This window comes from Pristiophorus japonicus, unplaced genomic scaffold, assembly GCF_044704955.1.
Source record: "Pristiophorus japonicus isolate sPriJap1 unplaced genomic scaffold, sPriJap1.hap1 HAP1_SCAFFOLD_70, whole genome shotgun sequence".
Classification (NCBI taxonomy): Eukaryota; Metazoa; Chordata; class Chondrichthyes; family Pristiophoridae; genus Pristiophorus; species Pristiophorus japonicus.
Window position 1 is genome coordinate 2,755,582 of NW_027254613.1, and position 144,179 is coordinate 2,899,760.

The window sequence follows — 144,179 nt, forward strand, 5'->3', positions numbered from 1 at the left end:
ACGCATAATTCCACACAGCATTCCACACATCATTCCACACTTCATTCCACCCTTTATTCCACACAACATTGCACTCCTCATTTCACACATCATTCCACACGTAATTCCACGCGTCCTTCCATACATCATTCCACACATCATTCCAAACGTCATTCTACTCATCATTCCACACGGCATTACACACATCATTCCACACCTCATTCCTCATATCATTCCATGCATCATTCCACACATCATTCCACACATCATTCCACACATCATTCCACACAGCAGTGCACACCTCATTCCACACATCATTCCACACCTCATTCCACAATCCATTCCACATATCATTCCACACATCATTCAACACATCATTCCTCACATCATTCTACATTTCATTCCACACCTCATTCCACATAACATTCCACACAACATTCCACACATCACTCCAGATATCGTTGGACACATCATTCCACACATCATTCCACACATCGTTTCACACATCATTCCAGATATCATTCGACACATCATTCCACACATCATTCCACACATCATTCGACACTTCATTCCACACATCATTCCTCAGATCATTCCACACATCATTCCACAACATTTCCCACATCATTCCACACATCATTCCACACATCTGTCCATATCTCATTCCCACCTCATTCCACACATCATTCCACAAATAATTCTAGACATCATTCCACACATCATTCCACACTTCATTCCACATATCATCCACACATCATTCCACACATCATTCCACACTTCATTCCATACATCATTTATCACCTCATTTGACACATAATTCCACACATCAGTCAATAGCTCATTCCACACCACATTCCACACTACATTCCACACATCATTCCACACATCATTCCACACATCATTCCACACATCATTTCAAACATCATTCCACACATCATTCCACACATCAATCCACATATCATTCGACACATCATTCCACACATCATTCCAAACTTCATTCCACACATCATTTCTCACCTCATTCCACTCATCATTCCACACATCATTCAATACATCATTCCACATATCATAACACACACTATTCAACTCATCATTCCACACATAATTCCACACAGCATTCCACACATCATTCCACACTTCATTCCACACTTTATTCCACACAACATTGCACTCCTCATTTCACACATCATTCCACACGTAATGCCACGCGTCCTTCCATACATCATTCCACACATCATTCCAAACGTCATTCTACTCATCATTCTACACGGCATTACACACATCATTCCACACCTCATTCCTCATATCATTCCATGCATCATTCCACACATCATTCCAGACATCATTCCACACATCATTCCACACAGCAGTCCACACCTCATTCCACACATCATTCCACACCTCATTCCACAATCCATTCCACATATCATTCCACACATCATTCAACACATCATTCCACACATCATTCTACATTTCATTCCACACCTCATTCCACATAACATTCCACACAACATTCCACACATCATTCCAGATATCTTTGGACACATCATTCCACACATCATTCCACACATCGTTTCACACATCATTCCAGATATCATTCGACACATCATTCCACACATCATTCCACACATCATTCGACACTTCATTCCACACATCATTCCTCACATCATTCCACACATCATTCCACAACATTTCACACATCATTCCACACATCATTCCACACATCAGTCCATATCTCATTCCCACCTCATTCCACACATCATTCCACAAATAATTCTAGACATCATTCCACACATCATTCCACACTTCATTCCACATATCATCCATACATCATTCCACACATCATTCCACACTTCATTCCATACATCATTTATCACCTCATTCGACACATAATTCCACACATCAGTCAATAGCTCATTCCACACCACATTCCACACTACATTCCACACATCTTTCCACACATCATTCCACACATCATTCCACACATCATTTCAAACATCATTCCACACATCATTCCACACATCAATCCACATATCATTCGACACATCATGCCACTCATCATTCCAAACTTCATTCCACACAGCATTTCTCACCTCATTCCACTCATAATTCCACACATCATTCAATACATCATTCCACATATCATTACACACACTATTCAACTCATCATTCCACACATAATTCCACACAGCGTTCCACACAACATTCCACACTTCATTCCACACTTTATTCCACACAACATTGCACTCCTCATTTCACACATCATTCCACACGTAATTCCACGCGTCCTTCCATACATCATTCCACACATCATTCCAAACGTAATTCTACTCATCATTCCACACAGCATTACACACATCATTCCACACCTCATTCCTCATATCATTCCATGCATCATTCCACGCATCATTCCAGACATCATTCCGCACATCATTCCACACAGCAGTCCACACCTCATTCCACACATCATTCCACACCTCATTCCACAATCCATTCCACATATCATTCCACACATCATTCAACACATCATTCCACACATCATTCTACATTTCATTCCACACCTCATTCCACATAACATTCCACACAACATTCCACACATCACTCCAGATATCGTTGGACACATCATTCCACACATCATTCCACACATCGTTTCATACATCATTCCAGATATCATTCGACACATCATTCCACACATCATTCCACACATCATTCGACACTTCATTCCACACATCATTCCACACATCATTCCACACATCATTCCACAACATTTCACACATCATTCCACACATCATTCCACACATCAGTCCATATCTCATTCCCACCTCATTCCATACATCATTACACAAATAATTCATGAAATCATTCCATACATCATTCCACACTTCATTCCACATATCATCCACACATCATTCCACACATCATTCCACTCATCATTCCACACAGGATACCACACCTCATTCCACACATCATTCAACATATCATTCCACACTTCATTCCACGCATCATTCCACACCTCATTCCACTCATCATTCCACACATCATTCCACACCTCATTCCACAACTCATTCCCACATCATTCCTAACAACATTCCACACGTCATTCCTCATATGATTCCACACATCATCCCACACATCATTCGACACAACATTCCACACCTCATTCCACACATCATTCCACACATCATTCCACACAACATTCAACACATGATTCCACACATCATTCTACACATCATTCCACATATCATTCCACACCTCATTTCACACTTCATTCCACACATCAATCCAAACCTCATTCCACACATCATTCCACAACTCATTCCACACATCATTCCACACATTATTCTGCACATCATTTGACACATCATTCCACACCTCATTCCACACATCATTCCACAACATTTCACACATCATTCCACACATCATTCCACACATCATTCCACACATCATTCCACACATCATTCCACACATCATTCCACACTTCATTCCACATATCATTCCACACATCATTCCACACATCGTTCCAAACTTCATTCCACACATCATTTATCACTTCATTCCACACATAATTCCACACATCAGTCAATACCTCATATCACACTACATTCCACACGTCATTTCACTCATCATTCCACACATAATTCCACACAGCATTCCACACATCATTTTACACATCATTCCACACCTCATTCCACACCTCATTCCCACATCATTTCACACAGCATTCCACACATCATTCCACACAACGTTCCAAATATCATCCACTCCTCATTCCACATACCATCCACGCATCATTCCACATCTCATTCCACACATCATTCCACACATGATTTCACACCTCATTCACCACCTCATTCCACAATCATTCCACACATCATTCCACACTTCATTCCACACTTTATTCCACACAACATTGCACTCCTCATTTCACACATCATTCCACACGTAATTCCACGCGTCCTTCCATACATCATTCCACACATCATTCCAAACGTCATTCTACTCATCATTCCACACCGCATTACACACATCATTCCACACCTCATTCCTCATATCATTCCATGCATCATTCCACACATCATTCCAGACATCATTCCACACATCATTCCACACAGCAGTCCACACCTCATTCCACACATCATTCCACACCTCATTCCACAATCCATTCCACATATCATTCCACACATCATTCAACACATCATTCCACACATCATTCTACATTTCATTCCACACCTCATTCCACATATCATTCCACACAACATTCCACACATCACTCCAGATATCGTTGGACACATCATTCCACACATCATTCCACACGTCGTTTCACACATCATTCCAGATATCATTCGACACAACATTCGACACATCATTCCACACATCATTCGACACTTCATTCCACACATCATTCCTCACATCATTCCACACATCATTCCACAACATTTCACACATCATTCCACACATCATTCCACACATCAGTCCATATCTCATTCCCACCTCATTCCACACATCATTCCACAAATAATTCTAGACATCATTCCACACATCATTCCACACTTCATTCCACACTTCATTCCACATATCATCCACACATCATTCCACACATCATTCCACACTTCATTCCATACATCATTTATCACCTCATTCGACACATAATTCCACACATCAGTCAATAGCTCATTCCACACCACATTCCACACTACATTCCACACATCATTCCACACATCATTCCACACATCATTCCACACATCATTTCAAACATCATTCCACACATCATTCCACACATCAATCCACATAGCATTCGACACATCATTCCACACATCATTCCAAACTTCATTCCACACATCATTTCTCACCTCATTCCACTCATCATTCCACACATCATTCAATACATCATTCCACATATCATTACACACACTATTCAACTCATCATTCCACACATAATTCCACACAGCATTCCACACATCATTCCACACTTCATTCCACACTTTATTCCACACAACATTGCACTCCTCATTTCACACATCATTCCACACGTAATTCCACGCGTCCTTCCATACATCATTCCACACATCATTCCAAACGTCATTCTACTCATCATTCCACACAGCATTACACACATCATTCCACACCTCATTCCTCATATCATTCCATGCATCATTCCACACATCATTCCAGACATCATTCCGCACATCATTCCACACAGCAGTCCACACCTCAATCCACACATCATTCCACACCTCATTCCACAATCCATTCCACATATCATTCCACACATCATTCAACACATCATTCCACACATCATTCTACATTTCATTCCACACCTCATTCCACGTAACATTCCACACAACATTCCACACATCACTCCAGATATCGTTGGACACATCATTCCACACATCATTCCACACATCGTTTCACACATCATTCCAGATATCATTCGACACATCATTCCACACATCATTCCACACATCATTCGACACTTCATTCCACACATCATTCCACACATCATTCCACACATCATTCCACAACATTTCACACATCATTCCACACATGATTCCACACATCAGTCCATATCTCATTCCCACCTCATTCCATACATCATTACACAAATGATTCTAGACATCATTCCACACATCATTCCACACTTCATTCCACATATCATCCACACATCATTCCACACATCATTCAACACTTCATTCCATACATCATTTATCACCTCTTTCGACACATAATTCCACACATCAGTCAATAGCTCATTCCACACCACATTCCACACTACATTCCACACATCATTCCACACATCATTCCACACATCATTCCACACATCATTTCAAACATCATTCCACACATCATTCCACACATCAATCCACATATCATTCGAAACATCATTCCACACATCATTCCAAACTTCATTCCACACATCATTTCTCACCTCATTCCACTCATCATTCCACACATCATTCAATACATCATTCCACATATCATTACACACACTTTTCAACTCATCATTCCACACATAATTCCACACAGCATTCCACACATCATTGCACACCTCATTCCACACCTCATTCCACACATCATTCCACGCATCATTCCACACATCTTTCCAGACATCATTCCACATATCATTCCACACATCATTCTACACATCATTCCACACAAGATACCATACCTGATTCCACACATCATTCTACACACATTATTCAACTCATCATTCCACACATTATTCCACCCATCATTCCACACAGCATTCCACACCTCATACATCACATCATGCCACACCTCATTCCACAACCCATTCCACATATCATTCCACACATCATTCAAAACATCATTCCACACATCATTCTACCCTTCATTCCACACCTGATTCCACATAACATTCCACACATCAGTCCAGATGTCATTCGACACATCATTCCAAATATCATTCCACACATCATTCCACACATCATTCCAGATATCATTCGACACATCATTCCACACATCATTCCACACCTCATTCCACACATCATTACAAAACATTTCACACATCATTCCACACATCATTCCACACTTCATTCCACAAATCATTCTACACCTTATTCCACATATCATTCCACATATCATTCCACACATCATTCCACACTTCATTCAACACATCATTTATCACCTCATTCCACACATAATTCCACACATCAGTCAATACCTCATATCACACCACATTCCACACTTCATTCCACACATCATTCCACACATCCTTCCACGCTTCATTCCACACATCATTCCTCACCGCATTCCTCTCATCATTCCACACATCATTCAACACATCATTCCACAAATCATTCCACACATCATTCCACTCATCTTTCCACACAAAATTCCACACAGCATTCCACACATCATTACACACATCATTCCACACCTCATTCCACACCTCATTCCACACATCATTGCACACAGCATTCCACACATCATTCCACACAACGTTCCAAATATCATCCACTCCTCATTCCACATATCATCCACGCATCATTCCACATCACATTCCACACATCATTCCACACATGATTTTACACTTCATTCCACACCTCATTTCACAATCATTCCACACATCATTCCACACCTAATTCCACACTTCATTCCACACAACATTGCACTCCTCATTTCACACTTCATTCCACACGTAATTCCACGCGTCCTTCCATACATCATTCCACACATCATTCCAAACGTCATTCTACTCATCATTCCACACGGCATTACACACATCATTCCACACCTCATTCCTCATATCATTCCACACATCATTCCAAACGTCATTCTACTCATCATTCCACATCACATTCCACACATCATTTCACACATGATTTAAACTTCATTCCACACCTCATTCCACAATCATTCCACACATCATTCCACACTTCATTCCACACTTCATTCCACACAACATTGCACTCCTCATTTCACACATCATTCCACTCGAAATTCCACGCGTCCTTCCAGACATCATTCCACACATCATTCCACACATCATTCCAAAAGTCATTCCACACATCATTCCACACAGTATTACACACATCATTCCACACATCAATCACACCTCATTCCATACCTCATTCCACATCTCACTCCACACTTCATTCCACACAGCCATTGCACACATCATTCCACACCTCATTCCATATATCATTCCGCGCATCATTCCACACCTCATTCCAAATATCATTCCACACATCATTCCACGCATCATTCCACACTTCATTCCACACATCATTTTTCACCTCATTCCACACATAATTCCACACATCAGTCAATACCTCATTCCACACCACATTCCACACTTCATTACACACATCATTGCGCACATCATTCCACACATCATTCCACAAATCATTCCAAACATCATTCCACACATCATAGCAGATATCATTCGACAAATCATTCCAGACATCATTCCAAACTTCATTCCACACATCATTCTTCACATCATTCCACTCATCATTCCACACTTCATTCAATACATCATTCCACATATCATTACACACATCATTCCACTCATCATTACACACATAATTCCACACAGCATTCCACACATCATTGCACACATCATTCCACACCTCAGTCCACACCTCATTCCACACCTCATTCCACAAATCATTTCGCACATCATTCCACACATCATTCCACACATCATTCCACACAACATTCCACACATCATTCCACACCTCATTCCATATATCATTCCACGCATCATTCCACACATCATTCCAGACATCATTCCACATATCATTCCACACATCATTCCACACTTCATTCCACACATCATTCCACACCTCATTCCACACATCATTCCACACATCATTCCACACATCATTCCACAACTCATTCCCACATCATTCCTAACAACATTCCACACGTCATTCCTCATATGATTCCACACATCATCCCACACATCATTCGACACAACATTCCACACCTCATTCCATACATCATTCCACACAACATTCCACAAATCATTCCACACATCATTCCACTCATCTTTCCACACAAAATTCCACACAGCATTCCACACATCATTACACACATCATTCCACACCTCATTCCACACCTCATTCCACACATCATTGCACACAGCATTCCACACATCATTCCACACAACGTTCCAAATATCATCCACTCCTCATTCCACATATCATCCACGCATCATTCCACATCACATTCCACACATCATTCCACACATGATTTTACACTTCATTCCACACCTCATTTCACAATCATTCCACACATCATTCCACACCTAATTCCACACTTCATTCCACACAACATTGCACTCCTCATTTCACACTTCATTCCACACGTAATTCCACGCGTCCTTCCATACATCATTCCACACATCATTCCAAACGTCATTCTACTCATCATTCCACACGGCATTACACACATCATTCCACACCTCATTCCTCATATCATTCCACACATCATTCCAAACGTCATTCTACTCATCATTCCACATCACATTCCACACATCATTTCACACATGATTTATACTTCATTCCACACCTCATTCCACAATCATTCCACACATCATTCCACACTTCATTCCACACTTCATTCCACACAACATTGCACTCCTCATTTCACACATCATTCCACTCGAAATTCCACGCGTCCTTCCAGACATCATTCCACACATCATTCCACACATCATTCCAAAAGTCATTCCACACATCATTCCACACAGTATTACACACATCATTCCACACATCAATCACACCTCATTCCATACCTCATTCCACATCTCACTCCACACTTCATTCCACACAGCCATTGCACACATCATTCCACACCTCATTCCATATATCATTCCGCGCATCATTCCACACCTCATTCCAAATATCATTCCACACATCATTCCACGCATCATTCCACACTTCATTCCACACATCATTTTTCACCTCATTCCACACATAATTCCACACATCAGTCAATACCTCATTCCACACCACATTCCACACTTCATTACACACATCATTGCGCACATCATTCCACACATCATTCCACACATCATTCCAAACATCATTCCACACATCATAGCAGATATCATTCGACAAATCATTCCAGACATCATTCCAAACTTCATTCCACACATCATTCTTCACATCATTCCACTCATCATTCCACACTTCATTCAATACATCATTCCACATATCATTACACACATCATTCCACTCATCATTACACACATAATTCCACACAGCATTCCACACATCATTGCACACATCATTCCACACCTCAGTCCACACCTCATTCCACACCTCATTCCACAAATCATTTCGCACATCATTCCACACATCATTCCACACATCATTCCACACAACATTCCACACATCATTCCACACCTCATTCCATATATCATTCCACGCATCATTCCACACATCATTCCAGACATCATTCCACATATCATTCCACACATCATTCCACACTTCATTCCACACATCATTCCACACCTCATTCCACACATCATTCCACACATTATTCCACACATCATTCCACAACTCATTCCCACATCATTCCTAACAACATTCCACACGTCATTCCTCATATGATTCCACACATCATCCCACACATCATTCGACACAACATTCCACACCTCATTCCATACATCATTCCACACAACATTCCACAAATCATTCCACACATCATTCCACTCATCTTTCCACACAAAATTCCACACAGCATTCCACACATCATTACACACATCATTCCACACCTCATTCCACACCTCATTCCACACATCATTGCACACAGCATTCCACACATCATTCCACACAACGTTCCAAATATCATCCACTCCTCATTCCACATATCATCCACGCATCATTCCACATCACATTCCACACATCATTCCACACATGATTTTACACTTCATTCCACACCTCATTTCACAATCATTCCACACATCATTCCACACCTCATTCCACACTTCATTCCACACAACATTGCACTCCTCATTTCACACTTCATTCCACACGTAATTCCACGCGTCCTTCCATACATCATTCCACACATCATTCCAAACGTCATTCTACTCATCATTCCACACGGCATTACACACATCATTCCACACCTCATTCCTCATATCATTCCACACATCATTCCAAACGTCATTCTACTCATCATTCCACATCACATTCCACACATCATTTCACACATGATTTAAACTTCATTCCACACCTCATTCCACAATCATTCCACACATCATTCCACACTTCATTCCACACTTCATTCCACACAACATTGCACTCCTCATTTCACACATCATTCCACTCGAAATTCCACGCGTCCTTCCAGACATCATTCCACACATCATTCCACACATCATTCCAAAAGTCATTCCACACATCATTCCACACAGTATTACACACATCATTCCACACATCAATCACACCTCATTCCATACCTCATTCCACATCTCACTCCACACTTCATTCCACACAGCCATTGCACACATCATTCCACACCTCATTCCATATATCATTCCGCGCATCATTCCACACCTCATTCCAAATATCATTCCACACATCATTCCACGCATCATTCCACACTTCATTGCACACATCATTTTTCACCTCATTCCACACATAATTCCACACATCAGTCAATACCTCATTCCACACCACATTCCACACTTCATTACACACATCATTGCGCACATCATTCCACACATCATTCCACACATCATTCCAAACATCATTCCACACATCATAGCAGATATCATTCGACAAATCATTCCAGACATCATTCCAAACTTCATTCCACACATCATTCTTCACATCATTCCACTCATCATTCCACACTTCATTCAATACATCATTCCACATATCATTACACACATCATTCCACTCATCATTACACACATAATTCCACACAGCATTCCACACATCATTGCACACATCATTCCACACCTCAGTCCACACCTCATTTCACACCTCATTCCACAAATCATTTCGCACATCATTCCACACATCATTCCACACATCATTCCACACAACATTCCACACATCATTCCACACCTCATTCCATATATCATTCCACGCATCATTCCACACATCATTCCAGACATCATTCCACATATCATTCCACACATCATTCCACACTTCATTCCACACATCATTCCACACCTCATTCCACACATCATTCCACACATCATTCCACACATCATTCCACAACTCATTCCCACATCATTCCTAACAACATTCCACACGTCATTCCTCATATGATTCCACACATCATCCCACACATCATTCGACACAACATTCCACACCTCATTCCATACATCATTCCACACAACATTCCACACATCATTCCACACCTCATTCCATATATCATTCCACGCATCATTCCACACATCATTCCAGACATCATTCCACATATCATTCCACACATCATTCCACACTTCATTCCACACATCATTCCACACCTCATTCCACACATCATTCCACACATCATTCCACACATCATTCCACAACTCATTCCCACATCATTCCTAACAACATTCCACACGTCATTACTCATATGATTCCACACATCATCCCACACATCATTCGACACAACATTCCACACCTCATTCCATACATCATTCCACACATCATTCCACACAACATTCAACACATGATTCCACACATCATTCGACACAACATTCCACAGATCATTACACACCTCATTTCACACATAATTCCACACATCAATCCAAACCTCATTCCACACATCATTCCACACATCATTCCACACCTCATTCCACACATTATTCCACACCATATTCCATACCTCATTCCTCACATAATTCCAAACATCATTACATACAACATTCCACACATCATTCCACACATCATTCCACCCATCATTCCACAATGGTTTCCACACCTCATACCACACATCATTCCACACCTCATTCCACAACCCATTCCACATATCATTCCACACATCATTCAACACATCATTCCACACATCATTCTACCCTTCATTCCACACCTCATTCCACAAACATTCCACACATCACTCCAGATATCATTCGACACATCATTCCACACATCATTCCACACATCATTCCACACATCATTCCAGATATCATTCGACACATCATTCCACACATCATTCCACACATGATTCCACAACATTTCACACATCATTCCACACATCATTCCACACAACAGTCATTATCTCATTCCCACCTCATTCCACACATCATTCCACACATCATTCCACACATCATTCCACACATCATTCCACACATCATTCCACACTTCATTCCACACTTCATTCCACACATCATTTATCACCTCACTCCATACATAATTCCACACATCAGTCAATACCTCATTTCACACCACATTCCACACGTCATTCCACACATCATTCCACACATCATTCCACACATCATTCCACACATCATTCCACACATCATTCCTCACCTCATTCAACTCATCATTCCACACATCATTCAATACATCATTCCACAAAGCATTCCACACATCATTCCACTCATCATTCCACACTTCATTCCACACTTCATTGCACACATCATTTATCACCTCATTCCATACATAATTCCACACATCAGTCAATACCTCATTTCACACCACATTCCACACCTCATTCCACACCTCATTTCCCACATCATTTCACACAGCATTCCACACATCATTCCACACAACGTTCCAAATATCATCCACAACTCATTCCACATATCTTCCACGCATCATTCCACATCTCATTCCACACATCATTCCACACGTGATTTCACACCTCATTCCACACCTCATTCAACAATCATTCTACACATCATTCCACACTTCATTCCACACATCATTCCACACAACATTGCACTCCTCATTTCACACATCATTCCAAACGTAATTCCACGCGTTCTTCCATACATCATTCCACACATCATTCCACACATCATTCCAAACGTCATTCCACACATCATTCCACACAGTATTACACACATCATTCCACACATCAATTCACACCTCATTCCATACCTCATTCCACGTCTCACTTCACACTTCATTCCACACAGCCATTGCACACATCATTCCAAACCTCATTCCACATATCATTCCACACATCATTCCACACAACATTCCACACATAATTCCAGACCTCATTCGACACATAATCCAACACATCATTCCACTTTTAATTCCACACATCATTCCACACATCATTCCACACCTCATTCCACACATCATTCCACACATCATTCCAAACGTCATTCCACACATCATTCCAAACAGTATTACACACATCATTCCACACATCAATTCACACCTCATTCCATACCTCATTCCACATCTCACTCCAAACTTCATTCCACACAGCCATTGCACACATCATTCCACACATCATTCCACACATCATTCCAGACATCATTCCACACAACATTCCACACATAATTCCAGACCTCATTCGACACATAATCCACATATCATTCCACACTTCATTTCACACATCATTCCACACCTCATTCCACACATCATTCCACACCTTATTCCACAACTCATTCCCACATCATTCGTCACAACATTCCACACGTCATTCCTCACATCATTCCACACATCATTCCAGATATCATTCGACACATCATTCCACACCTCATTCCACACATCATTCCACACATCATTCCACAACATTTCACACATCATTCCACACATCATTCCACACATCATTCCACACATCAGTCCCTATCTCATTCCCACCTCATTCCACACATCATTCCACACATCATTCCACACATCATTCCACACATCATTCCACACCTCATTCCACATATCATTCCACACATCATTCCACGCATCATTCCACACTTCATTCCACACATCATTTATCACCTCATTCCACACATAATTCCACACATCAGTCAATACCTCATTCCACACCAGATTCCACACTTCATTCCACACATCATTCCACACATCATTCCAGACCTCATTCCACACATCATTCCACACATCATTCCACACATGATTTCACACCTGATTCCACACCTCATTCCACAATCATTCCACACATCATTCCACACTTCATTCCACACATTATTCTGCACATCATTTGATACATCATTCCACAACTCATTCCACACGTCATTCCACACATCTTCACACATCATTCCACACAAGATAGCACACATCATTCCACACATCATTCCACACATCATTCCTCACCTCATTCCACTCATCATTCCACACATCATTCAATACATCATTCCACAAATCATTCCACACATCATTCCACTCATCATTCCACACATAATTCCACACAGCAATCCACACATCGTTGCACACATCATTCCTCACCTCATTCCACTCATCATTCCACACATCATTCAATACATCATTCCACAAATCATTCCACACATCATTCCACTCATCATTCCACACATAATTCCACACAGCATTCCACACATCGTTGCACACATCATTCCTCACCTTATTCCACACCTCATTTCACACATCATTTCACACAGCATTCGACACATCATTCCACACAACGTTCCAAATATCATCCACTCCTCATTCCACATATCATCCACGCATCATTCCACATCTCATTCCACATCTCATTCCACACATCATTCCACACATGATTTCACACCTCATTCCACACCTCATTCCACAATCATTCCACACATCATTCCACACAACGTTCGAAATATCATGCACTCCTCATTCCACATATCATCCACGCATCATTCCACATCTCATTCCACAACTCATTCCACACATCATTCCACACATCATTCCACACATCATTCCACACATAATTCCAGACCTCATTCGAAACATAATCCAACACATCATTCCACTTTTAATTCCACACATCATTCCACACATCATTCCACACCTCATTCCACACATCATTCCACACATCATTCCAAACGTCATTCCACACATCATTCCAAACAGTATTACACACATCATTCCACACATCAATTCACACCTCATTCCATACCTCATTCCACATCTCACTCCAAACTTCATTCCACACAGTCATTGCACACATCATTCCACACATCATTCCACACATCATTCCAGACATCATTCTACACAACATTCCACACATAATTCCAGACCTCATTCGACACATAATCCAACACATCATTCCACATATCATTCCACACTTCATTTGACACATCATTCCACACCTCATTCCACACATCATTCCACACATCATTCCACACCTTATTCCACAACTCATTCCCACATCATTCGTCACAACATTCCACACGTCATTCCTCACATCATTGCACACATCATTCCAGATATCATTCGACACATCATTCCAAACCTCATTCCACACATCATTCCACACATCATTCCACAACATTTCACACATCATTCCACACATCATTCCACAAATCAGTCCATATCTCATTCCCACCTCATTCCACACATCATTCCACACTTCATTCCACACATCATTCCACACATCATTCCACACCTCATTCCACATATCATTCCACACATCATTCCACGCATCATTCCACACTTCATTCCACACATCATTTATCACCTCATTCCACACATAATTCCACACATCAGTCAATACCTCATTCCACACCAGATTCCACACTTCATTCCATACATCATTCCACACATCATTCCAAACCTCATTCCACACATCATTCCACACATCATTCCACACATGATTTCACACCTGATTCCAAACCTCATTCCACAATCATTCCACACATCATTCCACACTTCATTCCACACATTATTCTGCACATCATTTGACACATCATTCCACAACTCATTCCACACGTCATTCCACACATCTTTACACACATCATTCCACACAAAATACCACACATCATTCCACAGATCATTCCACACATCATTCCACACAACATTCCACACATCATTCCAGACCTCATTCCACACATCATTCCACACATCATTCCACACATCATTCCACATATCATTCCACCCATCATTCCACACAGCATTCCAAACCTCAAACCATAACACCATTCCACACCTCATTCCACAACCAATTCCACACATTATTCCAGACCTCATTCCACATATCATTCCACACATCATTCCACACATCATTCCATACATCATTCAACACATCATTCCAAACATCATTCTACCCTTCATTCCACACCTCATTCCACATAACGTTCCACACATCACTCCAGATATCATTCGACACATCATTCCACACATCATTCCACACATCATTCCAGATATCATTCGACACATCATTCCACACTTCATTCCACACATCATTCCACACATCATTCCTCACATCAGTCCAAACATCATTCCACGCATCATTCCACACATCATTCCAGATATCATTCGACACATCATTCCACACATCATTCCAAACTTCATTCCACACATCATTCCTCACCTCATTCCACTCATCATTCCACACATCATTTCGCAAATCATTCCACACATCATTCCACGCATCTTTCCACGCATCATTCCACACAACGTTCCACACATCATTCCACACCACATTCCATATATCATTCCACGCATCATTCGACACATCATTCCAGACATCATTCCACACATCATTCCACACATCATTCCACACATCATTCCACACAAGATACCACACCTCATTCCACACATCATTCCACACATCATTCCACACAACATTCCACACGTCATTCCAGACCTCATTCGACACATAATCCAACACATCATTCCACATATCATTCCACACCTCATTCCACACATCATTCCACACATCATTCTACACCTCATTCCACAACTCATTCCCACATCATTCCTAACAACATTCCACACGTCATTCCTCATATGATTCCACACATCATCCCACACATCATTCGACACAACATTCCACAACTCATTCCACACATCATTCCACACATCATTCCACACAACATTCAACATATGATTCCACACTTCATTCTACACATCATTCCACAACTCATTCCACACCTCATTTCACACATCATTCCACACAACATTCAACATATGATTCCACACATCATTCTACACATCATTCCACACATCATTCCACACCTCATTTCACACATCATTCCACACATCAATCCAAACCTCATTCCACACATCATTCCACAACTCATTCCACACATCATTCCTCACATTAATCTGCACATCATTTGACACATCATTCCACAACTCATTCCACACGTCATTCTACACATCTTTACACACATCATTCCACACAAGATACCACACATCATTCCACAGATCATTCCACACATCATTCCACACAACATTCTAACACATCATTCCAGACCTCATTCCACACATCATTCCACACATCATTCCACACATCATTCCACACATCATTCCACCCATCATTCCACACCTCATACCACACACCATTACACACCTCATTCCACAACCCATTCCACACATCTTTACATACCTCATTCCACACATCATGCCACAGAATCATTCCTCACATCATTCCACACATCATTCAACACATCATTCCACACATCATTCTACCCTTCATTCCACACCTCATTCCACGTAACATTCCACACATCACTCCAGATATCATTCGACACATCATTCCACACATCATTCCAGATATCATTCGACACATCATTCCACACATCATTTCACACGTCATTCCACACATCATTCCACAACATTTCACATATCATTCCACACATCATTCCACACATCTGTTCATATCTCATTCCCACCTCATTCCACACATCATTCCACACTTCATTCCACAATCATTTTTCACCTCATTCCATACATAATTCTACACAGCAGTCAATACCTCATTTCACACCACATTCCACACGTCATTCCACACATCATTCCACACATCATTCCACACGTCATTCAACACATCATTCCACACATCATTCCACACATCATTCCTCACCTCATTCCACTCATCATTCCACACATCATTCAATACATCATTCCACAAATCATTCCACACATCATTCCACTCATCATTCCACACATAATTCCACACAGCAATCCACACATCGTTGCACTCATCATTCCTCACCTCATTCCACTCATCATTCCACACATCATTCAATACATCATTCCACAAATCATTCCACACATCATTCCACTCATCATTCCACACATAATTCCACACAGCATTCCACACATCGTTGCACACATCATTCATCACCTTATTCCACACCTCATTTCGCACATCATTTCACACATCATTCGACACATCATTCCACACAACGTTCCAAATATCATCCACTCCTCATTCCACATATCATCCACGCATCATTCCACATCTCATTCCACATCTCATTCCAAACATCATTCCACACATGATTTCACACCTCATTCCACACCTCATTCCACAATCATTCCACACATCATTCCACACTTCATTCCACACATTATTCTGCACATCATTTGACACATCATTCCACAACTCATTCCACACGTCATTCCACACATCTTTACACACATCATTCCACACAAGATACCACACATCATTCCACAGATCATTCCACACATCATTCCACACAAGATACCACACATCATTCCACAGATCATTCCACACATCATTCCACACAACATTCCACACATCATTCCACACATCATTCCACCCATCATTCCACACATCATTCCAGATATCATTCGACACATCATTCCACACATCATTTCACACATCATTCCACACATCATTCCACAACATTTCACATATCATTCCACGCATCATTCCACACCAGATTCCACACTTCATTCCACACATCATTCCACACATCATTCCTCACATCATTCCAAACATCATTCCACACATCATTCCACACATCATTCCAGATATCATTCGACACATCATTCCACACATCATTCCAAACTTCATTCCACACATCATTCCTCACCTCATTCCACTCATCATTCCACACATCATTTCGCACATCATTCCACACATCATTCCACACATCTTTCCACGCATCATTCCACACAACGTTCCACACATCATTCCACACCACATTCCATATATCATTCCACGCATCATTCCACACATCATTACAGACATCATTCCACATATCATTCCACACATCATTCCACACATCATTCCACACAAGATACCACACCTCATTCCACACATCATTCCACACATCATTCCACACAACATTCCACACGTCATTCCAGACCTCATTCGACACATAATCCAACACATCATTCCACATATCATTCCACACCTCATTCCACACATCATTCCACACATCATTCTACACCTCATTCCACAACTCATTCCCACATCATTCCGAACAACATTCCACACGTCATTCCTCATATGATTCCACACATCATCCCACACATCATTCGACACAACATTCCACAACTCATTCCACACATCATTCCACACATCATTCCACACAACATTCAACATATGATTCCACACATCATTCTACACATCATTCCACACATCATTCCACACCTCATTTCACACATCATTCCGCACATCAATCCAAACCTCATTCAACACATCATTCCACAACTCATTCCACACATCATTCCACACATTAATCTGCACATCATTTGACACATCATTCCACAACTCATTCCACACGTCATTCTACACATCTTTACACACATCATTCCACACAAGATACCACACATCATTCCACAGATCATTCCACACATCATTCCACACAACATTCTAACACATCATTCCAGACCTCATTCCACACATCATTCCACACATCATTCCACACATCATTCCACACATCATTCCACCCATCATTCCACACCTCATACCACACACCATTCCACACCTCATTCCACAACCCATTCCACACATCTTTACAGACCTCATTCCACACATCATGCCACACATCATTCCACAAATCATTCCACACATCATTCAACACATCATTCCACACATCATTCTACCCTTCATTCCACACCTCATTCCACGTAACATTCCACACATCACTCCAGATGTCATTCGACACATCATTCCACACATCATTCCACACATCATTCCACACATCATTCCAGATATCATTCGACACATCATTCCAAACATCATTTCACACATCATTCCACACATCATTCCACAACATTTCATATATCATTCCACACATCATTCCACACATCAGTCCATATTTCATTCCCACCTCATTCCACACTTCATTCCACACTTCATTCCACAAATCATTTTTCACCTCATTCCATACATAATTCCACACAGCAGTCAATACCTCATTTCACACCACATTCCACACGTCATTCCACACATCATTCCACACATCATTCCACACGTCATTCAGCACATCATTCCACACATCATTCCACACATCATTCCTCACCTCATTCCACTCATCATTCCACACATCATTCAATACATCATTCCACAAATCATTCCACACATCATTCCACTCATCATTCCACACATAATTCCACACAGCATGCCACACATCGTTGCACACATCATTCCTCACCTTATTCCACACCTCATTTGACACATCATTTCACACAGCATTCGACACATCATTCCACACAACGTTCCAAATATCATCCACTCCTCATTCCACATATCATCCACGCATCATTCCACATCTCATTCCACATCTCATTCCGCACATCATTCCACACATGATTTCACACCTCATTTCACACCTCATTCCACAATCATTCCACACATCATACCACACTTCATTCCACACATTATTCTGCACATCATTTGACACATCATGCCACAACTCATTCCACACGTCATTCCACACATCTTTACACACATCATTCCACACAAGATACCACACATCATTCCACAGATCATTCCACACATCATTCCACACAACATTCCACACATCATTCCAGACCTCATTCCACACATCATTCCACACATCATTCCACACATCATTCCACCCATCATTCCACACAGCATTCCACACCTCATACCATAACACCATTCCACACCTCATTCCACAACCCATTCCACACATTATTCCATACCTCATTCCACATATCATTCCACACATCATTCCACACATCATTCCATACATCATTCAACAAATCATTCCACACATCATTCTACCCTTCATTCCACACCTCATTCCACATAACGTTCCACACATCACTCCAGATAGCATTCGACACATCATTCCACACATCATTCCACACATCATTCCAGATATCATTCGACACATCATTCCACACATCATTTCACACATCATTCCACACATCATTCCACACATCAGTCCATATCTCATTCCCATCTCATTCCACACATCATTCCACACATCATTCCACACATCATTCCACACTTCATTCCACAAATCATTTTTCACCTCATTCCATACATAATTCCACACAGCAGTCAATACCTCATTTCACACCACATTCCACACGTCATTCCACACATCATTCCACACATCAACCCACACATCATTCCTCACCTCATTCCACTCAGCATTCCACACATCATTCAATACATCATTCCACAAATCATTCCACACATCATTCCACTCATCATTCCACACATAATTCCACACAGCATTCCACACATCATTGCACACATCATTCCTCACCTCATTCCACACCTCATTTCACACATCATTTCACACAGCATTCGACACATCATTCCACACAACGTTCCAAATATCATCCACTCCTCATTCCAGATATCATCCACGCATCATTCCACATCTCATTCCACATCTCATTCCACACATCATTCCACACATGATTTCACACCTCATTCCACACCTCATTCCACAATCATTCCACACATCATTCCACACTTCATTCTACACATCATTCCACACAACATTGCACTCCTCATTTCTCACATCATTACAAACGTAATTCCACGCGTCCTTCCAAACTTCATTCCACACATCATTCCAGACATCATTCCACATATCATTCCACACAGCATTCCACACATCATTCCTCACAAGATACCACACCTCATTCCACACATCGTTCCACACATCATTCCACACAACATTACACACATAATTCCAGACCTCATTCCACACCTCATTCCACACATCATTCCACACATAATTCCAAACCTCATTCCACAACTCATCCCTCATCATTCCTCACAACATTCCACACATGATTCCACACATCATTCTACACATCATTCCACACATCATTCCACACATCATTCCACAAATCATTCCACACATCAATCCAAACGTCATTCCACACATCATTCCACACCTCATTCCACACAACATTCCACACCTCATTCCACAACCCATTCCACACATCTTTACAGACCTCATTCCACGCATCATGCCACAAATCATTCCACACATCATTCCACACATCATTGTACACATCATTCCACACATCATTCTACCCTACATTCCATACCTCATTCCACGTAACATTCCACACATCACTCCAGATATCATTCGACACATCATTCCACACATCATTCCACACATCATTCCACACATCATTCCAGATATCATTCGACACATCATTCCACACATCATTTCACACATCATTCCACACAACATTCCACAACATTTCATATATCATTCCACACATCATTCCACACATCAGTCCATATCTCATTCCCACCTCATTCCACACATCATTCCACACTTCATTCCACAAATCAGTTTTCACCTCATTCCATACATAATTCCACACAGCAGTCAATACCTCATTTCACACCACATTCCACACGTCATTCCACACATCATTCCACACATCATTCCACACGTCATTCAACAGATCATTCCACACATCATTCCACGCATTATTCCAGACCTCATTCCACATATCATTCCACACATCATTCCACACATCATTCCATACATCATTCAACAAATCATTCCACACATCATTCTACCCTTCATTCCACACCTCATTCCACATAACGTTCCACACATCACTCCAGATATCATTCGACACATCATTCCACACATCATTCCACACATCATTCCAGATATCATTCCACACATCATTCCACACATCATTTCACACATCATTCCACACATCATTCCACAACATTTCACATATCATTCCACACATCATTTCACACATCATTCCACACATCATTCCACAACATTTCATATATCATTCCACACATCATTCCACACATCAGTCCATATCTCATTCCCACCTCATTCCACACATCATTCCACACTTCATTCCACAAATCATTTTTCACCTCATTCCATACATTATTCAACACAGCAGTCAATACCTCATTTCACACCACATTCCACACGTCATTCCACACATCATTCCACACATCATTCCACACGTCATTCAACACATCATTCCACACATCATTCCACGCATCATTCCACACATCATTCCACACATCATTCCAAACATCATTCCACACCTCATTCCACGTATCATTCCACGCATCATTCCACGCATCATTCCACACATCATTCCACATATCATTCCACACAGCATTCCACACATCATTCCACACAATATTCCACACATCATTCCATACATCATTCCACACGTCAATCCACACATCATTCCACACATCATTCCACACATCATTCCACATATCATTCCACACCACATTCCAAACCTCATTCCACACATAATGCCAAACATCATTGCATACATCATTCCACACATCATCCGACACATCATTCCACACATCATTCTACACTTCATTCCACAAGACATTCCGCACATCATTCCACACATCATTCCACACATCATTTCAAAACCTCATTCCACACATCATTCCATAAAATTCCACACATCATTCCACTCATCATTCCACACATCAGTCCATATCTCATTCTACGCATCATTCCACACATCATTCCACACGTCATTCCACACATCATTCCACACTTCATTCCACACATCATTCCACACATCATTCCACACAGCATTTCACACATTATTCCACACACCGTTCCACACCTCATTCCACACCTAATTCCAAACCTCATTCCACATATCATTCCACGCATCATTCCACACATCATTCCACACATCATTCCAAACATCATTCCACACCTCATTCCACGTATCATTCCACGCATCATTCCAGGCATTAATTCCACACAGCATTCCACACATCATTCCACACAACATTCCACACATCATTCCATACATCATTCCACACGTCATTCCACACATCATTCCACACATCATTCCACACATCATTCCACACATCATTCCACATAACATTCCACACCACAGTCATAACCTCAATCCACACATAATTCCAAACATCATTGCATACATCATTCCACACATCATCCGACACATCATTCCACACATCATTCCACACCTCATTCCACACATCATTCCAAACCTCATTCCACAACTCATTCCACACATCATTCCACACATCATTCAACACATCATTCCACACATCATTCTACACTTCATTCCACAAGTCATTCCACACCTCATTCCACACATCATTCCACACATCATTCCAAACCTCATTCCACACATCATTCCACAGCTCATTCCACACATCATTCCACACCATATTCCAAACCTCATTCCACACATAATTCCAAACATCATTCCACACACCATTCCATTCCTCATTCCACACATCATTCCACACCTCATTCCACAACTCATTCCTCACATCATTCCACACGTCATTCTGCACATCAGTCCACACATTATTCCACAACACATTTCACACATCATTCCACACATCATTCCGCACATCATTCCACACGACATTCCAAACCTCATTCCACATATCATTCCACGCATCATTCCACACATCATTCCACACATCATTCCAAACATCATTCCACACCTCATTCCACGTATCATTCCACGCATCATTCCAGGCATCATTCCACACAGCATTCCACACATCATGCCAAACATCATTCTACACCTCATTCCACATAACATTCCACACATCATTACATGCATCATTCCACACATCATTCCATAAAATTCCACACATCATTCCACATATCATTCCACACATCAGTCCATATCTCATTCTACACATCATTCCACACATCATTCCACACATCATTCCATACTTCATTCCACACATCATTCCACACGTCATTCCACACAGCATTTCACACATTATTCCACACACCATTCCACACCTCATTCCACACCTCATTCCAAACCTCATTCCACATATCTTTCCACGCATCATTCCACACATCATTCTACACATCATTCCAAACATCATTCCACACCTCATTCCACGTATCATTTCTCGCATCATTCCAGGCATCATTCCACACAGCATTCCACACATCATTCCACACAACATTCCACACATCATTCCATACATCATTCCACATGTCATTCCACACATCATTCCATACATCATTCCACATAACATTCCACACCACATTCATAACCTCATTCCACACATAATTACAAACATCATTCCATACATCATTCCACATGTCATTCCACACATCATTCCACACATCATTCCACACATCATTCCAAACCTCATTCCTCAACTCGTTCCAGACATCATTCCACACATAATTCAACACATCATTCCACACATCATTCCACACATCATTCCACAACTCATTCCACACATCATTCCACACATCATTCCACACATTATTCCACACCATATTCCAAACCTCATTCCACACATAATTCCAAACATCATTACATACATCATTCCAGACATCATTCCACACATCATTCCACACATCATTCCACACCTCATTCCACACATCATTCCGCACCTCATTCCACAACTCATTCCACACATTATTCAACACATCATTCCACACATCATTCTACACTTAAATTCCACACATCATTCCACACATCATTCCACACATCATTCCACACATCAGTCCATACCGCATTCCACACCTCATTGCACACATCATTCCACACATCATTCCACACATGATTCCACATATCATTCCAAATATCATTCTATCCTCATTCCACATAACATTCCACACATCATTACATGCATCATTCCACACATCATTATATAAAATTCCACACATAAAAGTCTCTGCAGTCCGGGGAGCGTCGAGAGAGGCGGGAGTCGAGAGAGGCAGCGGCCTATAAAAGGCTCAGCAGTCCGGGGAGTCGAGAGAGGCGGGAGTCGAGAGACGCAGCGGCCTATAAAAGGCTCAGCAGTCCGGGGAGTCGAGAGAGGCGGGAGTCGAGAGAGGCAGCGGCCTATAAAAGGCTCAGCAGTCCGGGGAGCGTCGAGAGAGGCGGGAGTCGAGAGAGGCAGCGGCCTATAAAAGGCTCAGCAGTCCGGGGAGCGTCGAGAGAGGCGGGAGTCGAGAGAGGCAGCGGCCTATAAAAGGCTCAGCAGTCCGGGGAGCGTCGAGAGAGGCGGGAGTCGAGAGAGGCAGCGGCCTATAAAAGGCTCAGCAGTCCGGGGAGCGTCGAGAGAGGCGGGAGTCGAGAGAGACGTACTTGTGCAGCTCCAGCTGGGAGAGAAGGCAAAAAAGAAGTAGAAAGAAATCAAAAGGTGACGTCACAGCCAACGTGGTAAGTGATTGGCTGCTGATTGGTGAGTAGTTTTTCTTTTTCTTTATTAGTCAGTAACTTTTAACATTGTTGTCGGCAATTTCAGTGTATCTAAGGGTTAAGTCATGGCAGGACAGCTCGGTCACGTGATGTGCTCCTCCTGTACCATGTGGGAACACAGGGACAACACCAGTGTCCCTGACGACTACATGTGCGGGAAGTGTGTCCACCTCCGGCTACTGACGGTCCGCGTTGCAGAGTTGGAGCTGAAGGTGGATTCACTCTGGAGCATCCACGATGCTGAGAATGACATGTGTATCACGTGCAGCGAGTTGGTCTTACTGCAGGAGAAGGGTCCACAGCCAGCGAGGGAACGGAATACCAGCAGGAAGAGTAGTGCAAGGAAGGTAGTGCAGGGGTCCCCTGTGGTCATCCCCCTGCAAAACAGATACACCGCTTTGAGTACTGTTGAGGGGGATGACTCATCAGGGGAGGGCAGCAGCAGCCAAGTTCATGGCACCGTGGCTGGCTCTGTTGCACAGGAGGGCAGGAAAAAGAGTGGAAGAGCGATAGTGATAGGGGATTCAATTGTAAGGGGAATAGATAGGCGTTTCTGCGGCCGCAACCGAGACTCCAGGATGGTATGTTGCCTCCCTGGTGCAAGGGTCAAGGATGTCTCGGAGCGGGTGGAGAACATTCTAAAAAGGGAGGGAGAACAGCCAGTTGTCGTGGTGCACGTTGGTACCAATGACATAGGTAAAAAAAGGGATGAGTTCCTACGAAATGAATTTAAGGAGCTAGGAGCTAAATTAAAAAGTAGGACCTCAAAAGTAGTAATCTCGGGATTGCTACCAGTGCCACGTGCTAGTCAGAGTATGAATCGCAGGATAGCTCAGATGAATACGTGGCTTGAGCAATGGTGCAGCAGGGAGGGATTCAAATTCCTGGGGCATTGGAAACGGTTCTGGGGGAGGTGGGACCAGTACAATCCGGACGGTCTGCACCTGGGCAGAATCGGAACCAATGTCCTCGGGGGAGTGTTTGCTAGTGCTGTTGGGCAGGAGTTAAACTAATATGGCAGGGGGATGGGAACCAATGCAGGGAGATAGAGGGAAACAAAAAGGAGGCAAAAACAAAAGACAGAAAGGAGATGAGGAAAAGTGGAGGGCAGAGAAACCCAAGGCAAAGAACAAAAAGGGCCATTGTACAGCAAAATTCTAAAAGATCAGAGGGTGTTAAAAAAACAAGCCTAAAGGCTTTGTGTCTTAATGCAAGGAGTATCCGCAATAAGGTGGATGAATTAACTGTGCAAATAGATGTTAACAAATATGATGTGATTGGGATTATGGAGACGTGGCTCCAGGATGAGCAGGGCTGGGAACTCAACATCCATGGGTATTCAACATTCAGGAAGGATAGAATAAAAGGAAAAGGAGGTGGGGTAGCATTGCTGGTTAAGGAGGAGATTAAGGCAATAGTTAGGAAGGACATTAGCTTGGATGATGTGGAATCTATATGGGTAGAGCTGCAGAACACCAAAGGGCAAAAAACGTTAGTGGGAGTTGTGTACAGACCTCCAAACAGTAGTAGTGATGTTGGGGAGGGCATCAAACAGGAAATTAGGGGTGCGTGCAATAAAGGTGCAGCAGTTATAATGGGTGACTTTAATATGCACATAGATTGGGCTAACCAAACTGGAAGCAATACGGTGGAGGAGGATTTTCTGGAGTGCATAAGGGATGGTTTTTTAGACCAATATGTCGAGGAACCAACTAGGGGGGAGGCCATCTTAGACTGGGTGTTATGTAATGAGAAAGGATTAATTAGCAATCTCGTTGTGCGAGGCCCCTTGGGGAAGAGTGACCATAATATGGTGGAATTCTGCATTAGGATGGAGAATGAAACAGTTAATTCAGAGACCATGGTCCAGAACTTAAAGAAGGCTAACTTTGAATGTATGAGGCGTGAATTGGCTGAGATGGATTGGCGAATGATACTTAAGGGGTTGACTGTGGATGGGCAATGGCAGACATTTAGAGACCGCATGGATGAACTACAACAATTGTACATTCCTGTCTGGCATAGAAATAAAAAAGGGAAGGTGGCTCAACCGTGGCTATCAAGGGAAATCAGGGATAGTATTAAAGCCAAGGAAGTGGCATACAAATTGGCCAGAAATAGCAGCGAACCTGGGGACTGGGAGAAATTTAGAACTCAGCAGAGGAGGACAAAGGGTTTGATTAGGGCAGGGAAAATGGAGTATGAGAAGAAGCTTGCAGGGAACATTAAGACGGATTGCAAAAGTTTCTATAGATATGTAAAGAGAACAAGGTTAGTAAAGACAAATGTAGGTCCCCTGCAGTCAGAATCAGGGGAAGTCATAACGGGGAACAAAGAAATGGCGGACCAATTGAACAAGTACTTTGGTTCGGTATTCACGAAGGAGGACACGAACAACCTTCCAGTTATAAAAGGGGTCGGGGGGTCTAGTAAGGAGGAGGAACTGAGGGAAATCCTTATTAGCCGGGAAATTGTGTTGGGGAAATTGATGGGATTGAAGGCCGATAAATACCCAGGGCCTGATGGACTGCATCCCAGAGTACTTAAGGAGGTGGCCTTGGAAATAGTGGATGCGTTGACAGTCATTTTCCAACATTCCATTGACTCTGGATCAGTTCCTATGGAGTGGAGGGTAGCCAATGTAACCCCACTTTTTAAAAAAGGAGGGAGAGAGAAAACAGGGAATTATAGACCGGTCAGCCTGACATCGGTAGTGGGTAAAATGATGGAATCAATTATTAAGGATGTCATAGCAGTGCATTTGGAAAGAGGTGACATGATAGGTCCAAGTCAGCATGGATTTGTGAAAGGGAAATCATGCTTGACAAATCTTCTGGAATTTTTTGAGGATGTTTCCAGTAGAGTGGATAAGGGAGAACCAGTTGATGTGGTATATTTGGACTTTCAGAAGGCGTTCGACAAGGTCCCACACAAGAGATTGATGTGCAAAGTTAGAGCACATGGGATTGGGGGTAGTGTACTGACATGGATTGAGAACTGGTTGTCAGACAGGAAGCAAAGAGTAGGAGTAAATGGGTACTTTTCAGAATGGCAGGCAGTGACTAGTGGGGTACCGCAAGGTTCTGTGCTGGGGCCCCAGCTGTTTACACTGTACATTAATGATTTAGATGAGGGGATTAAATGTAGTATCTCCAAATTTGCGGATGACACTAAGTTGGGTGGCAGTGTGAGCTGCGAGGAGGATGCTGTGAGGCTGCAGAGCGACTTGGATAGGTTAGGTGAGTGGGCAAATGCATGGCAGATGAAGTATAATGTGGATAAATGTGAGGTTATCCACTTTGGTGGTAAAACCAGAGAGACAGACTATTATCTGAATGGTGACAGATTAGGAAAAGGGGAGGTGCAAAGAGACCTGGGTGTCATGGTACATCAGTCATTGAAGGTTGGCATGCAGGTGCAGCAGGCGGTTAAGAAAGCAAATGGCATGTTGGCCTTCATAGCAAGGGGATTTGAGTACAGGGGCAGGGAGGTGTTGCTACAGTTGTACAGGGCATTGGTGAGGCCACACCTGGAGTATTGTGTACAGTTTTGGTCTCCTAACCTGAGGAAGGACATTTCTGCTATTGAGGGAGTGCAGCGAAGGTTCACCAGACTGATTCCCGGGATGGCGGGACTGACCTATCAAGAAAGACTGGATCAACTGGGCTTGTATTCACTGGAGTTCAGAAGAATGAGAGGGGACCTCATAGAAACATATAAAATTCTGACGGGGTTAGACAGGTTAGATGCAGGAAGAATGTTCCCAATGTTGGGGTAATCCAGAACCAGGGGTCACAGTCTAAGGATAAGGGGTAAGCCATTTAGGACCGAGATGCGGAGGAACTTCTTCACCCAGAGAGTGGTGAACCTGTGGAATTCTCTACCACAGAAAGTTGTTGAGGCCAATTCACTAAATATATTCAAAAAGGAGTTAGATGAGGTCCTTACTGCTAGGGGGATCAAGGGGTATGGCGAGAAAGCAGGAATGGGGTACTGAAGTTGAATGTTCAGCCATGAACTCATTGAATGGCGGTGCAGGCTAGAAGGGCCGAATGGCCTACTCCTGCACCTATTTTCTATGTTTCTATGTTTCTATGTTTCTACATCATTCCACACATCATTCCGCACATCATTCCACACATCATTCCACATATCATTCCACACATCATTCAAAAAATAATTCCACACATCATTCTGCACTTCATTCCACACATCATTCCATTCCGCATTCCACACTTCATTCCACACCTCATTCCACAACTCATTCCACATATCATTCCACACATCATTCAAAAAATAATTCCACACATCATTCTGCACTTCATTCCACACATCATTCCACACATCATTCCGCACATCATTCCACACATCATTCCACACATCAGTCCATACAACATTCCATACCACATTCCACACATCATTCCACACATCATTCCATTCCTCATTCCACACATCATTCCACACCTCATTCCACAACTCATTCCTCACATCATTCCACACGTCATTCTGCACATCATTACACACATTATTCCACAACACATTTCACACATCATTCCACACATCATTCCGCATATCATTCCACACATCATTCCAAACCATATTCCACACCTCATTCAACATAATTCCAAACATCATTACATACATCATTCCACACATCATTCCACACATCATTCCACACCTCATTCCACACATCATTCCGCACCTCATTCCACAACTCATTCCACATATCATTCCACGCATCATTCCACACAGCATTCCACACATCATTCCACACATCATTCCACACCTCATTCCACACATCATTCCACGCATCATTCCACACATCATTCCACACATAATTCCAAACATCATTCCACACCTCATTCCACGTATCATTCCATAACTCATTCCACGTATCATTCCACACATCATTCCAAACATCATTCCACACCTCATGCCACGTATCATTCCACACATCAATCCGCACCTCATTCCACAACTCATTCCACACATTATTCAACGCATCTTTCCACACATCATTCTATATTTAATTCCACACATCACTCCACACATCATTCCAAACATCATTCCACAACATTTCACACATCACTCCACACAGCATTCCACATTTCAGTCCATACCGCATTCCACATCTCATTCCGCACATCATTCCACACATTATTCAACACATCATTCCAAATATAATTCCAGATATCATTTGATACATCATTCCACAACTCATTCCACACATCATTCCACACGTCATTCTACACATCATCCCGCAAATGAGTCCACAACTCATTCCACACATCATTCCACACATCATTCCACACCTCATTCCACACATCATTCCACAGCATATTCCATACCTCATTCCGCACATCTTTCCAAACATTATTACATACATCATTCCACACATTATTCCAAACATCGTTACACACATCATTCCACACATCATTCCATACCTCATTCCACACACAATTCCACACCTCATTCCACAACTCATTCCACATCTCATTCCACATATCATTCCACACATCATTCAACACATCATTCCACACACCATTCTACACTTCATCCGCACATCATTCCACACATGATTCCACACATGATTCCACACATCATTCCAAACAACATTCTACAACTCATTCCACATAACATTCCACACATCATTCCACGCATCATTCCACACATCATTCCACAACATTCCACACATCATTAAACACATCATTCCACTCATCAGTCCATACCTCATTCCACACCTCATTCCACATATCATTCCACACATCATTCCACACATCATTCCATACATCATTCCACACATCATTTCACACTTCATTCCACATATCATTCCACACATCATTCCACACATCATTCCACACATCATTCCAGACATCAGTCCACACCTCATTCCACATATCATTCCACACATCATTCCACACATCATTCCACACTTCATTCCACACATCATTCCAAACATCATTACATGCAGCATTCCACACATCATTCCACACCTCATTCCACATATCATTCCACGCATCATTCCACACATCATTCCAAAAATCATTCTACACATCATTCCACACAACATTCCACACAACTTTCCAAATATCATCTACTCCTCATTCCACACATCATTCGACACATCATCTGACATATCATTCCACACCACATTCCACACATCATTCCACACAGCATTTCATACATCATTCCACACACCATTCCACACCTCATTCCACACCTCATTCCACATATCATTCCACGCATCATTCCACATATCATTCCACACATCATTCCAAACATCATTCCACACCGCATTCCACGTATCATTCCACGCATCATTCCACACATCATTCTACACATCATTCCACATATAATTCCAAACAGCAATCCACACATCATTCCAACTAACATTCCACACATCATTCCATACATCATTCCACACGTCATTCCACACATCATTGCATACATCAATCCACACATCATCCCAAACATAATTTCACACATCATTCCACACCTCATTCCACACATCATTCCACACATCATTCAACACATCATTCCACACATCATTCTACACTTCATTCCACATGTCATTCCACACCTCTTTCCACACATCATTCCACACATCATTCCGCACATCATTCCACACATCATTCCACACCATATTCCACACATCATTCCACACATAATTCCAAACATCATTACATACATCATTCCACACATCATTCCACACATCATTCCACACCTCATTCCACACATCTTTCCGCACCTCATTCCACAACTCATTCCACATATCATTCCACACATCATTCCGCACATCATTCCACACATCATTCAACACATCATTCCACGCATCATTCCACGCATCATTCCACACATCATTCCACACATCATTCCAAACATCATTCCACACCTCATTCCACGTATCATTCCACAACTCATTCCACGTATCATTCCACACATCATTCCAAACATCATTTCACACCTCATTCCACGTATCATTCCACACATCAATCCGCACCTCATTCCACAACTCATTCCACACATTATTCAACGCATCATTCCACACATCATTCTATACTTCATTCCACACATCATTCCACACATCATTCCACACATAATTCCACACATCATTCCACACATCAGTCCATACAACATCAATTCACAAAACATACCACATAACATTCCAAGCATCATTCCATACATCATTCCAAACAACATTCCACACATCATATCACACATCAATCAACTCAACAATCCACACATCATTGCACACATCATTCCACACCTCATTTCACACCTCATTCTACACCTCATTCCACACATAATTCAACACATCATTCCACACAACATTCCAAATATCATCCACTCCTCATTCCACACATCATTCGACACTTCATCTGAAATATCATTCCACACCTTATTCCACACATCATTCCACACATCATTCCACACATCATTCCAGACATCAGTCCACACCTCATTCCACATATCATTCCACACATCATTCCACACATCATTCCACACTTCATTCCACACAGCATTCCAAACATCATTCCACTCATCAGTCCATACCGCATTCCACACCTCATTGCACACATCATTCCACACATCATTCCACACATGATTCCACACATGATTCCACACATCATTCCAAACAACATTCTACAACTCATTCCACATAACATTCCACACATCATTCCACGCATCATTCCACACATCATTCCACAACATTCCACACATCATTCCACACATCATTCCACTCATCAGTCCATACCTCATTCCACACCTCATTCCACATATCATTCCACACATCATTCCACACATCATTCCATACATCATTCCACACATCATTCCACACTTCATTCCACACATCATTCCAAACATCATTACATACAGCATTCCACACATCATTCCACACCTCATTCCACATATCATTCCACACATCATTCCACACATCATTCCACACATCATTCCAGACATCAGTCCACACCTCATTCCACATATCATTCCACACATCATTCCACACATCATTCCACACTTCATTCCACACATCATTCCAAACATCATTACATACAGCATTCCACACATCATTCCACACCTCATTCCACATATCATTCCACGCATCATTCCGCACATCATTCCAAAAATCATTCTACACATCATTCCACACAACATTCCACACAACTTTCCAAATATCATCCACTCCTCATTCCACACATCATTCCACATATCATTCTACGCATCATTCCACATATCATTCCACACATCATTCCAAACATCATTCCACACCGCATTCCACGTATCATTCCACGCATCATTCCACACATCATTCTACACATCATTCCACATATAATTCCAAACAGCAATCCACACATCATTCCAACTAACATTCCACACATCATTCCATACATCATTCCACACGTCATTCCACACATCATTGCATACATCAATCCACACATCATCCCAAACATAATTCCACACATCATTCCACACCTCATTCCACACATCATTCTACACTTCATTCCACATGTCATTCCACAACTCTTTCCACACATCATTCCACACATCATTCCGCACATCATTCCACACATCATTCCACACCATATTCCACACCTCATTCCACACATAATTCCAAACATCATTACATACATCATTCCACGCATCATTCCACACATCATTCCACACCTCATTCCTCACATCTTTCCGCACCTCATTCCACAACTCATTCCACATATCATTCCACACATCATTCCGCACATCATTCCACACATCATTTCACACATCATTCCACGCATCATTCCACGCATCATTCCACACATCATTCCACACATCATTCCAAACATCATTCCACACATCATTCCACGTATCATTCCACAACTCATTCCACGTATCATTCCACACATCATTCCAAACATCATTGCACACCTCATTCCACGTATCATTCCACACATCAATCCGCACCTCATTCCACAACTCATTCCACACATTATTCAACGCATCATTCCACACATCATTCTATACTTAGTTCCACACATCTTTCCACACATCATTCCACACATCATTCCATTCCTCATTCCACACATCATTCCACACCTCATTCCACAACTCATTCCACACATCATTCCACACATCATTCAAAAAATAATTCCACACATCATTCTACACTTCATTCCACACATCATTCCACACATCATTCCACACATCATTCCACACATCATTCCACACATCAGTCCATACAACATCAATTCACAAAACATACCACATAACATTCGACGCATCATTCCATACATCATTCCAAACATCATTCCACACATCATATCACACATCAATCCACTCAACAATCCACACATCATTGCACACATCATTCCACACCTCATTTCACACCTCATTCTACACCTCATTCCACACATAATTCAACACATCATTCCACACAACATTCCAAATATCATCCACTCCTCATTCCACACATCATTCGACACTTCATCTGAAATATCATTCCACACCTTATTCCACACATCATTCCACACAGCATTTCACACATCATTCCGCAGACCATTCCACACTTCATTCCACACCTCATTCCAAACCTCATTCCACATATCATTCCACGCATCATTCCACACATCATTCCAAAAATCATTCTACACATCATTCCACACATCATTCCACACAACTTTCCAAATATCATCCACTCCTCATTCCACTCATCATTCGACACATCATCTGACATATCATTCCACACCTCATTCCACACATCATTCCACACAGCATTTCACACGTCATTTCATACATCATTGCACACCTCATTCCACACATCATTCCACATATCATTCCACGCATCATTCCACACATCATTCCACACATCATTCCAAACATCATTCCACACCTCATTCCTCGCATCATTCCACGCATCATTCCACGCATCATTCCACACATCATTCCACACATCATTCCACATATCATTCCACACATCATTCCACACATCATTCCACATATCATTGCACATATCATTCCACACAGCATTCCACACATCATTCCTCCTAACATTCCACACATCATTCCATACATCATTCCACACGTCATTCCACACATCATTCCACACATCATTCCACACATCATTCCAAACCTCATTCCACACCTCATTCCACGTATCATTCCACGCTTCATTCCACGCATCATTCCACACATCATTCCACACCTCATTCCACATATCATTCCACACATCATTCCACACATCATTCCACATATCATTGCACATATCATTCCACACAGCATTCCACACATCATTCCTCCTAACATTCCACACATCATTCCATACGTCATTCCACACGTCATTCCACACATCATTCCGCACATCCGTCCACACCACATTCCAAACCTCATTCCACACATAATTCCAAACATCATTGCATACATCATTCCACACATCATCCCAAACATCATTCCACACATCATTCCACACATAATTCCAAACACCATTACATACATCATTCCAGACAACATTCTACACATCATTCCACACATCATTCCACACCTCATTCCACACCTCATTCCACACCTCATTCCACACATCATTCCGCATCTCATTCCACATCTCATTCCACACATTATTCAACACATCATTTCAAACATCATTCTACACTTAATTCCACACATCATTCCACACATCATTCCACACATCATTCCACACATGATTCCACACATCATTCCAAACATCATTCTACACCTCATTCCACATAACATTCCACACATCATTACATGCATCATTCCACACACCATTCCATAACATTCCACACATCATTCCACACATCATTCCACACATCAGTCCATATCTCATTCTACAACTCATTCCACATATCATTCCAAACATCATTCCACACGTCATTCCACACATCATTCCACACATCATTCCACACTTCATTCCACAAATCATTCCAAACATCTTTGCATACATTATTCCACACATCATTCCACACCACATTCCAAACCACATTCCACACATAATTCCAAATATCATTGCATACATCATTCCACAATTCATCCCAAACATAATTCCACACATTATTCCACACCTCATTCCACACATCATTCCACACATCATTCAATACATCATTCCACACGTCATTCTGCACATCATTCGACACATTATTCCACAACTCATTTCACACATCATTCCACACATCATTCCGCACATCATTCCACACATCATTCCACACCATATTCCACACATCATTCCTCACATAATTCCAAACATCATTACATACTTCATTCCACACATCATTCCACACATCATTCCACACCTCATTCCACACATCTTTCCGCACCGCATTCCACAACACATTCCACATATCATTCCACGCATCATTCCACACATAATTCCACACATCATTAAAAACATAATTCCATACATCATTCCACGCATCATTCCACGCATCATAAAACACATCAATCCACACATCATTCCACACATCATTCCAAACATCATTCCACGCATCATTCCACGCATCATTCCACACATCATTCCACACATCATTCCAAACATCATTCCACACCTCATTCCACGTATCATTCCACAACTCATTCCACGATTCAATCCACACATCATTCCACACATCATTCCACACATCATTCCACACATCATTCCACGCATCATTCCACGCATCATTCCACACATCATTCCACACATCATTCCAAACATCATTCCACACCTCATTCCACGTATCATTCCACAACTCATTCCACGTATCATTCCACACATCATTCCAAACATCATTGCACACCTCATTCCACGTATCATTCCACGCATCAATCCGCACCTCATTCCACAACTCATTCCACACATTATTCAACGCATCATTCCACACATCATTCTATACTTAGTTCCACACATCATTCCACACATCATTCCAAACATCATTCCACAACATTCCACACATCACTCCACACATCATTCCACACATCAATCCATACCGCATTCCACACCTCATTCCACACATCATTCCACACATTATTCAACACATCATTCCAAATATAATTCCAGATATCATTTGATACATCATTCCACAACTCATTCCACACATCATTCCACACGTCATTCTACACATCATTCCAAACATGAGTCCACAACTCATTGCACACATCATTCCACACATCATTCCACACATCACTCCACACATCATTCCACACCATATTCCACACCTCATTCCAAACATATTTCCAAACATTATTACATACATCATTCCACACATCATTCCACACATCATTCCATTCCTCATTCCACACATCATTCCACACCTCCTTCCACAACTCATTCCACACTTCATTCCACACCTCATTCCACATAGCATTCCACACATCATTCCACGCATCATTCCATTCCTCATTCCACACATCATTCCACACCTCGTTCCACAACTCATTCCACACATCATTCCACACATCATTCAAAAAATAATTCCACACATGATTCTATACTTCATTCCACACATCATTCCACAAATCATACCACACATCATTCCACACATCATTCCACACATCAGTCCATACAACATTCCACACCTCATTCCGCACATCATTCCACACATCATTCCACACATCATTCCACACATCATTCCACACATCATTCCACACCTCATTCCACATAGCATTCCACACATCATTCCACGCATCATTCCACACATAATTCCACAACATTCCACACATCATTCCACACATCATTCCAAACATCAATTCACACCAAATACCACATCACATTCCACGCATCATTCCACACATCATTCCAAACATCATTCCACACATCATATAACACCTCATTCCACAACTCATTGCACACATCGTTCCACACATCATTCAAAAAATCATTCCACACATCATTCTATACTTCATTCCACACATCATTCCACAAATCATACCACACATCATTCCACACATCATTCCACACATCAGTCCATACAACATCCCACACTTCATTTCACCCCTCATTCTACACATCATTCCACACAACATTTCAAATATCATCCACTCCTCATTCCACACATCATTCGACACATCATCTGAAATATCATTCCACACCTCATTCCACACATCATTCCACACAGCATTTCACACATCATTCCACACACCATTCCACACCTCATTCCACAACTCATTCCACGTATCATTCCACATCTCATCCCACACATCATTCAACACATCATTCCACACATAATTCTACATTTCATTCCACACATCATTCCACGCATCATTCCACACATCATTCCACAACATTCCACACATCATTCCACACATCATTCCACTCATCAGTCCATACCTCATTCCACACCTCATTCCACATATCATTCCACACATCATTCCACACATCATTCCACACCTCATTCCACATAGCATTCCACACATCATTCCACGCATCATTCCACACATAATTCCACAACATTCCACACATCATTCCACACATCATTCCAAACATCAATTCACACCACATACCACATCACATTCCACGCATCATTCCACACATCATTCCAAACATCATTCCACACATCATATAACACCTCATTCCACAACTCATTGCACACATCATTCCACACATCATTCAAAAAATCATTCCACACATCATTCTATACTTCATTCCACACATCATTCCACAAATCATACCACACATCATTCCACACATCATTCGACACAGCATTTCACACCTCATTCCACACCTCATTCCGACACCTCATTCCACATATCATTCCACGCATCATTCCACACATCATTCTATACTTCATTCCACACATCATTCCACAAATCATATCACACATCATTCCACACATCATTCCACACATCAGTCCATACAACATCGCACACTTCATTTCACCCCTCATTCTACACATCATTCGACACATCATCTGAAATATCATTCCACACCTCATTCCACACATCATTCCACACAGCTTTTCACACATCATTCCACACACCATTCCACACCTCATTCCACAACTCATTCCACATATCATTCCACATCTCATTCCACACATCATTCAACACATCATTCCACACATAATTCTACATTTCATTCCACACATCATTCCACGCATCATTCCACACATCATTCCACAACATTCCACACATCATTCCACACATCATTCCACTCATCAGTCCATACCTCATTCCACACCTCATTCCACATATCATTCCACACATCATTCCACACATCATTCCACACATCATTCCACACATCATTCCACACATCATTCCACACTTCATTCCACACATCATTCCAAACATCATTACATACAGCATTCCACACATCATTCCACACATCATTTCACACATCATTCCACACATCATTCCTCACATCAGTCCATACCTCATTCCACACCTATTTCCACTCATCAGTCCATACATCATTCCACACCTCATTCCACATATCATTCCACACATCATTCCACACATCATTCCACACATCATTCCAGACATCAGTCCACACCTCATTCCACACATCATTCCACTCATCAGTCCATACCTCATTCCACACCTCATTCCACATATCATTCCACACATCATTCCACGCATCAATCCACATATCATTCCACACATCATTCCACACATCATTCCACAACTCATTCAACACATCATTCCACACATAATTCAAAAAATCATTCCACACATCTATCAACACTTCATTCCACACATCTGTCCATACCGCATTCCACAACAGATTCCACACATCATTCCACACATCATTCCACACATGATTCACCACATCATTCCAAACATCATTCCACACCTCATTCCACATAACATTCCACACATCATTCCACGCATCATTCCACCCATAATTCCACAACATTCCACACATCATTCCACACATCATTCCAAACATCAATTCACACCACATACCACATAACATTCCACGCATCATACCACAGATCATTCCAAACATCATTCCACACGTCATTCCACGCATGATTCCATTCAACAATCCACACAACATTGCAGACATCATTCCACAACTCATTCCACACCTCATTCTACACATCATTCCACACATCATTCCACCCATCATTCTACACAACATTCCAAATATCATCCGCTCCTCATTCCACACATCATTCCACACATCATCTGACATATCATTCCACACCTAATTGCACACATCATTCCACACAGCATTTCACCCATCATTCCACACACCATTCCACACCTCATTCCACACCTCATTCCACACATCATTCCACACACCATTCAAACATCATTCCACACCTCATTCCACGTATCATTCCACGCATCATTGCAGGCATCAATCCACATTTCATTCCACACAGCATTCCACACATCATTCCACACAACATTCCACACATCATTCCATACATCATTCCACACGTCATTCCACACATCATTCCACACATCATTCCACACATCATTCCACACATCATTGCACACCACATTCCAAACCTCATTCCACACATAATTCGAAACATCATTGCATACATCATTCCACATATCAGCCCACACATCATTCCACATCATTCCACACCTCATTCCACATATCATTCCAAACCTCATTCCACAACTCATTCCACACATCATTCCACACCTCATTCCACAACTCATTCCACACATCATTCCACACATCATTCAAAAAATCATTCCACACATCATTATATACTTCATTCCACACATCATTCCACAAATCATACACACATCATTCCATACATTATTCTACACATCAGTCCATACAACATTCCACACCTCATTCCACACATAATTCCACAACATTCCACACATCATTCCACACATCATTCCAAACATTAATTCACACCACATACCACATCACATTCTACGCATCATTCCACACAACATTGCAAACATCATTCCACACATCATATCACACATCAATCCACTCAACAATCCACACATCATTGCACAAATCATTCCACACCTCATTTCACCCCTCATTCTACACATCATTACACACATCATTCCAAACATAATTCTACACTTCATTCCACATAACATTCCACACATCATTACATGCATCATTCCACACATCATTCCATAAAATTCCACACATCATTCCACACATCATTCCACACATCATTCCACACATCATTCCACACTTCATTCCACACATCATTCCAAACATCATTACATACATCATCCACACATCATTCCAAACATCATTCCACACATCATTCCACACATCATTCCATTCCTCATTCCACACATCATTCCACACCTCATTCCACAACTCATTCCACACATCATTCCACACATCATTCAAAAAATAATTCCACACATCATTCTACACTTCATTCCACACATCATTCAACACATATTTCCACACATCATTCCACACATCAGTCCATACAAGATTCCACACCTCATTCCCCACATCATTCCACACATCATTCCACACATGATTCCACACATCATTGCAATCATCATTCCACACCTCCTTCCACAGAGCATTCCACACATCATTGCACGCATCATTGCACACATAATTCAACAACATTCCACGCATCATTCCACACATCATTCCAAACATCATTCCACACATCATATCACATATCAATCCACTCAACAATCCACACAACATTGCACACATCATTCCACACCACATTTCACACCTCATTCGACACCTCATTCCACACATAATTCAATACATCATTCCACACAACATTCCAAATATCATCCACTCCTCATTATACACATCATTCGACACATCATCTGAAATATCATTCCACACCTTATTCCACACATCATTCCACACAGCATTTCACACGTCATTCCACAGACCATTCCACACCTCATTCCACACCTCATTCTAAACCTCATTCCACATATCATTCCACGCATCATTCCACAAATCATTCCAAAAATCATTCTACACATCATTCCACACAACATTCCACACAATTTTCCAAATATCATCCACTCCTCATTCCACACATCATTCGACACATCATCTGACATATCATTCCACACCACAATCCACACATCATTCCACACAGCATTTCATACATCATTCCACACACAATTCCACACCTCATTCCACACCTCATTCCACATATCATTCCACGCATCATTCCACATATCATTCCACACGTCATTCTATACTTCATTCCACACATCATTCCACAAATCATACCACACATCATTCCACACATCAGTCCACACAGCATTCCATACAACATTCCACACCTCATTTCACCCCTCATTCTACACATCATTCCACACATCATTCCACACAACATTTCAAATATCATCCACGCATCATTCCACACATCATTCTACACATCATTCCACATATCATTCCAAACAGCATTACACACATCATTCCAACTAACATTCCACACATTATTCCATACATCATTCCACACGTCATTCCACACATCATTCCACACATCATTCCACACCACATTCCAAACCTCATTCCACACATAATTCCAAATATCATTGCATACATCATTCCACACATCATCCCAAACATAATTCCACACATCATTCCACACCTCATTCCACACATCATTCCACACATCATTCAATACATCATTCCACACATCATTCTACACTTCATTCCACATGTCATTCCACAACTCAATCCACACATCATTCCACACATCATTCCAAACCTCATTCCACACATCATTCCACAACTCATTCCACGCATCATTCCACACGTCATTCTGCACATCATTCGACACATTATTCCACAACTCATTTCACACATCATTCCACACATCATTCCGCACATCATTCCACACATCATTCCACAACATTTTCCACACATCATTCCACACATAATTCCAAACATCATAACATACATCATTCCACACATCATTCGACACATCATTCCACACCTCATTCCACACATCTTTCCGCACCTCATTCCACAACATATTCCACATATCATTCCACGCATCATTCCACACATAATTCCACACATCATTCCACACATCATTCCACACATCATTCCACGCATCATTCCACGCATCATTCCACACATCATTCCACACATCATTCCAAACATCATTCCAAACCTCATTCCACATATCATTCCACAACTCATTCCACGTATCAATCCACACATCATTCCACACATCATTCCACACATCATTCCACACATCATTCCACGCATCATTCCACGCATCATTCCACACATCATTCCACACATCATTCCAAACATCATTCCACACCTCATTCCACGTATCATTCCACAACTCATTCCACGTATCATTCCACACATCATTCCAAACATCATTGCAAACCTCATTCCACGTATCATTCCACGCATCAATCCGCACCTCATTCCACAACTCATTCCACACATTATTCAACGCATCATTCCACACATCATTCTATACTTAGTTCCACACATCATTCCACACATCATTCCAAACATCATTCCACAACATTCCACACATCATTCCACACTTCATTCCACACATCATTCCAAACATCATTACATACATCATTCCACACATCATTCCATACATCATTCCACACATCATTCCACACATCATTCCACACCTCATTCCATAACTCATTCCACACATCATTCCACACATAATTCAAAACCTCAGTCCACACATCATTCCACACATCATTCCACACATCATTCCACACATCATTCCACACATCAGTCCATACCGCATTCCACACCTCATTCCACACATCATTCCACACATTATTCATAACATCATTCCAAATATAATTCCAGATATCATTTGATACATCATTCCACAACTCATTCCACACATCATTCCACACGGCATTGTACACATCATTCCACACATGAGTCCACAACTCATTCCACACATCATTCCACACATCATTCCACACATCACTCCACACATCATTCCACACCATATTCCACATCTCATTCCACACATATTTCCAAACATTATTACATACATCATTCCACACATCATTCCAAACATCGTTCCACACATCATTCCACACATCATTCCATACCTCATTCCACACACAATTCCACACCTCATTCCACAACTCATTCCACATATCATTCCACATCTCATTCCACACATCATTCAACACATCATTCCACACATAATTCTACATTTCATTCCACACATCATTCCACGCATCATTCCACACATCATTCCACAACATTCCACACATCATTCCACACATCATTCCACTCATCAGTCCATACCACATTCCACACCTCATTCCACATATCATTCCACACATCATTCCACACGTCATTCCACACATCATTCCACACATCATTCCACACTTCATTCCACACATCATTCCAAACATCATTACATACAGCATTCCACACATCATTCCTCACATCATTTCACACATCATTCCACACATCATTCCTCACATCAGTCCATAGCTCATTCCACACCTCATTCCACTCATCAGTCCATACCTCATTCCACACCTCATTCCACATATCATTCCACACATCATTCCACACATCATTCCACTCATCATTCCAGACATCAGTCCACACCTCATTCCACACATCATTCCACTCATCAGTCCATACCTCATTCCACACCTCATTCCACATATCATTCCAAACATCATTCCACGCATCATTCCACACATCATTCCACACATCATTCCACACATCATTCCACAACTCATTCAACACATCATTCCACACATAATTCAAAAAATCATTCCACACATCTATCAACACTTCATTCCACACATCTGTCCATACCGCATTCCACAACAGATTCCACACATCATTCCACACATCATTCCACACATGATTCACCACATCATTCCAAACATCATTCCACACCTCATTCCACATAACATTCCACACATCATTCCACGCATCATTCCACCCATAATTCCACAACATTCCACACATCATTCCACACATCATTCCAAACATCAATTCACACCACATACCACATAACATTCCACGCATCATACCACAGATCATTCCAAACATCATTCCACACGTCATTCCACGCATGATTCCATTAAACAATCCACACAACATTGCAGACATCATTCCACAACTCATTCCACACCTCATTCTAAACATCATTCCACACATCATTCCACCCATCATTCTACACAACATTCCAAATATCATCCGCTCCTCATTCCACACATCATTCCACACCTAATTCCACACATCATTCCACACAGCATTTCACCCATCATTCCACACACCATTCCACACCTCATTCCACACCTCATTCCACACATCATTCCACACACCATTCAAACATCATTCCACACCTCATTCCACGTATCATTCCACGCATCATTGCAGGCATCAATCCACATTTCATTCCACACAGCATTCCACACATCATTCCACACAACATTCCACACATCATTCCATACATCATTCCACTCGTCATTCCACACGTCATTCCACACATCATTCCACACATCATTCCACACATCATTCCACACATCATTGCACACCACATTCCAAACCTCATTCCACACACAATTCGAAACATCATTGCATACATCATTCCACATATCAGCCCACACATCATTCCACAATCATTCCACACCTCATTCCACATATCATTCCAAACCTCATTCCACAACTCATTCCACACATCATTCCACACCTCATTCCACAACTCATTCCACACATCATTCCACACATCATTCAAAAAATCATTCCACACATCATTATATACTTCATTCCACACATCATTCCACAAATCATACCACACATCATTCCATACATCATTCTACACATCAGTCCATACAACATTCCACACCTCATTCCACACATAATTCCACAACATTCCACACATCATTCCACACATCATTCCAAACATTAATTCACACCACATACCACATCACATTCCACGCATCATTCCACACAACATTCCAAACATCATTCCACACATCATATCACACATCAATCCACTCAACAATCCACACATCATTGCACAAATCATTCCACACCTCATTTCACCCCTCATTCTACACATCATTACACACATCATTCCAAACATAATTCTACACTTCATTCCACATAACATTCCACACATCATTACATGCATCATTCCACACATCATTCCATAAAATTCCACACATCATTCCACACATCATTCCACACATCATTCCACACATCATTCCACACTTCATTCCACACATCATTCCAAACATCATTACATACATCATCCACACATCATTCCAAACATCATTCCACACATCATTCCACACATCATTCCATTCCTCATTCCACACATCATTCCACACCTCATTCCACAACTCATTCCACACATCATTCCACACATCATTCAAAAAATAATTCCACACATCATTCTACACTTCATTCCACACATCATTCAACACATCATTCCACACATCATTCCACACATCAGTCCATACAAGATTCCACACCTCATTCCACACATCATTCCACACATCATTCCACACATGATTCCACACATCATTCCAATCATCATTCCACACCTCCTTCCACAGAGCATTCCACACATCATTGCACGCATCATTGCACACATAATTCAACAACATTCCACGCATCATTCCACACATCATTCCAAACATCATTCCACACATCATATCACATATCAATCCACTCAACAATCCACACAACATTGCACACATCATTCCACACCTCATTTCACACCTCATTCGACACCTCATTCCACACATAATTCAATACATCATTCCACACAACATTCCAAATATCATCCACTCCTCATTATACACATCATTCGACACATCATCTGAAATATAATTCCACACCTTATTCCACACATCATTCCACACAGCATTTCACACGTCATTCCACAGACCATTCCACACCTCATTCCACACCTCATTCTAAACCTCATTCCACATATCATTCCACGCATCATTCCACAAATCATTCCAAAAATCATTCTACACATCATTCCACACAACATTCCACACAATTTTCCAAATATCATCCACTCCTCATTCCACACATCATTCGACACATCATCTGACATATCATTCCACACCACAATCCACACATCATTCCACACAGCATTTCAGACATCATTCCACACACAATTCCACACCTCATTCCACACCTCATTCCACATATCATTCCACGCATCATTCCACATATCATTCCACACGTCATTCTATACTTCATTCCACACATCATTCCACAAATCATACCACACATCATTCCACACATCAGTCCACACATCATTCCATACAACATTCCACACCTCATTTCACCCCTCATTCTACACATCATTCCACACATCATTCCACACAACATTTCAAATATCATCCACGCATCATTCCACACATCATTCTACACATCATTCCACATATCATTCCAAACAGCATTACACACATCATTCCAACTAACATTCCACACATTATTCCATACATCATTCCACACGTCATTCCACACATCATTCCACACATCATTCCACACCACATTCCAAACCTCATTCCACACATAATTCCAAATATCATTGCATACATCATTCCACACATCATCCCAAACATAATTCCACACATCATTCCACACCTCATTCCACACATCATTCCACACATCATTCAATACATCATTCCACACAACATTCTACACTTCATTCCACATGTCATTCCACAACTCAATCCACACATCATTCCACACATCATTCCAAACCTCATTCCACACATCATTCCACAACTCATTCCACACATCATTCCACACGTCATTCTGCACATCATTCGACACATTATTCCACAACTCATTTCACACATCATTCCACACATCATTCCGCACATCATTCCACACATCATTCCACAACATATTCCACACATCATTCCACACATAATTCCAAACATCATTACATACATCATTCCACACATCATTCGACACATCATTCCACACCTCATTCCACACATCTTTCCGCACCTCATTCCACAACATATTCCACATATCATTCCACGCATCATTCCACACATAATTCCACACATCATTCCACACATCATTCCACACATCATTCCACGCATCATTCCACGCATCATTCCACACATCATTCCACACATCATTCCAAACATCATTCCAAACATCATTCCACGTATCATTCCACAACTCATTCCACGTATCAATCCACACATCATTCCACACATCATTCCACACATCATTCCACACATCATTCCACGCATCATTCCACGCATCATTCCACACATCATTCCACACATCATTGCATACATCATTCCACACATCATCCCACACATCATTCCACACATCATTCCACACCTCATTCCACACATCATTCCAAACCTCATTCCACAACTCATTCCACACGTCATTCCACACATCATTCTTCACATCATTCCACACATCATTCTACACTTCATTCCAAATGTCATTCCACACCTCATTCCACACATCATTCCACACATCATTCCAAACATCGTTCCAAACATCATTCCACACCTCATTGCACGTATCATTCCACGCATCATTCCACACATCATTGCACAGTTCATTCCACATATCATTCCACACAGCATTCCACACATCATTCCACATAACATTCCACACAACAAACCATACATCATTCCACACGTCATTCCACACATCATTCCACACTACATTCCAAACATCATTCCACACATATTTCCAAACATCATTGCATACATCATTCCACACATCATCCCACACATCATTCCACACATCATTCCACACCTCATTCCACACATCATTCTACACTTCATTCCACATGTCATTCCACACCTCATTCCACACATCATTCCACACATCATTCCAAACATAAGTCCAGATATCATTCGACACATCATTCCACAACTCATTCCAAACATCATTCCAAACATCATTCTACAATTCATTCCGCACATCATTCCCACATCATTCCACACATCATTCCACTCATCAGTCCATACCGCATTCCACACCTCATTCCACACATCATTCTACACATCATTCCACACATCATTCCACACGTCATTCCACACATCATTCCACACTTCATTCCACACATCATTCCAAACATCATTCCACACATCATTCCACACCTCATTCCACAACTCATTCCACACATCATTCCACACATAATTCAAAACATCAGTCCACATATCATTCCACACACCATTCCACACATCATTCCACACATCAGTCCATACCGCATTCCAATCCTCATTCCACACATCATTACACACATCATACCTACAATTCATTCCGCACATCGTTCCACACATCATTCCACACATCATTCCACTCATCAGTCCATACCGCATTCCACACATCATTCCACACATCATTCCACACATCATTCCACACATCATTCCACACATCATTCCACACATCATTCCACACTTCATTCCACAAATCATTCCAAACATCATTACATACATCATTCCACACATCATACCATACATCATTCCACACATCATTCCACACAACATTCCACACCTCATTCCACAACTCATTCCACACATCATTCCACACATAATTCAAAACATCAGTCCACACATCATTCCACATATCATTCCACACATCATTTCACACATCATTCCACACATCAGTCCATACCGCATTCCATACCTCATTCGACACCTCATTCGACTCATCATTCCACACATCATTCCAAACATCAATTCACACCACATACCACAAAACATTCCACGCATCATTCCACACATCATTCTACACACCATTCCACACCTAATTCCAAACTTCATTCCACACTACATTCCACATATAATTCCACGCATCATTCCACACATCATTCCACACATCATTCCAAACATCATTCCACACCTCATTCCACGTATCATTCCACGCATCATTCCACACATCATTGCACACATCATTCCACATATCATTCCACACAGCATTCCACACATCATTCCACATAACATTCCACACAACATTCCATACATCATTCCACACGTCATTCCACACATCATTCCACACTACATTCCAAACATCATTCCACACATATTTCCAAACATCATTGCATACATCATTCCACACATCATCCCACACATCATTCCACACATCATTCCACACCTCATTCCACACATCATTCTACACTTCATTCCACATGTCATTCCACACCTCATTCCACACATCATTCCACACATCATTCCAAACATAAGTCCAGATATCATTTGACACTTCATTCCACAACTCATTCCAAACATCATTCCACACATCATTCTACAATTCATTCCGCACATCATTCCACACATCATTTCACACATCATTCCACTCAGCAGTCCATACCGCATTCCACACCTCATTCCACACATCATTCCACACATCATTCCACACATCATTCCACACATCATTCCAAACATCATTACATACATCATTCCACACATCATTCCATACATCATTCCACACATCATTCCACACATCATTCCACACCTCATTCCATAACTCATTCCACACATCATTCCACACATAATTCAAAACCTCAGTCCACACATCATTCCACACATCATTCCACACATCATTCCACACATCATTCCACACATCAGTCCATACCGCATTCCACACCTCATTCCACACATCATTCCACACATCATACCACACATGATTCACCACATAATTCCAAACATCATTCCACACCTCAATCCACATAACATTCCACACATCATTCCACACAACATTCCCCACATAATTCCACAAAATTCCACACATCATTCCACAAATCATTCCAAACATCAATTCACACCACATACCACAAATCATTCCACGCAGCATACCACACTTCTTTCCAAACATCATTCCACACATCATTCCACACATCATTCCACACAACATTCCATATATCATCATTCCTCATTCCACACATCATTCGACACATCATCTGACATATCATTCCACACCATATTCCATACATCTTTCCACACAGCATTTCACACATCATTCCACACACCATTCCACACATCATTCCACACCTCATTCCACACCTTATTCCACATATAATTCCGCGTAACATTCCACACAAAATTCCACACATCATTCCAAAAATCATTCCACACATCATTCCACACCTCATTCTACGTATCATTCCACGCATCATTCCAGGCATCATTCCACACATCATTCCACATATCATTCCACACAGCATTGCACACATCATTCCACACAACATTCCACACATCATTCCATACGTCATTCCACACATCATTCCACACATCATTCCACACATCATTCCACACATCATCCCACACATCATTCCACACATCATTCCGCACGTCATTCCACACATCATTCCAAACCTCATTCCACAACTCATTCCACACATCATTCCACACATCATTCTTCACATCATTCCACACATCATTCTACACTGTATTCCAAATGTCATTCCACACCTCATTCCACACATCATTCCACACATTATTCCAAACCTCGTTGCACACATCATTCCACAACTCATTCCTCACATCATTCCACACGTCATTATGCACATCTGTCCACACATTATTCCACAACTCATTCAACAAATCATTCCACACATCATTCCACACTTCATTCCACACATCATTCCAAACATCATTACTTACATCATTCCACACATCATTCCAAACATCATTCCACACCTCATTCCACACATCATTCCACACATCATTCCACATATCATTCCACACATCATTCCTAACATCATTCCACACCTCATTCCACATAACATTCCACACATCATTCCACGCATCATTCCACACATAATTCCACAAGATTCCACACATCATTCCACACATCATTCCAAACATCAATTCACAACACATACCACATAACATTCCACGCATCATTCCACGCATCATTCCACACATCACTGCACACATCATTCCACACATCATTTCACACTTCATTCTACACATCATTCCACACATAATTCCACACATCATTACACACAACATTCCAAATATCATCCACTCCTCATTCCACACATCATTCGACACAGCATTTCACACATCATTCCACACAACAATCTACACCTCATTCCACACCTCATTCCATACCTCATTCCACATATCATTCCACGCATCATTCCACACTTCATTCCGCACATCATTCCACGCATCATTCCACACATCATTCCACACATCATTCCACATGTCATTCCACACATCATTCCACACATCATTCCACACCACATTCCAAACCGCATTCCACACATAATTCCAAACATCATAGCAAAAATCATTCCACACATCACCCCACACATAATTCCACACCTCATTCCACACCTCATTCCACACATCATTCCAAACATCGTTCCACAACTCAATCCACACATCATTCCACACATCATTCAACACATCATTCCACACATCATTCTACACTTCATTCCACATGTCATTCCATACCTCATTCCACACATCATTCCACACATCATTTCAAACCTCATTCCAAACATCATTCCACAACTCATTCCACGACTCATTCCACACGTCATTCTGCACATCTTTCCACACATTATACCACAACTCATTCCACACATCATTCCACACATCATTCCACACATCATTCCACACCATATTCCACACCTCATTCCACACATAATTCCAAACATCATTCCACACATCATTCCACACATCATTCCACACATTATTCAACACATCATTCCAAACATCATTCCACAACATTCCACACATCATTCCACACAGCATTCCACACATCATTCCACACGTCATTCTACACATCATTCCACACATGATTCCACAACTCATTCCACACAACATTCCACACATCATTCTACACTTCATTCCACGTGTCATTCCACGCCTCATTCCAAACCTCATTCCACATATCATTCCACGCAACATTCCACACATCATTCCACACAACATTCCACACCTCATTCCACACATCATTCCACACATCATTCCACACATCATTCCACACATCATTCCACACCTCATTGCACACATCATTCCGCAATTCATTCCACAACTCATTCCACACATTATTCAACACATCATTCCAAACATCATTCCACAACATTCCACACATCATTCCACACAGCATTCCACATATCATTCCCCACGTCATTCTACACATCATTCCACACATGATTCCACAACTCATTCCACACAACATTCCACACATCATTCTACACTTCATTCCACGTGTCATTCCACGCCTCATTCCAAACCTCATTCCACATATCATTCCACGCAACATTCCACACATCATTCCACACAACATTCCACACCTCATTCCACACATCATTCCACGCATCATTCCACACATCAGTCCATACCTCATTCCACACCTCATTCGACACATCATTCCACACATCATTCCAAACATCAATTCACACCACATACCACAAAACATTCCACGCATCATTCCACACATCATTCTACACACCATTCCACACCTAATTCCAAACCTCATTCCACACTTCATACCACATATAATTCCACGCATCATTCCACACATCATTCCACACATCATTCCAAACATCATTCCACACCTCATTCCACATATCATTCTACGCATCATTCCACACATCATTGCACACATCATTCCACATATCATTCCACACAGCATTCCACACATCATTCCACATAACATTCCACACAACATTCCATATATCATTCCACACGTCATTCCACACATTATTCCACACTACATTCCAAACATCATTCTACACATATTTCCAAACATCATTGCATGCATCATTCCACACATCATCCCACACATCATTCCACACATCATTCCACACTTCATTCCACACATCAATCTGCTCTTCATTCCACATGTCATTCCAAACCTCATTCCAAACATCATTCCACACATCATTCCAAACATAAGTCCAGATATCATTCGACACATCATTCCACAACTCATTCCAAACATCATTCCACACATCATTCTACAATTCATTCCGCACATCATTCCACACATCATTCCACACATCATTCCACTCATCAGTCCATACCGCATTCCACACATCATTCCACACATCATTCCACACATCATTCCACGCATCATTCCACACATCATTCCACACATCATTCCACACATCATTCCAAACATCATTACATACATCATTCCACACATCATTCCATACATCATTCCACACATCATTCCACACATCATTCCAGACCTCATTCCACAATTCATTCCACACATCATTCCACACATAATTCAAAACATCAGTCCACACATCATTCCACACTTCATTACACACATCAGTCCATACCGCATTCCACACCTCATTCCACACATCATTCCACACATCATACCACACATGATTCACCACATAATTCCAAACATCATTCCACACCTCATTCCACATAACATTCCACACATCATTCCACGCATCATTCCCCACATAATTCCACAACATTCCACACATCATTCCACAAATCATTCCAAACATCAATTCACACCACATACCACAAATCATTCCACGCAGCATACCACACTTCTTTCCAAACATCATTCCACACATCATTCCACACATCATTCCACACAACATTCCATATATCATCCACTCCTCATTCCACACATCATTCGACACATCATCTGACATATCATTCCACACCTTATTCCACACATCATTCCACACAGCATTTCACACATCATTCCACACACCATTCCACACCTCATTCCACACCTCATTCCACACCTTATTCCACATATCATTCCACACAACATTCCACACATCATTCCAAAAATCATTCCACACCTCATTCCACGTATCATTCCACGCATCATTCCAGGCATCATTCCATACATCATTACACATATCATTCCACACAGCATTGCACACATCATTCCACACAACATTCCACACATCATTCCATACATCATTCCACACGTCATTCCACACATCATTCCACACATCATTCCACACATAATTCCACACATCATTCCACGCCACATCCCAAACCTCATTACACATATAATTCCAAACCTCGTTCCACACATCATTCAACATATCATTCCACACATCATTCAACACATCATTCCACACTTCATTCTACACTTCATTCCGCACGTCATTCCACACATCATTCCACACATCATTCCACTCATCAGTCCATACCGCATTCCACACCTCATTCCAAACATCATTGCATACATCATTCCACACATCATCCCACACATCATTCCACACATCATTCCACACCTCATTCCACACATCATTCCAAACCTCATTCCACAACTCATTCCACAACTCATTCCTCACATCATTCCACACGTCATTATGCACATCTGTCCACACATTATTCCACAACTCATTCAACAAATCATTCCACACATCATTCCACACGTCATTATGCACATCTGTCCACACATTATTCCACAACTCATTCAACAAATCATTCCACACATCATTCCACACTTCATTCCACACATCATTCCAAACATCATTACTTACATCATTCCACACATCATTCCAAACATTATTCCACACATCATTCCACACATCATTCCACGCATCATTCCACACATCATTCCACACATCAGCCCATTTCGCATTCCACACCTCATTCCACACATCATTCCACACATCATTCCACACATGATTCCACACATCATTCCTAACCTCATTCCACACCTCATTCCACATAACATTCCACACATCATTCCACGCATCATTCCTCACATAATTCCACAACATTCCACACATCATTCCACACCTCATTGCACACTTCATTCCGCAACTCATTCCACAACTCATTCCACACATTATTCAACACATCATTCCAAACATCATTCCACAACATTCCACACATCATTCCACACAGCATTCCACACATCATTCCACACGTCATTCTACACATCATTCCACACATGATTCCACAACTCATTCCACACAACATTCCACACATCATTCTACACTTCATTCCATGTGTCATTCCACGCCTCATTCCAAACCTCATTCCACATAACATTCCACGCATCATTCCACGCATCATTCCACACATCACTGCACACATCATTCCACACATCATTTCACACCTCATTCTACACATCATTCCACACATAATTCCACACATCATTCCACACAACATTCCAAATATCATCCACTCCTCATTCCACACATCATTCGACACAGCATTTCACACATCATTCCACACAACATTCTACACCTCATTCCACACCTCATTCCATACCTCATTCCACATATCATTCCACGCATCATTCCACACATCATTCCGCACATCATTCCACGCATCATTCCACACATCATTCCACACATCATTCCACATGTCATTCCACACATCATTCCACACATCATTCCACACCACATTCCAAACCGCATTCCACACATAATTCCAAACATCATAGCATACATCATTCCACACATCATCCCACACATCATTCCACACCTCATTCCACACCTCATTCCACACATCATTCCAAACCTCATTCCACAACTCAATCCACACATCATTCCACACATCATTCAACACATCATTCCACACATCATTCTACCCTTCATTCCACATGTCATTCCACACCTCATTCCACACATCATTCCACACATCATTACAAACCTCATTCCAAACAGCATTCCACAACTCATTCCACTACTCATTCCACACGTCATTCTGCACATCTTTCCACACATTATTCCACAACTCATTTCACACATCATTCCACACAACATTCCACACATCATTCCACAACATATTCCACACCTCATTCCACACATAATTCCAAACATCATTCCACACAGCATTGCACACATCATTCCACACAACATTCCACACATCATTCCATACATCATTCCACACGTCATTCCACACATCATTCCACACATCATTCCACACATAATTCCACACATCATTCCACGCCACATCCCAAACCTCATTACACATATAATTCCAAACCTCGTTCCACACATCATTCCACAACTCATTCCTCACATCATTCCACACGTCATTATGCACATCTGTCCAAACAGCATTCCACAACTCATTCAACATATCATTCCACACATCATTCAACACATCATTCCACACTTCATTCTACACTTCATTCCGCACGTCATTCCACACATCATTCCACACATCATTCCACTCATCAGTCCATACCGCATTCCGCACCTCATTCCAAACATCATTGCATACATCATTCCACACATCATCCCACACATCATTCCACACATCATTCCACACCTCATTCCACACATCATTCCAAACCTCATTCCACAACTCATTCCACAACTCATTCCTCACATCATTCCACACGTCATTATGCACATCTGTCCACACATTATTCCACAACTCATTCAACAAATCATTCCACACATCATTCCACACTTCATTCCACACATCATTCCAAACATCATTACTTACATCATTCCACACATCATTCCAAACATTATTCCACACATCATTCCACACATCATTCCACACACAATTCCACATCTCATTCCACAACTCATTCCACATATCATTCCACATATCATTCCACACATCATTCAACACATCATTCCACACATAATTCTACACTTCATTCCGCACATCATTCCACACATCATTCCACACATCATTCCACTCATCAGTCCATAGCGCATTCCACACCTCATTGCATCATCATTCCACACATCATTCCACACATCATTCCATACATCATTCCGTACATCATTCTACACCTCATTCCACATAACATTCCACACATCATTGCAAGCATCATTCCACACATCATTCCACAACATTCCACACATCATTCCACACATCATTCCACACATCATTCCACACTTCATTCCACACATCATTCCAAACATCATTACATACAGCATTCCACACATTATTCCACACATCATTTCACACATCATTCCACACATCATTCCTCACATCAGTCCATACCTCATTCCACACCTCATTCCACTCATCAGTCCATACCTCATTCCACACCTCATTCCACATATCATTCCACACATCATTCCACACATCATTCCACACATCATTCCAGACATCAGTCCACACCTCATTCCACACATCATTCCACTCATCAGTCCACACTTCATTCCAAACATCTGTCCATACCGCATTCCACACCACATTCCACACATCATTCCACACATCATTCCACACATGATTCACCACATCATTCCAAACATCATTCCACACCTCATTCCACATAACATTCCACACATCATTCCACAATCATTCCACCCGTAATTCCACAACATTCCACACATCATTCCACACATCATTCCAAACATCAATTCACAACACATACCACATAACATTCCACGCATCATACCACACATCATTCCAATAATCATTCCACACAGCATTCCACGCATGATTCCATTCAACAATCCACACATCATTGCACACATCATTCCACACCTCATTCCACACCTCATTCTACACATCATTCCACACATGATTCCACGCATCATTCCACACAACATTCCAAATATCATCCACTCCTCATTCCACACATCATTCGACACATCATCTGACATATCATTCCACACCTCATTCCAAACATCATTCCACACAGCATTTCACACATCATTCCACACAGCATTCCACACCTCATTCCACACCTCATTCCACACATCATTCCACACATCATTCAAACATCATTCCACACCTCATTCCACGTATCATTCCACACCTCATTCCACACCTCATTCCACACATCATTCCACACAGCATTCCACACATCATTCCACACAACATTCCACACATCATTCCATACATCATTCCACACGTCATTCCACACATCATTCCACACATCATTCCACATGTCATTCCACACATCATTCCACACATCATTCCACACCACATTCCAAACCTCATTCCACACATAATTCGAAACATCATTGCATACATCATTCCACACATCATCCCACACATCATTCCACACATCATTCCACACCTCATTCCACATATCATTCCAAACCTCATTCCACAACTCATTCCACACATCATTCAAAAAATCATTGCACACATCATTCTACACTTCATTCCACAAGTCATTCCACACCTTATTCCACGCATCATTCCACACATCATTCCAAACCTCATTCCACACGTCATTCCACAACTCATTCCACACATAATTCCAAACATCATTACATCCATCATTCCAGACATCAGTCCACACATCATTCCACACATCATTCCACACATCATTACACACATCATTCCGCACCTCATTCCACAACTCATTCCACACATCATTCCACACATCATTCCACACATCATTCTACACTTAATTCCACACATCATTCCACACATCATTCCACACATCATTCCACACATCAGTCCATACCGCATTCCACACCTCATTGCACACATCATTCCACACAAGATTCAACACGTAATTCCAAACATCATTCTACAACTCATTCCACATAACATTCCACACATCATTACATGCATTATTCCAAACATCATTCCACAACATTCCACACATCATTCCACACATCATTCCACACATCAGTCCATATCTCATTCTACACTTCATTCCACATATCATTGCACACATCATTCCACACATCATTCCACACATCATTCCACACATCATTCCACACATCATTCCACACATCATTCCACGCATCATTCCACACATCATTCCGCACCATATTCCATACCTCATTCCACACATCTTTCCAAACATCATGACATACATCATTCCATACATCATTCCAAACGTCATTCCACACGTCAATCCACACATCATTCCATACCTCCGTCCACAAATAATTCCACACCTCATTCCACAACTCATTCCACATATCAGTCCGCACATGATTCAACACATCATTCCACTCATCAGTCCATACCGCATTCCACACCTCATTGCACACATCATTCCACACATCATTCCACACATGATTCCACACATCATTCCGAACATCATTCCACACCTCATTCCACGTAATATTCCACACATCATTCCACGCATCATTCCACACATCATTCCACAACATTCCACACATCATTCCACACATCATTCCACTCATCAGTCCATACCTCATTCCACAGCTCATTCCACATATCATTCCACACATCATTCCACACATGATTCCACACGTCATTCCAAATATCATTCTACACCTCATTCCACATAACATTGCACACATCATTACATGCATCATTCCACACATCATTCCACAACATTCCACACATCATTCCACACATCATTCCACACATCAGTCCATATCTCATTCTACACCTCATTCCATTTATCATTCCACACAACATTCCACACATCATACCACACATCATTCCACGCATCATTCCACACATCATTCCGCACCATATTCCATACCTCATTCCACACATCTTTCCAAACATCATGACATACATCATTCCACACATCATTCCAAACGTCATTCCACACATCATTCCACACATCATTCCATACCTCAGTCCACATATAATTCCACACCTCATTCCACAACTCATTCCACATATCATTCCACACATCATTCAACACATCATTCCACACATCATTCTACACTTCATTCCGCACATCATTCCACACATCATTCCACACATCATTCCACTCATCAGTCCATACCGCATTCCACACCTCATTGCACACATCATTCCACACATCATTCCACACATGATTCCACACATCATTCCAAACATCATTCCACACCACATTCCTCATAATATTCCACACATCATTCCAAGCATCATTCCACACATCATTCCACAACATTCCACACATCATTCCACACATCATTCCACTCATCAGTCCATCCCTCATTCCACACCTCATTCCACATCTCATTCCACACAGCATTCCACACATCATTCCACACAACATTCCACACATCATTCAACACTTCATTCCACATTTCATTCCAAACATCATTACATACATCATTCCACACATCATTCCACACATCATTCCTTACCTCATTCCACACATCATTCCACACCTCATTCCACAACTCATTCCAAAACATCATTCCACACGTAAGTCAAAACATCAGTCCACACATCATTCCACACAGCATTCCACACATCATTCCACACATCATTCCACACCTCATTCCACACATCATTCCACACATCATTCAAACATCATTCCACAACTCATTCCACGTATCATTCCACGCATCATTCCAGGCATCAGTCCACATTTCATTCCACACATCATTCCACACCTCATTCCACAACTCATACCACACATCATTGCACACGTAAGTCAAAACATCAGTCCACACATCATTCCACACAGCATTCCACACATCATTCCACACATCATTCCAAACATAAGTCCAGATATCATTCGACACATCATTCCACAACTCATTCCAAACGTCATTCCACACATCATTCTACAATTCATTCCGCACATCATTCCACACATGATTCCACACATCATGAGGTTATCCACTTTGGTGGTAAAAACAGAGAGACAGACTATTATCTGAATGGTGACAGATTAGGAAAAGGGGAGGTGCAAAGAGACCTGGGTGTCATGGTACATCAGTCATTGAAGGTTGGCATGCAGGTGCAGCAGGCGGTTAAGAAAGCAAATGGCATGTTGGCCTTCATAGCAAGGGGATTTGAGTACAGGGGCAGGGAGGTGTTGCTACAGTTGTACAGGGCATTGGTGAGGCCACACCTGGAGTATTGTGTACAGTTTTGGTCTCCTAACCTGAGGAAGGACATTCTTGCTATTGAGGGAGTGCAGCGAAGGTTCACCAGACTGATTCCCGGGATGGCGGGGCTGACCTATCAAGAAAGACTGGATCAACTGGGCTTGTATTCACTGGAGTTCAGAAGAATGAGAGGGGACCTCATAGAAACATATAAAATTCTGACGGGGTTAGACAGGTTAGATGCAGGAAGAATGTTCCCAATGTTGGGGAAGTCCAGAACCAGGGGTCACAGTCTAAGGATAAGGGGTAAGCCATTTAGGACCGAGATGCGGAGGAACTTCTTCACCCAGAGAGTGGTGAACCTGTGGAATTCTCTACCACAGAAAGTTGTTGAGGCCAATTCACTAAATATATTCAAAAAGGAGTTAGATGAGGTCCTTACTGCTAGGGGGATCAAGGGGTATGGCGAGAAAGCAGGAATGGGGTACTGAAGTTGAATGTTCAGCCATGAACTCATTGAATGGCGGTGCAGGCTAGAAGGGCCGAATGGCCTACTCCTGCACCTATTTTCTATGTTTCTATGTTTCTATTCCATACATCATTCCACACATCATTCCACACATCATTCCACACCTCATTCCACAACTCATTCCACATATCATTCCACACATAATTCAAAACATCAGTCCACACATCAGTCCATACCGCATTCCACACCTCATTCCACACATCATTCCACACGTTATTCAACACATCATTCCAAATCTAATTCCAGATATTATTTGATACATCATTCCACAACTCATTCCACACATCATTCCACACGTCATTCTACAAATCATTCCACACATGAGTCCACAACTCATTCCACACATCATTCCACACATCATTCCACACATCATTCCGCACATCATTCCACACATCATTCCACACATCATTCCACACCTCATTCCACACATCATTACACTCATCAGTCCACACTTCATCCCACACATCTGTCCATACCGCATTTCACACCACATTCCACACATCATTCCACACATCATTCCACACATGATTCACCACATCATTCCAAACATCATTCCACACCTCATTCCACATAACATTCCACACATCATTCCACGCATCATTCCACCCATAATTCCACATCATTCCACACCTCATTCCACACCTCATTCTACACATCATTCCACACATCATTCCACCCATCATTCCACACAACATTCGAAATATCATCCACTCCTCATTCCACACATCATTCGACACATCATCTGACATATCATTCCACACCTCATTCCACACATCATTCCACACAGCATTTCACCCATCATTCCACACACCATTCCACACCTCATTCCACACTTCATTCCACACATCATTCCACACATCATTCAAACATCATTCCACACCTCATTCCACGTATCATTCCACGCATCATTCCAGGCATCATTCCACATTTCATTCCACACAGCATTCCACACATCATTCCACACAACATTCCACACATCATTCCATACATCATTCCACATGTCATTCCACACATCATTCCACACATCATTCCACACATCATTCCACACATCATTCCACACATCATTCCACACCACATTCCAAACCTCATTCCACACATAATTCGAAACATCATTGCATACATCATTCCACACATCATCCCACACATCATTCCACACAGCATTCCACACCTCATTCCACATATCATTCCAAATCTCATTCCACAACTCATTCCACACATCATTCCACACATCATTCAACACATCATTCCACACATCATTCTACACTTCATTCCACAAGTCATTCCACACCTTATTCCACGCATCATTCCACACATCATTCCAAACCTCATTCCACACATCATTCCACAACTCATTCCACACATAATTCCAAACATCATTACATCCATCATTCCAGACATCAGTCCACACATCATTCCACACATCATTCCACACCTCATTCCACACATCATTCCGCACCTCATTCCACAACTCATTCCACACATCATTCCACACATCATTCCACACATCATTCCACACATCAGTCCATACCGCATTCCACACCTCATTGCACACATCATTCGACACATCATTCCACACATGATTCCACACGTCATTCCAAACATCATTCTACACCTCATTCCACATAACATTCGCACATCATTACATGCATTATTCCACACATCATTCCACAACATCATTCCACAACATTCCACACATCATTCCACACATCATTCCACACATCAGTCCATATCTCATTCTACACCTCATTCCACATATCATTCCACACATCATTCCACACATGATTCCACACGTCATTCCAAATATCATTCTACACCTCATTCCACATAACATTGCACACATCATTACATGCATCATTCCACACATCATTCCACAACATTCCACACATCATTCCACACATCATTCCACACATCAGTCCATATCTCATTCTACACCTCATTCCATTTATCATTCCACACAACATTCCACACATCATACCACACATCATTCCACGCATCATTCCACACATCATTCCGCACCATATTCCATACCTCATTCCACACATCTTTCCAAACATCATGACATACATCATTCCACACATCATTCCAAACGTCATTCCACACATCATTCCACACATCATTCCATACCTCAGTCCACACATAATTCCACACCTCATTCCACAACTCATTCCACATATCATTCCACACATCATTCAACGCATCATTCCACACATCACTCTACACTTCATTCCGCACATCATTCCACACATCATTCCACACATCATTCCACTCATCAGTCCATACCGCATTCCACACCTCATTGCACACATCATTCCACACATCATTCCACACATGATTCCACACATCATTCCAAACATCATTCGACACCACATTCCTCATAATATTCCACACATCATTCCAAGCATCATTCCACACATCATTCCACAACATTCCACACATCATTCCACACATCATTCGACTCATCAGTCCATCCCTCATTCCACACCTCATTCCACATCTCATTCCACACAGCATTCCACACATCATTCCACACAACATTCCACACATCATTCCACACTTCATTCCACATTTCATTCCAAACATCATTACATACATCATTCCGCACATCATTCCACACATCATTCCTTACCTCATTCCACACATCATTCCACACCTCATTCCACAACTCATTCCAAAACATCATTCCACACGTAAGTCAAAACATCAGTCCACACATCATTCCACACAGCATTCCACACATCATTCCACACATCATTCCACACCTCATTCCACACATCATTCCACACATCATTCAAACATCATTCCACAACTCATTCCACGTATCATTCCACGCATCATTCCAGGCATCAGTCCACATTTCATTCCACACATCATTCCACAACTCATTCCACAACTCATACCACACATCATTCCAGACGTAAGTCAAAACATCAGTCCACACATCATTCCACACAGCATTCCACACATCATTCCACACATCATTCCAAACATAAGTCCAGATATCATTCGACACATCATTCCACAACTCATTCCAAACGTCATTCCACACATCATTCTACAATTCATTCCGCACATCATTCCACACATCATTCCACACATCATTCCACTCATCAGTCCATACCGCATTCCACACAACATTCCACACATCATTCCACACATCATTCCACACATCATTCCACACATCATTCCACACATCATTCCACACATCATTCCACACTTCATTCCACACATCATTCCAAACATCATTACATACATCATTCCACACATCATTCCATACATCATTCCACACATCATTCCACACATCATTCCACACCTCATTCCACAACTCATTCCACACATCATTCCACACATAATTCAAAACATCAGTCCACACATCAGTCCATACCGCATTCCACACCTCATTCGACACATCATTCCACACGTTATTCAACACATCATTCCAAATATAATTCCAGATATCATTTGATACATCATTCCACAACTTATTCCACACATCATTCCACACATCATTCGACTCATCAGTCCATCCCTCATTCCACACCTCATTCCACATCTCATTCCACACAGCATTCCACACATCATTCCACACAACATTCCACACATCATTCCACACTTCATTCCACATTTCATTCCAAACATCATTACATACATCATTCCGCACATCATTCCACACATCATTCCTTACCTCATTCCACACATCATTCCACACCTCATTCCACAACTCATTCCAAAACATCATTCCACACGTAAGTCAAAACATCAGTCCACACATCATTCCACACAGCATTCCACACATCATTCCACACATCATTCCACACCTCATTCCACACATCATTCCACACATCATTCAAACATCATTCCACAACTCATTCCACGTATCATTCCACGCATCATTCCAGGCATCAGTCCACATTTCATTCCACACATCATTCCACAACTCATTCCACAACTCATACCACACATCATTCCAGACGTAAGTCAAAACCTCAGTCCACACATCATTCCACACAGCATTCCACACATCATTCCACACATCATTCCAAACATAAGTCCAGATATCATTCGACACATCATTCCACAACTCATTCCAAACGTCATTCCACACATCATTCTACAATTCATTCCGCACATCATTCCACACATCATTCCACACGTCATTCCACTCATCAGTCCATACCGCATTCCACACAACATTCCACACATCATTCCACACATCATTCCACACATCATTCCACACATCATTCCACACATCATTCCACACATCATTCCACACTTCATTCCACACATCATTCCAAACATCATTACATACATCATTCCACACATCATTCCATACATCATTCCACACATCATTCCACACATCATTCCACACCTCATTCCACAACTCATTCCACACATCATTCCACACATAATTCAAAACATCAGTCCACACATCAGTCCATACCGCATTCCACACCTCATTCGACACATCATTCCACACGTTATTCAACACATCATTCCAAATATAATTCCAGATATCATTTGATACATCATTCCACAACTTATTCCACACATCATTCCACACGTCATTCTACAAATCATTCCACACATGAGTCCACAACTCATTCCACACATCATTCCACACATCATTCCACATATCATTCCGCACATCATTCCACACATCATTCCACACATCATTCCACACCTCATTCCACACATCATTCCACTCATCAGTCCACACTTCATCCCACACATCTGTCCATACCGCATTTCACACCACATTCGACACATCATTCCACACATCATTCCACACATGATTCACCACATCATTCCAAACATCATTCCACACCTCATTCCACATAACATTCCACACATCATTCCACGCATCATTCCACCCATAATTCCACATCATTCCACACCTCATTCCACACCTCATTCTACACATCATTCCACACATCATTCCACCCATCATTCCACACAACATTCGAAATATCATCCACTCCTCATTCCACACATCATTCGACACATCATCTGACATATCATTCCACACCTCATTCCACACATCATTCCACACAGCATTTCACCCATCATTCCACACACCATTCCACACCTCATTCCACACTTCATTCCACACATCATTCCACATGTCATTCAAACATCATTCCACACCTCATTCCACGTATCATTCCACGCATCATTCCAGGCATCATTCCACATTTCATTCCACACAGCATTCCACACATCATTCCACACAACATTCCACACATCATTCCATACATCATTCCACACATCATTCCACACATCATTCCACACATCATTCCACACTTCATTCCACACATCATTCCAAACATCATTACATACAGCATTCCACACATCATTCCACACATCATTTCACACATCATTCCACACATCATTCCTCACATCAGTCCATACCTCATTCCACACCTCATTCCACATATCATTCCACACATCATTCCACACATCATTCCACACATCATTCCAGACATCAGTCCACACCTCATTCCACACATCATTCCACTCATCAGTCCACAGTTCATTCCAAACATCTGTCCATACCGCATTCCACACCACATTCCACACATCATTCCACACATCATTCCACACATGATTCACCACATCATTCCAAACATCATTCCACACCTCATTCCACATAACATTCCACACATCATTCCACGCATCATTCCACCCATAATTCCACAACATTCCACACATCATTCCACACATCATTCCAAACATCAATTCACAACACATACCACATAACATTCCACGCATCATACCACACATCATTCCAATAATCATTCCACACAGCATTCCACGCATGATTCCATTCAACAATCCACACATCATTGAACACATCATTCCACACCTCATTCCACACCTCATTCTACACATCATTCCACACATCATTCCACGCATCATTCCACACAACATTCCAAATATCATCCACTCCTCATTCCACTCATCATTCGACACACCATCTGACATATCATTCCACACCTCATTCCACACATCATTCCACACAGCATTTCACCCATCATTCCACACACAATTCCACACCTCATTCCACACCTCATTCCACACATCATTCCACACATCATTCAAACATCATTCCACACCTCATTCCACGTATCATTCCACGCATCATTCGAGGCATCATTCCACATTTCATTCCACACAGCATTCCACACATCATTCCACACAACATTCCACACATCATTCCAAACATCATGACATACATCATTCCATACATCATTCCAAACGTCATTCCACACATCAATCCACACATCATTCCACACATCATTCCACACATCATTCCACTCATCAGCCCATACCGCATTCCACACCTCATTGCACACATCATTCCACACATCATTCCATAAATGATTCCACACATCATTCCAAACATCATTCCACACCTCATTCCACGTAATATTCCACACATCATTCCACACATCATTCCACTCATCAGTCCATACCTCATTCCACACCTCATTCCACATATCATTCCACACAGCATTCCACACATCATTCCACACAACATTCCACACATCATTCCAAACTTCATTCCACACTTCATTCCAAACATCATTACATACATCATTCCACACATCATTCCACACATCATTCCATACCTCATTCCACACATCATTCCACACCTCATTCCACAACTCATTCCACACATCATTCCACACATAATTCTAAACATCAGTCCAAACATCATTCCACACAACATTCCACACATCATTCCACACATCATTCCAAACATAAGTCCAGCTATCATTCGACACATCATTCCACAACTCATGCCAAACATCATTCCACACATCATTCCACACATCATTCCACTCATCAGTCCATACCGCATTCCACACCTCATTCCACATATCATTCCACACAGCATTCCACACATCATTCCACACAACATTCCACACATCATTCCAAACTTCATTCCACACTTCATTCCAAACATCATTACATACATCATTCCACACATCATTCCACACATCATTCCATACCTCATTCCACACATCATTCCACACCTCATTCCACAACTCATTCCACACATCATTCCACACATAATTCTAAACATCAGTCCAAACATCATTCCACACAACATTCCACACATCATTCCACACATCATTCCAAACATAAGTCCAGCTATCATTCGACACATCATTCCACAACTCATGCCAAACATCATTCCACACATCATTCCACACAACATTCCACACCTCATTCCACACCTCATTCCACACCTTATTCCACATATCATTCCGCGCAACATTCCACACAACATTCCACACATCATTCCAAAAATCATTCCACACCTCATTCCACGTATCATTCCACGCATCATTCCAGGCATCATTCCACACATCATTCCACACATCATTCCACACATCATTGCACACATCATTCCACACAACATTCCACACATCATTCCATACATCATTCCACACGTCATTCCACACATCATTCCACACATCATTCCACACATAATTCCACACATCATTCCACGCCACATCCCAAACCTCATTACACATATAATTCCAAACCTCGTTCCACACATCATTCCACAACTCATTCCTCACATCATTCCACTCGTCATTATGCACATCTCTCCAAACATCATTCCACAACTCATTCCACACATCATTCCACACATCATTCCACTCATCAGTCCATACCGCATTCCACACCTCATTCCAAACATCGTTGCATACATCATTCCACACATCATACCACACATCATTCCACACATCATTCCACACCTCATTCCACGCATCATTCCAAACCGCTTTCCACAACTCATTCCACACATCATTCATCACATCATTCCACACATCGTTCTACACTTCATTCCAAATGTCATTCCACACCTCATTCCACACATCATTCCACACATTATTCCAAACCTCGTTCCACACATCATTCCACAACTGATTCCTCACATCATTCCACACGTCATTCTACAAATCATTCCACACATGAGTCCACAACTCATTCAACAAATCATTCCACACATCATTCCACACTTCATTCCACACATCATTCCAAACATCATTACTTACATCATTCCACACATCATTCCAAACATCATTTCCACACATCATTCCACACATCATTCCACACATGATTCACCACATCATTCCAAACATCATTCCACACCTCATTCCACATAACATTCCACACATCATTCCACGCATCATTCCACCCATAATTCCACAACATTCCACACATCATTCCACACATCATTCCAAACATCAATTCACAACACATACCACATAACATTCCACGCATCATACCACACATCATTCCAATAATCATTCCACACAGCATTCCACGCATGATTCCATTCAACAATCCACACATCATTGCACACATCATTCCACACCTCATTCCACACCTCATTCTACACATCATTCCACACATCATTCCACGCATCATTCCACACAACATTCCAAATATCATCCACTCCTCATTCCACTCATCATTCGACACACCATCTGACATATCATTCCACACCTCATTCCACACATCATTCCACACAGCATTTCACCCATCATTCCACACACAATTCCACACCTCATTCCACACCTCATTCCACACATCATTCCACACATCATTCAAACATCATTCCACACCTCATTCCACGTATCATTCCACGCATCATTCGAGGCATCATTCCACATTTCATTCCACACAGCATTCCACACATCATTCCACACAACATTCCACACATCATTCCAAACATCATGACATACATCATTCCATACATCATTCCAAACGTCATTCCACACATCAATCCACACATCATTCCACACATCATTCCACTCATCAGCCCATACCGGATTCCACACCTCATTGCACACATCATTCCACACATCATTCCATAAATGATTCCACACATCATTCCAAACATCATTCCACACCTCATTCCACGTAATATTCCACACATCATTCCACACATCATTCCACTCATCAGTCCATACCTCATTCCACACCTCATTCCACATATCATTCCACACAGCATTCCACACATCATTCCACACAACATTCCACACATCATTCCACACTTCATTCCACACTTCATTCCAAACATCATTACATACATCATTCCACACATCATTCCACACATCATTCCATACCTCATTCCACACATCATTCCACACCTCATTCCACAACTCATTCCACACATCATTCCACACATAATTCAAAACATCAGTCCAAACATCATTCCACACAACATTCCACACATCATTCCACACATCATTCCAAACATAAGTCCAGCTATCATTCGACACATCATTCCACAACTCATGCCAAACATCATTCCACACATCATTCCACACATCATTCCACTCATCAGTCCATACCGCATTCCACACCTCATTCCACACCTCATTCCACACATCATTCCACACATCATTCCACACATCATTCCACACACCATTCCACACTTTATTCCACACATCATTCCAAACATCATTACATACATCATTCCACACATCATTCCATACATCATTCCACACATCATTCCACACCTCATTCCACAGCTCATTCCACACATCATTCCACACATCATTCCACAGATCATTCCACACATCATTCCACACATCATTCCACACATCATTCCACACATCATTCCACACAACATTCCACACCTCATTCCACACCTCATTCCACACCTTATTCCACATATCATTCCGCGCAACATTCCACACAACATTCCACACATCATTCCAAAAATCATTCCACACCTCATTCCACGTATCATTCCACGCATCATTCCAGGCATCATTCCACACATCATTCCACATATCATTCCACACAGCATTGCACACATCATTCCACACAACATTCCACACATCATTCCATACATCATTCCACACGTCATTCCACACATCATTCCACACATCATTCCACACATAATTCCACACATCATTCCACGCCACATCCCAAACCTCATTACACATATAATTCCAAACCTCGTTCCACACATCATTCCACAACTCATTCCTCACATCATTCCACTCGTCATTATGCACATCTGTCCAAACATCATTCCACAACTCATTCCACACATCATTCCACACATCATTCCACTCATCAGTCCATACCGCATTCCACACCTCATTCCAAACATCGTTGCATACATCATTCCACACATCATACCACACATCATTCCACACATCATTCCACACCTCATTCCACGCATCATTCCAAACCGCTTTCCACAACTCATTCCACACATCATTCATCACATCATTCCACCACATCGTTCTACACTTCATTCCAAATGTCATTCCACACCTCATTCCACACATCATTCCACACATTATTCCAAACCTCGTTCCACACATCATTCCACAACTGATTCCTCACATCATTCCACACGTCATTCTACAAATCATTCCACACATGAGTCCACAACTCATTCAACAAATCATTCCACACATCATTCCACACTTCATTCCACACATCATTCCAAACATCATTACTTACATCATTCCACACATCATTCCAAACATCATTTCCACACATCATTCCACACATCATTCCACACATCATTCCACACATCATTCCACACATCATTCCACACATCATTCCACACATCATTCCACACATCATTCCACACATCATTCCAAACATCATTACATACAGCATTCCACACATCATTCCACACATCATTTCACACATCATTCCACACATCATTCCTCACATCAGTCCATACCTCATTCCACACCTCATTCCACTCATCAGTCCATACCTCATTCCACACCTCATTCCACATATCATTCCACACATCATTCCACACATCATTCCACACATCATTCCAGACATCAGTCCACACCTCATTCCACACATCATTCCACTCATCAGTCCACAGTTCATTCCAAACATCTGTCCATACCGCATTCCACACCACATTCCACACATCATTCCACACATCATTCCACACATGATTCACCACATCATTCCAAACATCATTCCACACCTCATTCCACATAACATTCCACACATCATTCCACGCATCATTCCACCCATAATTCCACAACATTCCACACATCATTCCACACATCATTCCAAACATCAATTCACAACACATACCACATAACATTCCACGCATCATACCACACATCATTCCAATAATCATTCCACACAGCATTCCACGCATGATTCCATTCAACAATCCACACATCATTGCACACATCATTCCACACCTCATTCTACACATCATTCCACACATCATTCCACGCATCATTCCACACAACATTCCAAATATCATCCACTCCTCATTCCACTCATCATTCGACACACCATCTGACATATCATTCCACACCTCATTCCACACATCATTCCACACAGCATTTCACCCATCATTCCACACACAATTCCACACCTCATTCCACACCTCATTCCACACATCATTCCACACATCATTCAAACATCATTCCACACCTCATTCCACGTATCATTCCACGCATCATTCGAGGCATCATTCCACATATCATTCCACAAAGCATTCCACACATCATTCCACACAACATTCCACACATCATTCCAAACATCATGACATACATCATTCCATACATCATTCCAAACGTCATTCCACACATCAATCCACACATCATTCCACACATCATTCCACTCATCAGCCCATACCGCATTCCACACCTCATTGCACACATCATTCCACACATCATTCCATAAATGATTCCACAATCATTCCAAACATCATTCCACACCTCATTCCACGTAATATTCCACACATCATTCCACACATCATTCCACTCATCAGTCCATACCTCATTCCACACCTCATTCCACATATCATTCCACACAGCATTCCACACATCATTCCACACAACATTCCACACATCATTCCACACTTCATTCCACACTTCATTCCAAACATCATTACATACATCATTCCACACATCATTCCACACATCATTCCATACCTCATTCCACACATCATTCCACACCTCATTCCACAACTCATTCCACACATCATTCCACACATAATTCAAAACATCAGTCCAAACATCATTCCACACAACATTCCACACATCATTCCACACATCATTCCAAACATAAGTCCAGCTATCATTCGACACATCATTCCACACCTCATTCCACACATCATTCCACACATCATTCCACACATCATTCCACACACCATTCCACACTTTATTCCACACATCATTCCAAACATCATTACACACATCATTCCACACATCATTCCATACATCATTCCACACATCATTCCACACCTCATTCCACAGCTCATTCCACACATCATTCCACACATCATTCCACAGATCATTCCACACATCATTCCACACATCATTCCACACATCATTCCACACATCATTCCACACAACATTCCACACCTCATTCCATACCTCATTCCACACCTTATTCCACATATCATTCCGCGCAACATTCCACACAACATTCCACACATCATTCCAAAAATCATTCCACACCTCATTCCACGTATCATTCCACGCATCATTCCAGGCATCATTCCACACATCATTCCACATATCATTCCACACAGCATTGCACACATCATTCCACACAACATTCCACACATCATTCCATACATCATTCCACACGTCATTCCACACATCATTCCACACATCATTCCACACATAATTCCACACATCATTCCACGCCACATCCCAAACCTCATTACACATATAATTCCAAACCTCGTTCCACACATCATTCCACAACTCATTCCTCACATCATTCCACTCGTCATTATGCACATCTGTCCAAACATAATTCCACAACTCATTCCACACATCATTCCACACATCATTCCACACTTCAGTCCATACCGCATTCCACACCTCATTCCAAACATCGTTGCATACATCATTCCACACATCATACCACACATCATTCCACACATCATTCCACACCTCATTCCACGCATCATTCCAAACCGCTTTCCACAACTCATTCCACACTCATTCATCACATCATTCCACACATCGTTCTACACTTCATTCCAAATGTCATTCCACACCTCATTCCACACATCATTCCACACATTATTCCAAACCCCGTTCCACACATCATTCCACAACTGATTCCTCACATCATTCCACACGTCATTCTACAAATCATTCCACACATGAGTCCACAACTCATTCAACAAATCATTCCACACATCATTCCACACTTCATTCCACACATCATTCCAAACATCATTACTTACATCATTCCACACATCATTCCAAACATCATTTCCACACATCATTCCACACATCATTCCACACATCATTCCACACATCATTCCACACATCAGCACATACCGCATTCCACACCTCATTCCACACCTCATTCCACATAACATTCCACACATCATTCCACGCATCATTCCACACATAATTCCACAACATTCCACACATCATTCCACACATCATTCCAAACATCAATTCACAACACATACCACACAACATTCCACGCATCATTCCACGCATCATTCCACACCTCATTCTACACATCATTCCACACATAATTCCACACATCATTACACACAACATTCCAAATATCATCCACTCATCATTCCACACATCATTCGACACAGCATTTCACACATCATTCCACACAACATTCTACACCTAATTCCACACCTCATTACATACCTCATTCCACATATCATTCCACGCATCATTCCACACATCATTCCGCACATCATTCCACGCATCATTCCACACATCATTCCACACATCATTCCACATGTCATTCCACACATCATTCCACACATCATTCCACACCACATTCCAAACCGCATTCCACACATAATTCCAAACATCATAGCATACATCATTCCACACATCATCCCACACATCATTCCACACCTCATTCCACACCTCATTCCACACATCATTCCAAACCTCATTCCACAACTTAATCCACACATCATTCCACACATCATTCAACGCATCATTCCACACATCATTCTACACTTCATTCCACATGTCATTCCACACCTCATTCCACACATCATTCCACACATCATTTCAAACCTCATTCCACACATCATTCCACAACTCATTCCACTACTCATTCCACACGTCATTCTGCACATCTTTCCACACATTATTCCACAACTCATTCCACACATCATTCCACACATCATTCCACACATCATTCCACACATCATTCCACACCATATTCCACACCTCATTCCACACATAATTCCAAACATCATTACATACATCATTCCACACATCATTCCACACATCATTCAACACATCATTCCAAACATCATTCCAAACATCAGTCCGCAACTCATTCCACAACTCATTCCACACATTATTCAACACATCATTCCATACCTCATTCCACATAACATTCCACACATCATTCCACGCATCATTCTACACTTCATTCCACATGTCATTCCACGCCTCATTCCAAACCTCATTCCACATATCATTCCACGCAACATTCCACACATCATTCCACATAACATTCCACACCTCATTCCACACATCATTCCACGCATCATTCCACACATCAGTCCATACCTCATTCAACACATCATTCCACACATCATTCTACACTTCATTCCACATGTCATTCCACACCTCATTCCACACATCATTCCACACATCATTTCAAACCTCATTCCACAAATCATTCCACAACTCATTCCACTACTCATTCCACACGTCATTCTGCACATCTTTCCACACATTATTCCACAACTCATTCCACACGTCATTCCACACATCATTTCACACATCATTCCACACATAATTCCAAACGTCATTCCATAAATTATTCCACAACTCATTCCACACATCATTCCACACATCATTACACACATCATTCCACACATCATTCCACACCATATTCCACACCTCATTCCACACATAATTCCAAACATCATTACATACATCATTCCACACATCATTCCACACATCATTCAACACATCATTCCAAACATCATTCCACACATCAGTCCGCAACTCATTCCACAACTCATTCCACACATTATTCAACACATCATTCCAAACATCATTCCACAACATTCCACACATCATTCCACACATCATTCCACACATGATTCCACACATCATTCCTAACATCATTCCACACCGCATTCCACATAACATTCCACACATCATTCCACGCATCATTCCACACATAATTCCACAACATTCCACACATCATTCCACACATCATTCCAAACATCAATTCACAACACATACCGCATAACATCCCACGCATCATTCCACGCATCATTCCACACATCACTGCACACATCATTCCACATATCATTTCACACCTCATTCTACACATCATTCCACACATAATTCCACACATCATTACACACAACATTCCAAATATCATCCACTCCTCATTCCACACATCATTCGACACAGCATTTCACACATCATTCCACACAACATTCTACACCTCATTCCACACCTCATTCCATACCTCATTCCACATATCATTCCACGCATCATTCCACACTTCATTCCGCACATCATTCCACGCATCATTCCACACATCATTCCAAACATCATTCCACATGTCATTCCACACATCATTCCACACATCATTCCACACCACATTCCAAACCGCATTCCACACATAATTCCAAACATCATAGCATACATCATTCCACACATCATCCCACACATCATTCCACACCTCATTCCACACATCATTCGAAACCTCATTCCACAACTCAATCCACACATCATTCCACACATCATTCAACACATCATTCCACACATCATGCTACACTTCATTCCACATGTCATTCCACACCTCATTCCACACATCATTCCACACATCATTTCAAACCTCATTCCACACATCATTCCACAAATCATTCCACTACTCATTCCACACGTCATTCTGCACATCTTTCCACACATTATTCCACAACTCATTCCACACATCATTCCACACATCATTCCACACATCATTCCACACTTTATTCCACACATCATTCCACACATCATTCCACACATCATTCCACAACTCATTCAAAAAATCATTCCACACATCATTCCACACTTCATTCCACACATCATTCCAAACTTCATTACTTACATCATTCCACACATCATTCCAAACATCATTTCCACACATCATTCCACACATCATTCCACACATCATTCCACACATCATTCCACACATCAGCACATACCGCATTCCACACCTCATTCCACACATCATTCCACACATCATTCCACACATGATTCCATACATCATTCCTAACATCATTCCACACCTCATTCCACATAACATTCCACACATCATTCCACGCATCATTCCACACATAATTCCACAACATTCCACACATCATTCCACACATCATTCCAAACATCAATTCACAACACATACCACATAACATTCCACGCATCATTCCACGCATCATTCCACACCTCATTCTACACATCATTCCACACATAATTCCACACATCATTACACACAACATTCCAAATATCATCCACTCCTCATTCCACACATCATTCGACACAGCATTTCACACATCATTCCACACAACATTCTAAACCTAATTCCACACCTCATTCCATACCTCATTCCACATATCATTCCACGCATCATTCCACACATCATTCCGCACATCATTCCACGCATCATTCCACACATCATTCCACACATCATTCCACATGTCATTCCACACATCATTCCACACATCATTCCACACCACATTCCAAACCGCATTCCACACATAATTCCAAACATCATAGCATACATCATTCCACACATCATCCCACACATCATTCCACACCTCATTCCACACCTCATTCCACACATCATTCCAAACCTCATTCCACAACTCAATCCACACATCATTCCACACATCATTCAACGCATCATTCCACACATCATTCTACACTTCATTCCACATGTCATTCCACACCTCATTCCACACATCATTCCACACATCATTTCAAACCTCATTCCACACATCATTCCACAACTCATTCCACTACTCATTCCACACGTCATTCTGCACATCTTTCCACACATTATTCCACAACTCATTCCACACATCATTCCACACATCATTCCACACATCATTCCACACATCATTCCACACCATATTCCACACCTCATTCCACACATAATTCCAAACATCATTACATACATCATTCCACACATCATTCCACACATCATTCAACACATCATTCCAAACATCATTCCAAACATCAGTCCGCAACTCATTCCACAACTCATTCCACACATTATTCAACACATCATTCCATACCTCATTCCACATAACATTCCACACATCATTCCACGCATCATTCTACACTTCATTCCACATGTCATTCCACGCCTCATTCCAAACCTCATTCCACATATCATTCCACGCAACATTCCACACATCATTCCACATAACATTCCACACCTCATTCCACACATCATTCCACGCATCATTCCACACATCAGTCCATACCTCATTCAACACATCATTCCACACATCATTCTACACTTCATTCCACATGTCATTCCACACCTCATTCCACACATCATTCCACACATCATTTCAAACCTCATTCCACACATCATTCCACAACTCATTCCACTACTCATTCCACACGTCATTCTGCACATCTTTCCACACATTATTCCACAACTCATTCCACACGTCATTCCACACATCATTTCACACATCATTCCACACATAATTCCAAACGTCATTCCATAAATTATTCCACAACTCATTCCACACATCATTCCACACATCATTACACACATCATTCCACACATCATTCCACACCATATTCCACACCTCATTCCACACATAATTCCAAACATCATTACATACATCATTCCACACATCATTCCACACATCATTCAACACATCATTCCAAACATCATTCCACACATCAGTCCGCAACTCATTCCACAACTCATTCCACACATTATTCAACACATCATTCCAAACATCATTCCACAACATTCCACACATCATTCCACACATCATTCCACACATGATTCCACACATCATTCCTAACATCATTCCACACCGCATTCCACATAACATTCCACACATCATTCCACGCATCATTCCACACATAATTCCACAACATTCCACACATCATTCCACACATCATTCCAAACATCAATTCACAACACATACCGCATAACATCCCACGCATCATTCCACGCATCATTCCACACATCACTGCACACATCATTCCACATATCATTTCACACCTCATTCTACACATCATTCCACACATAATTCCACACATCATTACACACAACATTCCAAATATCATCCACTCCTCATTCCACACATCATTCGACACAGCATTTCACACATCATTCCACACAACATTCTACACCTCATTCCACACCTCATTCCATACCTCATTCCACATATCATTCCACGCATCATTCCACACTTCATTCCGCACATCATTCCACGCATCATTCCACACATCATTCCACACATCATTCCACAAATCATTCCACTACTCATTCCACACGTCATTCTGCACATCTTTCCACACATTATTCCACAACTCATTCCACACATCATTCCACACATCATTCCACACATCATTCCACACCATATTCCACACCTCATTCCACACATAATTCCAAACATCATTCCATACATTATTCCACAACTCATTCCACACATCATTCCACACATCATTCCACACATCATTCCACACATCATTCCACACCATATTCCACACCTCATTCCACACATTCCAAACATCATTACATACATCATTCCACACATCATTCCACACATCATTCAACACATCATTCCAAACATCATTCCACAACATTCCACACATCATTCCACACAGCATTCCACACATCATTCCACACGTCATTCTACACATCATTCCACACATGATTCCACAACTCATTCCACACAACATTCCACACATCATTCTACACTTCATTCCACATGTCATTCCACGCCTCATTCCAAACCTCATTCCACATATCATTTCACACAACATTCCACACCTCATTCCACACATCATTCCACGCATTATTCCACACATCAGTCCATACCTCATTCCACACCTCATTCGAAACATCATTCCACACATCATTCCAAACATCAATTCACACCACATACCACAAAAGATTCCACGCATCATTCCACACATCATTCTACACACCATTCCGCACCTAATTCCAAACCTCATTCCACACTCCATTCCACATATAATTACACGCATCATTCCACACATCATTCCACACATCATTCCAAACATCATTCCACACCTCATACCACGTATCATTCCACGCATCATTCTCACATCATTGCACACATCATTCCACATATCATTCCACACAGCATTCCACACATCATTCCACATAACATCCCACACAACATTCCATACATCATTCCACACGTCATTCCACACATCATTCCACATTACATTCCACACATCATTCCACACCTCATTCCACACATCATTCTACACTTCATTCCGCATGTCATTCCACACCTCATTCCACACATCATTCCACACATCATTCCAAACATAAGTCCAGATATCATTCGACACATCATTCCACAACTCATTCCAAACATCAATCCACACATCATTCTACAATTCATTCCGCACATCATTCCACACATCATTCCAAACATCATTCCACTCATCAGTCCATACCGCATTCCACACCTCATTCCACACATCATTCCACACATCATTCCACACATCATTCCACACATCATTCCACACATCATTCCACACTTCATTCCACACATCATTCCAAACATCATTACATACATCATTCCACACATCATTCCATACATCATTCCACACATCATTCCACACATCATTCCACACCTCATTCCACAACTCATTCCACACATCATTCCACACATAATTCAAGACATCAGTCCACACATCATTCCACACATCATTCCACACATCATTCCACACATCAGTCCATACCGCATTTCACACCTCATTCCACACATCATTCCACACATCATACCTACAATTCATTCCGCACATCATTCCACACATCATTCCACACATCATTCCACTCATCAGTCCATACCGCATTCCACACCTCATTCCACACATCATTCCACACATCATTCCACACATCATTCCACACATCATTCCACACATCATTCCACACGTCATTCCACACATCATTCCAAACATCATTACATACATCATTCCACACATCATTCCACACATCATTCTACACTTCATTCCACATGTCATTCCACACCTCATTCCACACATCATTCCACACATCATTTCAAACCTCATTCCACATTTCATTCCACAACTCATTCCACTACTCATTCAAAACGTCATTCTGCACATCTTTCCACACATTATTCCACAACTCATTCCACACATCATTCTACACATCATTCCACACATCATTCCACACCATATTCCACACCTCATTCCACACATAATTCCAAACATCATTCCATACATTATTCCACAACTCATTCCACACATCATTCCACACATCATTCCACACATCATTCCACACATCATTCCACACCATATTCCACACCTCATTCCACACATAATTCCAAACATCATTACATACATCATTCCACACATCATTCCACACATCATTCAACACATCATTCCAAACATCATTCCACACATCAGTCCGCAACTCATTCCACAACTCATTCCACACATTATTCAACACATCATTCCAAACATCATTCCACAACATTCCACACATCATTCCACACATCATTCCACACATGATTCCACACATCATTCCTAACATCATTCCACACCTCATTCCACATAACATTCCACACATCATTCCACGCATCATTCCACACATCAGTCCGCAACTCATTCCACAACTCATTCCACACATTATTCAACACATCATTCCAAACATCATTCCACAACATTCCACACATCATTCCACAGAACATTCCACACATCATTCCACACTTCATTCCACACTTCATTCCAAACATCATTACATACATCATTCCACACATCATTCCACACATCATTCCATACCTCATTCCACACATCATTCCACACCTCATTCCACAACTCATTCCACACATCATTCCACACATAATTCAAAACATCAGTCCAAACATCATTCCACACAACATTCCACACATCATTCCACACATCATTCCAAACATAAGTCCAGATATCATTCGACACATCATTCCACAACTCATGCCAAACATCATTCCACACATCATTCCACACATCATTCCACTCATCAGTCCATACCGCATTCCACACCTCATTCCACACCTCATTCCACACATCATTCCACACATCATTCCACACATCATTCCACACACCATTCCACACTTTATTCCACACATCATTCCAAACATCATTACATACATCATTCCACACATCATTCCATACATCATTCCACACATCATTCCACACCTCATTCCACAGCTCATTCCACACATCATTCCACACATCATTCCACAGATCATTCCACACATCATTCCACACATCATTCCACACATCATTCCACACATCATTCCACACAACATTCCACACCTCATTCCACACCTCATTCCACACCTTATTCCACATATCATTCCGCGCAACATTCCACACAACATTCCACACATCATTCCAAAAATCATTCCACACCTCATTGCACGTATCATTCCACGCATCTATCCAGGCATCATTCCACACATCATTCCACATATCATTCCACACAGCATTGCACACATCATTCCACACAACATTCCACACATCATTCCATACATCATTCCACACGTCATTCCACACATCATTCCACACATCATTCCACACATCATTCCACACATAATTCCACACATCATTCCACGCCACATCCCAAACCTCATTACACATATAATTCCAAACCTCGTTCCACACATCATTCCACAACTCATTCCTCACATCATTCCACTCGTCATTATGCACATCTGTCCAAACATCATTCCACAACTCATTCCACACATCATTCCACACATCATTCCACTCATCAGTCCATACCGCATTCCACACCTCATTCCAAACATCATTGCATACATCATTCCACACATCATACCACACATCATTCCACACATCATTCCACACCTCATTCCACGCATCATTCCAAACCGCTTTCCACAACTCATTCCACACATCATTCATCACATCATTCCACACATCGTTCTACACTTCATTCCAAATGTCATTCCACACCTCATTCCACACATCATTCCACACATTATTGCAAACCTCGTTCCACACATCATTCCACAACTCATTCCTCACATCATTCCACACGTCATTCTACAAATCATTCCACACATGAGTCCACAACTCATTCAAAAAATCATTCCACACATCATTCCACACTTCATTCCACACATCATTCCAAACTTCATTACTTACATCATTCCACACATCATTCCAAACATCATTTCCACACATCATTCCACACATCATTCCACACATCATTCCACACATCATTCCACACATCAGCACATACCGCATTCCACACCTCATTCCACAATTCATTCCACACATCATTCCACACATGATTCCATACATCATTCCTAACATCATTCCACACCTCATTCCACATAACATTCCACACATCATTCCACGCATCATTCCACACATAATTCCACAACATTCCACACATCATTCCACACATCATTCCAAACATCAATTCACAACACATACCACATAACATTCCACGCATCATTCCACGCATCATTCCACACCTCATTCTACACATCATTCCACACATAATTCCACACATCATTACACACAACATTCCAAATATCATCCACTCCACATTCCACACATCATTCGACACAGCATTTCACACATCATTCCACACAACATTCTAAACCTAATTCCACACCTCATTCCATACCTCATTCCACATATCATTCCTCACATCATTCCACACATCATTCCGCACATCATTCCACGCATCATTCCACACATCATTCCACACATCATTCCACATGTCATTCCACACATCATTCCACACATCATTCCACACCACATTCCAAACCGCATTCCACACATAATTCCAAACATCATAGCATACATCATTCCACACATCATCCCACACATCATTCCACACCTCATTCCACACCTCATTCCACACATCATTCCAAACCTCATTCCACAACTCAATCCACACATCATTCCACACATCATTCAACGCATCATTCCACACATCATTCTACACTTCATTCCACATGTCATTCCACACCTCATTCCACACATCATTCCACACATCATTTCAAACCTCATTCCACACATCATTCCACAACTCATTCCACTACTCATTCCACACGTCATTCTGCACATCTTTCCACACATTATTCCACAACTCATTCCACACATCATTCCACACATCATTCCACACCTCATTCCACACATCATTCCACACCATATTCCACACCTCATTCCACACATAATTCCAAACATCATTACATACATCATTCCACACATCATTCCACACATCATTCAACACATCATTCCAAACATCATTCCAAACATCAGTCCGCAACTCATTCCACAACTCATTCCACACATTATTCAACACATCATTCCATACCTCATTCCACATAACATTCCACACATCATTCCACGCATCATTCTACACTTCATTCCACATGTCATTCCACGCCTCATTCCAAACCTCATTCCACATATCATTCCACGCAACATTCCACACATCATTCCACATAACATTCCACACCTCATTCCACACATCATTCCACGCATCATTCCACACATCAGTCCATACCTCATTCAACACATCATTCCACACATCATTCTACACTTCATTCCACATGTCATTCCACACCTCATTCCACACATCATTCCACACATCATTTCAAACCTCATTCCACACATCATTCCACAACTCATTCCACTACTCATTCCACACGTCATTCTGCACATCTTTCCACACATTATTCCACAACTCATTCCACACGTCATTCCACACATCATTTCACACATCATTCCACACATAATTCCAAACGTCATTCCATAAATTATTCCACAACTCATTCCACACATCATTCCACACATCATTACACACATCATTCCACACATCATTCCACACCATATTCCACACCTCATTCCACACATAATTCCAAACATCATTACATACATCATTCCACACATCATTCCACACATCATTCAACACATCATTCCAAACATCATTCCACACATCAGTCCGCAACTCATTCCACAACTCATTCCACACATTATTCAACACATCATTCCAAACATCATTCCACAACATTCCACACATCATTCCACACATCATTCCACACATGATTCCACACATCATTCCTAACATCATTCCACACCGCATTCCACATAACATTCCACAAATCATTCCACGCATCATTCCACACATAAATCCACAACATTCCACACATCATTCCACACATCATTCCAAACATCAATTCACAACACATACCGCATAACATTCCACGCATCATTCCACGCATCATTCCACACATCACTGCACACATCATTCCACATATCATTTCACACCTCATTCTACACATCATTCCACACATAATTCCACACATCATTACACACAACATTCCAAATATCATCCACTCCTCATTCAACACATCATTCGACACAGCATTTCACACATCATTCCACACAACATTCTACACCTCATTCCACACCTCATTCCATACCTCATTCCACATATCATTCCACGCATCATTCCACACTTCATTCCGCACATCATTCCACGCATCATTCCACACATCATTCCAAACATCATTCCACATGTCATTCCACACATCATTCCACACATCAATCCACACCACATTCCAAACCGCAGTCCACACATAATTCCAAACATCATAGCATACATCATTCCACACATCATCCCACACATCATTCCACACCTCATTCCACACCTCATTCCACACATCATTCGAAACCTCATTCCACAACTCAATCCACACATCATTCCACACATCATTCAACACATCATTCCACACATCATTCTACACTTCATTCCACACATCATTCCACAAATCATTCCACTACTCATTCCACACGTCATTCTGCACATCTTTCCACAAATTATTCCACAACTCATTCCACACATCATTCCACACATCATTCCACACATCATTCCACAACATATTCCACACCTCATTCCACACATAATTCCAAACATAATTCCATACATTATTCCACAACTCATTCCACACATCATTCCACACATCATTCCACACATCATTCCACACATCATTCCACACCATATTCCACACCTCATTCCACACATAATTCCAAACATCATTACATACATCATTCCACACATCATTCCACACATCATTCAACACATCATTCCAAACATCATTCCACAACATTCCACACATCATTCCACACAGCATTCCACACATCATTCCACACGTCATTCTACACATCATTCCACACATGATTCCACAACTCATTCCACACAACATTCCACACATCATTCTACACTTCATTCCACATGTCATTCCACGCCTCATTCCAAACCTCATTCCACATATCATTTCACACAACATTCCACACCTCATTCCACACATCATTCCACGCATCATTCCACACATCAGTCCATACCTCATTCCACACCTCATTCGACACATCATTCCACACATCATTCCAAACATCAATTCACACCACATACCACAAAACATTCCACGCATCATTCCACACATCATTCTACACACCATTCCGCACCTAATTCCAAACCTCATTCCACACTCCATTCCACATATAATTACACGCATCATTCCACACATCATTCCACACATCATTCCAAACATCATTCCACACCTCATACCACGTATCATTCCACGCATCATTCTCACATCATTGCACACATCATTCCACATATCATTCCACACAGCATTCCACACATCATTCCACATAACATCCCACACAACATTCCATACATCATTCCACACGTCATTCCACACATCATTCCACACTACATTCCAAACATCATTCCACACATATTTCCAAACATCATTGCATACATCATTCCACACATCATCCCACACATCATTCCACACATCATTCCACACCTCATTCCACACATCATTCTACACTTCATTCCGCATGTCATTCCACACCTCATTCCACACATCATTCCACACATCATTCCAAACATAAGTCCAGATATCATTCGACACATCATTCCACAACTCATTCCAAACATCAATCCACACATCATTCTACAATTCATTCCGCACATCATTCCACACATCATTCCAAACATCATTCCATTCATCAGTCCATACCGCATTCCACACCTCATTCCACACATCATTCCACACAGCATTCCACACATCATTCCACACATCATTCCACACATCATTCCACACTTCATTCCACACATCATTCCAAACATCATTACATACATCATTCCACACATCATTCCATACATCATTCCATACATCATTCCACACATCATTCCACACATCATTCCACACCTCATTCCACAACTCATTCCACACATCATTCCACACATAATTCAAGACATCAGTCCACACATCATTCCACACATCATTCCACACATCATTCCACACATCAGTCCATACCGCATTTCACACCTCATTCCACACATCATTCCACACATCATACCTACAATTCATTCCGCACATCATTCCACACATCATTCCACACATCATTCCACTCATCAGTCCATACCGCATTCCACACCTCATTCCACACATCATTCCACACATCATTCCACACATCATTCCACACATCATTCCACACATCATTCCACACGTCATTCCACACATCATTCCAAACATCATTACATACATCATTCCACACATCATTCCACACATCATTCTACACTTCATTCCACATGTCATTCCACACCTCATTCCACACATCATTCCACACATCATTTCAAACCTCATTCCACATTTCATTCCACAACTCATTCCACTACTCATTCCAAACGTCATTCTGCACATCTTTCCACACATTATTCCACAACTCATTCCACACATCATTCTACACATCATTCCACACATCATTCCACACCATATTCCACACCTCATTCCACACATAATTCCAAACATCATTCCATACATTATTCCACAACTCATTCCACACATCATGCCACACATCATTCCACACATCATTCCACACATCATTCCACACCATATTCCACACCTCATTCCACACATAATTCCAAACATCATTACATACATCATTCCACACATCATTCCACACATCATTCAACACATCATTCCAAACATCATTCCACACATCAGTCCGCAACTCATTCCACAACTCATTCCACACATTATTCAACACATCATTCCAAACATCATTCCACAACATTCCACACATCATTCCACACATCATTCCATACATGATTCCACACATCATTCCTAACATCATTCCACACCTCATTCCACATAACATTCCACACATCATTCCACGCATCATTCCACACATAATTCCACAACATTCCACACATCATTCCACACATCATTCCAAACATCAATTCACAACACATACCGCATAACATTCCACGCATCATTCCACGCATCATTCCACACATCACTGCACACATCATTCCACACATCATTTCACACCTCATTCTACACATCATTCCACACATAATTCCACACATCATTACACACAACATTCCAAATATCATCCACTCCTCATTCCACACATCATTCGACACAGCATTTCACACATCATTCCACACAACATTCTACACCTCATTCCACACCTCATTCCATACCTCATTCCACATATCATTCCACGCATCATTCCACACATCATTCCGCACATCATTCACCGCATCATTCCACACATCATTCCACACATCATTCCACATGTCATTCCACACATCATTCCACACATCATTCCACACCACATTTCAAACCGCATTCCACATATAATTCCAAACATCATAGCATACTTCATTCCACACAGCATCCCACACATCATTCCACACCTCATTCCACACCTCATTCCACACATCATTCGAAACCTCATTCCACAACTCAATCCACACATCATTCCACACATCATTCAACACATCATTCCACACATCATTCTACACTTCATTCCACATGTCATTCCACACCTCATTCCACACATCATTCCACACATCATTTCAAACCTCATTCCACACATCATTCCACAACTCATTCCACTACTCATTCCGCACGTCATTCTGCACATCTTTCCATACATTATTGCACAACTCATTGCACACATCATTCCACACATCATTCCACACCATATTCCACACCTCATTCCACACATAATTCCAAACATCATTACATACATCATTCCACACATCATTCCACACATCATTCAACACATCATTCCAAACATCATTCCACACATCAGTCCGCAACTCATTCCACAACTCATTCCACACATTATTCAACACATCATTCCAAACATCATTCCACAACATTCCACACATCATTCCACACATCATTCCATACATGATTCCACACATCATTCCTAACATCATTCCACACCTCATTCCACATGACATTCCACACATCATTCCACGCATCATTCCACACATAATTCCACAACATTCCACACATCATTCCACACATCATTCCAAACATCAATTCACAACACATACCGCATAACATTCCACGCATCATTCCACGCATCATTCCACACATCACTGCACACATCATTCCACACATCATTTCACACCTCATTCTACACATCATTCCACACATAATTCCACACATCATTACACACAACATTCCAAATATCATCCACTCCTCATTCCACACATCATTCGACACAGCATTTCACACATCATTCCACACAACATTCTACACCTCATTCCACACCTCATTCCATACCTCATTCCACATATCATTCCACGCATCATTCCACACATCATTCCGCACATCATTCACCGCATCATTCCACACATCATTCCACACATCATTCCACATGTCATTCCACACATCATTCCACACTTCATTCCACACCACATTCCAAACCGCATTCCACATATAATTCCAAACATCATAGCATACATCATTCCACACAGCATCCCACACATCATTCCACACCTCATTCCACACCTCATTCCACACATCATTCCAAACCTCATTCCACAACTCAATCCGCACATCATTCCACACATCATTCAACACATCATTCCACACATCATTCTACACTTCATTCCACATGTCATTCCACACCTCATTCCACACATCATTCCACACATCATTTCAAACCTCATTCCACACATCATTCCACAACTCATTCCACTGCTCATTCCGCACGTCATTCTGCACATCTTTCCATACATTATTGCACAACTCATTGCACACATCATTCCACATATCATTCCACACATCATTCCACACAACATTCCACACAATATTCCACACCTCATTCCACACATAATTCCAAACATCATTCCATACATTATTCCACAACTCATTCCACACATCATTCCACACATCATTCCACACATCATTCCACACATCATTCCACACCATATTCCACACCTCATTCCACACATAATTCCAAACATCATTACTGTTGTAGAGAGTCGAAAGATATATATAGACTTAGGCATTAGGCACCTGCTGGATATTTAGAACTCACATAAGCTTAAATGGACACACACATAAAATGGCTGCCCAGGCATTATGGGAAATCAGGTAGTCAAACTGTGAACTGTTGAACGTTCACTGACCGAGCAATAACCCTGTGAGGCCCACTGTAGGAATGCCTGGGAAGGCAGAGATAAGAAGGAAGCCATCTCCTGTGAACAAGGCCATAAACCAATTAATTCCCCAGGAAGAAAGATAAGAGGGAAACCATTTGCTGTAAACAAGGCTACAAACCAATTATTTCTCCCAGATGAAAGAACTAGGGAGAGAACATATAAAGTCATCGATCAACCCAAATTGACAATGGTTCCCTGGTTACTAGGAGAATTCTATTGGATTAAAAAACCTATATGTAATCTATAATCGTTATGATTGGCTTGTGTCCAGCCGTGATGAGCTGTGTAACTGCAGTAAGCTGTTTTGTAACTGTTGTAAAACATATAAAGGTACATGTAACTCTTTGTTCTGTGAAGAGAAACCTGGATACGGTCCTGAGTTTTTCCTTCCCGCTGAGCGTAATAAAGCTGCTTCAGCATTGGAACCGACCCTGAGTGTTGAGTGATTCTTCAGAGAAAACACTAACGCTAACAATTACATACATCATTCCACACATCATTCCACACATCATTCAACACATCATTCCAAACATCATTCCACAACATTCCACACATCATTCCACATAGCATTCCACACATCATTCCACACGTCATTCTACACATCATTCCACACATGATTCCACAACTCATTCCACACAACATTCCACACATCATTCTACACTTCATTCCACATGTCATTCCACGCCTCATTCCAAACCTCATTCCACATATCATTCCACGCAACATTCCACACATCATTCCACACAACATTCCACACCTCATTCCACACATCATTCCACGCATCATTCCACACATCAGTCCATACCTCATTCCACACCTCATTCGACACATCATTCTACACATCATTCCAAACATCAATTCACACCACATACCACAAAACATTCCACGCATCATTCCACACATCATTCTACACACCATTCCACACCTAATTCCAAACCTCATTCCACACTCCATTCCACATATAATTCCACGCATCATTCCACACATCATTCCACACATCATTCCAAACATCATTCCACACCTCATTCCACGTATCCTTCCACGCATCATTCCACACATCATTGCACACATCATTCCACATATCATTCCACACAGCATTCCACACATCATTCCACATAACATTCCACACAACATTCCATACATCATTCCACACGTCATTCCACACATTATTCCACACTATATCCAAACATCATTCCACACATATTTCCAAACATCATTGCATACATCATTCCACACATCATCCCACACATCATTCCACACATCATTCCACACCTCATTCCACACATCATTCTACACTTCATTCCACATGTCATTCCACACCTCATTCCACAAATCATTCCACACATCATTCCAAACATAATTCCAGATATCATTCGACACATCATTCCACAACTCATTCCAAACATCATTCCACACATCATTCTACAATTCATTCCGCACATCATTCCACACTTCATTCCACACATCATTCCACTCATCAGTCCTTACCGCATTCCACACCTCATTCCACACATCATTCCACACATCATTCCACACATCATTCCACACATCATTCCACACATCATTCCACACTTCATTCCACACAACATTCCAAACATCATTACATACATCATTCCACACATCATTCCATACATCATTCCACACATCATTCCACACATCATTCCACACCTCATTCCACAACTCATTCCACACATCATTCCACACATAATTCAAAACATCAGTCCACACATCATTCCACACATCATTCCACACATCATTCCACACATCAGTCCATACCACATTCCACACCTCATTCCACACATCATTCCACACATCATACCTTCAATTCATTCCGCACATCATTCCGCACATCATTCCACACATCATTCCACACATCATTCCACACATCATTCTACACTTCATTCCACATGTCATTCCACACCTCATTCCACACATCATTCCACATATCATTTCAAACCTCATTCCACACTTCATTCCACAACTCATTCCACTACTCATTCCACACGTCATTCTGCACATCTTTCCACACATTATTCCAAAACTCATTCCACACATCATTCCACACATCATTCCACACATCATTCCACACATCATTCCACACCATATTCCACACCTCATTCCACACATAATTCCAAACATCATTCCATACATTATTCCACAACTCATTCCACACATCATTCCACACATCATTCCACACATCATTCCACACATCATTCCACACCTCATTCCACACATAATTCCAAACATCATTACATACATCATTCCACACATCATTCCACACATCATTCAACACTTCATTCAAAACATCATTCCACACATCAGTCCGCAACTCATTCCACAACTCATTCCACACATAATTCAACACATCATTACAAACATCAATTCACAACACATACCGCATAACATTCCACGCATCATTCCACGCATCATTCCACACATCACTGCACACATCATTCCACACATCATTTCACACCTCATTCTTCACATCATTCCACACATAATTCCACACATCATTACACACAACATTCCAAATATCATCCACTCCTCATTCCACACATCATTCGACACAGCATTTCACACATCATTCCACACAACATTCTACACCTCATTCCACACCTCATTCCATATCTCATTCCACATATCATTCCACGCATCATTCCACACATCATTCCGCACATCATTCCACGCATCATTCCACACATCATTCCACACATCATTCCACATGTCATTCCACACATCATTCCACACATCATTCCACACCACATTCCACACATCATTCAACACGTCATTCCACACATCATTCTACACTTCATTCCACATGTTATTCCACACCTCATTCCACAACTCAATCCACACATCATTCCACACATCATTCAACACGTCATTCCACACATCATTCTACACTTCATTCCACATGTTATTCCACACCTCATTCCACACATCATTCCACACATCATTTCAAACCTCATTCCACACATCATTCCACAACTCATTCCACTACTCATTCCACACGTCATTCTGCACATCTTTCCACACATTATTGCACAACTCATTCCACACATCATTCCACACATAATTCCACACATCATTCCACACAACATTCCACACCATATTCCACACCTCATTCCACACATAATTCCAAACATCATTCCATACATTATTCCACAACTCATTCCACACATCATTCCACACATCATTCCACACATCATTCCACACATCATTCCACACCATATTCCACACCTCATTCCACACATAATTCCAAACATCATTACATACATCATTCCACACATCATTCCACACATCATTCAACACATCATTCCAAACATCATTCCACAACATTCCACACATCATTCCACACAGCATTCCACACATCATTCCACATGTCATTCTACACATCATTCCACACATGATTCCACAACTCATTCCACGCCTCATTCCAAACCTCATTCCACATATCATTCCACGCAACATTCCACACATCATTCCACACAACATTCCACACCGCATTCCACACATCATTCCACGCATCATTCCACACATCCGTCCATACCTCATTCCAAACCTCATTCGACACATCATTCCACACATCATTCCAAACATCAATTCACACCACATACCACAAAACATGCCACGCATCATTCCACACATCATTCTACACACCATTCCACACATATTTCGAAACATCATTGCATACATCATTCCACACATCATCCCACACATCATTCCACACATCATTCCACACCTCATATCACACATCATTCCACACATCATTCCACTCATCAGTCCATACCGCATTCCACACCTCATTCCACACATCATTCCACACATCATTCCACACATCATTCCACACGTCATTCCACACATCATTCCACACTTCATTCCACTCAACATTCCAAACATCATTACATACATCATTCCACACATCATTCCATACATCATTCCACACATCATTCCACACATCATTCCACACCTCATTCCACAACTCATTCCACACATCATTCCACACATAATTCAAAACATCAGTCCACACATCATTCCACACATCATTCCACACATCATTCCACACATCAGTCCATACCGCATTCCAAACCTCATTCCACACATCATTCCACACATCATACCTACAATTCATTCCGCACATCGTTTCACACATCATTCGACACATCATTCCACTCATCAGTCCATACCGCATTCCACACCTCATTCCACACATCATTCCACACATCATTCCACACATCATTCCACACATCATTCCACACATCATTCCACACTTCATTCCACACATCATTCCAAACATCATTACATACATCATTCCACACATCATTCCATACATCATTCCACACATCATTCCACACATCATTCCACACCTCATTCCACAACTCATTCCACACATCATTCCACACATAATTCAAAACATCAGTCCACACATCATTCCACACATCATTCCACACATCATTCCACACATCATTCCACACATCAGTCCATACCGCATTCCATACCTCATTCCACACCTCATTCGACTCAACATTCCACACATCATTCCAAACATCAATTCACACCACATACCACGAAACATTCCGCGCAACATTCCACACTTCATTCTACACACCATTCCACACCTAATTCCAAACTTCATTCCACACTACATTCCACATATAATTCCACGCATCATTCCACACATCATTCCACACATCATTCCAAACATCATTCCACACCTCATTCCACGTATCATTCCACGCATCATTCCACACATCATTGCACACATCATTCCACATATCATTCCACAACTCATTCCACACATCATTCCACACAACATTCCACACATCATTCCACAACATATTCCACACCTCATTCCACACATAATTCCAAACATCATTACATACATCATTCCACACATCATTCCACACATCATTCCACACATCATTCCACACCTCATTGCATACATCATTCCGCAACTCATTCCACAACTCATTCCACACATTATTCAACACATCATTCCAAACATCATTCCACAACATTCCACACATCATTCCACACCTCATTCCACACCTCATTCCACATATCATTCCACGCATCATTCCACACATCATTCCACACATCATTCCAGGCATCATTCCACACATCATTCCACACACCATTCCACACCTCATTCCACACCTCATTCCACACCTCATTCCACATAGCATTCCACGCATCATTCCTCACATCATTCCACACATCATTCCAGGCATCATTTCACCCATCATTCCACTTATCATTCCACACAGCATTGCACACAGCATTCCACACAACATTCCACACATCATTCCATACATCATTCCACACGTCATTCCACACATCATTCCATCATCATTCCACACATCATTCCACACATCATTCCACACCACATTCCAAACATCATTCCACATATAATTCCAAACAACATTGCATACATCATTCCACACATCATTCATCACATCATTCCACACATCATTCCACACATCATTCCACATATCATTCCACACATCATTCCACACATCATTCCACACCACATTCCAAACCGCATTCCACACATAATTCCAAACATCATAGCATAATTCATTCCACACTTCATCCCACACATCATTCCACACCTCATTCCACACCTCATTCCACACATCATTCCAAACCTCATTCCACAACTCAATCCACACATCATTCCACACATCATTCAACACATCATTCCACACATCATTCTACACTTCATTCCACAAGTCATTCCACACCTCATTCCACACATCATTCCACACATCATTTCAAACCACATTCCACACATCATTCCACAACTCATTCCACTACTCATTCCACACGACATTCTGCACATCTTTCCACACGTTATTTTTCAACTCATTCCACACATCATTCCACACATCATTCCACACATCATTCAACACATCATTCCACACCATATTCCACACCTCATTCCACACATAATTCCAAACATCATTCCATACATTATTCCACAACTCATTCAACATATCATTCCAAACATCATTCCACACGTCATTCTACACATCATTCCACACATGATTCCACAACTCATTCCACGCAACATTCCACACATCATTCTACACTTCATTCCACATGTCATTCCACGCCTCATTCCACACCTCATTCCACATATCATTCCACGCAACATTCCACACATCATTCCACACAACATTCCACACCTCATTCCACACATCATTCCACGCATCATTCCACACATCAGTCCATAGCTCATTCCACACCTCATTCGACACATCATTCCACACATCATTCCAAACATCAATTCACACCACATACCACAAAACATTCCACGCATCATTCTACACATCATTCTACACACCATTCCACACCTAATTTCACACCTCATTCCACACTTCATTCCACATATCATTCCACACAGCATTCCACACATCATTCCACATAACATTCCACACATCATTCCATACATCATTCCACACGACATTTCACACATCATTCCACACATCATTCCACACCACATTTCAAACCTCATTCCAGACATAATTCCAAACATCATTGCATACATCATACCACACATCACCCCACACATCATTCCACACATCATTCCACAACTCATTCCACACATCATTCCAAACCTCATTCCACAACTCATTCCACACATCATTCCACACATCATTCAACAAATCATTCCACACATCATTCTACACTTCATTCCACATGTCATTCCACACCTCATTCCACACATCATTCCACACATCATTCCAAACCTCATTCCACACATCATTCCACAACTCCTTCCACTAATCATTCCACACGTCATTCTGCACATCATTCCAAACATTATTCCACAACTCATTCCACACATCATTACATACATCATTCCACAGATCATTCCACACATCATTCCACACTTCATTCCACACCTCATTCCACACATCAATCCGCACCTCATTCCACAACTCATTCCACACATTATTCAACACATCATTCCAAACATCATTCTACACTTACTTCCGCACATCATTCCACACATCATTCCAAACATCATTCCACAACATTCCACACATCATTCCACACAGCATTCCACACATCATTCCACACGTCATTCTACACATCATTCCACACATCATTCCACACATCATTCCACACATCATTCCACACCATATTCCACACCTCATTCCACACATAATTACAAACATCATAACATACATCATTCCAGACATTATTCCACACATCATTCCACATATCATTCACAACTTATGCCACACATCATTCCAAACCTCATGCCACAACGCATTCCACACATCATTCCACACATCATTCAACACATCATTCCACACATCATTCTACACTTCATTCCACATGTCATTCCACACCTCATTCCACACATCATTCCACACATCATTCCAAACCTCATTCCACACATCATTCCAATACTCATTCCACTAATCATTCCACACGTCATTCTGCACTTCATTCCACACATTATTCCACAACTCATTCCACACATCATTACATACATCATTCCACACATCATTCCACACATCATTCCACACATCATTCCACACCTCATTCCACACATCATTCCGCACCTCATTCCACAACTCATTCCACACATTATTCAACACATCATTGCAAACATCATTCTTCACTTACTTCCGCACATCATTCCACACATCATTCCAAACATAATTCCACAACATTCCGCACCTCATTCCACAACTCATTCCACACATTATTCAACACATCATTCCACACATCATTCTACACTTAATTCCACACATCATTCCACACATCATTCCACACATCATTCCATACCTCATTCCATAACTCATTCCACACATCATTCCACACATCATTCAACACATCATTCCACACATCATTCTACACTTCATTCCGCACATAATTCCACACATCATTCCACACATCATTCCACACAACATTCCACACATCAGTCCATACCGCATTCCACACCTCATTCAACACAGCATTCCACACATCATTCCACACATGATTCCACACATCATTCCAAACATCATTCCACACCTCATTACACATAACATTCCACACATCATTCCACGCATCATTCCACACATAATTCCACAACATTCCACACATCAGTCCACACATCATTCCAAACTTCAATTCACAACACATACCACATAACATTCCACGCATCATTCCACACATCATTCCAAACATCATTCTACACATCATTCCACATAACATTCCACACATCATTACATGCATCATTCCACACATCATTCCACAACATTCCACACATCATTGCACACATCAGTCCATACCTCATTCGACAACTCATTCCACATATCATTCCACACATCATTCCACACATCATTCCACACATCATTTCACACATCATTCCACACATCATTCCATACCTCATTCCACACCTCATTCCACAACTCATTCCACACATCATTCCACACATCATTCAAAAAATCATTCCACACATTATTCTACTCTTCATTCCACACATCATTCCACACATCATTCCACACATCATTCCACACATCATTCCACACATCAGTCCATACCGCATTCCACACCTCATTCCACACATCATTCCACACTTCATTCCACACATGATTGCACACATCATTGCAAACATCATTCCACACATCATTCCACATAACATTCCACACATCATTCCATACATCATTCCACACGACATTCCACACATCGTTCCACACATCATTCCACACCACATTTCAAACCTCATTCCACACAAAATTCCAAACATCATTGCATACATCATTCCACACATCATCCCTCACATCATTCCACACATCATTCCAAACCTCATTCCACACATCATTCCAAACCTCATTCCACAACTCATTCCACACATCATTCCACACATCATTCAACACATCATTCCACACATCATTCTACACTTCATTCCACATGTCATTCCACACCTCGTTCCACACATCATTCCACACATCATTCCAAACCTCATTCCACACATCATTCCACAACTCATTCCACTAATCATTCCACACGTCATTCTGCACTTACTTCCGCACATCATTCGACACATCATTCCAAACATCATTTGACAGCATTCCACACATCATTCCACACAGCATTTCACACATCATTCCACACGTCATTCTACACATCATTCCACACATGATTCCACAACTCATTCCACATATCATTCCTCACATCATTCCACACTTCATTCCACATATCATTCCAAACATCATTGCATGCATCATTCCACACATCATTTCACACATCATTCCACACATCATTCCACACCTCATTCCACACATCATTCCGCACCTCATTCCACAACTCATTCCACACATTATTCAACACATTGTTCAACACATCATTCCACACATGATTCCTCAACTCATTCCACACATCATTCCTCACATCATTCCACACTTCATTCCACATATCATTCCAAACATCATTACATACATCATTCCACACATCATTCCAAACATCATTCCACAACATTCCACACATCATTCCACACAGCATTCCACACATCAGTCCATACCGCATTCCACACCTCATTCCACACATCATTCCACACATAATTCCAGATATCATTCGACACATCATTCCACACATCATTCCAAACATCATTCCACAACATTCCACACATCATTCCACACAGCATTCCACACATCAGTCCATACCGCATTCCACACCTCATTCCACACATCATTCCACACATAATTCCAGATATCATTCGACACATCATTCCACAACTCATTCCACACATCATTCAACACTGCATTCTACACATCATTCTGCACATCTTTCTACACAACATTATTCTACACATCATTTTACACAGCATGCTACACAACATCATTCTAAACATCATTCTGCACATCATTCTACATATCATTCAATACATCATTCGACACATCGTTCTACACAGCATTCTACATGTCCTTCTACACAGAATTCTACACATCATTCTGCACATCAGTCGACACATCATTCTAAACAAGTTCATTCGACACATCATTCGACACAACATTATTCTGCACCATTCTACGCATGATTCTATACATCATTCTGCTGATCATTCTGCACATCATTCTAAACATCATTCTGCACAACATTCTACACAGAATTCTACACATCATTCTACACATCATTCGACACATCAGTCTATACTTCATTCTGCACATCATTGTACACAGCATTCTGCACATCCTTCTGCACATCATTCTACATATCATTCTGCACATCATTGTACACATCATTCTACACATAATTCTACACATCATTCTACACATCATTCCACACCTCATTCAACACATCATCCTACACATCATTCTACATATCATTCTACACATCATTCTACACAACATCATTCTGCACATTAATCGACACATCATTCCAACATCATTCTACACAACATTCCACACATCATTCCACACATCATTCAACACATCATTCCAAACATCATTCCACAACATTCCACACATCATTCCACACAGCATTCCACACATCATTCCACATGTCATTCTACACATCATTCCACACATGATTCCACAACTCATTCCACGCCTCATTCCAAACCTCATTCCACATATCATTCCACGCAACATTCCACACATCATTCCACACAACATTCCACACCGCATTCCACACATCATTCCACGCATCATTCCACACATCCGTCCATACCTCATTCCAAACCTCATTCGACACATCATTCCACACATCATTCCAAACATCAATTCACACCACATACCACAAAACATGCCACGCATCATTCCACACATCATTCTACACACCATTCCACACATATTTCGAAACATCATTGCATACATCATTCCACACATCATCCCACACATCATTCCACACATCATTCCACACCTCATACCACACATCATTCCACACATCATTCCACTCATCAGTCCATACCGCATTCCACACCTCATTCCACACATCATTCCACACATCATTCCACACATCATTCCACACATCATTCCACACATCATTCCACACTTCATTCCACTCAACATTCCAAACATCATTACATACATCATTCCACACATCATTCCATACATCATTCCACACATCATTCCACACATCATTCCACACCTCATTCCACAACTCATTCCACACATCATTCCACACATAATTCAAAACATCAGTCCACACATCATTCCACACATCATTCCACACATCATTCCACACATCAGTCCATACCGCATTCCAAACCTCATTCCACACATCATTCCACACATCATACCTACAATTCATTCCGCACATCGTTTCACACATCATTCGACACATCATTCCACTCATCAGTCCATACCGCATTCCACACCTCATTCCACACATCATTCCACACATCATTCCACACATCATTCCACACATCATTCCACACATCATTCCACACTTCATTCCACACATCATTCCAAACATCATTACATACATCATTCCACACATCATTCCATACATCATTCCACACATCATTCCACACATCATTCCACACCTCATTCCACAACTCATTCCACACATCATTCCACACATAATTCAAAACATCAGTCCACACATCATTCCACACATCATTCCACACATCATTCCACACATCATTCCACACATCAGTCCATACCGCATTCCATACCTCATTCCACACCTCATTCGACTCAACATTCCACACATCATTCCAAACATCAATTCACACCACATACCACGAAACATTCCGCGCAACATTCCACACTTCATTCTACACACCATTCCACACCTAATTCCAAACTTCATTCCACACTACATTCCACATATAATTCCACGCATCATTCCACACATCATTCCACACATCATTCCAAACATCATTCCACACCTCATTCCACGTATCATTCCACGCATCATTCCACACATCATTGCACACATCATTCCACATATCATTCCACAACTCATTCCACACATCATTCCACACAACATTCCACACATCATTCCACAACATATTCCACACCTCATTCCACACATAATTCCAAACATCATTACATACATCATTCCACACATCATTCCACACATCATTCCACACATCATTCCACACCTCATTGCATACATCATTCCGCAACTCATTCCACAACTCATTCCACACATTATTCAACACATCATTCCAAACATCATTCCACAACATTCCACACATCATTCCACACCTCATTCCACACCTCATTCCACATATCATTCCACGCATCATTCCACACATCATTCCACACATCATTCCAGGCATCATTCCACACATCATTCCACACACCATTCCACACCTCATTCCACACCTCATTCCACACCTCATTCCACATAGCATTCCACGCATCATTCCTCACATCATTCCACACATCATTCCAGGCATCATTTCACCCATCATTCCACTTATCATTCCACACAGCATTGCACACAGCATTCCACACAACATTCCACACATCATTCCATACATCATTCCACACGTCATTCCACACATCATTCCATCATCATTCCACACATCATTCCACACATCATTCCACACCACATTCCAAACATCATTCCACATATAATTCCAAACAACATTGCATACATCATTCCACACATCATTCATCACATCATTCCACACATCATTCCACACATCATTCCACATATCATTCCACACATCATTCCACACATCATTCCACACCACATTCCAAACCGCATGCCACACATAATTCCAAACATCATAGCATAATTCATTCCACACTTCATCCCACACATCATTCCACACCTCATTCCACACCTCATTCCACACATCATTCCAAACCTCATTCCACAACTCAATCCACACATCATTCCACACATCATTCAACACATCATTCCACACATCATTCTACACTTCATTCCACAAGTCATTCCACACCTCATTCCACACATCATTCCACACATCATTTCAAACCACATTCCACACATCATTCCACAACTCATTCCACTACTCATTCCACACGACATTCTGCACATCTTTCCACACGTTATTTTTCAACTCATTCCACACATCATTCCACACATCATTCCACACATCATTCAACACATCATTCCACACCATATTCCACACCTCATTCCACACATAATTCCAAACATCATTCCATACATTATTCCACAACTCATTCAACATATCATTCCAAACATCATTCCACACGTCATTCTACACATCATTCCACACATGATTCCACAACTCATTCCACGCAACATTCCACACATCATTCTACACTTCATTCCACATGTCATTCCACGCCTCATTCCACACCTCATTCCACATATCATTCCACGCAACATTCCACACATCATTCCACACAACATTCCACACCTCATTCCACACATCATTCCACGCATCATTCCACACATCAGTCCATAGCTCATTCCACACCTCATTCGACACATCATTCCACACATCATTCCAAACATCAATTCACACCACATACCACAAAACATTCCACGCATCATTCTACACATCATTCTACACACCATTCCACACCTAATTTCACACCTCATTCCACACTTCATTCCACATATCATTCCACACAGCATTCCACACATCATTCCACATAACATTCCACACATCATTCCATACATCATTCCACACGACATTTCACACATCATTCCACACATCATTCCACACCACATTTCAAACCTCATTCCAGACATAATTCCAAACATCATTGCATACATCATACCACACATCACCCCACACATCATTCCACACATCATTCCACAACTCATTCCACACATCATTCCAAACCTCATTCCACAACTCATTCCACACATCATTCCACACATCATTCAACAAATCATTCCACACATCATTCTACACTTCATTCCACATGTCATTCCACACCTCATTCCACACATCATTCCACACATCATTCCAAACCTCATTCCACACATCATTCCACAACTCCTTCCACTAATCATTCCACACGTCATTCTGCACATCATTCCAAACATTATTCCACAACTCATTCCACACATCATTACATACATCATTCCACAGATCATTCCACACATCATTCCACACTTCATTCCACACCTCATTCCACACATCAATCCGCACCTCATTCCACAACTCATTCCACACATTATTCAACACATCATTCCAAACATCATTCTACACTTACTTCCGCACATCATTCCACACATCATTCCAAACATCATTCCACAACATTCCACACATCATTCCACACAGCATTCCACACATCATTCCACACGTCATTCTACACATCATTCCACACATCATTCCACACATCATTCCACACATCATTCCACACCATATTCCACACCTCATTCCACACATAATTACAAACATCATAACATACATCATTCCAGACATTATTCCACACATCATTCCACATATCATTCACAACTTATGCCACACATCATTCCAAACCTCATGCCACAACGCATTCCACACATCATTCCACACATCATTCAACACATCATTCCACACATCATTCTACACTTCATTCCACATGTCATTCCACACCTCATTCCACACATCATTCCACACATCATTCCAAACCTCATTCCACACATCATTCCAATACTCATTCCACTAATCATTCCACACGTCATTCTGCACTTCATTCCACACATTATTCCACAACTCATTCCACACATCATTACATACATCATTCCACACATCATTCCACACATCATTCCACACATCATTCCACACCTCATTCCACACATCATTCCGCACCTCATTCCACAACTCATTCCACACATTATTCAACACATCATTGCAAACATCATTCTTCACTTACTTCCGCACATCATTCCACACATCATTCCAAACATAATTCCACAACATTCCGCACCTCATTCCACAACTCATTCCACACATTATTCAACACATCATTCCACACATCATTCTACACTTAATTCCACACATCATTCCACACATCATTCCACACATCATTCCATACCTCATTCCATAACTCATTCCACACATCATTCCACACATCATTCAACACATCATTCCACACATCATTCTACACTTCATTCCGCACATAATTCCACACATCATTCCACACATCATTCCACACAACATTCCACACATCAGTCCATACCGCATTCCACACCTCATTCAACACAGCATTCCACACATCATTCCACACATGATTCCACACATCATTCCAAACATCATTCCACACCTCATTACACATAACATTCCACACATCATTCCACGCATCATTCCACACATAATTCCACAACATTCCACACATCAGTCCACACATCATTCCAAACTTCAATTCACAACACATACCACATAACATTCCACGCATCATTCCACACATCATTCCAAACATCATTCTACACATCATTCCACATAACATTCCACACATCATTACATGCATCATTCCACACATCATTCCACAACATTCCACACATCATTGCACACATCAGTCCATACCTCATTCGACAACTCATTCCACATATCATTCCACACATCATTCCACACATCATTCCACACATCATTTCACACATCATTCCACACATCATTCCATACCTCATTCCACACCTCATTCCACAACTCATTCCACACATCATTCCACACATCATTCAAAAAATCATTCCACACATTATTCTACTCTTCATTCCACACATCATTCCACACATCATTCCACACATCATTCCACACATCATTCCACACATCAGTCCATACCGCATTCCACACCTCATTCCACACATCATTCCACACTTCATTCCACACATGATTGCACACATCATTGCAAACATCATTCCACACATCATTCCACATAACATTCCACACATCATTCCATACATCATTCCACACGACATTCCACACATCGTTCCACACATCATTCCACACCACATTTCAAACCTCATTCCACACAAAATTCCAAACATCATTGCATACATCATTCCACACATCATCCCTCACATCATTCCACACATCATTCCAAACCTCATTCCACACATCATTCCAAACCTCATTCCACAACTCATTCCACACATCATTCCACACATCATTCAACACATCATTCCACACATCATTCTACACTTCATTCCACATGTCATTCCACACCTCGTTCCACACATCATTCCACACATCATTCCAAACCTCATTCCACACATCATTCCACAACTCATTCCACTAATCATTCCACACGTCATTCTGCACTTACTTCCGCACATCATTCGACACATCATTCCAAACATCATTTGACAGCATTCCACACATCATTCCACACAGCATTTCACACATCATTCCACACGTCATTCTACACATCATTCCACACATGATTCCACAACTCATTCCACATATCATTCCTCACATCATTCCACACTTCATTCCACATATCATTCCAAACATCATTGCATGCATCATTCCACACATCATTTCACACATCATTCCACACATCATTCCACACCTCATTCCACACATCATTCCGCACCTCATTCCACAACTCATTCCACACATTATTCAACACATTGTTCAACACATCATTCCACACATGATTCCTCAACTCATTCCACACATCATTCCTCACATCATTCCACACTTCATTCCACATATCATTCCAAACATCATTACATACATCATTCCACACATCATTCCAAACATCATTCCACAACATTCCACACATCATTCCACACAGCATTCCACACATCAGTCCATACCGCATTCCACACCTCATTCCACACATCATTCCACACATAATTCCAGATATCATTCGACACATCATTCCACACATCATTCCAAACATCATTCCACAACATTCCACACATCATTCCACACAGCATTCCACACATCAGTCCATACCGCATTCCACACCTCATTCCACACATCATTCCACACATAATTCCAGATATCATTCGACACATCATTCCACAACTCATTCCACACATCATTCAACACTGCATTCTACACATCATTCTGCACATCTTTCTACACAACATTATTCTACACATCATTTTACACAGCATGCTACACAACATCATTCTAAACATCATTCTGCACATCATTCTACATATCATTCCATACATCATTCGACACATCGTTCTACACAGCATTCTACATGTCCTTCTACACAGAATTCTACACATCATTCTGCACATCAGTCGACACATCATTCTAAACAAGTTCATTCGACACATCATTCGACACAACATTATTCTGCACCATTCTACGCATGATTCTATACATCATTCTGCTGATCATTCTGCACATCATTCTAAACATCATTCTGCACAACATTCTACACAGAATTCTACACATCATTCTACACATCATTCGACACATCAGTCTATACTTCATTCTGCACATCATTGTACACAGCATTCTGCACATCCTTCTGCACATCATTCTACATATCATTCTGCACATCATTGTACACATCATTCTACACATAATTCTACACATCATTCTACACATCATTCCACACCTCATTCAACACATCATCCTACACATCATTCTACATATCATTCTACACATCATTCTACACAACATCATTCTGCACATTAATCGACACATCATTCCAACATCATTCTACACAACATTCTACACAGCATTCTACACATTTATCTGCACATCATTCGACACATCAGTCTATACTTCATTCTGCACATCATTGTACACAGCATTCTGCACATCATTCTACACATCAAAAGAGAGAGGCGGGAGTCGAGAGAGCCAGCGGCCTATAAAAGACTCAGCAGTCCGGGGAGCGTCGAGAGAGGCGGGAGTCGAGAGAGGCAGCGGCCTGTAAAAGGCTCAGCAGTCCGGGGAGCGTCGAGAGAGGCGGGAGTCGAGAGAGGCAGCGGCCTATAAAAGGCTCAGCAGTCCGGGGAGCGTCGAGAGAGGCGGGAGTCGAGAGAGGCAGCGGCCTATAAAAGGCTCAGCAGTCCGGGGAGTTTCGAGAGAGGCGGGAGTCTAGAGAGCCAGCGGCCTATAAAAGACTCAGCAGTCCGGGGAGCGTCGAGAGAGGCGGGAGTCGAGAGAGGCAGCGGCCTATAAAAGGCTCAGCAGTCCGGGGAGCGTCGAGAGAGGCGGGAGTCGAGAGAGGCAGCGGCCTATAAGAGGCTCAGCAGTCCGGGGAGCGTCGAGAGAGGCGGGAGTCGAGAGAGGCAGCGGCCTATAAAAGGCTCAGCAGTCCGGGGAGCGTCGAGAGAGGCGGGAGTCGCGAGAGGCGTACCGGTGCAGCTCCAGCTGGGAGAGAAGGCAAAAAAGGCAAAAAAGAAGTAGAAAGAAATCAAAAGGTGACGTCACAGCCAACGTGGTAAGTGATTGGCTGCTGATTGGTGAGTAGTTTTTCTTTTTCTTTATTAGTCAGTAACTTTTAACATTGTTGTCGGCAATTTAAGTGTATCTAAGGGTTAAGTCATGGCAGGACAGCTCGGTCACGTGATATGCTCCTCCTGTACCATGTGGGAACACGGGGACAACACCAGTGTCCCTGACGACTACATGTGCGGGAAGTGTGTCCACCTCCGGCTACTGACGGTCAGCGTTGCGGAGTTGGAGCTGAAGGTGGATTCACTCTGGAGCATCCACGATGCTGAGAATGACGTGAGTATCACGTGTAGCGAGTTGGTCTTACTGCAGGAGAAGGGTCCACAGCCAGCGAGGGAATGGAAGACCAGCAGGAAGAGTAGTGCAAGGAAGGTAGTGCAGGGGTCCCCTGTGGTCATCCCCCTACAAAACAGATACACCGCTTTGAGTACTGTTGAGGGGGATGACTCATCAGGGGAGGGCAGCAGCAGCCAAGTTCATGGCACTGTGGCTGGCTCTGTTGCACAGGAGGGCAGGAAAAAGAGTGGAAGAGCGATAGTGATAGGGGATTCAATTGTAAGGGGAATAGATAGGCGTTTCTGCGGCCGCAACCGAGACTCCAGGATGGTATGTTGCCTCCCTGGTGCAAGGGTCAAGGATGTCTCGGAGCGGGTGGAGGACATTCTAAAAATGGAGGGAGAACAGCCAGTTGTCGTGGTGCACGTTGGTACCAATGACAGAGGTAAAAAAAGGGATGAGTTCCTACGAAATGAATTTAAGGAGCTAGGAGCTAAATTAAAAAGTAGGACCTCAAAAGTAGTAATCTCGGGATTGCTACCAGTGCCACGTGCTAGTCAGAGTAGGAATCGCAGGATAGCTCAGATGAATACGTGGCTTGAGCAGTGGTGCAGCAGGGAGGGATTCAAATTCCTGGGGCATTGGAACCGGTTCTAGGGGAGGTGGGACCAGTACAATCCGGACGGTCTGCACCTCGGCAGAATCGGAACCAATGTCCTCGGGGGAGTGTTTGCTAGTGCTGTTGGGGAGGAGTTAAACTAGTATGGCAGGGGGATGGGAACCAATGCAGGGAGATAGAGGGAAACAAAAAGGAGGCAAAAACAAAAGACAGAAAGGAGATGAGGAAAAGTGGAGGGCAGAGAAACCCAAGGCAAAGAACAAAAAGGGCCATTGTACAGCAAAATTCTAAAAGGACAGATGGTGTTAAAAAAAACAAGCCTAAAGGCTTTGTGTCTTAATGCAAGGAGTATCCGCAATAAGGTGGATGAATTAACTGTGCAAATAGATGTTAACAAATATGATGTGATTGGGATTACGGAGACGTGGCTCCAGGATGAGCAGGGCTGGGAACTCAACATCCAGGGGTATTCAACATTCAGGAAGGATAGAATAAAAGGAAAAGCAGGTGGGGTAGCATTGCTGGTTAAGGAGGAGATTAAGGCAATACTTAGGAAGGACATTAGCTTGGATGATGTGGAATCTATATGGGTAGAGCTGCAGAACACCAAAGGGCAAAAAACGTTAGTGGGAGTTGTGTACAGACCTCCAAACAGTAGTAGTGATGTTGGGGAGGGCATCAAACAGGAAATTAGGGGTGCGTGCAATAAAGGTGCAGCAGTTATAATGGGTGACTTTAATATGCACATAGATTGGGCTAACCAAACTGGAAGCAATACGGTGGAGGAGGATTTTCTAGAGTGCATAAGGGATGGTTTTTTAGACCAATATGTCGAGGAACCAACTAGGGGGGAGGCCATCTTAGACTGGGTGTTATGTAATGAGAAAGGATTAATTAGCAATCTCGTTGTGCGAGGCCCCTTGGGGAAGAGTGACCATAATATGGTGGAATTCTGCATTAGGATGGAGAATGAAACAGTTAATTCAGAGACCATGGTCCAGAACTTAAAGAAGGCTAACTTTGAAGGTATGAGGCGTGAATTGGCTGAGATGGATTGGCGAATGATACTTAAGGGGTTGACTGTGGATGGGCAATGGCAGACATTTAGAGACCGCATGGATGAACTACAACAATTGTACATTCCTGTCTGGCATAGAAATAAAAAAGGGAAGGTGGCTCAACCGTGGCTATCAAGGCAAATCAGGGATAGTATTAAAGCCAAGGAAGTGGCACACAAATTGGCCAGAAATAGCAGCGAACCTGGGGACTGGGAGAAATTTAGAACTCAGCAGAGGAGGACAAAGGGTTTGATTAGGGCAGGGAAAATGGAGTATGAGAAGAAGCTTGCAGGGAACATTAAGACGGATTGCAAAAGTTTCTATAGATATGTAAAGAGAAAAAGGTTAGTAAAGACAAATGTAGGTCCCCTGCAGTCAGAATCAGGGGAAGTCATAACGGGGAACAAAGAAATGGCGGACCAATTGAACAAGTACTTTGGTTCGGTATTCACGAAGGAGGACACGAACAACCTTCCGGTTATAAAAGGAGTCGGGGGGTCTAGTAAGGAGGAGGAACTGAGGGAAATCCTTATTAGCCGGGAAATTGTGTTGGGGAAATTGATGGGATTGAAGGCCGATAAATCCCCAGGGCCTGATGGACTGCATCCCAGAGTACTGAAGGAGGTGGCCTTGGAAATAGTGGATGCGTTGACAGTCATTTTCCAACATTCCATTGACTCTGGATCAGTTCCTATGGAGTGGAGGGTAGCCAATGTAACCCCACTTTTTAAAAAAGGAGGGAGAGAGAAAACAGGGAATTATAGACCGGTCAGCCTGACATCGGTAGTGGGTAAAATGATGGAATCAATTATTAAGGATGTCATAGCAGTGCATTTGGAAAGAGGTGACATGATAGGTCCAAGTCAGCATGGATTTGTGAAAGGGAAATCATGCTTGACAAATCTTCTGGAATTTGTTGAGGATGTTTCCAGTAGAGTGGATAAGGGAGAACCAGTTGATGTGGTATATTTGGACTTTCAGAAGGCGTTCGACAAGGTCCCACACAAGAGATTGATGTGCAAAGTTAGAGCACATGGGATTGGGGGTAGTGTACTGACATGGATTGAGAACTGGTTGTCAGACAGGAAGCAAAGAGTAGGAGTAAATGGGTACTTTTCAGAATGGCATGCAGTGACTAGTGGGGTACCGCAAGGTTCTGTGCTGGGGCCCCAGCTGTTTACACTGTACATTAATGATTTAGATGAGGGGATTAAATGTAGTATCTCCAAATTTGCGGACGACACTAAGTTGGGTGGCAGTGTGAGCTGCGAGGAGGATGCTGTGAGGCTGCAGACGACTTGGATAGGTTAGGTGAGTGGGCAAATGCATGGCAGATGAAGTATAATGTGGATAAATGTGAGGTTATCCACGTTGGTGGTAAAAACAGAGAGACAGACTATTATCTGAATGGTGACAGATTAGGAAAAGGGGAGGTGCAAAGAGACCTGGGTGTCATGGTACATCAGTCATTGAAGGTTGGCATGCAGGTGCAGCAGGCGGTTAAGAAAGCAAATGGCATGTTGGCCTTCATAGCAAGGGGATTTGAGTACAGGGGCAGGGAGGTGTTGCTACAGTTGTACAGGGCATTGGTGAGGCCACACCTGGAGTATTATGTACAGTTTTGGTCTCCTAACCTGAGGAAGGACATTCTTGCTATTGAGGGAGTGCAGCGAAGGTTCACCAGACTGATTCCCGGGATGGCGGGACTGACCTATCAAGAAAGACTGGATCAACTGGGCTTGTATTCACTGGAGTTCAGAAGAATGAGAGGGGACCTCATAGAAACATATAAAATTCTGACGGGGTTAGACAGGTTAGATGCAGGAAGAATGTTCCCAATGTTGGGGAAGTCCAGAACCAGGGGTCACAGTCTAAGGATAAGGGGTAAGCCATTTAGGACCGAGATGCGGAGGAACTTCTTCACCCAGAGAGTGGTGAACCTGTGGAATTCTCTACCACAGAAAGTTGTTGAGGCCAATTCACTAAATATATTCAAAAAGGAGTTAGATGAGGTCCTGACTGCTAGGGGGATCAAGGGGTATGGCGAGAAAGCAGGAATGGAGTACTGAAGTTGAATGTTCAGCCATGAACTCATTGAATGGCGGTGCAGGCTAGAAGGGCCGAATGGCCTACTCCTGCACCTATTTTCTATGTTTCTATGTTTCTATTCTGCACATCATTTTGCACATCATTCTACACATCATTCTACACATCATTCTACACATCATTCTACACATCATTCTACACGTCATTCTACACATCATTCTACACATCATTCTACACAAGATTTTGCACTTCATTCTACATATCATTCGACACATCATTCTACACAACATCATTCTGCACATTATTCGACACCTCATTCTACACATTATTTTGCACATCATCTACACAACATTCTATACATCATTCTACTGATCATTCTACTGATCATTCTGCACATCATTCTACACATCATTCGACACAACATTCTACACATTATTATACACACCATTCCACACAACATCATTCTACACAACAATATTCTACACATCATTCTATACGTCATTCCACACAACATCATTCTACACATTATTCTACACATCATTCGACACATCATTCTGCACATCATTCTACACATCATTCTGCACAGCTTCATTCGACACATCATTCTGCACAACATTATTCTACATATCATTCTACACATCGTTCTATACATCATTCGACTGATGATTCTACACATCATTTTAAAAATCATTCGACACAACATCATTCTACACATCATTCTACACATCATTCTACACATCATTCTACACATCATTCTGCACGTCATCCTACACATCATTCTGCACATCATTCTGCACATCATTCTGCAAATCATTCTCCACGTCATTCTACACATCATTGTACACATGGTTCTGAACAACATCATTCTACACTTCATTCTACACTTCATTCTACACATCATTCTACACATCATTCCACAATTCATTCTACACATCATTGTACACAACATTCTACACATCATTTTACAAATCATTCGACACATTATTCTACACAACTTTTTTGGCACATCATTCTACAAGCATTATTCGACACATCATTCCACACATCATTCTACTGATCATTCTAAATATCATTCTACACATCATTCTGCACATGATTCTATACCGAATTCTACCCATCATTCTACACAACATCATTCGACACATCATCATTCTACACATCATTCGGCATGTCATTCTGCACATCATTCTACACAACCTTCTACAGATCATTCAACACATCATTCCACACAAAATCATTCTGCACAACATCATTCTACACATCATTCTATACATCATTCTACACAACATTATTCTACACATCTTTCTACACATCATTCTATACATCATCCCACACAACATCATTCTACACATCATTCTACACAACATTATTCTACACATCAATCTACACAGCATTCTACGCAACATCATACTACACATCATTCTGCACATCATTCTACATATCATTCCATGCATCATTCCACACATAATTCTACACATCATTCTATACATCATTCTATACAACATCATTCCAGACAGCATTCTACACGTCATTCTACACAGCATTCTACACATCATTCTGCACATCATTCGACACGTCATTAAACACAACTTCATTCGACACATCATTCGACATATCATTAATCTACAACATTCTACACATCATTCTACACATCATTCTACTGATCATTCTGCACATCATTGTAAACATCATTCTACACAACATCATTCTACACATCATTCTACACACCATTCTACACATCATTCTACACATCTTTCGACAGATCAGTCAATACTTCATTCTGCACAACATTCTACACATCATTCTATGCATCATTCCACTGATCAGTCTGCAAATTATTCTGATCATCATTCTACACAACATCATTCTACACATCTTTCTACAGATCATTCTGCACATCATGCCACACAACATCAGTAGACACAACATCAATCTACTCATCATTCTACACGACATGATGCACAACATTTTTCTGCACAACATTCTACACAGCATTCTACACAACATTATTCTGCACATCATTCTGCACATCATTCAACATATCATTCCATACATCATTCCACACATCATTCTACACATCATTCTACACATCATTCTTCACAACATCATTCTACACATCATTCTGCACGTCATTCTACAAATCATTCTCCACGTCATTCTACACATCATTGTACACATGGTTCTGAACAACATCATTCTACACTTCATTCTACACTTCATTCTACACATCATTCTACACATCATTCTACTCTTCATTCTACACATCATTGTACACAACATTCTACACATCATTTTACAAATCATACGACACATCATTCTACACAACTTTCTACACATCATTCTACAAAACTTCATTCGACACATCATTCCACACAACATTATTCTACACATCATTCTACACATCATTCTACACATCTTTCAACTGATCATTTTACACAACATCATTCTACACATCATTCTACACATCATTCTACACATCATTCTACACATCATTCTACACATAATTCTACACATCATTCTACACATCATTCTGCACATCATTTTGCAATTCATGCTACACATCATTTTACACAACATTATTCTACACATCATTCTACACATCATTCTACACATCATTCTACACATCATTCGACACATCATTCTATATATAATTCTACACGTCATTCTGCACTTCATTCTACATATCATTCCACACATCATTCCACATAACATCTTTCTACACATCATTCTACACATCATTCTACACCTCAGTTTAGATATCATTCCACACATCATTATACTCATAATTCTAAACAACATTCTGCACATTATACTGCACATCATTCTACAGATCGTTCAACACAACATTACACACAACATCATTCTACACGTCTTCATTCTACACATCATTCTACACGTCATTCTACACAGCATTATTCTACACATCCTTCTACACATCATTCTATACATCAATCCACACAACATCATTCTACACATCATTCTACACATCAATTCGACATATCCTTCTGCACATCATTCTATACATCTTTCTGCACAACTTCATTCGACACATCGTTCTACACATCATTCTACACATCAATCTATACATCATTCTACTGATCATTCTACACATCATTCTACACTTCAATCGACACAACTTCATTCTACACATCATTCTACACATTATTGTACACATCATTCTGCACACCATTCGACACAACATCATTCCACACATCAGTCTGCACATCATTCGTCATATCATTCCATACATCATTCGACACATCATTCTACACATCATTCTGCACATCATTCTACACATCATTCTCCACGTCATTCTACTGATCATTCTACACTTCATTCTACACTTCAATCGACACAACATCATTCTACACATCATTCTACACAGCATTCCACACATCATTCCATACAGCATTCCACACGTCATTACACGCAACATTCCACACATCATTACACACAGCATTCCACATATCATTCCACACAGCATTCCACACATCATTCCACACTTCATTCCACACATCATTCCATAACATTCCGCACATCATTCCACACGTCATTCCACAAATCAATCCAAACATCATTCCACTCCTCATTCCAAATAACATTCCACACATCATTCCACACATCATTGCATACATCATTCGATACATCATATCACACATCATTCCACACATCATTCCAGATTTTATTCGACACATCATTCCAAACGTCATTCCACATATCATTCCACACTTCATTCCACACATCATTCCTCACCTCATTCGACACATCATCCCACACATCATTCAAGACATCATTCCACATATCATTCAACACATCATTCCACACATCATTCCACACCTCGTTCCACACATCATTCCACATATCTTTCCACACTTCATTCCACACATCGTTCCTCACCTAATTCCACACATCATTCAACACATCATTCTATACATCATTCTTCATTTCATTCCACACATCATTCCACGCATCATTCCACATCTCATTCCACACATCATTCCACACATCATTCCACACAATATTCCACACTTCATTCCACACATCATTCCACACATCATTCCACACATCATTCCACACTACATTCCACACTACATTCCACACATTATTACACACAGCATTCCACTCATCATTCCACACATCATTCCACACTTCATTCCACATCTCATTCCACACCTCATTCCACATATCATTCCACACATCATTTTCAAATCATTCCACACATCATTCCACACATCATTCATCACATCATTCCACACTTCATTCTACACATCATTCCAAACATCATTCCACACCTCATTCCACACATCATTCCACACATATTTTCACACAACATTTCACACATCATTCCACACTTCATTCCACACATCATTCCTCACCTCATTCCACGCATCATTCCACACATCATTCAATACATCATTCCACATATCATTCCAGACATAATTTCACACATCATTCCACACATCATTCCAAACATCATTCCACACATCATTCCAAACAACATTTCAAATATCATCCACCCCTCATTCCACATATCATTCCACGCATCATTCCACATCTCATTCCACATCGCGCTCCACACATCATTCCACATATCTTTCCACACTTCATTCCACACATCATTCCTCACCTCATTCCACACATCATTCCACACATCATTCAATACATCATTCCTCATATCATTCCACACATCTTTCCACGCATCATTCCACATCTCATTCCACAGATCGTTCCACACATCATTCCACACCTCATTCCACATCTCGTTCCACAGATCATTCCACACATCTTTCCACATAACATTCCACACTTCATTCCACACATCATTCCACAAGGCATTCCACAGGTCATTTCACGCATCATTCCACACATCATTCCACACAGCATTCCACACATCATTCCACACAGCATTCCACACAACATTCCACACTTCATTCCACACATCATTCTACATCTCATTCCACACATCATTCCACACATCATTCCACACCTCATTCCACACATCGCTCCACAGTTCATTCCACACATCTTCCCACACAATATTCCACACATCATTCCACACATCATTCCACACAGCATTCCATAACGCATCCACACCTCATTCCACACATCATTCCACACATTATTCCAAACATCATTCCACACTTCAATCCAAACATCATTCCACTCCTCATTCCACATAACATTCCACACATCATTCCACATATCATTCCAGACATCATTCGACACATCATATCACACATCATTCCACACATCATTCCAGATTTCATTCGACACATCATTCCAAACATCATTCCACACATCATTCCACACCTCATTCCACACCTCATTCCTCACCTCATTCCACACATCATTCCACACATCATTCAATACATCATTCCACATATCATTCCACACATCATCCCACACATCATTCCACACATCTTTCCACACTTCATTCCACACATCATTCCACACAGCATTCCATACACCATTCCACAGTCATTCCACACCTCATTCCATACATCATTCCACACATCATTCCATATATCATTCCACACTTTATTCCACGGAGCATTCCACACATCATTCCACACATCATTCCAAACCTCATTCCACGCCTCATTCCAAACCTCATTGCACACATCATTCCACATATCATTCCACAAATCATGCCACACATCATTCCACAAATCATTTCACATCTCATTCCACACATCATTCCACACATCATTCCACACATCTTTCCAAACATCATTCCACTCCTCATTCCACATAACATTCCACACATCATTCAATACATCATTTGACACATCATATCACACATCATTCCACACATCATTCCAGATTTCATACGACACATCATTCCACACATCATTCCTCACATCATTCCACACTTCATTCCACACATCATTCCTCACCTCATTCCACACATCATCCCAAACATCATTCAATACTTCATTCCACATATCATTCCACACATCATTCCACACATCATTGCACACATCATTCCAAACATCATTCCACACCTCATCCACACATCATTCCATAACATTACACACATCATTACACACATCAATCGACACATCATTCCAAACAACATTCCAAATATCATCCACTCCTCATTCCACATATCATTCCACGCATCATTCCACATCTCATTCCACACCTCATTCGATACCTCGTTCCACACATCATTCCACATATCTTTCCAAACATCATTCCACACATCATTCCTCACCTCATTCCACACATCTTTCCACACATCATTCCACACCTCATTCCACACCTCGTTCCACAGATCATTCCACACATCTTTCCACACAATATTCCACACATCATTTCACACATCATTCCACACATCATTCTACACATCATTCCACACATCTTTCCACACTTCAGTGCACACATTATTCCACACAGCATTCCATACACCATTCCACAACCATTCCACGCGTCATTCCATACACCATTCCACATATCATTCCAAACTTTATTCCACGCAGCATTGCACACATCATTGCACACATCATTCCACATCTCATTCCACATCTCATTCCACACCTCATTCCACATATCATTCCAAACATCATTCCATAAATCATTCCAGACATCATTCCACACATCATTCCACACATCATTCCACTCATCATTCTAAACATCATTCCACACCTCATTCCACATAACATTCCACACATCATTCCACACATCTTTCCAGATATCATTCGACACATCATTCCTCACCTCATTCCACAGATCATTCCACACATCATTCAATACATCATTCCACATATAATTCCACACTTCATTCCACACATCATTTCACACAGCATTGCACACATGATTGCACACATCATTCAATACATCATTCCACACCTCATTGCACACATCATTCCACACAGCATTCCGAAAATCATTCCATACCTCATTCCACATATTATTCCATGCAACAATCCACATCTCATTCCACACATCATTCCACACATCATTCCACACATCATTCCACATATCATTCCACACATCATTCCAAATACCATTCCACAAATCATTCCAAACATCATTCCACACGTCATTCAACACAACATTCCACACATCATTGCATACATCTTTCCACACCTCATTCCACACAGCATTCCAAACCTCATTCCACAACTCATTCCATACATCATTCCACACATCATTTGTTAGCGTTAGTGTTTTCTTAGAAGAATCACTCAACACTCAGGGTCGGTTCCAATGCTGATGCAGCTTTTATTACGCTCACCGGGAAGGAAAAACTCAGGACCGTATCCAGGGTTCTCTTCACAGAACAAAGGTTTACATGTACCTTTATATGTTTCACAACAGTTACAAAACAGTTTACTACAGTTACACAGCCCATCATTGGCTGGACACAAGCCAATCACTTCGAGTATAGATTACATATAGGTTCTTTTAACCCAATAGAATTCTCCTATTATCCAGGGAACCATATGTTCGGTTATTGACAGCTTGGGCTGATCGATGACTTTATAGGTTCTCTCCCTAGTTCTTTCATCTGGGAGAAATAATTGGTTTATAGCCTTGTTTACAGCAAATGGCTTCCCTCTTATCTTTCTTCCTGGGGAATTAATTGGTTTATGACCTTGCTCACAGGAGATGGTTTTCTTCTTATCTCTGTCTTCCCAGGCATTCCTACAGTGGGCCTCACAGGGTTATTGCTCGGTCAGGGAACGTTCAACAGTTCACAGCTTGACTACCTGGTTTCCCATCATGCCTGCGCAGCCATTTTTATGTGTGTGTCCATTTAAGCTTATGTGAGTTTTAAATATCCAGCAGGTGCCTAATGCCTAAGTGTATATATATCTTTCTACTCTCTACAACATCATTCAAAACATCATTCCACACATCATTCCACACCTCATTCCACACATCATTACACACATCATTCCAAACCTCATTCCACACATCATTCCACAACTCATTCCACACATCATTCCACACATCGTTCTACACATCATTCCACACATCATTCAACAACTCATTCCACACGTCATTCCACACATCATTCAAAACATCATTCCACACATCATTCTACACTTCATTCCACACATCATTCCACACCTCATTCCACACATCATTCCACACATCATTCCGGACATCATTCCACACGTCATTCCACTCATCATTCCACAGTTCATTACATACATAATTCCAAACATCATTACATGCATCAATCCACACATCATTCCACTCATCATTCCACACCTCATTCCACACATCATTCCACACCTCATTCCACAACTCATACCACACATCATTTCAAACATCATGAAACAGATAATTGCACACATCATTCTACACTTCATTCCACACATTATTCCACACATCATTCCACACATCATTCCACAACATTCCACACATCATCCCACACAGCATTCCAGACATCAGTCCATACCTCATTCCGCAACTTATTCCACACATCTTTCCACACATCATTCCACTCATCATTCCAAACATCATTCCACACCTCATTCCACATAACATTCCACACATCATTCCACACATCTTTCCAAATATCATTTGACACATCATTCCACACATAATTCCACAATTCATTCCACACATCGTTCCTCACCTCATTCCACAGATCATTCCACACATCATTCAAGACATCATTCCACATATAATTCCACACATCATTCCACACATCATTCCACACAGCATTGCACACATGATTGCACACATCATTCAATACATCATTCCATTCCTCATTCCACACATCATTCCACACAGCATTCCGAATATCATTCCATACCTCATTCCAGATATCATTCCATGCAACATTCCACATCTCATTCCACACATCATTCCACACATCATTCCAAACATCATTCCACACCTCATTCCACACATCATTCCACACATCATTCCACACCTCATTCCACACATCAAAGCAAACAACATTCCACACATCATTCCACACCTCATTCCACACATCATTCCACATCTCATTCCACACCTCATTCCACACCTCATTCCACACCTCATTCCACACCTCATTCCACAACTCATTCCACACCTCATTCCACACATCATTCCATAACATTCATCACATCATTACAAATATCAATCCACACATCATTCTGAACAGCATTCCAAATATTATCCACTCCTCATTCCACATATCATTCCACGCATCATTCCACATCTCATTCCACACCTCATTCTACATCTCATTTCACAAATCATTCCACACCTCATTCCACAACTCATTCCACACATCATTCCACACATCATTCCACACATCATTCAAAACTCATTCCACACATCATTCCACACCTCATTCCACACATCATTCCACACATCATTCCACAACTCATTCCACACATCATTCCACACATCATTCTACACATCACTCCACACATCATTCCACACATCATTCTACACATCACTCCACACATCATTCCACAACTCATTCCACACGTCATTCCACACATCATTCAATACATCATTCGACACATCATTCCACACATCATTCCACACATCATTCCACAACATTCCACACCTCATTCCACATAACATTCCACACATCATTCCACACATCTTTCCAAATATCATTTGACACATCATTCCACACATAATTCCACAATTCATTCCACACATCATTCCTCACCTCATTCCACAGATCATTCCACACATCATTCAAGACATCATTCCACATATAATTCTACACATCATTCCACACATCATTCCACACAGCATTGCACACGTGATTGCACACATCATTCAATACATCATTCCACTCCTCATTCCACACATCATTCCACACAGCATTCCGAATATCATTCCATACCTCATTCCAGATATCATTCCATGCAACATTCCACATCTCATTCCACACATCATTCAACATATCATTCCAAACATCATTCCACACCTCATTCCACACATCATTCCACACATCATTCCACATCTCATTCCACACCTCATTCCACACCTCATTCCACACCTCATTCCACACCGCATTCCACAACTCATTCCACATCTCATTCCACACATCATTCCATAACATTCAACACATCATTACAAATATCAATCCACACATCATTCTGAACAGCATTCCAAATATCATCCACTCCTCATTCCACATATCATTCCACGCATCATTCCACATCTCATTCCACACCTCGTTCCACACATTATTCCACATATTGTTCCACACTTCATTCCACACATCATTCCTTACCTCATTCCACACACCATTCCACACATCATTCAATACATCATTCCTCATATCATTCCACATATCATTCCACGCATGATTCCACATCTCATTCCACACATCATTCAACACATCATTCCACACCTCATTCCATACCTCATTACACAACTCATTCCACACATCATTTCACACAGCATTCCACACATCATTCCATACATCATTCCACACATCATTCCACATCACATGCCACACCTCGTTCCACACATAATTCCAAACATCATTGCATACATCTTTCCACACATCATTCCACACTTCATTCTACACAGCATTACACACTACATGCCACATCCCATTCCACAGATCATTCCACATATCATTCAAAACATCATTCCACAAATCATTCCACACATAATTCCACACATCATTCCACAAATCATTCCACGCCACATTCCGCACCTCATTCCACAACTCATTCCACACATCATTCCACACATCATTCAACACATCATTCCACACTTCATTCTACACATCATTCCACACATCATTCCACATCTCATTCCACATATCATTTAACACATCAGTCCACACCTCATTCCACTCCTCTTTGCACAGATCATTCCACTCATCTTTCCACACATCATTCCTCACCTCATTCCACACTTAATTCCACACATCATTCCACATCTCATTCCACACATCATTCCACACATCATTCCACACATCATTCACACATCATTCCACACCTCATTCCACATATCATTCCACACATCATTCCAAAAATCATTCCACATATCATTGCACACATCATTCCACATATCATTCCACACCACATTCCACACATCATTCCACACATCTTTCCAAATATCATTTGACACATCATTCCACACATAATTCCACACTTCATTCCACACATCATTCCTCACCTCATTCCACAGATCATTCCACACATCATTCAATACATCATTCCACATATAATTCCACACATCATTCCACACATCATTCCACAACATTCCGCACCTCATTCCACATAACAGTCCACATATCATTCCACACATCTTTCCAAATATCATTTGACACATCATTCCACACATAATTCCACAATTCATTCCACACATCATTCCTCACCTCATTCCACAGATCATTCCACACATCATTCAAGACATCATTCCACATATAATTCCACACATCATTCCACACATCATTCCACACAGCATTGCACACGTGATTGCACACATCATTCAATACATCATTCCACTCCTCATTCCACACATCATTCCACACAGCATTCCGAATATCATTCCATATCTCATTCCAGATATCATTCCATGCAACATTCCACATCTCATTCCACACATCATTCAACACATCATTCCAAACATCATTCCACACCTCATTCCACACATCATTCCACACATCATTCCACATCTCATTCCACACCTCATTCCACACCTCATTCCACACCTCATTCCACACCTCATTTCACAACTCATTCCACATCTCATTCCACACATCATTCCATAACATTCAACACATCATTACAAATATCAATCCACACATCATTCTGAACAGCATTCCAAATATCATCCACTCCTCATTCCACATATCATTCCACGCATCATTCCACATCTCATTCCACACCTCGTTTCACACATTATTCCACATATCTTTCCACAATTCATTCCACACATCATTCCTTACCTCATTCCACACACCATTCCACACATCATTCAATACATCATTCCTCATATCATTCCACATATCATTCCACGCATGATTCCACATCTCATTCCACACATCATTCAACACATCATTCCACACCTCATTCCATACCTCATTACACAACTCATTCCACACATCATTTCACACACCATTCCACACATCATTCCACACATCATTTCACACATCATTCCACATCACCTGCCACACCTCGTTCCACACATAATTCCAAACATCATTGCATACATCTTTACACACATCATTCCGCACTTCATTCTACACAGCATTCCACACTACATGCCACATCTCATTCCACAGATCATTCTACATATCATTCCACACATCATTCCACAAATCATTCCACACATCATTCCACACATCATTCCACAAATCATTCCACACCACATTCCGCACCTCATTCCACAACTCATTCCACACATCATTCCACACATCATTCAACACATCATTCCACACTTCATTCTACACATCATTCCACACATCATTCCACATCTCATTCCACACATCATTTAACACATCAGTCCACACCTCATTCCACTCCTCTTTCCACAGATCATTCCACTCATCTTTCCACACATCATTCCTCACCTCATTCCACACTTCATTCCACACATCATTCCACATCTCATTCCACACATCATTCCACACATCATTCCACACATCATTCCACACATCATTCCACACATCATTCCACACCTCATTCCACATATCATTCCACACATCATTCCAAAAATCATTCCACATATCATTGCACACATCATTCCACATATCATTCCACACCACATTCCACACATCATTCCACACATCTTTCCAAATATCATTTGAAACATCATTCCACACACACTTCCACACTTCATTTCACACATCATTCCTCACCTCATTCCACAGATCATTCCACACATCATTCAATACATCATTCCACATATAATTCCACACTTCATTCCACACATCATTCCACACAGCATTGCACACATGATTGCACACATCATTCAATACATCATTCCACACCTCATTGCACACAACATTCCACACAGCATTCCGAAAATCATTCCATACCTCATTCCACATATCATTCCATGCAACATTCCACATCTCATTCCACACATCATTCCACACATCATTCCACACATCACAGCACACAACATTCCACTATTCATTCCACACCTCATTCCTCACATCATTCCACACCTCATTCCACGCATTGTTACATACATCATTCCACACATCATTCCACATATCATTCCACATATCATTCCACACCTCATTCCAAAAATCATTCCACATATCATTGCACATATCATTCCACATATCATTCCACACCACATTCCACACATCTTTCCAAATATCATTTGACACATCATTCCACACAAACTTCCACACTTCATTCCACACATCATTCCTCACCTCATTCCACAGATCATTCCACACATCATTCAATACATCATTCCACATATAATTTCACACTTCATTCCACACATCATTCCACACAGCATTGCACACATGATTGCACACATCATTCAATACATCATTCCACACCTCATTGCACACATCATTCCACACAGCATTCCGAAAATCATTCCATACCTCATTCCACATATCATTCCATGCAACATTCCACATCTCATTCCACACATCATACCACACATCATTCCACACATCATTCCACACCTAATTCCACACGTCATTCCACACATCATTCCACGCATCGTTACATACATCATTCCACACATCATTCCACATATCATTCCACACATCATTACAAATATCATTCCACAAATCATTCCAAACATCATTCCACACGTCATTCAACACAACATTCCACACATCATTCCACACCTCATTCCACACATCATTCCACACTTCATTCCACACATCATTCCACACCTCATTCTATACCTCATTACACAACTCATTCCACACATCATTCCACACACCATTCCACACATCATTCCACACATCATTCCACACATCATTCCACATCACATGCCACACCTTGTTCCACACATAATTCCAAACGTCATTGCATACATCTTTCCACACCTCATTCCACACATCATTCCAAACCTCATTCCACAACTCATTCCACACATCATTCCACACATCATTCCACACATCATTCCACACCTCATTCCACACATCATTCCACACATCATTCCAAACCTCATTCCACACATCATTCCACAACTCATTCCACACCTCATTCCACAATTCATACCACACATCATTCCAAACATCATGAAACAGATAATTGCACACATCATTCTGCACTTCATTCCACACATCATTCCACACATCATTCCACACTGCATTGCACACGTGATTGCACACATCATTCAATACATAATTCCACTCCTCATTCCACACATCATTCCACACAGCATTCCGAATATCATTCTATACCTCATTCCAGATATCATTCCATGCAACATTCCACATCTCATTCCACACATCATTCCACACATCATTCCAAACATCATTCCACACCTCATTCCACACATCATTCCACACATCATTCCACATCTCATTCCACACCTCATTCCACACCTCATTCCACACCTTATTCCACACCTCATTCCACAACTCATTCCACACCTCATTCCACACATCATTCCATAACATTCAACACATCATTCCAAATATCAATCCACTCCTCAATCCACATATCATTCCACGCATCATTCCACATCTCATTCCACACCTCGTTCCACATATTATTCCACATATCTTTCCACACTTCATTCCACACATCATTCCTCACCTCATTCCACACACCATTCCACACATCATTCAATACATCATTCCTCATATCATTCCACATATCTTTCCACGCATGATTCCACATCTCATTCCACACATCATTCAACACATCATTCCACACCTCATTCCATACCTCATTACGCAACTCATTCCACACATCATTTCACACACCATTCCACACATCATTCCACACATCATTCCACACATCATTCCACATCACATGCCACACCTCGTTCCACACATAATTCCAAACATCATTGCATACATCTTTCCACACATCCTTCCACACATCATTCTACACAGCATTCCACACCTCATGCCACATCTCATTCCACAGATCATTCCACATATAATTCCACACATCATTCCACAAATCATTCCACACATCATTCCACACATCATTCCACAAATCATTCCACACCACATTCCGCACCTCATTCCACAACTCATTCCACACATCACTCCACACATCATTCCACACATTATTCCATAACATTCCACACATCACTACACACATCAATCCACACATCACTCCAAACAACATTCCAAATATCATCCAACCCTCATTCTACATTTCATTCCACACATCTTTCAATACATAATTTCTCATATCATTCCACACATCATTCCACGCATCATTCCACACCTCATTCCAAACCTCGTTCCACAGATCATTCCACACATCATTCCACACAACATTCCACACATCATTCCACACATCATTCCACACCTCATTCCACACATCTTTCCACACTTCATTCCACACATCATTCCACACAGCATTCCATACACCATTCCACAGTCATTCTATGCGTCATTCCATACATCATTCCACACATCATTCCACATATCATTCCACACTTTATTCCACACAGCATTCCACACATCATTCCACACATCGTTTCACACCTCATTCCACATCTCATTCCACACCTCATTCCACATATCATTCCACACATCATTCCAAAAATCATTCCACATATCATTGCACACATCATTCAAAACATCATTCCACACCACATTCCACACATCATTCCAAACATCGTTCCACACCTCATTCCACAAATCATTCACACATCATTCCACAATATTCCACACATCATTCCACACATCAATCCACACATCATTCCACACATCAGTGCATACAACATTCCATTCCTCATTCCACACATCATTCCACACGTCATTCCACACATCATTCCAAATATCATTCCACACGTCATTTTTCCTAAAATTCCACGCATCATTCCACACATCATTCCAAACATCATTCCATACATTATTCCACACATCATTGTTGATATCATTCGACACATCATTGCATACATCATTCCACACATCATTCCACACCTCATTCCACATCTCATTCCAAACCTCATTCCACATATCATTCCACACATCATTCCATAAATCCTTCCAGACATCATTCCACACATCATTCACACATCATTCCACTCATCATTCTAAACATCATTCCACACCTCATTCCACTTAACATTCCACACATCATTCCACACATCTTTCCAGATATCATTCGACACATAATTCCACACATAAATCCACACTTCATTCCACACATCATTCCTCACCTCATTCCACACATCATTCCACACATCATTCAATACATCATTCCACATATAATTCCACACAACATTCCACACATCATTCCACACAGCATTGCACACATGATTGCACACATCATTCAATACATCATTCCAAACCTCATTCCACACATCATTCCACACAGCATTCCGAAAATCATTCCATACCTCATACCACATCATTCCATGCAACATTCCACATCTCATTCCACACATCAGTCCACACATCATTCCACACATCGTTCCACACCTCATTCCACACATCATTCCACACATCATTCCACACCTCATTCCACACATCACAGCACACAACATTCCACACATCATTCAACACATCATTCCACACCTCATTCCACGCATCGTTACACACATCATTCCACATATCATTCCACACATCATTCCAAATATCATTCCACAAATCATTCCAAACATCATTCCACACGTCATTCAACACAACATTCCACACATCATTCCACACCTCATTCCACACATCATTCCACACCTCATTCCAAACATCATTCCACACGTCATTCAACACAACATTCCACACATCATTCCACACCTCATTCCACACATCATTCCACACACCATTCCACACATCATTCCACACATCATACCACACATCATTCCACATCACATGCCACACCTCGTTCCACACATAATTCCAAACATCATTGAATACATCTTTCCACACATCTTTCCACACCTCATTCCACACATCATTCCAAACCTCATTCCACAACGCATTCCAAACATCATTCCACACATCATTCAAATCTTCATTCCACACATCATTCCATACCTCATTCCACACATCATTCCACACATCATTCCACACATCATTCCACACATCATTCCAAACCTCATTCCACACATCATTCCACACATCATTCTACAAGTCATTCCACACATCATTCCACAACTCATTCCACACGTCATTCCACACATCATTCAAAACTTCATTCCACACATCATTCTACACTTCATTCCACACATCATTCCTCACCTCATTCCACACGTCATTCCACAACATTATTCCACACATCATTCCACACATCATTCCACTCATCATTCCACAGTTCATTACATACATAATTCCAAACATCATTACATACATCAATCCACACATCATTCCACACATCATTCCACATATCATTCCACTCATCATTCCACACCTCATTCCACACATCATTCCACACCTCATTCCACAACTCATACCACACATCATTCCAAACATCATGAAACAGATAATTGCACACATCATTCTACACTTCATTCCACACAACATTCCACACATCATTCCACACATCATTCCACAACATTCCACACATCATTCCACACAGCATTCCACACAGCAGTCCATACCTCTTTCCACACCTTACTCCACACATCATTCCACACATCATTCCACTCATCATTCCAAACATCATTCCACACCTCATTCCACGTAACATTCCACACATCATTCCACACATCTTTCCAAATATCATTTGACACATCATTCCACACATAATTCCACAATTCATTCCACAGATCATTCCTCACCTCATTCCACAGATCATTCCACACATCATTCAATACATCATTCCACATATAATTCCACACATCATTCCACACATCATTCCACACAGCATTGCAAACATGATTGCACACATCATTCAATACATCATTCCACTCCTCATTCCACACATCATTCCACACAGCATTCCGAATATCATTCCATACCTCGTATCAGATATCATTCCATGCAACATTCCACATCTCATTCCACACATCATTCCACACAGCATTCCAAACATCATTCCACACCTCATTCCACACATCATTCCACACAGAATTCCACACCTCATTCCACACATCAAAGCACACAACATTCCACACATCATTCCACACCTCATTCCTCACATCATTCCACACCTCTTTCCACACATCATTCCACATCTTATTCCACACATCATTCTACACCTCATTCCACACCTCATTCCACAACTCATTCCACACCTCATTCCACACATCATTCCATAACATTCAACACATCATTACAAATATCAATCCACACATCATTCTGAACAGCATTCCAAATATCATCCACGCCTCATTCCACATATCATTCCACGCATCATTCCACATCTCATTCCACACCTCGTTCCACACATTATTCCACATATCTTTCCACACTTCATTCCACACATCATTCCTCACCTCATTCCACACATCATTCCACACATCATTCAATACATCATTCCACATATAATTCCACACAACATTCCACACATCATTTCACACAGCATTGCACACATGATTGCACACATCATTCAATACATCATTCCACACCTCATTCCACACATCATTCCACACAGCATTCCGAAAATCATTCCATACCTCATACCACATCATTCCATGCAACATTCCACATCTCATTCCACACATCAGTCCACACATCATTCCACACATCGTTCCACACCTCATTCCACACATCATTCCACACATCATTCCACACCTCTTTCCACACATCACAGCTCAGAACATTCCACACATCATTCCACACCTCATTCCTCACATCATTCCACACCTCATTCCACGCATCGTTACACACGTCATTCCACATATCATTCCACACATCATTCCAAATATCATTCCACAAATCATTCCAAACATCATTCCACACGTCATTCAACACAACATTCCACACATCATTCCACACCTCATTCCACACATCATTCCACACCTCATTCCAAACATCATTCCACACGTCATTCAACACAACATTCCACACATCATTCCACACCTCATTCCACACAACATTTCACACACCATTCCACACATCATTCCACACATCATACCACACATCATTGCACATCACATACCACACCTCGTTCCACACATAATTCCAAACATCATTGAATACATCTTTCCACACATCATTCCACACCTCATTCCACACATCATTCCAAACCTCATTCCACAACACATTCCAAACATCATTCCACACATCATTCAAAACTTCATTCCACACATCATTCCAAACCTCATTCCACACATCATTCCACACATCATTCTACAAATCATTCCACACATCATTCCACAACTCATTCCACACGTCATTCCACACATCATTCAAAACATCATTCCACACATCATTCTACACTTCATTCCACACATCATTCCACACCTCATTCCACACGTCATTCCACAACATTATTCCACACATCATTCCACACATCATTCCACTCATCATTCCACAGTTCATTACATACATAATTCCAAACATCATTACATACATCAATCCACACATCATTCCACACATCATTCCACATATCATTCCACTCATCATTCCACACCTCATTCCACACATCATTCCACACCTCATTCCACAACTCATACCACACATCATGAAACAGATAATTGCACACATCATTCTACACTTCATTCCACACATCATTCCACACATCATTCCACACATCATTCCACAACATTCCACACATCATTCCACACAGCATTCCACACAGCAGTCCATACCTCTTTCCACACCTTACTCCACACATCATTCAACACATCATTCCACTCATCATTCCAAACATCATTCCACACCTCATTCCACGTAACATTCCACACATCATTCCACACATCTTTCCAAATATCATTTGATACATCATTCCACACATAATTCCACAATTCATTCCACACATCATTCCTCACCTCATTCCACAGATCATTCCACACATCATTCAATACATCATTCCACATATAATTCCACACATCATTCCACACATCATTCCACACAGCATTGCAAACATGATTGCACACATCATTCAATACATCATTCCACTCCTCATTCCACACATCATTCCACACAGCATTCCGAATAACATTCCATACCTCGTTCCAGATATCATTCCATGCAACATTCCACATCTCATTCCACACATCATTCCACACAGCATTCCAAACATCATTCCACACCTCATTCCACACATCATTCCACACAGAATTCCACACCTCATTCCACACATCAAAGCACACAACATTCCACACATCATTCCACACCTCATTCCTCACATCATTCCACAGCTCTTTCCACACATCATTCCACATCTTATTCCACACATCATTTTACACCTCATTCCACACCTCATTCCACAACTCATTCCACACCTCATTCCACACCTCATTCCATAACATTCAACACATCATTACAAATATCAATCCACACATCATTCTGAACAGCATTCCAAATATCATCCACTCCTCATTCCACATATCATTCCACGCATCATTCCACATCTCTTTCCACACCTCGTTCCACACATTCTTCCACATATCTTTCCACACTTCATTCCACACATCATTCCTCACCTCATTCCACACATCATTCCACACGTCATTCAATACATCATTCCTCATATCATTCCACACATCATTCCACGCATGATTCCACATCTCATTCCACACATCATTCAACACATCATTCCACATCTCATTCCACACCTCGTTCCACAGTTCATTCCACACATCTTTACACGCAATATTCCACACATCATTCCACACATCATTCCACACATCATTCCACATATCTTTCCACACTTCATTCCACAAATCATTCCACACAGCATTCAATACATCATTCCACAAATCATTCCACACATCATTCCACACATCATTCCACACATCATTCCACAAATCATTCCACACCACATTCCGCACCTCATTCCACAACTCATTCCACACATCATTCCACACATCATTCAACACATCATTCCACACTTCATTCTGCACATCATTCCAAACAGCATTCCACACCTCATTCAACACATCATTCCACACATCATTCCACATCTCATTCCACACATCATTTAACACATCATTCCACACCTCATTCCACTCCTCTTTCCACAGATCGTTCCACACATCTTTCCACACAACATTCCACACATCATTCCACACTTCATTCCAAACATCATTCCTCACCTCTTTCCACACTTCATTCCACACATCATTCAATACATCATTCCACATATCATTCCACACATTCTTCCATAACATTCCACACATCACCACACACATCAATCCACACATCATTCCAAACAACATTCCAAATATCATCCACCCCTCATTCCACATTTCATTCCACACATCATTCAATACATCATTTCTCATATCATTCCACACATCATTCCACGCATCATTCCACACCTCATTCCACACCTCGTTCCACAGATCATTCCACACATCATTCCACACAACATTCCACAGATCATTCCACAGTCATTCCACGCGTCATTCCATACATCATTCCACACGTCATTCCACATATCATTCCACACTTTATTCCACACAGCAATCCACACATCATTCCACACATCATTCCACACCTCATTCCACATCTCATTCCACACCTCATTCCACATATCATTCCACACATCATTCCAAAAATTATTCCACATATCATAGCACACATCATTCCACACGTCATTCAATACATCATTCCTCATATCATTCCACACATCATTCCACGCATGATTCCACATCTCATTCCACACATCATTCAACACATCATTCCACATCTCATTCCACACCTCGTTCCACAGTTCATTCCACACATCTTTACACGCAATATTCCACACATCATTCCACACATCATTCCACACATCATTCCACATATCTTTCCACACTTCATTCCACAAATCATTCCACACAGCATTCAATACATCATTCCACAAATCATTCCACACATCATTCCACACATCATTCCACAAATCATTCCACACCACATTCCGCACCTCATTCCACAACTCATTCCACACATCATTCCACACATCATTCAACACATCATTCCACACTTCATTCTGCACATCATTCCAAACAGCATTCCACACCTCATTCAACACATCATTCCACACATCATTCCACATCTCATTCCACACATCATTTAACACATCATTCCACACCTCATTCCACTCCTCTTTCCACAGATCGTTCCACACATCTTTCCACACAACATTCCACACATCATTCCACACTTCATTCCAAACATCATTCCTCACCTCTTTCCACACTTCATTCCACACATCATTCAATATATCATTCCACATATCATTCCACACATTCTTCCATAACATTCCACACATCACCACACACATCAATCCACACATCATTCCAAACAACATTCCAAATATCATCCACCCCTCATTCCACATTTCATTCCACACATCATTCAATACATCATTTCTCATATCATTCCACACATCATTCCACGCATCATTCCACACCTCATTCCACACCTCGTTCCACAGATCATTCCACACATCATTCCACACAACATTCCACAGATCATTCCACAGTCATTCCACGCGTCATTCCATACATCATTCCACACGTCATTCCACATATCATTCCACACTTTATTCCACACAGCAATCCACACATCATTCCACACATCATTCCACACCTCATTCCACATCTCATTCCATACCTCATTCCACATATCATTCCACACATCATTCCAAAAATTATTCCACATATCATAGCACACATCATTCCACATATTATTCCACACCACATTCCGCACCTCATTCCACAACTCATTCTACATATCATTCCACACATCATTCCACACATCAATCCACACATCATTCCTCATATGATTCCACACATAATCCCACACATCTTTCCACTCCTCATTCCGCATCTCATTCCACGCATCATTCCACACATCATTCCACATCGCTTTCCACACATCATTCCACAATATTCCACACATCATACCACACATCAATCCACACATCATTCCACACGTCAGTCCATACATCATTCCATTCCTCATTCCACACATCATTCCACACGTCATTCCAAACATCATTCCACACATCATTCCAAACATCATTCCACACGTCATTTCACCTAAAATTCCACGCATCATTCCACACATCATTCCAAACATCATTCCATACATTATTCCACACATCATTCTTGATATCATTCGACACATCATTGCATACATCATTCCACACTTCATTCCACACATCATTCCTCACCTCATTCTGCACATCATTCCACAATTCATTCAGTCCATAATTCCACATATAATTCTACAAATCATTCCACACATCATTCTACAAATCATTCCACACATCATTCCACACATCATTCAACACAGCATGCCACATTTCATTGCATACATCGTTCCACACATCAATCCACACCTCATTCCACACAGCATTCCAAATATCATTCCATACCTCTATGCACATCTCATTCCACACATCATTCCACACCTCTATCCACACATCATTCAACACATCATTCCAAACGTCATTCCACATCTCATTCCAAACATCATTCCACACCTCATTCCACACCTCATTCCTCACATTTATCGACACATCATTCTACATATCATTCTACACAACATCATTATACATATCATTCTAAACATCATTCTACACATCATTCTAAAACTTCATTCTACACATCATTCTACACTTCATTCTACACATCATTCTCCACATCAATCTACACAACATCATTCTGCACAACTTTCTACACATCATTCGACGCATCATTTTACACATTATTCTGCACATCATTCTACATATCCTTCTACACACCATTCTGCACATCATTCTGCAAATCATTCTACACATCATTCTACATATCATTCTACACATCATTGCACACATCATTCTACACAACATCATTCTACACATCATTCTACACATCATTCTACACCACATTCTACACAACATTTATTTACACAACATTCTCACATCATTCTACACATCTTTCTACTCATTATTCTGCACATCATTCTGCACAATGTTCTAGACAACATCATTCTACACATCATGCTACACATTATTCTACACAGCATTCTACACAACATTCTACACATCATTCTACACAACATCATTCTACACATCATTCGACACATCATTTTACACATTATTCTTCACACCATTCTACATAACATTCTACACATTATTCTACACATCATTCTACACAACATCATTCTACACATCATTTTACACATCATCCACACATCACTCTACACATCATTCTACACATCATTCTACACATCATTCTAAACAACATTATTCTACACGTCATTCCACACATATTTCTACACATTATTCTACACAACATCAATCTACACATCATTATGCACATCATCCGACACAGCATTCTACACAACATCATTCTGCACATCATTCTACACATCATTCCACACATCATATAACACATCATTCTAGACATCATACTACACATCATTCTACACATCATTCGACACATCATTTTACACATCATTCCAAACATCATTCTACACATCCTTCTAAAACTTAATTCTACACATCCTTCTACACTTCATGCTACACATATTATTCTACACATCATTCTACACAACATCACTCTACACATCATTCTACACATCATTCTGCACAACATCATTCTGCACATCATTCTGCACATCATTCGACACATCATTCTACACATCATTCTGCACATCATTCTACATGTCCTTCTACACACCATTCTGCGCATCATTCTGCAAAGCATCTACTCATCGTTCCACATATCATTCTACACATCATTCTACACATCTGTCTACACAACATCATTCTAAACATCATTCTACACATCATTCTACAGATCATTCTACAAAACATCAATTTACACATCAATCTCACATCATTCTACACATCTTTCTACTCATTATTCTTCACGTCATTCTACACATCATTCGACACAACATTCTAAACAACATCATTCCACACACCATTCTACATAACATTCTACACATCATTCTACACATCATTCTACACAACATCACTCTACACATCATTCTAAACATCATCCACACATCACTCTACACATCATTCCATACATCATTCTACACATCTTTCTAAACAACATCATGCTCCACATCATGCTCCACATCATTCCACACATCATTCTAAACATCATTCTAAACATCATTATACACAACATCATTCTCACATCATTCCACACATCATACTACACAACATCATTCTACACAAATTCGACACATCACTCTAAGCATCTTTCTACACATCATTCTGCACATCATTCTAAGTATCACTCTACGCATCATTCTACACATCATTCTACACATCATTCTACACATCATTCTAAACAACATCATTCTAATCATAATTCTGCACATCATTCTACACATCATTCTAGTCATCATTCTACACAGCATTCCGCACATCATTCTACACAACATCAATCTACTTATCATTATCACATCATTCTACACATCATTCCACACAACATCAATCTACATATCATTCTCACATCATTCAGCACAACATACTACACAACATCATTCCACACATCATTCGACACATTACTCTATGCATCATTCTACACATCATTCTACACATCATTCTACATATCACTCTGCGCATCATTCTACAAATCATTCTAAACTACATCATTCTATACAACATTCTTCAACACATCAGTCTACATATCATTCTACAGAACATCATTCTACACATCATTCTACATATCATTTTAAACATAATTCTTCACATCATTCTAAAACATCATTCTACACATCATTCTGCACTTCATTCTACACATCATTCTAAAACATCATTCCACACATCATTCTGCACTTCATTCTACACATCATTCTACACCTCATTCTACACAACATCACTCTACATTTCATTCTACACATCATTCTACATTTAATTCCACACATCGTTCTACACATCACTCTACACATCATTCTACACATCATTCTGCACAACATCATTCTGCACATCATTCTACACATCATTCGACACATCATTCTACACATCATTCTGCACATCATTCTAAATATCCTTCTACACACCATTCTGCGCATCATTCTGCAAAGCATCTACGCATCGTTCCACATATCATTCTACACATCATTCTACACATCTGTATACACAACATCATTCTAAACATCATTCTACAGATCATTCTACAAAACATCAATTTACACATCAATCTCACATCATTCTACACATCTTTCTACTCATTATTCTGCACGTCATTCTACACATCATTCGACACAACATTCTAAACAACATCATTCCACACACCATTCTACATAACATTCTACACATCATTCTACACATCATTCTACACAACATCACTCTACACATCATTCTAAACATCATCCACACATCACTCTACAAATCATTCCATACATCATTCTACACATCTTTCTAAACCACATCATGCTCCACATCATTCCACACATCATTCTAAACATCATTCTAAACATCATTATACACAACATCATTCTCACATCATTCCACACATCATACTACACAACATCATTCTACACAAATTCGACACATCACTCTAAGCATCTTTCTACACATCATTCTGTACATCATTCTACGTATCACTCTACGCATCATTCTACACATCATTCTACACATCATTCTACACATCATTCTAAACAACATCATTCTAATCATAATTCTGCACATCATTCTACACATCATTCTAGTCATCATTCTACACAGCATTCCGCACATCATTCTACACAACATCAATCTACTTATCATTATCACATCATTCTACACATCATTCCACACAACATCAATCTACATATCATTCTCACATCATTCAGCACATCATACTACACAACATCATTCCACACATCATTCGACACATTACTCTATGCATTATTCTACACATCATTCTACACATCATTCAACATATCACTCTGCGCATCATTCGACACATCATTGTACACATCATTCTAAACTACATCATTCTATACAACATTCTTCTACACATCATTCTACATATCATTCTACACAACATCATTCGACACATCATTCTACATATCATTTTAAACATAATTCTTCACATTATTCTAAAACATCATTCTACACATCATTTTGCACTTCATTCTACACATCATTCTACACCTCATTCTACACAACATCACTCTACATATCATTCTACACATCATTCTACACATCATTCTACACATCATTCTACATATCATTTTAAACATAATTCTACACATCATTCTAAAACAGCATTCTACACATCATTCTGCACTTCATTCTACACATCATTCTACACCTCATTCTACACAACATCACTCTACATATCATTCTACACATCATTCTACACTTCATTCCACACATCATTCTACACATCATTCTAAACATCATTCTACATATCATTCGAACAACATCATTCTCCACATCATTCTACACATCATTCTGCACATCATTCTAAACATCATTCGACACATCATTCTGCACAACATCTTTATACACATCATTCTCACATCATTCCACACATCATTCGACACAACACTCTAAACAACATCATTCTACGCATCATTCTACACATCATTCTTTACAACTTCATTCTGCACATCATTCTACACAATATCATTCTACACATCATTATGCAAATCATTCTACACATCATTCTACATAACATCATTCTACACATCATTCTACACATCATTCTACACATCATTCTACACTTCATTTTACACATCATTCTACACAACATCACTCTGCACATCATTCTACACATCATTCTACACTTCATTCTACACATGCTTCTACACATCATTCTAAACATCATTCTACACATCATTCTACACATCATTCTACACATTATTCTAAACAACATCATTCGACATATCTTTCCACACAACCTCATTCTACATATCATTCTTCGCAACCTCATTCTACACATCATTCTGCACATCATTCTACACATCATTCAACACAACATCATTCTTAACAGCATTCCACACATCATTCTTTACATTATTCGACACACCATTCTATACAATATCATTCCGCACATCATTCTACACATCAATCCACACATCATTCTACACATCAATCTACACATCATTCTACACATCATTCTACACAACATCATTCGACAAATCATTCTCACTTCATTCT